This window comes from Lissotriton helveticus, chromosome 5_1 (assembly GCF_964261635.1).
Source record: "Lissotriton helveticus chromosome 5_1, aLisHel1.1, whole genome shotgun sequence".
NCBI lineage: Eukaryota > Metazoa > Chordata > Amphibia > Caudata > Salamandridae > Lissotriton > Lissotriton helveticus.
The window spans coordinates 83,220,277-83,364,455 of record NC_136065.1 but is presented as its reverse complement, the minus strand read 5'-3'; the positions used below and the strand labels follow the sequence as shown (position 1 = coordinate 83,364,455).

Here is a 144,179-nt window from a genome sequence, read left to right as displayed (position 1 = left end):
TATGGAGTGTGTGCATGTGGTGTGTAGTGGAATTATGTGGGTTAGATTGTAATTTTACCAATGGTTGCATGCTGTGCTTTAGATGAATATGTTTAAAAGTAAAGGGTATCATACAGCGATTGCTACAATAGTTAATTGTGGATGCGTTAACAATTGATGCGTGGACTGATGGCTGTTGGTGTGTGTGTTTGGTGGAAGAGTGCACTGGCGCCTGGAGGTGTGTGTGCCTGGTGGAAGGGTGCACTGACGGCTGGTGGGTGTGTGTTTGGTAAAAGCGTGCAGAGATGGCTGATGGTGTGTGTTTGGTGAAAGCGTGCACCGACGGTTGCTGCTGAGTGCGCCTTGTAAAAGCATGCACTGACGGCTGCCTGGTGTTGTACGCCTGATGGTGTTTGTGTTTGGTGAAAAAGTGCATTGATGCCTGGTGGTGTTTGGCCCTGGTGAAAGCATGTACTGACGGCTGGTGTTGTTGTGTGTGTGGTTGTGTTTGTAGTGGTGAGTCTGTGGGGGTGAGTCTGTGGGGGTGAGTGGTGATGAGTGTGGTGTGTATGAGTGGTGATGAGTGTGGTGTGTATGTGTGGTATGTGTGTGTCGTGTATGTGTGTGTGGTGTGTATATGGTGTGTGTGTGGTGTATGTGTGTGTGTGTGTGTGGTATGTGTGTGTGTGGTATGTGTGTGTGGTGTATGTGTGTGTATGGTGTGTGTGTCTTCTTGTGTGTGGTGGTATGTATGTGTGTGGTGGACTTACTTTGAGTGTTTGTTTCCTGCACACTCACACACTGCCCCTACACATTCACACACTGCTGACACTGCACACTCACACTGTTCACCCTGCATAGTCACACAATGTTCATCCTGCAGACTCATCTTGCACACTCACACAATGTGCACCCTGCACACTTACACACTGTTCACACTACTCACACTCTGCAATCAGTGTCACTCTGCTGTCACTCTGCAATCAGTGTCACTCTGCTGTCACTCTGCAATCAGTGTCACTCTGCTGTCACTCTGCAGTCAGTGTCACTCTAGTGTCACTCTGCAATCAGTGTCACTCTAGTGTCACTCTGCAATCAGTGTCACTCTAGTGTCACTCTGCAATCAGTGTCACTCTAGTGTCACTCTGCAATCAGTGTCACTCTAGTGTCACTCTGCAATCAGTGTCACTAGTGTCACTCTGCAATCAGTGTCACTCTAGTGTCACTCTGCAATCAGTGTCACTCTGCAATCAGTGTCACTCTGCTGTCACTCTGCAATCAGTGTCACTCTGCTGTCACTCTGCAATCAGTGTCACTCTGCTGTCACTCTGCAATCAGTGTCACTCTAGTGTCACTCTGCAATCAGTGTCACTCTAGTGTCACTCTGCAATCAGTGTCACTCTAGTGTCACTCTGCAATCAGTGTCACTCTGCAATCAGTGTCACTCTGTTGTCACTCTGCAATCAGTGTCACTCTGCTGTCACTCTGCAATCAGTGTCACTCTGCAATCACTGTCACTCTGCAATCACTGTCACTCTGCACTCACTGTCACTCTGCACTCACTGTCACTCTGCACTCACTGTCACTCTGCACTCAGTGTCACTCACTGTCACTCTGCACTCACTGTCACTCTGCACTCACTGTCACTCTGCACTCACTGTCACTCTGCACTCACTGTCACTCTGCCCTCACTGTCACTCTGCCCTCACTGTCACTCAGCCCTCACTGTCACTCAGCCCTCACTGTCACTCAGCCCTCACTGTCACTCTGCACTCAGTCTGCAGTCACTGTCACTCTGCACTCAGTTTGCAGTCACTGTCACTCTGCTCTCACTGTCAATTGCTGTCACTCTGCACTCACTGTCACTTGCTGTCACTCTGCATTCACTGTCACTTGCTGTCACTCTGCATTCACTGTCACTTGCTGTCACTTTGCATTCATTGTCACTTGCTGTCACTCTGCACTCACTGTCAAAAGCCCTCCTACCCCAAATAAAGATCAAAAACTGATTTTAACAGTGGGTCAAATATGTGCAGCAGTGGCGTTCAGCATTTGTCCATAAGCCGGATTCATGGAAGTTTGTTAGTTTAACTGCTAACCAGGTAAAAGAGTTCGATTCTGATCAATTGCATATAAAATCATTTTACCTTTGTTGCCTTAAAATCTGGCGCGGTTTTGCCTCTTGGGCCTACTTTGGACACCCATGTTTAGAACGTGCTGCACAACTCGCACTCGTCGTGCACGGCTCGAAATTAAAATTAGGAACATAGAATAATTAGCCCAGAAGCCATGCCCACTACTCTAGTTAATCAACTTCTCGGTTTGGCACAAATGGCCATCTTTGCCTCCTTGCAAGGCATAAACTTAAGAATGTAAATGCTGCGTTTATGTAAATTTGTTTTTTTCTTCAACATTACTAATCCTTTCCCAGCCTTCACAAATAAATACGTCTAAAATGCCGTGGAATTATGTTGGTTTTAAGTACATTGTATGAGAGCAGGAGTTGTTCGTGTAGGTATTATAAATACAGAGCTGGGTGCCTGCCAGAACGTGTTGAAAAAGAACAGCTGAATTTAACCCTCAAACTGCCTGGATTGCGCCCAGAATAAGACAGTTCTGTATTTCAAAGGCAGCTGAAAGTTATTAATGCTCCTCCCTTCCAATAACACCATGGTGTGGATGGCTTCCAACTTGGGTATGGGGGGGGGTAGGGGCGGGGCACTTGGTATTTTCTCTTTGATGGTACGCAGAAACTGGTGGTTCTGTCTTTCGAGAGTGACCTGAGGCGCCCTTTTCAAAGTGAAGCTGGACTGCGCGTGCAGTAAATGGGGAATGTATACAGAATACCGGCCTGCTTCAAGGCGCTACAATAAAATGCTGCTGCCTGGAGGGAGGGTGGGGAGTCTCGCGGCGGCGGTTGCTCTCATCTGCGGGTGTGACAGCGGGTGGACAGGGGGCGGGTGGTCGGTGGAGGGCAGCGCCCAACTTTTGGCGGGAGAGGCTCAAGCGAGGGCGCTATACTCACCCTCAGGGGGGGAGGTCTAGGGCCCCTCGGCAGCCTTATCCTATAGACATATGTCCTGGGCCCTGGAAGCTCCTATATGAGGATGGCGAGGGGCTTCGAGGCGCTTAAACGTAGTCACTCGCGCATCCCACCATCAACGGGGCTCCTACTTCGTGGCGTCGAGGACGCATGGCGAGCCTCTGGTAGCCTCGGCCACACGTTGTGATCTTGGGCAAACCCCCGTCCGTTTATTTCAATTTGTAAAGGTGCGGAGAGAGCTTTAAAACCCCCCAGGATGCAAACTCGGGCCACAACATGACAAAATGTCGTCGCTTTCACATTGTCACGCAGCCGTGCTTTGTGTTCGCCGGTGCCCTTTGAGGTTTAAACGCACCCAGCCCAAATTAGGCGCTTTGTGTTTGTTTTTGGCTTCATACACGACGAGAAAACTTTAATTGTGCCCGAAGGCTGAGGTGCAGCTGCTCTGTTTGACACCAGTCAGTCAAAACTCTCACCCATTGGAAAAGAGGTAGGTGCTTGTGGGCTCAGTGCGCCTCAGACCACACAGTGGAGCCGCTGTACTCCGTGCCTTCAGCCGCTGCCACCTCTCATTGAGTACGTGACCTTTGCCCTCCTCGAATCTACACGACCCGCAGTCACTACATTCCTGACAGACATTCAGTCAAGGATTTGTAGTGGCACCACTCACCGGTGAGGATTTCTACGCGCTGACACAGTGTAGATGGAAATTGGTGAACGTGCACCACGCGTCATCAGCTACTCACAGTTTCACTAATATCTGCCAGTAGGGAGCGCAGCTGCGCTGTTCACCAGCGGCGTGGTCAGCTCCAGTCACAAGCGACAGAACGAATGAACAAACCATGCCAACTAACCACCAGGTGATTGTACGCCATGGAGCACACGAGGGGGCAGCTGCGCTGGTCGCCACAGCTGTAGCAAAGTTTCACTATTGCACAGTTCACGAGGGCGCAGTCTCACTAGTACCCAGCTCACGAGGGGGCAGCTGCGCTGTTCTGTCGCCATCAACTGCACCAAAGTAACGTCTGTATTTCGATAGCGCCCAGAAGCAGGAGGGTTGTCGTTCGATACTGGTGCTTTTCGTTTGCATGGCAAGTGGTAGGCAGGGTGGGCCGAGCTTCGCCGATACCGAGGAGGGAGGGGGGCGTGGGCCCCCGTGTCTTGCTGTCTCAGCGCCGGATGAGTGAGGCTAATGAAGCCCTTTCCCGGCCTGGCATGCAGCAGCAGCGCGCGGAGCGCTGCTGAATGGTGAACGCGCCCGGCCATCTGGATTCACTTACGGAGGCACCCTGACAGCTCCTAATTATAATTAATGTACTTCTTTGCGCGAGCACGCACGAAAAATGCCCAACATGGCGTCCGAAAACTACATTTACCCTATCACTTCAAGCCTATTAAAACGACACCACAACGAAGACGAATCACTGGCCAGATGACAGAACACGCTAAGGAATGTGTGGAATTTGTCTCGCCAAAGCCCTAGGAGAGACTTTTTTTTTCTCTTCTTTAACATTAGGATCTCGAAACTCCTCCCACTTACGTGGGCGGAGGCCTCGCCCTAAAAAGTGATGCATTGAGTAAAATAAAACAACGTACGTTTTTTTTACTTAAAATGAGAACCTCATGAAGGACCTCTATACTTGTTATTTGTTAATTGGTTTTCATGTACAAAAAAAGCTCTGGTCTTCCAGGCAAGTGGTCTAGCACGATTAAATATGCATAAGTAACAAGTAGTGTAAAACTAGGCAAATGAGATGAACCTACACAATAAATATAAATACTAAAATGCTCTCATTTACTTTTAGAGATATTGGAGTCAAATGTTTTAAGGTCCTGAAGAAGGTGTCAAAAGAAAAAAAGCACCAAAACGCTGCGTCGACTGTTTTTGTAACTTTGACTTGTTTATGGCATTTTCATTGTATGACCACGTTAGGTGGTGTTTTTAATTATATGTGTGTTATTCTTTTAGATTGTAACCCAATTGGGAGGTAAACAATAAATTTCATGATCATTTTTAACATGACAAAAATCGCTTGACTGTTATATTCAGCTGTGTGTTTAATTTAATTAAGTTGTGGTTCAGCAGTTTACTTTGCCTAGTGTGTATTTTAGTCCTTTGTATGATGATATAGGGAATTATCTCCCTGAAGCTAGACCATGTCTACAAATATTAAGTTAGCTATTTCCAATCTGCTACTCTAAGAGTCAGGGACGTTTAACTTTTTCTGCTGTAAACCTGGAGTAAACCAGTAAAACAGCAAGCCTCTGTCCACTCTAGGGGTGGCCAAGCGATACTTGGTGCGGAACTCAGCGGAATGTGGCTGAGTTTTTTGGCAACTCCACTGAATTCTGCAGAGTAAAGCTCTGCCCTTCCCTTTTGCTAGTTCACACAGGACGACTCAGGTAGAGATAGCCATTCAATTCAATTCAATTCAATTCAATAAAGCTTTATTCGATTACTTTCAGGATAATCATAAATGCAAATGATATCACACATTATCACAGTCAGGACAGCTTCAAGAACATCATTTAAAAATACAATGAAAACTTTGAATTAAAACACCGCCCTGTGGCTACCTATTATTAGTAAATAAGATGAAATTTCATATTATAAAAAACTCATAATAAAATAGTTTTCCTACATTTGACAACCAATTTTAAAAATGCAGATAGTGACCTTGTAAAATGTTGGTTATCTAGAAATTGCAATGATAAAAATGCCGGTCGACAATGTCTGAGGCCGAGTAACTTTAGGATTTGTAAGATCCACCTTTTTCTTTGTACATGATACAATTTATAGAATAAAAGAACGTGTAGTGTTGATTGTTAAGAAACATCGTCACATGGACACCGGCACATGTCTCTGGACCAGTCATTGGTAATAGGGAAACTTGTTAATCTGTGGAAGATCCCAAATCTAAATCTGGTCAGTAAGAATATGTTGTATCCGCTGTGAGTATTCTTAAAATACGGCTGGATACTATAGGTGGTTAATATCATTTGATTCGCCAATACCGTTGGCTTCACTTTTTCTGTGGGAAATCTAATTGTGTCCAAAAGCGCCATTCAGTTTCCTTCAAGAACTTTTCTAGAGACAGTAATCATGGTGCTGGGGTCATCATAATATTCAGGATGTCCAAGATCGTTCATAAAGTTTTTCACATATTTTAACAGTGGTATGATAGAGACCCGCGCTAGCTTAAGACTATCAGTGAAAATTTCCAGATTAAAAGTGGATTTTGTTGTGGTCCAAATCCTGTGCCACAGTAAAACAGGTTCTGTTTTTATAAGATCGGATATATGCGGCATCACTAGCTCAGAATGACAAATATAAAAAGATGTACTGCTTGGGGCTGCCAGGAGAAATTTTAAAAAGGCGCTCTCGACTAGCTGTAGGGGCTGTGAATCGGCATAGCCCCAGACGCCTGCACCGTACATAGCAGTAGAGATACATTTTGCCTGGTAAATGTATAATAACTCTAATGGAGGTCGTCTACCAAGCTTTCTAGAGAAACTAGCTAATGCAGAAGTGGCTTTCATAAATATTATTTTCCTAGCTTGGACCGCCTGGTACCATTTCCCCTTCTGATCAAAGAGAATGTCTGAATAAGAAAATATTTTTGTAAATTCAACTTTTTTATTGTCAATGCAAATATCTCTAGATTGTTTACTACCTCCCCGCATTTCATGATAAACGTTTTTGAGGTATTCACTCTGAGACCCACATTTTGCATAAACGTAGAAAAGCTGGTCAGTACCCTTTGAAGCCCCAATTGCGTACGTGACATTAATACAGCGCTGTCCGCGTACAGCAGGGCAGGTATAGGATGTTTGCTAATTTATAGCAAGTCCTGACACTGATTTACCAGGACTTGACCTAATTCATTAATATAAAGTGTAAATAAAAAGGGAGCCAAGACACAGCCTTGTCCTACACCTCTCTGTATTTTAAGCGTGCCGGTGCACTCCCTGCTAATCCTATGGCGCGTCCTTGCCTTTGCATTGCTGTATAATTGCCTCATAAAAAGTATACGTGAGGTTTCCACACCCAGGTCCTCCAAAATCTTCCATAACTTACTGTGTATGACACAAAGGCTGACGTAAGATCTACGAGTGCTAGGTATATCCTACCCTGTTTAGCGAAGGTGTACTTCCCTAGTAAAATGCTTAGGTTTAGACCCTGCTCGACTGTGCTTAGGCCCTGGCGGAAACCATATTGCAATTCTGATATAATACTATTATCTTCGGCCCAGTCCTGTAGCCTATTAAGTAAAACGCGCCCCACCACCTTGACCAGGGAGTCTGGCAATGATATGGGCCGGTAGCATGCAGGGTTCTGACAGTCACCTTGTTTGAAAATTGGGACCAGTATTGAATCAGACTAAGTTGTATTAAAATGAGAAGAGCAGCATGCTGTTATTACTTGTGTTAGAAGCAGGCCTCATAATAGCAGATTAGATTCATAAAGATCTACAGGGACACCGTCAGGCCCAGGGGCTTTCCCACCCATGCTTGCCATAATAGCGCAAGCAACCTCTTCTAATGTAAACGAAGCGTCTAATGGGCAGTTTACAGCTGGCAGTATTTTGTGTTGTGGTTGTTGTTTTTCCATGGATTACTCATGCGTGGTACAGTTATACATGTTAGTGTAATGCTCCACCGCTTGGTCTTCAGCAATGGTTATCTCAATAGTGGGTATGTCTTGAGTAACAAGGAAAGGGATATCCGTTCAAATAGGCAGAGTCGTGCAGAGGATTCTGTTCACAGAGGCTGAGTCTGGCAGAGGTATCTGTTCACCCAGTACAAGTCGGTAGAGGATTCTGTTCACAGAGGCGGGTAGAGGTATTTTTTCTTTATTTTCTTTATTTTAGGAGTTTTGTATAGCGCTTGCTGGACCCGAGGGTATCAGAGCGCTTCACAACAAGTAACTTATGTGCAAATGGGTAGTACAGAGAATACAGGGGAACATAGCGAAACGGACATATAAGTAGTAGCAGGTACCTAGGCATGGAGACAGCGAATACATAATACGTTCCTTTACAGAGACATAGAGCAATTGTCACCATACCGCTGTCGTAATGCACAGGAAGATAAAAGCCTAGTTTCAGCAAGGGTGACTTAGTAATGCACCCTTGTAAACCAGTCTTTGGGTGGAGAGTCTAGAGGGTTTATTGACACAACAATATGAGTCGCTGGGAGGTTTTCTAGATCGGCCTCAGTGACGTTGGTCACCTAGTTAGGGTTGGCGGGGGTGCCTGTTAAAGTACTTCCTCGTCTCCTTTCTGCTCGCTTGAGAACGATCCAGAAAGAGGATTTTGAGCAGGCTTTTGAATTTTGGAAACGAGGGTATCGTTCTGATGTGTGGGGGGATGGAGTTCCAGATTTTGGGAGCGTTTCCAGCAAACGATCTGGTCACTGGTTTTTGTTTGCGAGTTTTTAACAGGATGAGTAGAAGAGTATTGGTGCTTCTGAGGTTCCTAGACTGGCCGGCACTTTTGAGTTTGGTGGCTAGGTATTCTGGTTTGCCTGTGTGGACGGCTTTGTGCATGAGGCAGGCGGTTCTAAAGCTGACTCGTAACTCAATTGGGAGCCATTTGAGTTCTCTGAGTGCAGGGGAGATGTGTTCGAATTTGTTAGTTCCGGTAAACAATCTGGCTGCTGCATTCAATATTGTTGTCAAGGGGGCGAGGTGGGATTTTGCAGTGCCAGTCAGGGCTGCGATCCCGTAGTCGATTCTGGAGAGCACCAGTGCTTGGGTGGCTTGTTGAAGGTCCTTGGGAGGGAGGAAGGGTTTTATTTTGTACAGTAGTCTCAAGTTGAGAAAGGCGCTTGTAGCGGATCTAGAAATTTGATTTTTCATATCCAGTTTTGGGTCAAGGGTGATACCTAGAGATTTTACCGAGTACTCCAGTGAGATGTTGCCATTGAGGGCGTCGATAGCTTTGAGCCATTCTGCAATTTGGGGGTTTTCATGTTTGTTGGAGATGAGGAGTATTTCCGTTTTCTCTTGATTGAGTTTCAGGTGGTTACTTGAGAGACACTGTTGTACCTCTCTGAGCGTGGCGTTGAGTCTCTGGATGTCCTCAGTGGAGGTGGTTTCTAGATACAACTGTGTGTCCTCAGCATATAGGTGGAAAGGGATGTTGGATTTCCTGAGTAGAGAGGTGAGGGGTTCGATGTAAATGTTGAAAAGCTGAGGGGAGAGCACTGACCCTTGTGGAACACCCCTGGTAATGGGGTGGTGGTCGGATTCGAAATTTTTAAATTTTATTCTTTGTGATTGGTTGTGGAGGAAGGAGGAGAACCAGAGGAGGACTGTCTCTTCAATACCAGCCCTTTCTTGAAGAATCTAGAGGAGAAGCTTGTGATTGACTGTATTGAATGCAGCCGATAGGTCCAGGAGGATGAGAAGGCAGCATTGGTCCGAGTCAAGTGACTTGTGTAGGTCATCTATGACATTGAGGATTGCAGTTTCGGTGCTGCAGCCTTTGATGGGGATCTAGAAGGTTAATGTTGTCCAGTTGTTGGGTCACTTGGGGGAGCACACATCTTTCCATGAATTTGGACAGAGAGGTAAGTTCGAGATGGATCTGAAGTGGTTCAAATCCTCCGTATCGAATCCTGGATTTTTCAGCAGAGGTGTGACTTGACCAACTTTGAGGCAATCTGGTACGACCCCTGATCTCAGTGAGCTGTTAATGATCTTGCACCAAACTGGAGCTAGGACGAGCTTCAAGTCTTTGGTTAGTTGAGGGGGTAGGTGATCAAGGGCGTGGGATGAGGGTTTTGCGTTGGAGATTAGTTAAACTATCTCTTCTTCTTGAATGGGAGTGAAGGAAGACCAGTGTTTGGGGGGATTCAAGGGAGCGCTATTGATGGTTCCGGCTGCCTGGATTTCGGTGGAGGGAGTGAGGTTGGAGCCAGGTGAGAGATGGATCTTTGCGATTTTGTCGTTGAAAAAAGTGGCGAAGTTGTCACATCGTTCTTTGGATGCCTGAGTTGAGGCGGTCATTGGTTGAGAGGTTTGTTTCCTGATGATGTTGAAAAGCTCTTTGGGTCTGTTTTTAGCGTTGTCCAGCGCCAAGCTGAAGAAAGAAGTATTTTTGTTCTTAATGTGTTTTTTGTAGTTCCTGCGGGCTGTTTGGAGTTGCTCGCGGTGCAGGGTGGTGGGATTGTTCCTCCAGATTCTTTCTGAGGTATCTCTTCAGTGAATTAGATGCAGGATTCTGTTCACAGAGGTTGAGTCCCAAAATCCTTCTTTGAGGGCCTGACCTCTGGAGATGGATGAATTGAAGACCGGGAGAAAGTGGGGTTCAGGGGTCCAGGTCTTGTTGAAGTGGGTTGGGAGCCGCCTCTCCGGTGTAGAGTGAATACTGCCTGGAGTTCTCATTTGTTTGTCTTTGGACAGTAAATTTCCATGTTTTGTATCTGCTCCTTCTCTTTACTTGTTCCCAGTTCTTTGGTCCTATTACCCTTCTCACAAATGTTGGTTGCATGTTGAATATCGATATGTAATTTACTTGTGTGACATATTTTATTTGTGTCTCCATCAGAATTCACCAGGAGTAATATGATAATATCCTGTGGAATTCTTCGAAGACTTCTTAAGACTTGACTATTTACTCAAGCTTACAACTAATTCCTAGCTCATGACAGATCAATAAGGCTCCAGTATTTCTTAGAATAAGTGCCAATAAACCAATCGGTATGCGTGCGCTATACAAGTAATTTTAACATAACATAACAATTCAGGAAGGTCTCAGAGGTAAAAATCTGTTGAGAAGTGGTGTGGATTAAAGACACTAGCTTGTGCCATGAAGGCCAGAAAGCCAGGTCCTGCTCCTGAGATTTCCAATTTCAAGTGTGCAGGTGTATTAGTTGCCCAGGGTCACAGGGTCCAGTATTAGAAATGTGGTTATTGCACCTGTAGCTGAGTAAACATTTCAACCACAGAATAATGCAATTGAAATGAGGAGCCTTGTAATCTGAGTACCTTGTCTAAAGTTGCCCCTAATACCACGGATACCGGTACTGGACCTGAGCCCGGATGTAGTGATGTCATGAGCACGGTGTTGTGTTGTGAGAGTATTTTAATCTACCCAAGAAATCTATTTAGAAATCTAAGCCATGAAGCAAAAAGGAAAAAAGAGGCATTGGTATACATGCCAACAGCCCCTATTCACGCAAGAGACTGCCAATTTTTGAGGCCTAAATGGCCTTATTTTAGGTTTCTTCCACCTACAATCGCATCATCTTCAATGTACATCAATGGGAAAAATCATTTCCCCCAAGCTTATTGTCAAATCTTCCCTTACCAGGTTCAAACTTTGGCATGTACGCATTTGCTTAGCACTTACAAAATTAGTATGGGATCGAAGCAACGTTACCATAGAGATGAGTGACCATTTAGGAGGAGTTTGAACCGCAGGTGTCCTGTGGAGAGGCTCGTGCAGACTGAGCTAGATTATCTACTGCCCTGTCAGAAATCTAACACTCCAATCTCAGTGTAAATACCAATAAATACCAATATGGATGAAACCCAGGGCCCTCCAATAGCACTGGACTGGGCCTTATGAGATAGTGGAGCGGATGGGGGAGGGGGAGGCCACCTACCTGGTGGATATCAAGACCCCCTAGACACCCCTTGAGTTCCTCCATATTAACAGTCTCAAGCCACCGAATGAGAGGTCTGAGGTCATTATGCTGTTGGTAACGGGTGATGGGGAGGAGGAGGAGAGTGACTGTCTCCCTGGCCTCCTGTCATCAAAACAGAAAGATGGGACAGTGGAGGGTGTCAACCTCTCCCCTACGCTAACCCGGGAGCAGCAGGAATCTTGCCAGTTACTGGGAAGGGTCGCCTCTCTGTTTTCAATCACTCCTGTGCTCACACATCTGTGTACCCATGACATTGATACAAGAAACAGCCCCGTCAAAAACAAAATATACAGGCTGTCCGACAAAGTTAGGCCCAGCATCAAGGAGGAGGTCTCCAAGATGTTGGAGCTAGCCGTGATTGGGCACTCCAGTAGCCCCAGGTCCAGCCTAGTGGTACTGGTACCAAAGGCTGCCCACCGGGCACACCCCAGAATTCAGGTTCTGTGTGGACTACAGGGGGATCAAGTCAGTTATTAAAACTGATGCTCACCCAATCCCCAGAACTCATCTTATCAATACGATGGGGCAGCCAAGTTCCTGAGTACCTTTGACTTTACTTAAGGGAACTGTCAGATTGCTCTAACTAAAGGTGCTAAAAAAGTCAGCCTTTTCCACACCAGAGGGCCACTTTCAGTGTAAGGTGAGAGGATGTAGCCGTACGGCTAGAGCGGTCGATGTTGAAGCTGTAGACCCAGGTACGAGTCTCGGCAATGACGCCCAACATTCTGTGATTCTGGGCAAATCGCTTAATCTCCCCGTAAAAAATTAATGTGTCCTTGTGTAATGAAACTGGTGCTATGTAAAGTGCTCTGATACCCGATATCTTTGGGTCTAGTTTGCGCTATATAAAACTCTAAAAAATGTTTTTTTTCAAAGGTGTTGCCCTTTGGTCTGAGAAATGCAGCTGCCACCTTCCATAAGCTGGTGAACCAGGTCCTTGCTGGTATGGAGGCCTTCAATGCTGCTTACTTGGATGGCATAGCTGTCTTTAGTAGCATCTGGAAGGACAACCTCTTTCACCTGCAGGAAGTGCTTCAGGCCCTGTAAAATGCAGGCCTGACTATCAAAGCCAGTAAGTGGCAGATAGGGCCGGGGTCTGTTGTGTACTTGGGACACCTTGTGGGCGGGGGTAAGATGCATCCCCTCCAGGCCTAAATAGAGACCATTCTGGTCTGGGTGCGCACCCAAAACTCAAACTGAGGTAAGGTCCTTCCTGGGCCTCACAGGATATTGCAGGAGTGTTGTCAAAGGGTATGGCACCATTATTGCCCCCTTGAATTATCTGAGTTCCATGAAGCAGCCAAGGAAGGTGATCTGGACAGAGGCTTGTCAGAAAGCCTTTGAATTCCTCAACAAGGCCATGTGCACAGCCCCTGTGCTCAATGCCCCAGACTTTTCAAAAGAATTTATAGTTCAAACAGGTGCCTGAGAGCATGGCATAGAGGCAGTCTTATCACAGCGCAATGATGAAAGCCTAGACCAAGCTGTTGCTTTCACCTGTAGGTGACTTCCCAGGGATCAGATGTGAAGTACTATTGAAAGAGAAGTCTTTGCTGTGGTCTGGGCACTGAAGGCAATACGACCATATTTGTTTGGGACTCACTTTTGCGTTCAGACAGGCAACCAGCCCCTCAGGTGGCTAATGCAAATGAGGGTTGAACATCCAAAATTGTTGCGGTAGTCCATCTCCCTACAGGAAAAAGACTTTATGGTGAAACACAGACCTGAGTTAGACCACTCCATTGCTGATGCTGTCACCAGGTTCTTCCACCTCAGTGATTAGAACTCCCAGAAGGTTGGGTAGTTCTCTCCAATTTCAGCTGCGGGGGCCATGTGTTAGACCTGTCAGCCTCAGGGGGGTCTTCCCCAAAAACCTTTTGCCTACTTCCTTCCAATTTATACTAGACTAGCAGCCGTCCCGCCGTTGTCCGGGTATGAATTGCTGATGGCCAGTAGTATATTGTTTTGTAGGATTTCGTTTTGATAGCATTTCTTCTCTGTGACAGGCCTGTGAAACGCTCCGATTCACAGTGCACTGCTGATGCACTTAAGAGTGTGCGTTCAGTAATGTGTGAACTCGAGTTTCCCAACTTTATTTTCCCTTGCAATATTATATAGCGCGAACTCGACAACATGGCATGAGCACAATTTACATTACCGAGGAGGAGGGGAGATACCTAACTTACCGCCGCCACAGCCGAGAGTCTGCAGCAGGCACCAGCCGCCACCGCCAAGAGTCACCTTATCCACAAGGACCGCGCCGCCGCTCCGGGGACTACAATACCCAGCAGGCCACGCGGCGGCGCACAGCACGTGACCAAGGAGGCGGGGAGAACGCGCCAGGAGGCGCTACAAATCCCCGACACCCCGGCAGAGCGGGGGAGATACCTAACTTACCGCCGCCACCGCCGAGAGTCTGCAGCAGGCACCAGCCGCCACCGCCAAGAGTCACCTTATCCACAAGGACCGCGCCGCCGCTCCGGGGACTACAATACCCGGCAGGCCACGCGGCGGCGCACAGCACGTGACCAAGGAGGCGGGGAGAACGCGCCAGGAGGCGCTACAAATCCCCGACACCCCGGCAGAGCGGGGGAGATACCTAACTTACCGCCGCCACCGCCGAGAGTCTGCAGCAGGCACCAGCCGCCACCGCCAAGAGTCACCTTATCCACAAGGACCGCGCCTCCGCTCCGGGGACTACAATACCCGGCAGGCCACGCGGCGGCGCACAGCACGTGACCAAGGAGGCGGGGAGAACGCGCCAGGAGGCGCTACAAATCCCCGACACCCCGGCAGAGCGGGGGAGATACCTAACTTACCGCCGCCACCGCCGAGAGTCTGCAGCAGGCACCAGCCGCCACCGCCAAGAGTCACCTTATCCACAAGGACCGCGCCGCCGCTCCGGGGACTACAATACCCGGCAGGCCACGCGGCGGCGCACAGCACGTGACCACAGCACGTGACCAAGGAGGCGGGGAGAACGCGCCAGGAGGCGCTACAAATCCCCGACACCCCGGCAGAGCGGGGGAGATACCTAACTTACCGCCGCCACCGCCGAGAGTCTGCAGCAGGCACCAGCCGCCACCGCCAAGAGTCACATTATCCACAAGGACCGCGCCGCCGCTCCGGGGACTACAATACCCGGCAGGCCACGCGGCGGCGCACAGCACGTGACCAAGGAGGCGGGGAGAACGCGCCGGGAGGCGCTACAAATCCCTGACACCCCGGCAGAGCGGGGGAGATACCTAACTTACCGCCGCCACCACCGAGAGTCTGCAGCAGGCACCAGCCGCCACCGCCAAGAGTCACCTTATCCACAAGGACCGCGCCGCCACTCCGGGGACTACAATACCCGGCAGGCCACGCGGCGGCGCACAGCACGTGACCAAGGAGGCGGGGAGAACGCGCCAGGAGGCGCTACAAATCCCCGACACCCCGGCAGAGCGGGGGAGATACCTAACTTACCGCCGCCACCGCCGAGAGTCTGCAGCAGGCACCAGCCGCCACCACCAAGAGTCACCTTATCCACAAGGACCGCGCCGCCGCTCCGGGGACTACAATACCCGGCAGGCCACGCGGCGGCGCACAGCACGTGACCAAGGAGGCGGGGAGAACGCGCCAGGAGGCGCTACAAATCCCCGACACCCCGGCAGAGCGGGGGAGATACCTAACTTACCGCCGCCACCGCCGAGAGTCTGCAGCAGGCACCAGCCGCCACCGCCAAGAGTCACCTTATCCACAAGGACCGCGCCGCCGCTCCGGGGACTACAATACCCGGCAGGCCACGCGGCGGCGCACAGCACGTGACCAAGGAGGCGGGGAGAAAGCGCCAGGAGGCGCTACAAATCCCCGACACCCCGGCAGAGCGGGGGAGATACCTAACTTACCGCCGCCACCGCCGAGAGTCTGCAGCAGGCACCAGCCGCCACCGCCAAGAGTCACCTTATCCACAAGGACCGCGCCGCCGCTCCGGGGACTACAATACCCGGCAGGCCACGCGGCGGCGCACAGCACGTGACCAAGGAGGCGGGGAGAACGCGCCAGGAGGCGCTACAAATCCCCGACACCCCGGCAGAGCGGGGGAGATACCTAACTTACCGCCGCCACCGCCGAGAGTCTGCAGCAGGCACCAGCCGCCACCGCCAAGAGTCACCTTATCCACAAGGACCGCGCCGCCGCTCCGGGGACTACAATACCCGGCAGGCCACGCAGCGGCGCACAGCACGTGACCAAGGAGGCGGGGAGAACGCGCCAGGAGGCGCTACAAATCCCCGACACCCCGGCAGAGCGGGGGAGATACCTAACTTACCGCCGCCACCGCCGAGAGTCTGCAGCAGGCACCAGCCGCCACCGCCAAGAGTCACCTTATCCACAAGGACCGCGCCGCCGCTCCGGGGACTACAATACCCGGCAGGCCACGCGGCGGCGCACAGCACATGACCAAGGAGGCGGGGAGAACGCGCCAGGAGGCGCTACAAATCCCCGACACCCCAGCAGAGCGGGGGAGATACCTAACTTACCGCCGCCACCGCCGAGAGTCTGCAGCAGGCACCAGTCGCCACCGCCAAGAGTCACCTTATCCACAAGGACCGCGCCGCCGCTCCGGGGACTACAATACCCGGCAGGCCACGCGGCGGCGCACAGCACGTGACCAAGGAGGCGGGGAGAACGCGCCAGGAGGCGCTACAAATCCCCGACACCCCCGCGTCGCGGGACGCCCGGGGCGAAGCCCGGGCAAAGGGCGGGCCCTCTACGGCCCTCATCGGCACGAGGAGGCAGGGGCAGGGCCCAGAACCCTGCACAAATACCTAAAGTAAGTCTGATCCCACCACGTATAATCGTAAGAGTAAAAGATACCTCCATAGACTGCCAAAACTAAGTACCTGCTCCTACAGCATTCAAAAAACTAATTAACATGTCTAAATCGAAAGTGACTGTTCCCGTCAATACCATAGACAATTACATGGTACAAAAAGTTGTCCAAATTAATCATGACAGGCGATCATCTCTGGGGTTGAGCCATTCACCTGATTTGCACTTTGATAATACGCTACCACCCATCCCTACCCTTGATATCAGCAACGAGGTGTTCCAGACCCAGGATGACATCCCATTGACCCAACTCCCATTGACCCAACTCTTGGTGGTCATAGATGAACCAGCCTACGAGAGTATACAAGATCAAGAAATAATCTCCATAGAAGAGGAGGCCCCCGCACCTGTCCCAGCACCGAGAATAGTAAAGGGGGGGGAGAAGAATATGCCCAAACGGGGTGGCCTACGGTCAAGTAAAAAACGCCCCAATGGGTCCCCTGAGAAAAATAGTGTAGAAGATAAAAGTGCTTTGATAGAAGGAAGGCACATATGGATGATGAGCAATTTAAAAAGTTATTAAATGCTATAGACTATAAAATTAAATCAATAACCAAACCACTCTTAAACAAAATTGACCATCTAACTGAAGAGGTGAATAGACTAGGGGACCTCTTGCAAAAATCAATAGAGGAGAACACAAAACACCCGCTATCGAAAGCACCTGCAGTTGATTCCAAATCTACCCAAACTGCCCCCAGACAAGAAGTATTAGTAGATATTCCCACAATCAATTTGGAGAGCTCTGATCATGGGAGGGGGGGGGTTAAGAGACTTGGACCCAGATACCAACATAGGAACAACGCAGGGTCAAGCCATACACATAGCATAGAAGATGCCAAGCTAGACAAAGGGGCTGTAGAATTAGTTGTGAGGCCTCTCCACTAATACTAGTCCTCGCAAACGTCCCTCAACTGGAGCGAGGGCAAGTAGAGAACATTCCCTCCCTAATAAATAAATCTCTTCACTGGTTATCAGGGATTATGGCTTTTTCGCAAGGAGGCAGGGACCAGTTGGCACAAGAAATAACTAAAGCTAGAAGAGTTGAATGGATTGGGGGCGGCACCAAAAAATTTAAGGGGGATTGTGTGGTGCTGCATCTCACCGATCCAGAAGTTCTGCCAAACATACTAGCTAATATATACCCCCCCCAGCGCAGAACAACGGAAATTGTGCCATTAACGTTGGACTTTTTCTATTCAAAGAAAAGCAACACCCTAAACCCAACCATGTTGAAAACCAAATGGAACCCTGTACTAAGGAAAGCCAAAATTAGTGGAAAAATAAATAATTGGGGAATACCGTTGGAAAACAAGTTCTCGTCCCTTTCTGGTCTAAGCGAATGTGATTGACTGAAAGAAAGGTCAAGCACAGAAGTGGTCAAGGCTATTGAATCCTATGAAGGAAAATACTGTATTTTAAATAACATAGAACTAAATTGCAGTGAGAGAACAACATCCATCCACAGGGAAGACACCCTTAGCATAGCTGAGCAAATCCCGCTAAATTCCCATACTAATACAAATGAAGTGGAAATTAATCCTTCACACCTTCTGTCCCCCCCTAACCAGTGTCCTTTGGTACAAAGGGGCATTGCTCAGACAGAAGGTAGCACAAAATTTATCTCCTGGAATATAGCAGGTATCTACCACAAATTGGAGACCCCGGAATGGTGCGAGTTTATCGATAGCTATGATATTATCATGATGCAGGAAACCTGGGCAGTGGCACCAGTCTTTCGCCAGGGGTATTTAAATTATCATATACCTGCGAAAAAGAACATTAAGGGACGGCCCTCAGGGGGTTTAATCATTTGGGTACGACAATCCTTACAATGCACCATCAAAAAGAGACCCATCAACAATAGTGACCTACTCTCGCTAGTGCTCACTAGGGCGGATGGCCAAAATATGGCTCTATATAACATTTATGCCAGGGGAATGCAAGGGGGCGTTGCCTCTGATGTGATAGGTGCATTAGATAATGATTTAGAGATCCTACCCGCAAATTATACTATTTGCGTGGGGGGAGATCTGAATACAACATTTGAACCGTTAGGTTGTGAGGATAATGATTTGACCCAAGAAGAAGATTCTAAATGGGGTATTCCGCAATTGGATCTGCCACTGGTAAAGAAGTGGACAGAAGTAGCTATACAGGTTAAGAGCTTATGCCTGTCCAGAGGTCTGAGGGCAGTAAATGGTCGCACCCCTTCTGACCCCCAGGGTAAACACACCTTTGACAATGGGAGGTCAAGCAGTAGGATAGATTACATTCTCATAGATGTTAGAGACTGTCCCAAAGTGGTAGACATGCAAGTGGTACCGAGATTGGAGAGCGACCACAATCCCTTGTGCTTGCTCATTAATTTGGTACCAGGTGAAAACACAACTAACCAGAAAAAGGGTGTTGCAACATTAGATGTTGTTTCATCCAATAATCTCCGTCATATTAAATGGGCAACATTGATGGATAATTTAGGAGACATGCAGGTCTTAGAGGAAATAGTTAATGTAGAGGTTACCAGATTACAATCTCTTACCAACGAGCTGAATTTTAACCAATTGATTGAAGAGTCACAGCAAAAGCTGTTTGCTAATATCCAGAAGTTATTCTTCAAAAAAACTAAACAGAAGAAAGGTTCTAGAATACCAATAAAAGGAGCATGGTATGATAACTCGTGTAGAGAAGCGCGACAGAAACTCAGTATAGCGCTGAGGACAAAAACTGATGTATTAAAAGCCAGGAATGACTATAGAAAAGCACAAAATAGGGCAAAAAGATTGTGGGATGAGAACACATGGCTAGATTTGAAGAAAGCTTGTGCTGCTAAGCATCAGAAGGAGTTCTGGGCTATATTAAAGTGGGGTAAAGGGGGAAATGCAGATTGCCCAAAAAACCATGTAGCGAAGAAGGACTGGGTGGAATTCTTCAAACCGCAATACGCAGACAATTTATCTCCCCCAACTGAAACTCCCCTACAAAGGGTATTTTATACCCAAGAACTATTTTCATTGAAAGATGCACAAGTGGCAATGGATGGAGTAACCAGAGGTAGGGCGCCAGGCATTGATGGAATACCAGCGGATGTGTTCCTAGCGGACAGGACTAACTGGTGTAAATACTTTGTATGGCTTGCTAACGCTATTGCACAAGGAGCCACGATCCCAGCAACATGGAAGGGCGCGGAGATAATACCGGTCTTTAAAAAAGGGGATAAGGCTTTACCAAGCAATTACAGGCCCATCAGCCTTATCGATGCTGTGCAAAAACTGATGGGCAGGATGTTACAAAACAAAATACAAGCCTGGATTGATGATAAGGACATCCTCTCCCCGTACCAAGCAGGCTTCCGCCCCCTAACTAGCTCTGTCGATCAGGTATTCCACTTTTTGACAATGTTCTGGAAAAATGTAACCCTGACAAACGGTCCATTATATGCTGTCTTCGTGGACCTGAAGTCAGCGTTTGACTTAGTACCCCGACACAAACTTTGGATTGTCTTGAGGGATCTTGGAATATGCCCAGAAATGTTGACCCTGCTTGTGAGATTGCACGAAGACAACTACGCCGGATTAGGTGAGGTGCCCAGGGAGATGTCACAGAATCCTTCCCGGTGGAGCGGGGGGTAAGGCAAGGCTGTGTCCTGGCCCCCACCTTATTCTCACTGTATATTAATGGTATAGTTGATTTCTTGAAACAATCCACGACAGATGCCCCAATATTAGGTGGGGAGCGAGTACCAGTATTGATGTTTGGCGATGATACCCTGCTGGTCTCGCAGACCCCCAGCGGGTTACAAAAGACACTCAACGCTTTTGGTGACTTCTGCCGGATCCGGGGCTTAGAACTAAATACAACAAAGACAAAGTTCATGAACTTGTGCCCGGTTAAGAAATTCAAGGGGAAAATGTATTTTAATGGCTCTGTATTGGAGGAAGTGAATGCTTTTACCTATCTAGGTATTTCATTACAGTCAAACATGAATTGGAAATCCCATATGGATAATGTGGTGCTAAAGTTTAATCAATTGGCAGGTTCAATAGCGCTAAAACATAAATCTTCATTTACAAAACCCACCCAGCCAATTATGGAGATTTACAGCATGAAAGTTCTGGGAGCCTGTTTGTATGGATCAGAGCTATGGGACTTTTCAAACTTGAGTTCACTAGTCGTCGCAGAAAATAAGTTTCTTCGACGAACGATTGGTGTACCCCAGAGCACACCTACGATCCCGCTACAATACGACCTCGGGAGGAAAAAGATAGAGGACATGGCAAGACTGCGTCCCCTCCTATATTGGAGACGTGTAAAAACTACTCCCGAATTGAATCATTACGCAGCTGCCCTTATGGATGTTGCAAGCTCCGATCACTTTCATAAGATACTATGGCTCAATGAAGTAAGAACCTTGCTTCAAAAACTGCACCTAGATTACTTGTGGACAGCAGTAGATCCACAAGTTTTTCCATCCAAGACATGTTTGAAAAAAATTTACTGGGATATGATATTTAACATGGCATTGATCTCTAACCAACCATCGATGTTGACATCCCAGTTCTTGGATTTTAAACCCATACCTAAATATGAACAGTATTGGGACCTGATTTCCAAACCCCTAGATAGAAAGTTATATTTCCAGTTTAGTATTTGGTTCCCTACCCCTTAATGCTTTTACTGTCAAATGGTCCTCTGGTAGTGTGAATACTTGCTCTCATTGCAAAGTACATGTAGAAGACATCCCACATTTTTTGTTCGTTTGCCCACTATATGCTGCCCCAAGAAGTAGATGGCTAAAACCGGCATGCAGGAATTTGGGGACTAGGAATTACTCAGAGGCACTGAGAATACTAAGATCTAACTGTGTCCCGCAGCTTGCTATTGCTGTAGCCAAATATATGGGGTGGGCCTGGCTAATACGCACGCGCACTTTAAAACTGCAACTATAATTGTATATGTATGCAAGGCTTTATGCCGTGACTTGGATTTTATAACGCTTGACTTTTTATGAACTGAAATATTCGCCAGCACTATACATTATGTACGGTTTAATCTGCATTTTATCTTGTTCTTAAATTTTAGAATAGTATTTATTGTTATAGCTTAGGGAAACATACTTTTATGACAGTGTTGTCGAATAAAGTATTTAAACTTGAAAGATTACCGAAGAACACATTCATTTGTGGTAGGCACGGGGAGACAAAGCGATTTGCCTGGAATCACAGGATGTTGAGCTGATGCCGAGATTCGAACGTAGCTCCCCAGCTCTAAAGTTCGCAATTCTAGAACTTGTGGCGGGAGGTGTGTCTAAAAGTGTATGTCGGTGCTGGCCATCAATGAGAGAGACCTGTGCATTTTTCAAATCGGTGGTGAAAAAATATGAGTATGTTGCTGGAAATGTGGGCCGCCGTGCCACCAATGTACTTACCGGTGGAGGGTAAACACCCATTATTCTGCAACTTTCTTTCCGCATACCATCACTCCGCATACTTTCATTACGAAAGTACCATGACTCCGCAATGCCAATATAACGCATGGCATTACATTTTATATGCTTTTACCATGCATACATTTACAACGAAATTCGTTGTAAATGCATGAATGGTAAAAACATATATTTTTTTAATGTTTGGATAAGGTAAGTATGGGTATAGGGGTATATGTTTTGGGGTACTGAGGTATATGTTTTGAGGTGTTTGGGTATTTCAAGGGTTCAGATATAGTTTTGGGTTATGGGGTACAGGGGTAGTTTTAGGGTTTAGGGATAGGTATGGGTTTTGGGGTACAGGGGTATTTTTAGGGTTCAGGGCTAGCTTTGGGTTTTGGGGTTTAGGGGTATTTTTAGGGTTCAGGGGTAGGTTTGGGTTTTGGGGTGCATGGGTATTTTAGGGTTCAGGGGTAGGTTTGGGTTTTGGGGTACAGGGTTATTTTTATGGTTCAGGGCTAGGTTTAGGTTTTGGGGTACAGGGGTATTTTTAGGGTTCAGGGGTAGGTGTGGGTTTTGGGGTACAGGGGTATTTTAAGGGTTCAGGGCTAGGTTTGGGGTACAGGGGTATTTTTAGGGTTCAGGACTAGGTTTGGGTTTTGGGGTACAGGGGTATTTCTAGGGTTCAGTGGTAGGTTTGGGGTTTGAGGTACAGGGGTATTTATAGGGTTCAGGGCTAGGTTTGGGTTTTGGGGTACAGGGGTATTTTTAGGGTTTAGGGATAGGTTTGGGTTTTGGGGTACAGGGGTATTTCTAGGGTTCAGTGGTAGGTTTGGGGTACAGGGGTATTTTTAGGGTTCAGGACTAGGTTTGGGTTTTGGGGTACAGGGGTATTTCTAGGGTTCAGTGGTAGGTTTGGGGTTTGAGGTACAGGGGTATTTATAGGGTTCAGGGCTAGGTTTGGGTTTTGGGGTACAGGGGTATTTTTAGGGTTTAGGGATAGGTTTGGGCTTTGGGGTACAGGGTATATTTATAGGGTTAAGATGGGTTAGTGTTTTAGGGTGTTGTGGTATTTTAAGGAGTACGGGTGGGTTATGATTATGGGGTGCAGGGGTATTTAAAGGGAGCAGGTTGGACACCCGGAGCTGGAATGTACAGAACCTGGGAAGAAAAAACAATGAAATATTGGGCACAACGCTCGCTTTTTTTTCCGTAATCCCGCGCCCCGCACACGCCCACGTACCCAGCACACTCCCACAGCACACGATATGAGACATGGCATGAAGGGCGGAACGTACCACACGCCCCCAGCGTTTGTCACACCCCTCAGCACACGCCCACAGCACGGCGCAGACACGCCCACAAGGGACTACTTTGCTGGCACGGTTCTTTTACCTTTTAAATGTATATGGTGGGCGTTTGCATAGCCTATGTCCTTCTGCTTCAACTGCCCTTTCCAACGCTGTATTGGGTGTTGTGATTGGTGCTGTGGTTCCTGAGATTACCCGCCTCAAAGGTTTGAGCTCTCTCTTTATTATATTAGTATAGATAGATTTCGTTTTTGTTGGCCTTAGGACTGCTAACCAGTACTAAATTGCTTGTGCTCACTCCCCTAAACATGGTTTGATTGGCAGATACCTAATTGGCATATTTAATTTACTTATAGGTTCCTGATAGAGTGGTGTACCATATACCTAGGGCCTGTAAATTAAATGCTACCAGTGGGCCTGCAGCACTTAAGTAGCCCTCCAAAACATGTCCCAGGCCTGCCATTGGAGCTGAATGCAGTATCGTACTGCCATTTCTACTTATCATTTAAACCCCCTTGCTAAGCCTTAAACTCCCCTGTTATTACAATTATAACCCCAAAGGTAGACTCTAGGTAGTCCATAGGACAATGTGCTGTGTAAATAAAAGGTTGGATATGTAGTTTTAAAATGTCCATGTCTTGGTAATGAAAAACTCCCAAATTTGATTTTACACTACTGTGAGGCCTATTCTCCACTCATACAATAACATTGGGAATTCCTTATTACATTTAATAGGCAGATATTCTTAATTGGGAGCAGGTAGATATTTCATGTCTGGTAGCTATGACATTTTAATGCTAAACCTTCTTTAATGACAAAGTCGGATGTTTCATTACAATTTTTTAAATGCCATTTTTAGAAAGTTAAACGGAGAAATGGGCAACCCAATAAACCCTTGGAGGCTTAGATAACACAAATTCAATATCGAGTAACAGTGCCTGCAAGGGATTTTTTTTTATGTAGAAGTCATAGGTAGTCTCAGAAACAAATTAACTTAAGCCCTAATTAGTGGCATATTGCAAATGAATTTCAAAATTAAATATTTTACTTCAAAGCAAATCTATCGCAAAACAGAAAGAAGCACAACAGAAATAAACAATACCAAACAGGTGTATACTTTTAGAGTACACATTTATGTAAAAAAAACAGTGTTATACAAAAGGGTACAAAATACAATTCACATATAAACAAAAGCGACTGAGATGGGCATTCTTGACTGCAACTATTTTCTCATGAGCACTTTTGCCAAAACCCATTTCACATATTAAAAAAAAACAGGTAAATCATCATTGAGCCTTGTAGGCACTGTTACCCGACCTTTAGAAAGCTGGCATTTTCCTACCCTTTTGTGTCTGAAGCCTGACCTGGGTTACATGATTGGATGTAACTGACAGTTAGACTTTGTGAATTCCTCCCAAAAAGTCACACAATAGAGCAATTAGGTGTGCTTGAATGGGTTATCTGCTGGCAGGATGGGGGGCTGAGCACAGCCCAATTTACATCTGAATAGCCTCTGCTCTGCCTTCACATAAAGGCCTTAATGACCCTGTATTGTCGCTACAGCCAGCTTGGAGCCAGAGGAGTCAGGAAATTTCATGCACTAGAAAGAACCTTTTCAGAAACGTTTCCCACCATTCAGAAGATGGGCACCAGGGTATAACAAGCATTTGCAATGCAATAGGTCTTGCATTTACACAAGTTTAAGCTATTGGCATTGTAAATGACAATGCATTTTATTTTTATTTTAAAAACCATAACATACATAAAAGGCATTGTCATTTACAATGCCAATAGCTTAAATTCGCTTAAATGCGAGACCTATTGCATTGTAATGCAAGGCAACATGGACAACGGACGGGCGGAAGAAGGGCAGGCGGGGTGACGAGGAGGGAGAAGGCACAGACGACGGGAGAGGGCCACTTGGTAAACAAGGCACTTCAATGGGAGTGAGGGGGGAGGTAAAGAAGGCACCCTAAGTCGGCAGGGTATGCTCAGACGTGGGTCCTTTGCTCACTTTGCCACTGGATTCAAGCTAGCCTGGCTAATGAAGGGTGTTACTCAGAAACCGGTCCCAGAATGGTTGTTTCCAGTTCAGGGAACACCTGGCTTGGCAGTTCGGGCTGGACTGTTCCCATGAGGCACAGGGTCAAGACTGATTTTCAAATAGCTGGGTCTGAACTGAGGTGGCAAAGTGAGCTAAAGAATGATGATGGATTCAACTCAGATCTGTGACTGGGGGTGAGTGTTTGTATTGTTTCAGCGCTCCGTCGGTCATCTCCTTGTGTTTGCTTTGTTCACTCTAAATTGGCAGGGTATGCCCAGACATGGGCCCCTTGCTCACTTTGCCACTGGATTCAAGCTAGCCTGGCTGATGAAGGGTGTTACCCAGAAACCGGTCCCAGGATGATTGTTTCTGGTTCACGGAAGACCTGGCTTGGCAGTTCGGGCTGGACTGTTCCCTTGAGGCACAGGGTCAAGACTGATTTGCATATAGCTGGGTCTGAACTGAGGTGGCGAAATGAGCTAAGTAATGATGATGGATTAAACCCAGATCTGTGACTGGGTGTGAGTGTCTGCATTGTTTCAGCGCTCCGTCCATCATCTCCTTGTGTTTACAAAAGCACGTTGTGCCTGCAGTAAAAGAAACTGAATAAAGGAAATAGTGCTCACAGTCTAAATAACACATACCATGTAACAACTGAAGTAAAGGGGCCAGTCGCCATGGGAGGTGACAAATGAAAAGGAGGAGGGACTAACAAACCTATTTTCAAATTAGAAGCCAGCATTTAGGATAGATAATGACCCAAGCCAATGGCAAATAAGGGTGGAGAGTGGGCGGGGCTTCTATTCGCTACTCCACCACAACAAGCCTCACAGAGCATCGCTTGCGCGCCGGCTCAGGCTCGACCTAAAAAGCAGTAGTCACATAAACGAAAGGGCCGCTGCACCACTGCAAGGGCATAAATCAAACTTAGAACATGCATTTCTAGTCCTTCTGAAACTGTGGCTCGAAATAAAGGCAGAGCAAGAAAGTGGTATGTCTACAGACCGCAGCCTATCGAAATGTGTCAGATTTGTCCAATCAGAAGTCAGGAATGAGAGAAGTATCCAAGTCACACACAATCAACGAGGCAGAGTTTTCAGATAATAGAGGGTACTCGGTGAGGTAAAACAAGCCAATGTATATGTATTGAACTGAAATAAATATCGGAAAAATATTTTCACATTTCATCTGTTGTGCACTTAACAAAATTGTGTCTCAATAGCTTGGCTTGACGCACGGACCGAGCTCGGATCTTTCTCTGACTTTAGACTACTCAATGTAAACGTCTCACTCTCCAGCCAATGGCATATGAAGCTGTAACTACAACTTAGGGATAAAGCAGTTTGTCCTTCTCGCTCCATGCCACCTCATCGGAGGATCACCAATACCTCACATCACCCTAAGACACACGTCATCAAGATAAGGGTGTATATTACCTGCCCCAAAGTGTCTAGCGATGGGGCACTCTGCATCCACAAGTAACTGACGAAGACGCCTTCACTCATCTCCCCACAAACTTCTCTCTTCTATGGACCAATGAGAGTGAAAAGCAAGAGACTTCCTGGAGCCGTGGTGGGATGGGATCGCAACCATCCACTGGGGTAGTTTATTCCTAACGTCACTTTCAAGGGGCAGTAGTTCTTATTTTCCACTGTCCACACCGGCCTCTTGATATTTGAAAATAGTAAAAAGACTTTACAGATTTTTTAATTTTTGTAGTTTTATATAGCGCTAGCCTGACCCGAGGGTATCGGAGCGCTTTACAGAGGATACATTGCAAAGAATAACAAAGTAGACGGGAGAAAGAGACAAAAGAATGCATGGCGAAGTTGAGGGGTCAGCTTCGTAGTCGAGGGAACATCTGTTTCGAAGTCTCCCTGGCATGATGATGGAGCGGAAATGAAGAGTCTGTTCCCCACTCTGAGAGCTCCTACGACTCCCTGGAGCCCAGAAGCCACAGAATCCTACTGGTTATTTAGGAGAACTACTGCAGAATCCTGCTGTCCACTTGTATTCATTTTCAGAGTGGATTAGTGATCTAGGCTTCTAGATCCGAAATGAAAACCCTGCCAAAAATCCCAGTCATGGAGGTCTCTCGAAAACCCTACTCAGTTCCCTTTAAAGTGTCGCCCACTTCATCAAAGCTGCAGCTCTGAGGCATACATGGCTCTGGCTCTCGAGGTCACCCTCAAGCTACTGATGCTTGGCCTTTCTGCTTGCCTCACAAGGGCAGCCATCTTTGTGCACAGGGGTCACTCGCCCTGTTGTATGTGAGCTGTACATATGAACATGAATCACACGTGTAGGACAAGCGCTTCAACTATTCACTCATGGAAAGCTGCACCGGGTTCCTTCAGTACCACTGATTTCACAACCTCAATGGTCAGTGAACGCTCATTATAAACATCTTGGGGCTTATTTACAATCCCCTTGCGCCACTTTTGCGTCACTTTTCCCATGTTAAAAGTGACGCAAAAGTGGTGCAAGGGGCTTGTAAATCTGCCCCCTTGAAAATAGTGACAAGCTACTACAATGCACCAGTCAGAGCTTCCCAAGATTGGTGCGACAAACAAGGAGGGTACATTTCGAGCCCTACGCACCCGCACAGTAGGTGGATGACGCGCTCATGTATATAAAGTGCATACACACCCCCTGCACACAGCAGTCTGCACTGAACCGGTCCACGCATCCTTCCAATGTCCACTCCTGACCACTGCTGCTGCCCCTAGCATTGCCATAATGCACCGCAGACTAGTCTAGATCCCTACCGGGAGGGCAAAGGTCGAGACGAGCCCCCTTCACATAGGACTGACAGCTCTCTCCTGAGGTTCGAGGTCGCCCCCGGTCTGGGATACCTCTGTATTCAAGTTGGAGAGGGAGGTCTGTAGTGGCAGCTTTTACAGTCCCTTGTCTCCACCCAACGGATCTCATTAGTAGGCACTAGGGGTTCACAGGGACAGAGATGAGCCCAACAGCCAGACTTCATTGGGGCCTCTGCTGTTTAGAAGGGACTGCTGCTTTTGGAAAAGTAAAATAAACTTAGTTTATTCTAGAGCCTCTACCTCTACCGGTGGGCGTTTTACATTGCGCATAGTCATTGATTTGATGTGTTCACAGCCCATTAAGACTGCTCAATAACAGAAGTCTTCCTTCCTAGGAAAGACTTTGAGAGGGAGGAAACCAAGTATCAGGACGAAGGTGAAGAGTCGGGCTCTGGAGGAAGATCTACAACCTGCTGAGCTAACAAGTGATGGAGCAGGGTTTTCACTAAATTTAACCTGCTCGGATTGAACACCTTATTGTGTGAATCATTAATCTAATGGTGCGAAAATGAACAGGGAAAAACTAAAAAGGGGAAAGATAAAAACTGCACAAGCGTGTGCTGGGGGGAGTTAGTATAGGCCGCATATGCACACGATTAATGCAGAAAATAACAGCCAAAGGCTGCAAGTTTCTTTTCATTAACTGTTTGAAAACAATGTGCAGTGCGTAAGAAAATGCAAAAAACATTCATAGGGAATTTAACTGTGGAGCCTTATAAAATATCAATGATAATAATGCTTGTATTGGTTTTTTTTAGAGCGTGTTTTTCTACTTTGTAGAGAAGGCCTCAAGAGTCTTTTTAGATTTCATTTGATTATTAGAACGTAGAGAGGGGAAATGTGTAAACTGTCCTTCACAAGTTCCTGATGAAAGGCCAAGGTTGTGTAGAGGAGACAATGATTATGAATGGAACATCCTTGCCGAGAGGAATATGTGGACACATGTGTAACAATATGGATACATTTGCGGGGTGGAGAAATGTACAAGCTGCGCAAGAGTGGTATCACAATTTCCTCTGCTGAAGGTTGATGGCATGAGCTGTTAGAAACCAAGGAATTGTTGACAAGTTAGACATGTCAAGAGTGGAGTGATTAGACACCTCTTTTTTTGAACCAATGAGAGTTAAGAATTCTATGTGTAATGATACATGAGGGTTGGACTTTTAGTAAATTCAGGGTATAACTATTAGTAGTAAGAGGGTGAGGGCTAGGCTCGTTTTCCTTACTTTGCGAGAGGAGAGAGCTGTGTTGCTGTTTCCTAATTCTATGGGCTGGCTGTTGTGATGATCCTGAGTCTTTTGACTTTGCTTCTCAATTCTTTTTGGGGCGCCCCACCTTCCTCTCATGGCCAGAGGGTAGCTTTTCAGATTCCTAGGCCCCTGAGAGAGGGTTGACGAGCTTTTCGGGCTGCTTCCTGGACAGGTGTCCTTGCCACTTAATTGATTTCCTCACCATCTCTTCACTCCACTCCTCGCGGCCCCCGCTGCGCGGGCGCCGCTCGAGGCCACGTCATCAGGGATCCACCACCAGCGTGAGGAGTTGCTGAAGACGCCCTCCGCCCTTGCGGGACTGCGAGGACCAGCGGGCGTAGCGTCTCTTGACTCGCCGCAGCTGGTCCTGTTCCCGCCCCCTGCTGTTATAATCAGGCAGTGTCTACCGCACACGCGGGACGCGCGCGGGGCCAAGCGCGGGGCTAAGCCCGGGCAAAGGGCGGGCCGTTTGAGGCCGTTCGAGGACGGCAGAGACCAGGACCGGGCCACCCCCCTTGGATTCCCACATTGCCGGCTCCAGTACACGGGATTCAAAATGTGCACCAGAGAAACAAGGAGCAAATCGACATTGGCAGCAGGCGGAGCACCTAAAGGTACACTTGATCAATATTTTGTTAAAGCGGGATCACTCCTGATAGAGGAAATTGCAGGGCTTGAAAGACGAATTTCCCAGGAAATTGATTGGGTACGGAGATCATCGTTAGGCCCACTGGCACTGGCCAAAACACCAGAGGGAGGGCCCCTGGCCAATGACCTTAATAATGGGGCTTCAGGGGCCAACCACTCAAACGCGAATTCTGACCTTGATGACATGAGCTTGCTAACCCTCCCAACGGGCCAAACAGCACATGTTGCAATCCCAACCCCCTGCCTCGAATCCGTTCCAATCACCATCGACACGATTGCCCCTGGCTCCACAAGGGGGGTAAAGGAAGGAGCCATCCAAAAAAGGAAGAGAGGAGAGTCTACTAAGGGAACCAAAGGAGGGAGAAACGCAAAAACCCCAAAAACTAATCGCGCAAGGAATACTCCAAGGGTAGGGGATGGGAGTGTGAGCAACCTATGTGATGTTAGATCAGAGGTTCCACCCAATGACATTGCTCATCCAGACCAATCACCAAATTTCAACATCACACTGCAATCCTCTTCTGAGGATATTACATTGGCAGATATAGGTGCACTCATGAGGTCTCTTCTAAGCCCCCTAGAAGCCCGCCTGATCAAAATCGAAGCCAGGCTGGTTAATATCGAAAAATCGACAGTGCAGTTGGCAGATAGTTTAAAACTCGAAACAAAGAGAGTTAATGGGGGGTCAAAACTAATTTTGAATCATCACCAGGGCAGAATACCCGCAAACACTACAAACGAAAAAGGCACGTTGACTAGCCAAAACATGAAACAAAAACCTAGTGAAACTAAGACTCCTCAGCCTCAGCTCAATGGAAAATCAACTAGCCAGCCTACACATACTCAATCGTCCCCACCCCCTGCACCAGATACAACCAACCATCCCAAAAATAATTCTAACCCCCCAAAAAAAAACCAGAGTGACCAGCAACCCCCAGGCAACAAGAAAAATAACATACATAGAACTGTGAACCTACCACCAGAGGCGTCCCTTTACACAGTAATTCTTGCGGGGGTACCTGAGTTAAAACCCACTATCATTGAGACGATGCCCTCTCTCAAAAACAAGGTTATTGATTGGCTATCCAAACATAGACCTTTGCCGCTTGGTACAACTAGTGACATACTTACGGTGAGAAGGGCCACCTGGGTTGGTAACATGAGGAAAACGATTGGCGGGGACTGTGTTCTGGTCAGCTTTCGAGATCCCTCGACAGTCTCATATATCTGTAGCTGGCCTCACCATGAACAAGGAAATAGCATCCAGCCCCTCTCCCTGTCATTTTTCTATCCCTCAAGCGCATACGCAATTGATGAACAGAGATGGGGGCACCACCAGGAAATAGGGGGGGAATGGGAGATCAAAAACGGAGGCAGGAGGGACCCCTATTATAACAGGAGAAGGGGGCAGGAATTTCCACCCACATACGATGAAGAAGAAGGCTGGGAATTTCCTAATAGGAGGGGGAGTAGATGGAGGGGAGAATTGAGAGAAGTCCCCAGGCCATATCGAAACTACCAGCCAGTCTATTTCCCCACTTTTAATAGGTATAGTAGCCTTGAGGCAGTCGATTGACAATCCAGGATGAATATCATAGAGCATGCTGAACTAGAATCTCTAGAGGGCAATGACAAGGAAAATAATATCCCTGGACACACTACGCTCCTGCGGGAAAATCCACCCCCAATGAAGGATCCCGCATATCCACAAGACCAAGTAGATCCTATAGCAGCCAGGTCCGATAGCAGTATGATTGCTGAGACAGGCGAGGGGGAAGCACCAGACCACTCTATGGTAAATTTGGCAACGAACGAGATGAACCATACCATCCAACAACCTATAATGCCACCCTCATTGACCTTGATCTCATGGACTGCGATGAGTGGGTCTCCTTTATTAATTCAAAAAACATCTGCCTGTTCCAGGAAACTTGGGCCAGAGAGGAGCACACTTGCCAGGGCTTCGCAGTATTCTCAAAACCTGCAAAATGGGGTGGCCGGGGCCGACCATCTGGAGGACTGTCTACTTGGGTAGCTTCCCATTTGGGTTGTAAGGCCAGCTCTCTAATTGTGGACTCGGATGATATACTGGCGGTTTTGTTGGAATGGCCAAACTCTAACAAAATGGTAATAATAAATGTTTATTCGAGACCAGTACCTATAACGAGGGAATCCACCACGATCGAGGAACTCTCCACTTTTATAAGCCAAATACCAAGGGAGTCCCACTATTTGGTTGGTGGGGATTTGAACTCACACTACGAGCCGCTGCCTGGGCTACTAGATGGACCCTCCCTAGAGGAGGACACAAGATGGTTGGTACCGGTTCTGGAGTCACCCCCACCTAGGGCATGGACTCCCCCTTGCCTTACAGATAACCGCCCTCACACTCAATCATGGCCTTAGGGCGTGTAATGGGTGCACCAAATCAGACAAACCAAGTAAATGCACCTTTAACAAGGTACGAAGCAAATCTCGACTGGACTATGTTCTAGTTCAATTGTCATCTTGGGCACGAATCATCGATTTTAAGATAATAGATAGAATGGACAGTGACCACAATGCCCTGGAGTTAGAATATGCCATGCCAGGCAATGTGGACATGGGACGGGAGGTACGAGGGACAAAATCAGGGCTACTTCTTGAGAATAACCGAAGGAGAGTGAAGTGGGGAAATTTGGTCTCAAGTGGTGATAAGTTACCTAGGCTCTATGCTAAAATAATCCCAGTCTTGGAAAAGGCCTTTGCCCTTGGAGAAGAAGCTAGCAATGGAGAAAATAGAAAACAGCTAGGACAAATACATGATGACCTAATTAACACTCTGGAATCGGATCTCTTCTCCAATGGAAATGGCAGAAACAACAGGACATGCAAAAAGACCTGGTATAATGCCACATGTCGAAATTCTAAACGAAATCTCTTGCTCGCTGTCAAGGCGGGCCGAAGCAAGGAGGAAATTCACGCCAGGAGAGGGGCATACAAGAAACTCCTGGTAAACGCCAAGGCTGAATGGGACCAACACTATTGGGAGAAACTCATGGGTGCACTAGCAACCAAAGACTCCCGCAAATTCTGGCGCATAGTTAACCATGGTTCGGAAGATCTTCCCTCGGCAATTGAGCCTAACATTGCCCCGAGCGTGTGGCAAAACCACTTTCAATCCTTATATGCACCTGAGGATGAGACCCCGGGATATATCCCCTTTGCCCTACCGAATGCCCTGAAGGCCGAACCCTTCACTGAAAAAGAAGTCCGGGCTGCCATTGGAGGGTTGGCAACGGGCAAAGCTCCTGGCCTCGACGGGGTACCAGGTGATCTTTATAAGCAGGAGCCAGGGATATGGGCCCCTTATCTCATGCTGGTATTCAATGCGGTTCTGGGTGGTATGGAGGTCCCGGGTACTTGGCTGGGGGCAGAGGTGGTCCCAATATTCAAAAAGGGATCCCCTCTGCTCCCAGCCAACTATCGTCCCATCAGCCTTATCAACGTTTCCCAGAAGCTCTTCGGTAGGCTGATGTTGGACCGGCTTCAGAATTGGCTAGAGGACAGGGATACCCTGAGCCCGTACCAGGCGGGATTCAGGAGGGGGGTCGCCACAGTGGATCAGATATTTAGACTGAACCTTATGTACTGGAGGACCGCACTGATCGTGGGCGGCGCGCTGTACACGGTTTTCGGAGTTGGGCGTCCCAGAGGACATTCTGGTAGTCCTGATGAAATTACATCACAACAATTTCGCACGTGTCAGGTGCGGGAGAAGTAGCCAATTAACCGAAAGATTCCCCGTTCGCAGGGGGGTTAGGCAGGGTTGTGTGCTCGCACCGACCCTGTTCTGCCTCTTCGTGAACGGGGTGATCGAGCACCTGACAAGGATAGCCAACATCGATGCCCCGAAGCTGCGCGGCAGCAGGGTGCCAGCAATAATGTTTGCAGATGACACCCTGCTGTTGTCCAGATCGCCAATGAGCATGCAGCGAGTATTAGATGGCTTTCTGGACTTCTGCGCAGCAAGGGGTCTTGAGGTAAACCCCCAGAAAACCAAATTTATGATTTTAAACCCCCTGCCCTCCAATCGCCCTAATCCCATGCTAGGTTCGACAACCTTGGAAAGGGTGTACACATTCGAGTACCTGGGGATGACACTGAATCAACATCTGACTTGGGGGGCACACCAAACAAAAGCTAACATAAAACTATCCCAGAAGGCGGGTTGCATTCTAAGAATGGCAAGCAAATCATTCTATCGTCCACTAGGCCCTGCATTACAGATTTATAAAGCCTAGGCAAGGGGGGCAGTAACCTATGGGGGTGAGCTCTGGGGCCACATACAATCACAAAACCTCCAAATTACAGAAAATAAATTCCTCAGGCAATTGACAGCTCTACCTCCAGGCACGCCATTACTACCCCTGAGACTGGACCTGGGCGTGAGGCCTATTACCGAGGAGCTTGGCCTCAAACCCCTAACCTTTTGGCGCCGCCTCTGGAGTAGTCAAGATCTTACCACTTATAGAACTGAGCTGCAGGAATTTTTAACATTACCCAATGCAGCCAATTTGCCCTGGCTAACTTTCATCAGGAGGATCTGTGAATCTCTTAGAATGCCAGAACTGTGGCTAGACCCGGAAAATGCCTGCACCAGAATCTCAAGGAAAACGCTGTCCAGCGCATACTATGACTATATGCTTGCACGGGCTCTGGAGGGCACTCGTGAGGGATCCTTATCATCTCAGTTCATTAAAAATAAGGATTCCTACAATCTGGAAGCTGTGTTGAATGATATAACTCCGCCCCTTACAAGAAAGTTATTCCTACAGTGGAGGTACGGGACTCTCCCCTTCAGGTCCTTTACAAAATCATGGTCCGGCGAGTCCGGAAAAAGGACATGCCCGGTATGTGCCCAGTCTGAGGAGAATGAGGTTCACGTAGTATTCATATGCGCTTACAGAAAAAGCTGAAAATACTGGCTTGTTCCTGTTCTTAAAAACTTGGGATTCAGAACATTGCTACCCGCATATAGAGTTTTAAAAACTGACTTATCCCCCTTGATTGTCTTTTCTATGGCTAAATTCTTAACTGGAATGTGGTATGTTCGTACTAGATTGGTAAAGGAAGGTGGAGTCCCCTAACTATATTTTCTCCCCTTGATTAATTGAAATTGTTCTTAAGGTTTGATTTTAACCATCAATGTATATTAGAATAATGATATGTTTATTACTGGGTTTTAATGGATGTGAGATAATTTGTACTTCTTTTATGATCAATCGATCGAAATAAAGATTTGAAACTGGAAACTGGAATCCTAGAACTTTGCGAGATTGGTTAGTATGATATTCTGAATTTGCATAAATCTTATTTGCAAATGACTTTATCCTTTTGTCTCTACGCCTATGCACTCTCTCATTGCGCTGATATTTGAGATGTGTAATATTGAGATGCTTTGCTATTGTTCTCCTGTGTGATGATCTATGATTCAAGCTGTATTGTACTTGCTGAGCAATCACATTATTTTAGATAAAGCATATTGATACATAAACAGAGTTCGTCTTTATTAGTGTTATTTGGTTATATCGAGTTAATATTCTTTCAAATTATACTTCTTTTAGATTTCTGATATTACTTTGCCAATCCCTGTCTACTAAATAAAGATTCATCACAAAAGGAGGAGAATAAATAAAATGATAAGCAAATTGGTAAGATTGGTTCAAACTCAGACAGCGTGAAAGAAACTGTTGGGTCCAGGTGATGAAAAATGTGCAAGTTTCCACAAGGCTGGATCACAAGTGAGCAGTGGAAAGCCACAACCTGGACAAGACAAGCCACGGATAAGAAGCGGGCAAATGAGCGACAGTGAAGCCAATCCATAGCAAACAGTAAGGAAGGTTGCAAGCCATTGGCTTCCAGGTAAACCACAATGCCTTTTGCAACCAGATCGCTGTGCTGTCCGGCAATCTCGATCTAAAATAAAAAAACTTAGATGAAATGTCTGAATTAATCTCAGCCTAGTAATTACTGTAGGCATCATTCTAGGGCATTGTTTTCTTAAAAAAAAAAAAAAAAAACAATACAAAAAACTCAAACACTACACCACTCCAGATGTGGAAATGGAAATCAGCCCTGGTCTGCTGATCAGCCATGCCACCTCCCTGCCGACCAGTAAAATAAACAACCCCAGACCAGCGGCACAATGAGATAAGATACAATGGCTGGCAACACTAGTAACACGCAGAAAACACAAGTAATGGCTGGAGCGTCTGCACTAGTCTTAGCCCCTGGTAACTACTCTGGGCTGCATTGAGGCAGGAGCACTACTCTAGGCTACTTTGACATCACTTTAAGTACAGGTGGGCAGCCGATAAATGGGCAGGGAGAGCAGAGCCAGAACCGAGCCAAGGGCCTGCCTCGGATCTTAGAGCCAATGTACGAGCCGAGCCCTGAAACTGTTTGCGATGTAAATCATGTAACACATCATGTAAAATATAATAAAGTCACTTCAAAATTCTAAGATATGTATTGCTATAGCAGTGAAGCTTTGGCATTAATAAGTCACATTATAGCAGTGCACAGAGTAGTACTTACAACAAGGGCACAAGCCAACCTAGCCTTCAGATACAGGGGCGCACGTAGACTTTGACTTCGGAGCAGAGTGCTCTGAGACCCGCCAAGAGACTGCTCAACTCGACAGCACACCGAGACTCCAGTACAGACATACACCTGGGGCCCGGGTCACTACACGTGTAACAGGCGGCAGAACCTCAGGCCAGAGCCGATCCTTCCATGGAGGCAGTCACCTACCTCTGCAGAGACCACCAGCTGTCCTCCCTCGGACCCTAGGCCATGCTTTGCCCGAACAGTGGCAACTCTCCTGCCCCGTCCCTCACCCTGCCCGCCGTCTGCTCACCTCTCCTGCACACAATAACCAGGAAAAACATGACCCTCTGCGGTGGGTTTGAGCGAAGGAAGAGGCCAGGCTGTGACGGGGGCAGAGGGAACCCCCAGCCGGGGCCGGACGGGCGCCATCACAGCCCAGTTCACAGAGGTAGAGAGAGGCGAGGCCATGGAGGACAGACAGGATAACTGGATAGGAGGAGGGAGGGACAACGGAAAGGGGCAGTCACACAGAGGGCACCAAGAACCAAACGATAAGAGGGATAGAGGAGGGCCAAGGGAGTGGAGGGTGGAGCAAGGAACCTTCAAGTGTGCGTGCGGTAAAAGTGGCTCAATGAAGAAATAGTTCACATACTGTGTAACAACCAAGTAAAGGGGCCAGTAACCATGGGAGTATACAAATGACGACATGGCTCTACTAAGGAGGGACTAACAAGCCTATTAAGGAATCAAACGCCAGCATTTACGAAGGACAAAGAAACAAGCCAATGAAAAATTTGGGCGGTGCTTCTCCTCGGCACAGTACCAACAACAGATCCCCAGAGCAGCGCTTGTGCATTAGCTCAGGCTCGACCTAAAAATAGGACCTTCAGACCCACTCTTCAGTTCACTACTGGATCTGCGCGAGGACTCTCCGAGGACTGCCTGCTACTGTGCACTATGCCAGACTGCTGCTGTAGCTGAAAAGACTGCTTGGCTGCCTGGAGCCTGCGTCAAAAACTCACAGGTCAGTCCTGTTGGTCAGCCCTGCATCTTCACTTGCACCCAGGACTATGAGAAGTGACTCCAAGGGCTAGTTTACTAATCTCCTGTTCAGAGCCACAGGGACATAAAAGGCACCCACCATCTTTAACCTGCACCTGGGCCCAGCCTAAGTGAGCCCTAAACCCCCAAGTGGTGTCCCACCAGTCCTGGGCCCTTGGTTATGGTGTGAAAGGTGCCCAGAAAGCCAATCGTCAAAACTGAGGACTTGTACAAAATGTGGCCAAAGAGTGATCTGACAACTAGGAGGAGACCGGGACCAAACTGCTTGCCTATCCACCGAGGTGCATCGCCGGTCGGATATACTTAGCGGCTTCTCCCACTGCCTTCTTCTCCGCAGCAGCAAATTCATGTCAGCGATCTGGCTCCACAGGGGTATCCATGTAACTGCCTTTGGCTGCGGCCATTCGTCACACTAGAAATGTTTCACTTCCATTTCGGCGACCAAGTCCGAATGTAGACATTTTCATTGCAGCCTCAACCTAAGGCTATCTGACGATGACGCTTCCTCCTCAAACACCTCCTGCAGCCTTGCCCTGCTGAAATGTACCTTCTCAGGCATTTTTCTTCAAGAAGTTTTTAAAGTCAAAAGGTAAGCACTGACCAGGCCAATCCAATTGTTTTATCTGAGCAACACTGCATCACAGTCGGCCTTAACTTTCGACTTTGATTCGGTCTCGCGCGGCTGTAAGTCCACAGTTGGCCCTTTGATCTTTTAGGCGCTATTTTGAACCTTAAACATTAAAAATTAATAGCTCTGGTTCCACGGACTGGATTTTGTCATTTTGGTGTCAAATCATTTTTTTAAATATTTTCTATGTTAATAAACTGGTTTAGGACTTTTCTTCGGTTGGGTTTTCACTTTAATATTGTTTGTGTGCAACATAAATATTTTCCACATTGCCTCTAAGTAAAGCCTGACTGCTTTTTGTGCCAAGCTACCCAGAGTTAAGCACAGCTTACTTTAGTGACTTTTTGTGCTTCACCCAGCAAGGGACTGTGGCTATTGCTTGACCAGGGCTCCCACCCCAGTCAACCAACATCCACGTTTCTCAACAAGGAGGTTTTCACTGTTGTTGCCCCATCTTATAAATACCAGGATATGTTGAATGCCCTTGCCTAACATGCTCCAATCAGCCAGAGCCTTTTATATGACCCTCGGCAAAACTATCTGTGGGGCCGTGACCCAGAGACAATGGCTTAAATCACATCTTCCCAGCTTGGCCAAACTTTGTGACCTTGAGTAATTACTTTTCTTCCATCTGCCTCCTTTTGAATGATCATATTCTTAAGAGCACCTTGAAATAATTCAGTACAAGAACTGCACTGTACTAAATCCTTTCTCATATATGGTTTATCAGACAATAAAGTTGCTCCGTATATAGCAGTAATAAAGGCCTTTCATAGGAGACATAAGACAACAGATTTGTTTCCGCGAGTCACTGATAAAATCAGTATTCCGAAAGTGTAATGGGTTTGTGCCAGAGGTAAGTACTTGAAATGGTAAGGCAAGGAAATCCCAAATTCTGGATTGGCGTTGTGGATACAGGAAATGGAGTACTGTGTTTATAGTATTATCTTCTTTATTCAAATGCAAGTTAACACAAGAACAGCCGATATGTGTTTCCCCCAAAAGGCCAGCGGGCCAAGGGCTTTTTCAAGGCAAGCTACGACACTGTAATACAGTACTCCATTTCCTGTATCCACGCCAATCCAGAATTTAGGATTTTCTTACCCTAGGATTTTAAGTACTTGCCTCTGGCACAAACCTATTAGACTTTCAGAATACTTATCTTACACCAGGTGGCCCCTGGGTGAAACCATCTGATGGGTATGTGCTATACAAATGATTGGGTCCGGTCCCATAGTGTGTGAACCCTGGCAGCACCCACAACCTGAATGCCCTAACTAATACAATCAGGGCTGAAGGGGAAAGAAGTTGATATCCACCCAGAATATGGATTGCACATTGTCTTATCAGGAAACCTGAGGCCATATCATCCTGGGGCCAGATTATCGACATCAAACCTGGGCTTCTATTGGAATTCTATAGGGTATATTATCAAGCCCCTAATTGCTGCTTTAACGGCAGTTTCCTGCAACTAAAGCGGCGATAATGTTATCGCCCGTTCTTGATAATATGGCCCTAGTTTCAATCCCAGCTTCCCAGCTTAACCAAACAGTGTGTTGCTGGCAATTACTTTTCTTCACAGTGCCTCCTTTTGATTGAACGGTCTTTAAGCATCTCTCGTTCCCTCTTTAATGTGTTAGATGTCTGTGTTGTGCTTGTCCTGTATGGGTGACAGATTCATGTGATGTTCCTTCTCCTACTGCCTCTTGCCTGTAACGTATTATTTGTGTTTTGCGAAGGTTGTGCTGTGACTGTCTATGTTGTACCTTTCTTGTGAAGTGAAGCTCGGCATTGAACCTTCAACTTAATATAGGAGAAAACATTGCACATTACTAATGCTTGTTTTAGTGTATGATGTGAGTGAAACATTGAACATATATGTGCAGTGTTTACTTTTGGTTTTAGATATAAAGCAGTGATTTTTAAAAAGGACTGCATGACTTTGTAAAGTTTTAAAACATAGTTGACATATAGCCAATTCTGTCATTTTAGCCAACAGCACCCTGAGTGCGGGGTTTGAGTCCATAATGAAACTTCTAAAAGCAAAACTACAAGACCCACAATGCAACATTCTGTTGACTAAAAAGCCAGGGATGGCATCATGTTTCTTAGTGCCACTTGGTAGACTTGTGAAATGCAAAATAAGCCTTAACTCCTTCCTGTCTGCCTTTCTTCCTGCAGGCAATAATGGGTTAACCAGCCCAGAGATTGAGAGGGCACAGACCTCTTTTACATGTAAACAGCACCACCACCTCCGGCTAATGGGCAAACATTACTCCTCCTTGGGAAATAGACAGGAGACCTCGTTTGCCAGAACCAAGCGAGAAGCAGCAGTTAGAAGTGTCTGTGACACAGAGAGAAACAGTAATGGCCTCTCACTGCCCCTTCATGGGCCCTCTTCGGGGGTTCGTGTTTTTAAGGGGGTGTGCACTGAAAACAGCCTTGTGATGTGCCCTGTGTTGAACAGGTGCAGCACGTGCTGTCCCGCGAGAGCCGCTGGTGGTAGTAAGTATATTGTGAGTGGTGAGGAAAGTGACACACCGCACTCTATCCTAACTTGTTCAACCCAAACAACTCTGGCCCCTTCTTTTTAAGAACTCCCCCTCTTTGTGCAGCACGTGGCCCAGTCCACTTCCAGTCTAACTTCGGTCTGCTTTAGTGCCTCGCTGGCTGTCCGAAGCGCTATATTAATGCAATCTGAATACAATGTACTGTTTGGCAGTGACCATTCCTTGCAGAAAAGACTGGCCTAGTGCCGGAACTCTCTCTCGTCCACGCCCAGCACCTCGCCAGCTGCGTTAGTGGGTATTGTGCTGTGGCATTGATACCAAGGAGAAAGAGGGCAAAGCACTGGCTTTCTACCTCTGTGTTTACTTCTCTGCAGCTAATCTTAAAGCTGCAACGCTGTAGAGGCAGGCACTTCTGTTCATTTGTTTCAAGTTGACCTGGAGATGGAGTCCACTCAAGCTTTTTGTGTCCTGTCTTGGCTTTTCCAATGCTTGTTTTGCTAATGTTGTCTTCATACTCTGGAGGCCAAAACAGATTTTTCACGCTTAACTATGGGACATTTTATACCTTTTTCCTGTTCTTCCTCCTTCCCTTTAATGTTTCCATCTTTTAGTCTTTCTTTCTTTTGTTTATTCCCCATTTTGAATGAGTTTCTCCTTGTATAACTGGCGCAGATACACCTCCTTCTCCTCACTCTTTCTCTCATTACTTCTCACCCTGTTTTGGTCTCCGTTCCTCTCCCCCCCCCTTAATTGCTGTTCTGCTCCCATTGTGGGTGTGCAATGCATATAGTTCACGCCTCTGTCCTCTGCCTGGGGTGTCCATGTTTGTTGTTTCTGTTGAGACCTTATTATTTGGCACCGACCCTACAGGCCTTTGATCACCAGCTTTCTTCTTCTATCGCAAGACGCTGCCTCTTTCGATTAAATCCGATCCATCCGGATCCCCTCTGGATCCCCTCTGGATCCCCTCTGGACCCCCTCCGGATCCCCTCTGGATCCCCTCTTGATCCCCTCCAGATCCCCTCCGGATCCCCTCGCCTCCTTCATTTTGTTGTCAAGAGAACAAGTAATCACCGGCAGTGGTTACAATCTTCCCTCAAACATAAAACAGTTCCTGTAAAGGCCTCGGCAAGTGAACCTTTACACGGCCAGGTCATTGACTGGCCTGGCTAGTATTTGTTTGCAGGGCTGGAACACATGTTAGAAATGCAGCAATAAAAGGTATTTGACAGGCTTTGAAACATACACCTAAAATAGCAAATGCAGTGAGAAATTGCCCAAAACGTTTAAAGCTGTCTGTGCAATTCTTAAACAATTATTATAATCAACATTTTTAGGTCTCGCCTAGACGAAAGCAAAAAGCAAAGCTTTTTGCTGTCTAGGGAGACTACTTATGTCGCCACTTTCCAGGGATTCCGGGGAATGTGGACAGCATGTGGAGATTCGACCTCGTGAGCGCGCACGTCGTCACTCACGCATGCGCACAAACAAAGGCATCCACACACTGCATATACACACATGCACCCCCCCTTAAACATACACACGCGCACACAGACAGACAGACGCACGCACAAACACACTCAAACAGACACACACACACGCACGCGTACACCCCACCCCCACTCACCCCTCCTCTCACTCAACTTACCTGTTCTGGCGGTGCACGGCGGCGGCTCCTTCTCCCGGGTGGCGGTAGCGCTTTGCGGGGCTCTCTGACCACATGAGAGCCCCGCCTTCCCCATGCGCCCGGCCGCTCTTCACCCGGTCCCCCATCTCGGGACCGGGACTCAATGCGGAGCCTTCGTGGCTCCTCGGGCAGCTCTCTCTGTCTGTCGGCGCGATGGGGCGGGACTTCCGGTTGGGGCCGCGCTGGCATTGGCCGGCTTCCCAACCGCTTCCGGGTCGTCGCGGGCAGCGCGGCGGCCCGGCACAGCCATGATGCGTATTGTTTTCGAGCCCTACCCTTAACATTTATTTCTTTTTTCCTATGTCGTAGTTGCGGCTCCGCCATATTGTTACTGGCCAGAGGCTTTGAGCCGTGCTGCACAAATGACGTGTTAATACTGCGCTGTCATTTTTCTCACTTTCGGTTCAGTGTGGGCAGAGTGTTTGCCATGTGGTCGGTAGCTGCCCATTCCCGGTCCTTTTTGCCCTAACTGGCTGCCACCTCGCCTGCCGTAGCAGGTCCGCTGAAGCCGCTGGTCACCGGAGTTCCGGTGGTGGCTGAGAAGTTGTATTTCCTGGAAGCGAGGAAGTTCTGCCTGACCCGCGATTCGCTTCTCGGGCGGGCCCCGGCTAGTGGGCCTAAGGCTATCGTAGGCATCAACGGTGAGAGGATTATACTGTTAGAGAGTGTGCTACAAATGGGACCCGAAGCAATCGAGAGACAGTAGAGGAGAGGAAATGATAAAAAATAAAACAAGCATTAAAAATGCCATAGGTCTGACCTTTTATTAACTTAAAGCCATTTGCGAAATAGACCGATTATCCTTTTAGGGCCCAACATTTGTGAGAGGGTGACGCGTAAGCCGGTTTTCTTCGTGACTGAAGCATGGGAGCTATCTTTGATTTAATATGTTTGGCTCTATGACGTCCATGAGGGTCATTGAGGGGAAGGTCACGGTTGTGTTACTTGAGCCTTTAGCTCCTGGTCTCAGCGGGGACTCCATGTAGTATATCTATGTTCTACAAATCACCACAGTCTGGTGCAGTGCTCTGTTATGACTATTCGAGTAGCTCTGTAATCCATCTCAGGCAGTTTTTGTGGGGTTTTATTCATTCTCCTCCTTGTGTTTTTTAAAGTTTGCCCGATACATAACTGCCAGGTGCACGCGTGTCTTGTCCGTGAGACAAAAAGTGAAGAATAAGAATGATTGACTTACTCGTAACCACTGGAAATTGTTCGGGGAGCATTCAATTCCATCTGCTTTTTTGCTCACTGTGCCACCCAGGGATAGTCTTCTTGCCTGAGCGGCGGGATTGTGTCCCTCTTCTTACGCATGTGTTCGTGATGCATTTAATAACGGATGTGAAATATGTGAGAAGCTTATTTAGAAGGCTGTCTATAATGCATGGCCTGTGGAAGGCGGCGATCCTCAAGGTTTTACAAACAGGCATGCTCTTTTTCATATGAAACAAGCACTTGCAATGCAATAGGTCCCGCATTACTGAATGTTTGAGCTATTGGTGTTGCATTATTAGTAGCAATGCCAATAGCTCAAACTTTAATAATGCGAGACCTATTGCATTGCAAATGCTTGTTTAAAAAGGATTTTACAGAAAATCGTATTTAGGTGACAGCTTATGGCACTTACAGAATCCCAAAACAAAGCAAAGTTGACTTTATTTTAGCTGAGAAAGTGTCGAACCTTTAAATAAAGCACAGGCAGCAGAGGAGTCAGTTCTCTGCCATGTGACTGTAACATGAACCCGGAAGTCCCAGCGCAGCCAGAGAGGGGCAGACGCACAGACAAACCCACTGCACACAGAGAGGGACAGACGCACAGACACACCCTCTGCACACAGAGAGGGGCAGACGCACAGACACACCCACTGCACACGGAGAGGGGCAGGCGCACAGACACACCCACTGCACGCAGAGAGGGACAGACGCACAGACACACCCACTGCACACAGAGAGGGACAGACGCACAGACACACCCACTGCACACAGAGAGGGACAGACGCACAGACACACCCACTGCACACAGAGAGGGGCAGACGCACAGACACACCCACTGCACACAGAGAGGGACAGACGCACAGACACACCCACTGCACACAGAGAGGGGCAGGCGCACAGACACACCCACTGCACACAGAGAGAGACAGACGCACAGACACACCCACTGCACACAGAGAGAAACTGAAACTTACCTTCACTTCCTGCATTTCTGCATCATGGCGGCAGCAGCTCAGCTCGGGAACCTCCAGGAAGAGGCCACTTGTTCCATCTGTTTGGAATATTTTAAGGATCCGGTGATGATCGATTGTGGACACAACTTCTGCCGCTCCTGCATCACTCAGAGCTGGGAGGGAAGGGATGGAAACTTCCCCTGTCCTCAGTGCAGGGAAATATCTTCAGGGAAAAGCCTCCGACCCAACAGGCAGCTGGGGAACGTGGCGGAAATGTTAAAACAGCTTCATCTGCCCCCCGTGAAGCCCCCGGAGGAGAATCTGTGTGAGAAACATGAAGAGAAGCTGAGGCTGTTCTGTGCAGAGGATCAGAGGATGATATGTTTGGTGTGCCAGGACTCAAACGACCATAAAACTCACCCAGCAAGTCCTATAGAGGAGGCTGCACAGGAGCACAAGGTATGTGTGTGGTTTGTTTGCAACTACAAGTGAAGATCACAGGGTTTGTCTGTGGAAAGTCAGGGATCACAAAGCCCTCTGTGAACCCCCTCAAGGAGGCAGCCTGAGAGCACGAGCTATGTGTGCACGTAAATGTGGCGGCAGTGGTATATTTAAGATGGCCAGCACCTCAGCTATGTTTGCAAGGGAGTCAATTCGAATCTCTTCTCTTTGTCTGTGTGCTCAATGTCTTTATACTGTGCCACCCAACAGTAATCACTTATATATAGCGAGAACACCCCTATATATTAATCAATTTTAACATTTAGACAGAGCACAACAACAGATGTTTTAAAGACTGGTTGAGCCCAACCAGTTAAAGTTTTTAATACAAAAATTCTTCCAGTGAAATCTGTTCAGCCAACAATGTTCTTGACAGATGTTTCTTAGTCCCAATATTGACGCAGCCACAGCCGACACGTGTTTCGTCGCGTCCAAACGGCGGGACAAAATTTCAGTTCCGGCCCATGTTTCAAGTTCAGTCCTGGGCTCCAGTGTTAGTGGTAGTTCGGTCCACGCTGGTTCCCTTTCTGCTAGTAGCAGTCCCGCCGTTTGGACATCGATATAACGTTGAGCAAAACCTGTGTAGATTCCCTTCGACTTATTAAGGAGCATAACCGAAGATATACGCTGTGACATTGTATTTGTTATACTCTCCCCTGAGGCGGAAAGCCGGGGGTTCTTCTCTATCACTGATTTGGAAAAAGCGCGCAGACACAGTCTGCTAATTTTAACAACTGTAAATATTTTAGCCTGTTATTTTTTAAATCACTGTGTCATAACTGCTGCCTCGCGTGCAAGACTTACTTTGCACCGAGGCGTGCTTTACCTACCCCTTATCCCGGCGGGGCCGATTGCGGGCTCACGACGCGGGTGCCATCTTGGAGGGAGGAAGGGTTGGCGGTCCAGTGGCAGGACGCCTCCCGCCCTCCAGGGTACTTAAGGAGCTCAAAAAAAGGGCTCGCTGTATTTGTTATACTCTCCCCTGAGGCGGAAAGCCGGGGGTTCTTCTCTATCACTGATTTGGAAAAAGCGCGCAGACACAGTCTGCTAATTTTAACAACTGTAAATATTTTAGCCTGTTATTTTTTAAATCACTGTGTCATAACTGCTGCCTCGCGTGCAAGACTTACTTTGCACCGAGGCGTGCTTTACCTACCCCTTATCCCGGCGGGGCCGATTGCGGGCTCACGACGCGGGCGCCATCTTGGAGGGAGGAAGGGTTGGCGGTCCAGTGGCAGGACGCCTCCCGCCCTCCAGGGTACTTAAGGAGCTCAAAAAAAGGGCTCGCTGTATTTGTTATACTCTCCCCTGAGGCGGAAAGCCGGGGGTTCTTCTCTATCACTGATTTGGAAAAAGCGCGCAGACACAGTCTGCTAATTTTAACAACTGTAAATATTTTAGCCTGTTATTTTTTAAATCACTGTGTCATAACTGCTGCCTCGCGTGCAAGACTTACTTTGCACCGAGGCGTGCTTTACCTACCCCTTATCCCGGCGGGGCCGATTGCGGGCTCACGACGCGGGCGCCATCTTGGAGGGAGGAAGGGTTGGCGGTCCAGTGGCAGGACGCCTCCCACCCTCCTCCTCGGGATATAAAATGAAGGGACTATTCCGTCCGCGCAGCGGGCGGGCGCAGCGGGCGCGCCGGCGGCGCGCCAAAGGCGCGCCCGTCTGCGCCCGTCCGCGCCAGTCACGGGCCTAGGGCCATTCCCCCTGGCCAAAATGACTACACAAGCCCTATCTCTTACCCACGATCGGCTTTGATAGATCTATGTCCGCAAATTGTGCAACATTGTACAAGGTACAGCCTTGATTCCCTGTCAACGGAGACCGATCTGTACTGCACACACTGTCAAGCGTCAACTCCTCTACTAAATACAAAAGTAGGTGGCGAAAACGGGAACAAAACAAATCAAAGATTTAAATTAGCCTTGATTAATGTCCGCTCTCTACCCAAACACAGGCAAGAGGTAGCTGATTTACTTACTGATAGAAACATAGATATTATGTTCCTGACAGAGACCTGGCTGGATAAAGCCTCGGATCCAGACCTAGTGATAGCCGTCCCATCTGGATACAAATGTTACAGACAAGATAGAATTGGCAAACGAGGTGGTGGGGTTGCAATAATTGCCCGTGACTATATTAAAATCCGCACCACCGCCCCACCTCTGAAGGCATGTGAGGCACTTCAATTTGATATTTACCTTTCCCCGTCATATAACTTCAAAGGTACTTTACTGTACAGAAGACCAGAAACGAGGGCAGACTTCTTGACAGAAATACTTACCATTTTAGAAACCTCTGGCACAGATAATTCGACAACCCTGTTAGGTGACTTTAATTTCCACTTGGAATGTGCCGAAGACAAGGACACCATGTCACTGCAATCTGAAATGGAGGTCTTTGGTCTATCTCAGCTGGTGGAAGGACCTACTCATAATGCAGGCCATACCTTAGATGGTATTTTTACTAATTTGGAAAATATATCAGTGTCTGATATTTTACCTATGACGTGGTCTGATCATCATTTGGTTTTAGCAACCATTCAAATTAACAAAGTCACAACGCCCGTTACAAATTCTCCGCAAGAACTGTTTAAGGTCTGGAAGGACATCAACATCCCCGCCTTTAAGGAAGCGTTATTGAATTCCACCCCCAAATGGGCGGATGACCCAGATACCGCGGTTGAACAATATCATGTTTGGGTAGGCCAGGCGGCCAACAAATTGGTACCGGAGAAAAAAATGTCCAGAAATAGAAGCACTCCTTCAGCCCCTTGGTATACTGAAGAGCTTAAAAAATTGAAACAGCACTGCCGAAATAAAGAAAGAAAATGGAGGAAAAAATATGATTGTCAGGATAAGATAGCCTACAAAGAACTCTTAACTCAATATAAACATCTAATAATAGAGACCAAAAAGAAGTATTACACAGAGCAAATCGAAAGCGCAAAAAACTCGAACAAAAAGTTGTTCGAAATAACTAAACATCTAGCGGGATGCGCCCCAGATCTTAATCCTCCTTGCTCGCAAGAGTTCTGTGATTCATTAGCAACATTTTTCTTCACCAAAGTAAATGACATATTTTCAGTATTTAACCAAGGTGAAGATCAATGGATCAGGAAAATAAAAACCTCTCTTCCAAGCAATACCCTTTCTTGCTTCACAGAGGTAACAGAGGCCAATATCCAAGACATTGTGAAATCAATTAAATCTGGATCAGCCTTGGATCCCTGCCCCTTAAACACTTTAAGGTCATTAATAGACACCATAATCCCAGTCATCACCCAAATAACCAACCTCATGTTCCGCACAGGAATCTTTCCTAACCAGTTGAAAAAAACTCTTCTTAAACCACTCCTGAAGAAACCTGGCTTGGACAAAACAGAACTAAAAAACTATAGGCCTATAGCTAACCTGCCCTTGATTGCTAAGGTCGTGGAAAAAGCCATGAATATTCAACTTGCGGGATTCATCGAGCAATACCATCTGCTTGATGAAACACAATTTGGGTTCCGTAGGTATCATGGGACGGAAACAGCCCTTATAAAGGCAGCTGACGACATCCGCTTAATTAGAGACCAAGGTGGAACTGCCTTGCTGGTGCTATTAGACTTATCGGCTGCCTTCGACACGGTTGACCACAAGATTCTAGTCAACCGTGTCGAAAGGATGGGAGTGCAAGGCCTAGCAAAAGACTTAATATCGTCTTTTCTAGCAGAAAGATCCCAGGCAGTCATACTGGGCCAGTATGAATCGGCTGAACTGTCACTGCCGTGTGGGGTACCACAAGGTTCATCCCTTAGTCCGACACTTTTTAACATCTATGTGTCGGACCTCGCTAATACCATCAAAGCGCATGGGATGAACCTTACCTCATATGCAGATGACACTCAGCTGATATTGGCTGTCAGAAATGACGGGGAAACAGTGGCGGAAAATTTCAAGACAGGTATGCTGGCCATCGGTAAATGGATGTCGGATAACTGCTTGAAATTAAATTCCGATAAAACTGAGGTGGTCACGTTCGGCCACCTCAGCCCAAGCTGGTCCCCCACTTGGTGGCCATCATCTTTCGGAGCTGTACCTGAACCAGTCACGAAAGTGAGAAATTTGGGTGTCATCTTTGATGATAACCTAAACTTCATGGCTCATGCCAACCAGACAGCCTCCAATGCCTTCTACAAGTTACGATTGGTGAGGAAGATTCTTCCGTTTCTCCCTACCAATGTGGGAAAGACATTGGTTAGCGCAATGGTCCTTTCAGCGCTGGATTATTGTAATGGCTTGTTTGCAAACGCCCAAGTTAAGACAATCAAAAAATTGCAAACAATCCAAAATGCAGCAGCAAGACTTCTCCTCAACATCCCTAAATTCAAACCTATATCGGAATCATTGAGGAGTCTTCACTGGCTACCTGTTAGGAACCGAATTAAGTTTAAGACACTATGTATCGTCTATAAGGCACTACATCATCAAGCGCCTCAGTTCCTCTGTGATCATCTTGTTCTGTACATTCCCACTCGAATGTTACGGTCGGCAGGACAAAATGACCTGATAGTGCCTCGAACCAGACGGGTCAACTGGGGAGACAGACGTTTTTTAGCTGCCGCCCCAAGATTATGGAACACACTCCCACAAAATATAAGAACGAGTTCAAATCTACTGTCCTTCAGGAAGAAACTCAAAACGTGGCTATTTAACCTCTGAATAACAGTTTAGATCTTACAGGAGGTATAACAGTACAGCGCCGAGACGCCTGCGGGCAATTGTTCGCGCTTAATAAATGCCAAAAAATAAATAAATAAATTGTATTAAAATCTGAGTTCCTCGTACCTGGAACCAGTAACTACTTCATTTTTTCGAACTTCATCAAAGATTTAAGAGTAATCCTTCACGGACGTGAAAACACCAGATCGGTTCGTCTGGACTATTATATCCAGCTACATCGTGTTGGACGAAACATTCTGGACACATGATTTTGACATTAAAATTACAGATTTCTTTTGAAGCCTTTAGAAAGTTGCGGAGCGCGACGAAACACGTGTCGGCTGTGGCTGCGTCAATATTGGAACTATGTGTGCACGTGTTCAAAGGTGACAAGTCATTCTGTGTAGAGGAGGAGGAGCCTGCAGAAGAGCTCAAGGTATGTGGGTGGGAGTTCAGAGTTCACTAATGAAGACACAATGAGTCCCACAAGGGAATGAAAGGTATTCAAGTCGGATTTTAGGGATTACCGGTTGTTCAAGCCTCATAGAAGGGGCTGGAAAAGAGGACAAAGTGTGTCTGTGGGCATTCAGGGTTCACAAACTCACACAGTGAGCACCACTGAGAAACCTGCAGAGGAGCACATGGTGGGTGGGTGGGTGTTCTGGAACCGCAAGCGAAGTGCACAAGGTATGTCTGTGAAAATGGAGACATTTCAAATTCACTTGATGAGCCACATCATAGGGCAGTGGAAGGGTACACGCTATGTTCGTGAGGGTTTAGGCATCACAAGTCACCCTTTTTATATGGTGACAAGATCGCTCCATGTCACTGGGAGACCGCTTTTCCATTCCCGGACTTTGCCTTCACATATCACAGGTGACCACAACTCCCAGAATGCACTGATATGTTAAATCAAAAGCAGAGAATTGGAATAGTTGTGTCCACGTGGCATGGAGTCAGTCATCTGGTCACCCTACCTGTGTCAGGAGGCTGCAGAAGAGAACAGGGTGTGTCTGTGGATGTTCAGGGAATCAAAAGGCAAACCACGGAGAGTCCATAGACGCGGCTGATAATGAGTTCCAGGTATGTGTGAGGCCTTTATAAGGAGTGTATGTGTGCAGGTTCCACAGAGGAAGAATCCACAGAGGGGCGTTTCGGGACCACACGTGAATTCCTTTGTGAAATCTTTAGGAGGATACAAACTATGCTTTTGGGCGTTATGGGATCAAACGTCACCCTGTGCATCCCATAGAGAAGCGTGCCCAAGAGCACATGGTGTTTATGTGGGTGTCCAGGGTTTTCAAGAAAAGATACTCTGTGAGTCTCACAGAGGAATACAAGGTACATATGTCCACTTTCAGGGATCACAGGTTGCGCACTATGGGCCTCATGGAAGAGGCTGCAGAAGAGCACAAGATATGTCTGTGGGTATTCAGGGATCACAATGTAAACTGTGGACCCACAAGATATGTGTGCGGGAGACCACTATGCAACCTGTGGATCCAACCCAAAAATAACAAGGTAAGTTTCTGGATGTTTAGGGATTAGAAGGACTTTTAAATCTCCTGAGGCGGAAGCCGGGAGAAACTTTGATTGTTTTAAACTTTGTGTGTAATATCGTGTGCTTTTAAACCTACCTGCCACTCTCCCCGTGCACTCCCATGCAGCGGACTCTAGCGCTGACGTGGGCTACTATCTTCAATTGCCGCCATTTCCTCGGAAGACTGAGGCCACGCCCACTACCCTCATGCCACGCCCCCCGCATCAAAGTACTTAAGGCGCGCTGACTGCGAGCGCGACCAGAGGACTTTTAAATCTCCTGAGGCGGAAGCCGGGAGAAACGCTGATTGTTTTAAACTTTGTGTGTAATATCGTGTGCTTTTAAACCTACCTGCCACTCTCCCCGTGCACTCCCGCGCATCGGACTCTAGCGCTGACGTGGGCTACTATCTTCAATTGCCGCCATTTCCTCGGAAGACTGAGGCCACGCCCACTACCCTCAGGCCACACCCCCCATACACTATAAAAATGTGTATCTCCCAGATGCGCAGCAAGCCTGTCTGCGCCCGTCCACGACCGACCGGGGCCAGGGGCACGCCATTATGCACAATCCCTCACTTACTCTCCCGCACAACTCCTCGCCCTTAACAACCATTGGCCACTAAATCCCGTGACACTCTCCTATGCCCAACATCTTAGCATTGCCTCATCTAAGCCCGCCACACCGGTCCCTCCTCCCCCTCCCATTACCGCCCTCCTCCTGAACACGAGGTCAGCTGTTAAGCATCAGATTGAAATATTTGATCTCCTGGACTCCAAATCTCCGGATTTATTGTTTTTAACTGAAACCTGGTACAGACCCGATTCCATTCCAAGCATCCTGGCAGCCCTCCCCCCCCTTTACTCTATGCTCCACGTAGACCGACCGGAGGAGAGAGTGGGCGGCGGGGTAGCCCTGATTGCCCGTAAGGGACTCCATTTCCAGACACTCATGTCGCCCATGATACCCGCAGCGTATAGGACCCAGGCGAAGGCAGCAGCCACCTACGGCAGTGAGCTGTGGGGACATAAAGCTGGGAAGGTCATGGCAGGGGTGGAAAATTGTTTTCTCAGACGCTTACTTGCCCTCCCGCAAGGCACACCACTCCTCCCCCTAAGACTCGACCTGGGCCTTCCGTCAATTGCAGAGGACCTACGGTCGAAACCTGTGAAGTTCTGGCACCGGATATGGACCACCGAGGAACTGTATCACTATAGGCAGGACCTTATACACGTCATGAGGCTGGATGTTAACGGCAAGATCCCTTGGCTGGCATTTATTAGGTCGGAACTGTCTAGCCTGAATTTGCCGGATTTATGGGATGATCCAGCTCAGGGCTGCCGAAAGATTTCGCGTAAAACCCTCGCACAGCTCTATAAGAACAAAAGCCTTGCTGATATGGACAATGCTTATGATAGTGGCACCTTGACGGGACGTTTCATAGTATCCAAAAATTCCTATGTGTTCGAACCTTTTATGGATTTTATTTATCCTCTTTTGGCGAGGAAACTGTTCCTGCAATGGAGGTTTGGCACGCTCCCTACTAAAGTTTTTACCTATAAATGGTCGCTAGGGGGTGACAAGCTCTGCCCATGCTGTAAAGCTAATGATGAAGACGATTTGCACATAATGTTCTGTTGCCATGCCTATCGGAGCCCGAGGAGGCGCTGGTTAGCTCCTCTATGTCGGAACCTGGGCTTCAGGAAGTATTTACAGGCCTACAGGGTTATGAAAACCAACACCCTGGGCCACATTGTGTTTGCGGTTTCCAAATTCTTAATGGCAGCATGGTTAATAAGGAAGAAAATGTCTGGTTAATTCATATTACCTTGTATTTTCTAACACTGCAGGTCCAGTAGGATTTTATTGTATATATTGTGTTTTATTTATATGTATTTTTATTGCATCTTTTATGGCCCATGTGGCCGAAATAAAGAATTTTTGGAATTGGAATTGGATACCCGCAGCCGATTGCCTTGTAGTTCGCTCCACCTCTTTTAACATCCCAATTACTTGTGTATTAATTTATCGGCCGCCTCAATCATCCTCAGGCTTCCTCTCTGCCCATTCAGGACTCACTCGCCACCCTTGTAGTTAATAGCGCCTCTGTTCTCGTGCTGGGAGACTTCAATTTCTGGCCCACCGACCCCGCCGAGGACATGAAATCCAAGGACTTCACGCAATTGTTACTTGGCCTCAATTTTACCCAGCATGTTCAAGGTCCCACCCATATCCGGGGCCATATTCTTGACCAGATCTGGACTTTAAACATCCCGATTTCCACTCCAACCATCTCCCCCTGTTCATGGTCCGATCACTCCATCCTCGCCTTTTCCTTCGATCGGAATACAAAAATTACAGTCTCTTGCCCTAAGAACACCCGGGCAAGAAATTGGAACCGAGTCGATATTCCATCCCTATGCAACTCGTTCGCTGCCACCTCCCCGGATCTATCGGGGCTGACCCCACACTCCCAGGCTGCTACCCTAGATCGCTGGCTTACCAAAGCCTGCGACCCAGTGGCTCCCCTGAAGCGGATCACCATCAACCGCACTCATAATGCCAACAAGTGGTTCAGCCCTGCTCTCAAAGCTAAGAAACTGGAACTACGGCAAGCTGAGCGAGCGTGGCGAAGAGCCTATTGCCCAACCCGGAAACAACACTATATCTCCACCCTTAGCGAATATAAACAAGCCATCCTGGTAACTAAGACAGATTACTTTTCGTAGCGCATTCTGGCCGCAGAAAGTCAGCCGCGCGAGATCTTTGCCACCGTCCATGAACTGGCATCCTCGGACAGAACTCAGCCTAAGATCCCCCCCTCTCAGGCTTTATGCGACTCACTCAATGAATTTTTCACTGACAAAATAGCTTGTATCAAAGCTAACATTCCCCCTCCTTCGCTCACCTTTTCCTACCCCCAGCCTCCCGTTAATAATGCGTCCCTCACTTCCATCCCTGCACTCACTAGGGAATCCTTGCCCCCTTTACTTAGTCGCGTCAAGTCGGGCTCCCCAGCTGACATCTGCCCGGCACGCATTCTTCGTCAGATCTTTCTTGAATGTCTACCCCCTGCTCTCACCCTTCTCAATGATTGTTTTACACACAGCTCTGTCCCTGTCACTTTTAAGACTGCCATAATTCTCCCCATTCTAAAAAAACCGGGGGTTGATTCCTCCTCCCCGGCAAACTATTGCCCGATCTCCCTTCTTCCCTACCTGGGTAAGGTAGCTGAGTCTCATGCCACTCAGGCACTCAACGCCTTTATTGAGGACAGCAACTACCTTGCGCCCTGCCAGGCGAGCTTTCGCCCCCGCCACTCCACCGAGAAGGTGGTCATTTCGGTCATGGACCAAATTAGAGAGGGGCTCGATACTAATACCCCCCAGGCCCTTGTCCTCCTAGACTTGTCCGTCGCTTTTGACACGGTGGACCATTCCATCCTTTTGTCCCGTGTGAAGGCGGCGGGCATAGGAGGGCAAGCATTGACCTGGATAGGCTCCTTCGTAGCAGACCGCACCCAGGCTGTCCATCTGCCCGAATTTACTGCCCCGCCGCGCAGGGTGCAATGCGGTGTTCCCCAGGGCTCCTCTCTTTCCCCCCTTTTATTCAACCTTTATATCTTCCCTCTTATTTTCGCTCTACAGCAAATGGAGGTCACAGTCTATAATTATGCTGATGACCTCCAACTAATCTTTAATTTCTCCTCCCCCTCATCCGGTGTCACTGCCTTCCAGTCGGTCATGCTGTTTATCCGGGATTGGATGAATGCCAACCATCTGAAAGTCAACGCGGATAAAACTGAGCTGATTTTGACTGGAGGCAGTGGCAACCCCTGGTCCCCCTCATTCTGCCCCCCCCCTTGGCCTACCTCCCACCCCATCCTACTCCGTCAAGACCCTTGGCATCACACTCAATCACCACTTGACTCTGCACTCCCACATTAGTTCTGTAGTATCTTCCTGCTTCTTTACCCTTCGCACCATTAGGAAAGTATCTCGGTTTTTCTCCCCTTCTGCACTTAAATTAATTGTTATGGCCATGGTCTTATCGAAAATCGACTACGGGAACATTATTTATAATGGCGCCCCCGCCTATGCACTCCAACGCCTCCAGCTAGTGCAGAACGAGGCTGCCCGCCTGGTACACGGCCTTTCCAAATTTCATCACTCGTCACCCCTCCTCATCTCCCTCCATTGGCTTGCCATCAAGCAACGGGCCATTTTCAAACTTGGCTGCCTCACTTTTCAAGCCCGGATGGGCACGGCCCCCGCATTTATCAATTCTGCCATCATTAACTATTGCCCTTCTAGACATCTTCGCTCCTCTACCAAATCCCTACTTGTCATTCCCCGTTTCAAGAAATCCAGATCGGGTGGCCAGAAATTCATGGTCCTCGCGCCCACTTTCTGGAACACCCTCCCGCTCCATATTAGACTCTCTTCCTCCTACATGGAGTTTCGTAGGGCCCTCAAGACTTTCTTGTTCCAGCAGGCGTTCGGCCTATAACCCTCCCCTCTCTTCATGCCCAGGATTTTTTCTTCCTCTAGCGCCATGAAACTGCACTGTGAACGTGCTCTTTATAAATTTTTAAAAATTCAAATTCAAATTCAAGTGAATACACTCTGTGAGACCTATATAAGTATCTGCAAAAGAGCACAACGTGTGTCTGTCAGAGCGCTGAGATCACAAGCCACATGGTCCTGTTACACCACAGAAGAGGTGCATTAATGAAGGGTGCAGCACACGGGCTCATCAGACACAAAAGGAGACTTGTAGCAATGCAGGATGTAGCCCACGGGATAAGACGGTCCTCTGATGCAGAAAAAAAAGCGGTGCAGTAATGCAGGGTGTAGCACACAGGCTCACATGGTCATCAAACACAGCAGAGGAGGTGCAGCAATGCAGGGTGTAGCACACAGGCTCACATGCTCTTCAACACAGCAGACGCAGTGCAGCAATGCAGGGTGTAGCACACAGGCTCACATGCTCTTCAACACAGCAGACGCAGTGCAGCAATGCAGGGTGTAGCACACAGGCTCACATGCTCTTCAACACAGCAGACGCAGTGCAGTAATGCAGGGTTTTGCACACGGGCTCAGATGCTCATTGAAGACAGTAGAAGGTGTTGCAGAAGAGCTGGATTGGTGCATTGTGGAGCACACAGGGTCACGAGGGGTTTGATGCTGATGACTCTCCAGCAATGCAGGGTTTATCAGCTACAGAGGGAAGTGCAGGGTCCAGGCATGGCAGGCTTGCATCTTTATTAGGCCCAAAGTGCATTTCTCCTATAGCATTTGTTGCATGAAGTACACAGGCTTTGGGGATCCCTCAAAGGATGAATGAACGTCAGGCTGGCTTAAGATCACAGGCTCAGAGTCTTCGGCCTCCTCACCTCGCTAGCGCCCAGAAACCGTTGGGTGTTAGAGAGCTTAATAAATCCTTTCAACTTCAACTTCAGCTTCACCTCAAGTTGCTGAACACTGAACCCTCTACTTGCATTCAGTCCACCTCCTGGGACCTTCAGTAGAGGTCCTTCCTCGGTCGTGGGGGTCCAGCGCCTCCTGTATAAGGGAGACGGCCATCATTCCCATCTCTGGTCTTAAGCGTTCTCTTCAGTAGCGGTCCTTCCTCGGTCCTGGGGGTCTAGCGCCTCCTGTAGAAGGGAGACGGCCATCATTCCCCTCTCTGGTCTTCAGTGTCTCTTCAGTAGCGGTCCTTCCTCGGTCCTGGGGGTCCAGTGCCTCCTGTAGAAGGGAGACGGCCATCATTCCCGTCTCTGGTCTTCAGTGTCTCTTCAGTAGCGGTCCTTCCTCGGTCCTGGGGGTCCAGCGCCTCCTGTAGAAGGGAGGCGGCCATCATTCCCGTCTCTGGTCTTCAGCATTCTCTTCAGTAGAGGTCCTTCCTCTGTCCAGGGGGTCTAGCGCCTCCTGTAGAAGGGAGACGGCCATCATTCCTGCCTCTGGCCTTCAGCGTTCTCTTCAGTGCTGTGCAGAGCTCCATAAAGTTAAAAGGGGACAGTTTATATCCTGTCCTAGTATAGTTTGCTCCAATCCAACTGTCCGGCCAGAGTCATAGTTAGCCCCAGACTTTTGGAGGGAACCAGTGAACTTGAGAGTGAACCACAAACCATCGCTCCTTCCATCAGGATAGATATGAAATCCAGACTGTTCACTTGACCTTAAAATATTCTAATGGAGGGCGGGGGGTGTGAGGAGCAGTGAAGGGGGACTGTAGGCACTGACTACAACTTAGACTGATTCACTCTACAATAGAAAGCGTTTCACTCACGCCGAGGCCCCCATCGCTGCACTTGGGAACCTCACCTCACATGTTCCTAAGCACTGCATCCTATAGACCTGGGCCTGAGGGTACCTGAGCCTGACAGCATTGTGATGCCCTGATAATTGTAATACAGCGCTACACACATTGTGCCAAAACATGCATCCTGCACATACAGTCAGATGGAGCCCAGATATGACATACTACACCGAGTCAGAAGGTAGTGTCAGTAGGCGCTCTCCTCTCTGGGTTTATAAGTGATGCAAATGATCTTAAAGGTCATCTGGGCTGGAAGAGGGAGCCAGTGTGGGTCCTTTAATGCGCAGGTGATATGATTTCTTCAAGCCCTTGATGAGCTGCGCCGGTTCATGTATGCTCCCTTTCAGGGGTGCTAGGGTGGTGTTGGGGAGACCAGGGCCTTGTCTTTGCCCCGAGGGAGATGGCTTGTACGTTTGTTCTGAAGAGAACTGGAACCAGGCGTTCTTGGTCCTCTTAGCAATGTGTTGCTTGAAGGAGAGGTCTGTGTCGCGGGTCGGGGTAAACAGTCTTGACTCTGGTTTTTAGGTCTCGGCTAGCCGCGCGAAGCGCGTCTCCGCCGAGAACCTTTTGTCGGCGTGTGTGCTTCCCAGGAGACAATCCTGGCCGCGCGCATCGCCTTGGAGGCGATTTCAAACTGACACGCGCACGCGAACGAGCACTGTGGCCAGGCACTGTCTCCTGGGAAGCACACACGCATGCGCATACACACACACACACACAAGCGGACACGCACATACATACAGAGAGACTCACCCCCCCGCACACATACACACACACACGCGCGCACACACACGAGTGCACCCCCCCTCTCCCCTGCCGTCGCACACATGCATACACACACAAGCACACAAACACACACACACACACACAACGAGGGAACCGAGTCCCCCCCCCCCCCAGCCCTTTTCAACTTACCAGGTCAATTCTGAGGGACTCTGCTCTCCTTCTGGCGTCGCAAGATGCTTTCACTCCGCCTTCTCTTCCGGTCCGGACGCAGCCCCGCCCCCGTCACAGGCGACTTTGCCTGACTTCCGGTGAGGCTGCTACAAAATAATGCTGGGCTCGTGAGTAACAGTGACTTCCTTGTTTTGTTTTGTTGTTAAGTTACCGTACTTTGTATTTTATTGAAACGCATATCTGCCGTTGCTATGACTGTGTGTCTCTGTCGGATTGCTGAAGTGTGAGTTTTCGCTGATACATGCCGTTTTCTTCTTCTGCAGTATCGTTTAGCAGGATTGAGCGTCTGTTTCCCTTCGATTTCTTCGTGTGTTCCCTTGTCTCCCAGTGTCCTAGTTTCTCTGTGTATGCACATTCCTGTACTGCTCCCTTACTTCTCTCCATGTCCACTTTGCATCCCTGTAACCTTGTACCTCTTGTTCCTCATTGTGTGTACGTTGATCTCAGCATCTGGCACTTTTGAGGGGCCACATTCCCGTCCATTGTGTTTTTTTGTCCCGCTGTCAGGCAGAGATCAGACACATGCAAATCAGATACGTTCCTTCTCCAATAGGAAACTTACAGCAGAAACTGTCATGCCCGGTCCCTTCTGCAAATTGGGACACAATAAACTTCAGTCTGGTGGTGGCCTATTTTTGATTTCCACAGTGAGGTTCAACTTGAGACCAAGGCACTTTGTCAGTGGTAGTCGCCATAATGACAGCAGGGCTAAATATTATGCATGTGATTGCCATTACTATGACAGAGATGACCACTAAAGTGACAAGAATGCATACAGTAAGTGCAGAATGCCTGCAATGTACAGGGCCACCTTTATGCCAGAGCTGGAAAGAAACTATTATGCCAGGTCTAACCACCATTATGCCAAGAACGATCATTAGTATTTTAGGGACGTGCACCACAATTCATAAAATGGCCATCACTCTGCCATGGAGGTATGGTATCAGAATATCATCTGACAAAGTAGAATTCCCTAAGTAGTGTTTACAAAAAATAACTTCTTTGAAGTTCGTAATATAAAATCTACACTCGGTGAAGTAATATTTTTTAAAATTATATTTATGCCAGACAATATTTGTTGTTATTGTTGTTCTAAAACACAACTGACATGGATGATCACAATATGCCAGTGTTATTATTCCAGGGGTGGTCACCATGCTGGCAAAATGTGTCAGAAAATATCACGGTAACCAATAGACAGATACACACCCACAGACCTAGGCCGACATGCATGCTGACACATACTTACATTCTCCTAGACACACAGCAAATATGGCCGCTAAATGTGGATTTGCCTTTCTATCCCTACACGGCTGTACTGCCATATCGCCTGCTCCAGACTGAGGATGGGATCCAGAGAAAGACAGAGGTGGGGACGTAGTAGATCACAGGACATACACTAGATGAATGTCTGTCTGGATTCCTATTGGATATATCCAGGGCCCCTGGAATTATGTGGCAGGGAAGCACCAAATTATGCAGCAGGGTTTACTACATTTTGCAGCAAGTAAAGGCAAATTATGCAGCATAATGGGGCACATTTTCTTATACTAGTACTTCATTTTTTTGTAGTTTTCACACCTGGAAATACTGAGATTTCCTCTCATTAGTACACGTTTAACAACCAAATCATGAAAAAAGGAACAGAAAGAGGACTGGTTAACCTTTGCAAGGGGCTTTCCACTGTGCACAAACCCATGTCGCAGCGTTTTTAGTAACTTTTGAACTGTTTGAGCTAGAAACAATTTTTGTGTTAAAATCTGCAGATTATACAGTAGATGATGTATTATGTGGCAAATGCGGAAATTCATAATTATGCGGAAAAATGACGTGGCCGCGGAACGCATAATTCCAGTGGCCCTGGATATATCCCATTCTGAAATCCACAGTGTTTTTGTGTGCGTGTTGCTTTGCTGCCTGTCTACTGCCACTCTTGATTGTGGGCCTGCGGCAGGGGAGTCTGTTAGTCTCCTCTTCTTCCCTCGTTTGTCTGCCCCTGTGACGTCATCTCATTTGCCCAGGTCGAGCAACCGCCTCTGACTCTTTATGAATCTTTAAAACATCAGCAATATATTCACTTATCAGGCACTAATTTATCTAAATTCTGATGGTGCATAATTATTAATATATACTGTATACTTTTTAGAAAAGAACAACATTATAAAAAAGTATATCATTTACAATACTAATAGCTCTAAACATTGAGACCTATTGCATTGTAAATGCTTGTTTTTTTTAACTGTTGGCATACAGGAAGTATTCAGTTTGTGGGGTTTAACTTTAGTAAATTAGTTGACAAGATTGCAGGATGTTGTTGATGAAAATATTTTGGTAGAGTTGAGTATCATCTGCATATTGATGGATCTTGATGCTGCTGTCTGTAAGGATGGATCTGAGAGATCCCTTGGAGAGGTTAAAGATGATTAGAGGAAGGAAGGAGCCCTGAAGTACTCTGCAGGAGACGGGGAATGCTTGTGATTGTATACAACCTATTTGCATGAACTGGTGTCAGCTGGTGAGGTTGGATGTGATCCATTTCAAGACAGTGTCTTTGAATTCCATCGTGTTTTCTGTGCGTTGATCAGGGCCAGCTGGTCGCCTGTGTCGAAGGCTGCAGAGAGAACCAGGGGGTCAGGGGTCATTCTTGTAGTTAAGGAGGAGGGTGTTGTCGACTAGTTGGAGTGTGGCTGTGTCAGGCTCCATACACAGTTATTGTGTTTATAAAATGTGGTAGCTTAGATATTTTCACTTGGTTCTGTGTTGTTTTGGAATTTTTGATAATGTCTCTAGGACAAACTTTCTTCTTTAGTGTCAAGTCTATCTGTTTCCATGCTTTGGGCATAAAGTGTGCTCAATGTCCAGTCGCAGTAAGTGCCAGTGAGGAAGCTTGTTTCCATGGACCAGGGATTCTGATCCTTCTAGGCAAGAACCGGTACAAACAAGCATTGGCATAGCCAATAGGTCTCGTCTCTGGGACCTTAAAGATGTTTTGCCAGAGGTGTTAGGAAGTTTGGAAAGAGATGCAATTTAACATGAAGGGATCCCACATCTCATTGATACATTCAGTACCTGCAGTTTAATCAAACGAGAAGAGGGAATGTGGGAACCTCTTATAATATCTCAATCACTGGAGAAGGCACGCTTTACTGCAACTTGTGCTTGCTTTCACCTTATACAAATGTAACACATGATCCGAGGCAGTTGAATGATAGAAGCGAGAAGTGAGGGAGAGAGAAAGAGATGTAGAGGAGAAGGGAAGGAGAGAGTGAGAGAGGTAGGGACACAGAGGGAGGGAGAGACGGAGGGAGTAGGAAAGAAGGGAGAGAGGAAGGGATGGAGGGAGGGAGAGGGGAAGGGCCGGAGGGAGGGAGAGAGAGTGAGTGAAAAAAAGAAAGAATGAGAAATAGCAATGAAGAGAGGGGTGAGAACGAGAAAGTAGACAAGAGTTAAAGAGAGAATAGAGAAAGCAGAAGAGAAGAAAAATGAGAGGAAGAGAGACACACATGTAGCGCAGGAGCAAGACTATGTGAAAGAGAGAACGAGTGACCGAAAGAGAGGGAGTATGAGAGAGCGAGCGGGAAACAGGGTGAATAAGAGAGATGAACAGCTAGAGAGGGGGAGAGAGAGATGGGCAGAGACTGTGTGGGAGAGGCAGGTAGATGTCACCGCAGCAGAGCTGTCCCTTTCCCCTTGGGTCAGTAAATACTCACACAGGTCAGTGTGAGGGGCGCAGCCTTTCAAGCGCTATGTTACACAGTCTAACTAAATACTAACTAAACTGTTTAAGCAAAACAAATCGGACATTAAAAGGAAGCGTAAATAAGAGAAACGAATGCTAATCCGAAATGCAGTTTTAGCAGGACCCCCTTGAAGCACTGACATTTTACTGTAGCGCGGACTGTGGCGCTGGTGTTTCAACCTACTATGTACAATTTGGCATGGTCATGATCTGCACTATAGAGCAGTTTGTAGCTGTGGCGTAATGAAACTTGAGGGTGGCCCCCCCCCTGCAAAATACTTTGAGAGGCCCCCCTCTGGACGCACTCAAGCTCTCAGGCCTGGGTGCCGTGCTGAGAGGGCTTCTAGCGCTTGGAGCCCCCATCCCCCGCGCTGTGGGGGCTTTGTAGCCACCATTCAGAAGTTAACATGATAGGCTGAAAACATCCCAAATACGCATTTGTATCGAACCGGCAATTCAAAGCAGTAAAGATTTCACAACTAAGTAGCAGCAGCCACAGATTAGCAATATTTTCTCTAACATCATGTTAACAAATCCATGGACATACACATACATACATACATTCCTAAATCCAGTGTAGCATTTGCCGTTTATACTGAAGGTAGAAGCAAAGAGGGACCCGTTTATTAAAAGTTTGTAAATGTAAAAAAACACTAAACATTTTATCAATAGGAACAGTACAGCTTTCCAGTATTTTTTTGATTCACACAAAAAAACAACAACCCAAGAGTACGCAAGCGCATCTATGATCGCAGTTTTCCATTCATACTCCTCGGAATGAGAAACTTTGGCAACGTGCACAAATTGTTCCCCATGGAGAAATCCCATCCACTACACCCAATGACATAGGGGAGGTGTTCAATCCCAACAAAGCATATCACTTTCGTGAACCAGTAGTTATGTGCTTTGCAGGATGTAAAACTGTGCACACAATAGATTAGACTACTAGCATGATTTCAAGTTTGTGGGTGTTTTTGCACGTCCTTTGGTTACTCCTAGCCATAACTTTAAACACAGTCCACAGTACGAGTAGACTCTGCAGTCCAATGTAATCTACAAAAGTAACAGTCTGCAAATCTTGAATCCGTGGATCGAGTAATTTGTGTACACAGGAAAGCAGAGATGCAGAAGGGCGAAAAAGCAAACGAAAGGCAAGAGAAAAAATTGAAAAGAGGCTCAGAGGGGATAGAAAAACGTAGAAAAAGAGCAGATGAGAGGCAAGAGTAACAAGCAGGAAGTGGGATAAGGGATGGGGTGGCAAATGGTGAGCACTTTCGCGGCCTCTTTGATGAACTTCAAAGCGGCAGCGAAAGTGCTCACAGAGGTTGCAGGCTGACAAATGGTGCGCGCGCCAGGCGCACATGCACTGTACCTCATCCGCCTGCAGCCTTTGGGAGCACTTTTGAAAGCCCCTTACTTAACTCTCGCAGAGCAACGCATGCGCGTTGGCTCAGAGAGACCTAAAAAGGGACATCATTGTCTGTGATACTTGGGGCTGGTGCTCACAAAGCAGAAATACTTATTTTTAAAATTATGATCCAGTCATCTGTAATATGGACAGGGGCTATAGTTTACAGACCCCCAGGCCAAAAAAAGCTAATTTTGTAAACCTTCTACTGGAACTCATTGCGCCTTATGTTCTAGGCGCAAATAATTTCATTCTCATAGGAGATTTTAATTATCATGCGGATTTATCACAGGACTTCGATACCGACCAATTGGTAACTTCACTACAGACATTAGGACTGGAGCAATTGGTAGTAGGTCAGGACAGACATACCTTGGATTTACTGTTCACCAACTCCACTAAACTCACAGTTGAGCAACCCCTACTTCTACTTTGGTCGGATTATCATCTGCTAAAATGTGGCTCTCATTTGGATGCTCCAATAACTAGCCAGGATAATAACTGTGCCTTAATTAGCCCTGGCGAAAAGTCACCCCTACATCCTTTTCTACCCACTTTAATGCGTAAGCCTTACTACATACAGATAATGTAGATCAAGCAACAATGGCCTTTGAAGAGGCCATAACTTTTGCTTTGAACACAGTAGCACCCATGTCAAGGGTCAAGACTAAAGGCAAAGTATCTCCATGGTTTACATTTGCATTAAAAACCGAGAGATTGTCCAGTAGAACTGCCGAACGGCACTGGAGGAAAACCAAAACTACTATAGATCGAACCAAATATAAATAAATCCACCGTACCTATTTAAATAATATTAAACAGGCTAAAAAGTCTTATTTAACAGAGAGGATTAATAATGCTGCTAATTCCAGCAAAGAGCTATATAAAATTCTGAAGGAGTTTACCACTCCTCAGGCCAACCAGCGCACCCTTCCCCCCCACACAAGAATGGGTCGATAGAGTATCCTCCTTTTTTGACGAAAAGGTTAAAGCTATTTATTGATCTTTCCCCCAGGACAATGCCAACAATATTGATGTGCACTCAGCTGCGAAGAGCCAACCATTGTTGCCTCTGCTGGTTGAATTTAAAACTGTGACCTGCGAACAGGTGTCAGAAGCTATTGCTAAGATCAAATCAGGCTCCCCAGCTGATCCTCTTTCCCCTCGATTTTTCATGCAATTAGCACCCCGGTCGATAACAAAATTGACAGAGATTTTTAATATGTCATTAGACCAAGCGATGGTGCAGAGAAGATGGAAAACAGCTCACATCAGACCTATCCTGAAGAAGCCCACCCTAGATTCCAGGGAACCAGGCAATTACCGTCCCATCTCGCTGCTGCCTTATTTCGGGAAGGCGCTTGAATCCTTGGTAAACAAACAACTTACTATCCGTTTGGAAAGTCCTGGACTTCTCGGCATATCGCAATCAGGATTCCGGTCGGCGCAAAGCACCGAAACCGCAGTAGTAGAGATGGTTGATAACAACAGCTGGCTTTGGATAAAAGAGAATCAGCTATGCTGGTTCTCTTGGACCTGTCAGCCGCCTTCGACACCATCTCCCATGACATTTTAGAACCACGGCTCTGGGAGATGGGGGTTCCCTTGGACCTGTCAGCCGCCTTCGACACCATCTACCATGACATTTTAGAACAACGGCTCTGGGAGATGGGGGTCTGAGGGAAAGCTCTGGACTGGTTTAAAAACTATCTAAAGGACCGTTCTACGACTGTGCATTTAGGTTCCCTGGCCTCATGCAGCAGACCAGTAAGCATTGGAGTTCCCCAGGGGTCAATCCTGAGCCCTATGCTTTTTAATCTTTATGTAACACCGCTGGCCAGGATAATCAGGTTTTATGGATTCGAGATAGTGTCATATGCTGATGACACTCAGCTGTTGATCATATTTGGTCCTGACCCTAAAGATACAATGATCCGGTTTAAAAACTGTCTGACCCACATTAACAGCTGGATGGGCAACAACAAATTACAGCTAAACAGCAGTAAAACCGAGATTATTCTGTTCGGCAGGGCCGAAGAGTATTGGTCTAGCAGCTGGTGGCCTCTGGCATTGGGCCCATGCCCGTCCCCAAAACAAGCAGTCTGCAACCTTGGAATAACGACTGACAACAAGCTATCCATGAAAAATCATGTCAATCTTGTGCTGGGTACTTTGTATGGAATCCTGCGGAAGCTACGTAAGATCTTTAAATGGCTACCTATTGAAGCCAGGAAGCCACTGGTCCAGGGCTTAATTGTAAGCCGCATGGATTACGGGAATGCCTTATTAGCCTCCCTAAATGAAGACCTCTTTTCTAAACTGCAAATCTTGCAGAATACTGCAGCCACATTGATCCTAAATCTACCTCCAAGAGCTCCCTCAGTCCCTAGTCTGAAGTTTCTCCACTGGCTTCCAGAGGTCATTTTAAAATCTTGTGCCTAACTCATAGAAGTATCTATGGCACTGGGCCTGGTTATTTAGCGAACAAAACTCAAAAGATATCAGCCAAAAAGAACACTAAGGTCCAGTTCAAAATCTCTTCTTACCCCACCACGAGTCCACACCGTACGCAATGGGGGTCGATCTTTTTCTTTTCTCGCCCCTCATCTCTGGAACAAGCTGCTGTTTCATATTCTGTCTATTGCGGATAACCAGCGTTTCCGCAAATAATTGAAAACGTGGTTGCTTGATCAGAAATAACGGAATTGGATATGACCTTCAGTCACTGGAATCTCCGCATGCGCCACCAGACCTACCGGTGATATGTGCGCTATATAAGATTCTCTGACTTGACAATCCCGATATGTGTGGCTGGTGCTAGCAATACTAATGCATGACTGGTAAGTACAGTCTGGACATGTGTGGCAGGTACTGTAGTGACTCTTTTTTTGTAATTAAGACCACACTCTACATATCTTTATTTGTTGCACTCTCATCCCTACAGGTGAAACTTCAAGAGTGGCTGCTTGTCCTGAAGAAAGAGGAGGTATATTTTCTGGAGTCTAAACTCAAGGAAGAGGAGCAATATAAAACCATGAGGGTGAGTGGCTGCTGTGAGTGCTGTGTCTCTGTATATGTCTGTGCCAATGTCTTTGTGTGGCCTCTTAAAGTTCAAGACACACAGAGGCTGATGAGTCACCCTACAGACTGGGTTATGGTCCCCCACCAAATAAATATACCGACCGGAGTCATTGCACCTGGATATTGGGGCCGAAATCGGACAAGGGCTCGTCCTAAAAAAACATTAAATCAAGTATTACTCTTCTAACCTTAAGGTAGTACTTGCATACTCACATGGTGCGTGTTAGAGTATGTGTGCAGTGGTGTGGCAATATCTGTCTGTGAGTACGTGAGCATGTTCACGCTTAGGTGTACGTGTCTAAATATGTGTTCATGTATGGATGGTCCTGGAGTTATCTTTGGGAGTACATGCATGTTTGCGCGTCCCTATATCTGTCTGTTTATTCTGCATGTGTGTGTGTCTGCATGTTCATTTCTAGATTTTGAGCCCGAGAGTATACAAATACATGTCCTAATCTTTATGCATGCGTGTTTGAGGTTGTGTATGCTTTAATCTGGATTTATTGGCTGTGAGTTTGTACCTACATACGTGAATGCCTGCCTATGGGCTTGTATATCACAAGATCTAGTGGCATTTGTGAGTGTGCAAATACATGTGTGAATAAGTCTGGAGTTATACATCCTTGAGATTGTATATGCATCTGTGTGTTAGTATACATGTATGAATGTGTGTCTACGAGTCAGTACATACATGGACTGAAGATATCCATCTGTGAGTTTGTACAAGGTTTGTGTGTGAGTCTGCAAATCAATGTGTGCATCTGTATGAGTGTGTACCTCTGTGGATGTGTGTACGTATGGATCTGGAGTTATCTATCCTCCCATCAGACTGAGCAAGCCTGGTGTAAGCACCTTCCTAAACCAAGGTTTTAGCAATGTAATCATTCTACAGTATTGTATATACATCATCAAACCACAGATCATCCAACAGAGCTCATCTAAGTGATAAAGCGAGCATTGAAGCTCCAACATTGTGTAGATGAGTTTTATCCCACAAATAGTTCATCCTAACCAAATGCCCCCTAATCAATCTTAACACGTTTCAGGACATGTACAGTCCCTTCTTCAGAACAAATACATTTCTAATTCAAGAGATTACTTGGGCACAGCTGAGCATCAGCCACTGACCTTGGGCATTCTCTGTTCTGCTCAAGCCTCGTTGCAAGGTTTCCCTGCAACAGTCTCATTAATCATCAATAAATAGTCCACTTTTTTAATTTTATTATTATTTATTGATTTTTTCAGAGGTTTGTACATAGATCCTTGGCAATAGTGAGTGTACATATTATCTTTCATACAGGTATACATAGAACATTGATGGGGTACAAGGATATAATAACAGCATTACACACACTATAGAATTGTGGTCCGTTGTCAATGTCCCAGCGGGAACTCAAGATCATATCAATTGTGCAAATATATCACCATAAGCATTGTTAGCATTAACAAAAATAACTGTCCGTAATTTACCATTCATCTTTGACGATTATCCATCTTGTGCGCAGGTCTGATCATGATCGGGTGTGTATGAGTACCTAGCGACATGAGGTTTAGGTTAAGTCTGCAGTGTATACGCCACAGTGTGCGACCTCATGAGTTGGGCCTGGAGATTCCTATTACCACACGTGCTGCACATCCACCGTACCTACATGTACTGGACATGCACACTGAAGGTTAGTGGAAGGGTCTGGGGGCTCACACCAAAGCAGTACAGTAGACTGTACTCTCATCGGACACAGGAAAGAGGTCTGGTCATTCCAAATGTCCTACAAAACTTGATATGCTGCCACCGCCACTTTAGGTGCTATCTCAGGACATGGGAAGTAGTGTCATCTCTGTTATGAGGGCACGCTTGGCACGCCTTTTCAGGGCACCAAACAGGTTCTGTTCTGGGCTTCAGGGAGCTATAACATTACAGTTTTGCACAACACAGGAACACATTCCTTATTAATACTGGTGATACAAGGACACAACCCTCTACCAAGGAGAGAGCTAAGAAGTGCAACCCTCTGCCAGTACCAGTGACACAATACAAGAACACAACACTACCAGGACTGGTGTCACATTACAGGAGCACAACCCTCTACCTGTATACTAGTGACACATACAGTAGCACAACCCCCTACCAGCAGTGGAGACCTACCCGACTCCACAAAATGTCTGACTCCAGTCATTTTTTGTGACACAAGAGAAACACACCTCTCTACACTGCTGAAACCCTCCTATTCCTACTGGGAAGAGGTGTGCCTCACCTGATAACACACAGGCTCCTGATCTAAGCCACAGTGTGACAAACCTCACCTGATAACACACAGGCTCCCGCTCTAAGCCACGGTGTGACATACCTCACCTGATAACAGACAGGCTCCAGCAGTGAGCCACAGTGTGACGTACCTCACCTGATAACACACAGGCTCCCGCTCTAAGCCACGGTGTGACAATAACTCACCTGATAACACACAGCCTCATATCTGAGGATAGGACAAGATGTCTAACCAATCTCATCACTTATCTTTTACAGAAATGCCTGAATTACCTTCAGAAACATTGATTTGTCTGGTAATTTTGCATTTTGTAACAAAATGCACATACATTATTAATGATTATGAACGTAAAATTCCCACATCTGTGATTCCCCTTCACTCTGAATGTGGGCCATTGTAGGACGCCACCTCAGCGCCTCCTCTGGGCAAACACATCCATTGTGCTGGCAGGACAGGGGCAGCCCGCACTCCCCAAATCTTATGTCTTTCATCCAAATGGGCTGAAACTTCATGGCACCACTTCTTTTACATCATCCTTTGACTTCAGCCCGTCTCTGGGTCTTTGACTGTCTCCGCCTGCAGTGGGTTCTCTTCCTTGCACTCGCTCAATGGATCGAGCGTCTCTGCCTGCAGTGGGTCCTCTTCCTTGCACTCGCTCCATGGATCAAGCGTCTCTGCTTGCAATGGGTTCTCTTCCTTGCACTCGCTCCATGGATCGAGCGTCCCTGCCTGCAGTGGGTTCTCTTCCTTGCACTCTCCATGGATCGAGCGTCTCTGCCTGCAGTGGGTTCTCTTCCTTGCACTCGCTCCATGGATCGAGTGTCCCTGCTTGCAGTGGGTTCTCTTCCTTGCACTCGCTCCGTGGAACGAGCTTCTCTGCAGCTTTACGAATTCTGACCTCTCTACAGTTCATAAAGTGCCTCAGGGAAGGGGGAGGGCAGGAATGTTAGAAGGACAGACGATGGTAGAAGGGAAGGTGGTAAGAGGCTGCAGTTCAGAAATTAGGAAAAGCACATTAGTGGTCTGATTTTTGAAGGATCTATCGACCCCTCCACCCTCCGCCTGGCCTCCGACTCTAAGGACGGCTTGTAGAAAGCTTTTTAATATCTAAACAGCTTTTCTTTGCTTCTGACAGATCAAGCTAAGAACTGAGAAGAATAAAATTGAATCTGAATTTGAAAAGCTGCAGCAGCTTCTGAAAGAAAATGAGCAAACACTGCACAGAAGACTGGAGGAGATGGAGAAGAAAATGACCCTGATAGAAAATGCAAATATCACCAAACTGTCCAATCAAATCACCTCTCTCAAGGCCCTGATAACGGAGATAGAAAAGAAGTCTGAGGCGCCAGCGTGGGAACTCCTGAAGGTGAGATACTGTTTGGGAAATAAAACAGAAGAAGAAAGTGACATATTCATATTTTGTGTGCATTATTAAATGTATGAGCGGAACACGTATGATCTCCTGGCTGGGTCAATGCACAGTGACCCCACGCACTCTGAGAGCCGCACACAATATACAGACATGGATCATTTACATTGTCCCCCTTGATGCTTTGAGCCCAACTCAATATACAAACTGTGAAATGTACAGTGACCGTTTACAGTGTGATATACAAGTTAATAACCCATCTATTTACAAATTATTTATGTATTGTATCTATTTGGGTGAATGCATTACACCAAGCAATTGAACTGACAGTAAATAATATATGAAGACCAAGGAGCAAAATGTGTTAAAAGTTAGATAGAAATTGAAAGATTAATGAGAGACAACACCTGAGAGAATTGGAAAGAAATCAAATTTCTCCTTTTCTAAGAAATTGGAAAACATGTCTCTTCTAATGCGGTTACTTTTCTCCTGATGTAGGTGGTCACCGATTGTTAGGGTGAACAGCTATATAACTAGGAATCTGGAATAGGTATTGGCAGCTCACTGTTTTTTTGTCACCCCAGATAAAGATAGAGATTGCCACAGAAAACTCTTTCATTTGAAGACTAGTGACAATTTAATATGACTGATAACCCTTGGATATATTAAAGAGTGTGCGAAATGAATGTCCGCAAATTGCTGCCCGGCAGCAAATGAAATGTGATTTATGACTGTATTATCTTGACACCCTGAACGGCAACCAAATTCCTCACCAATATGGTTTAGGGTGGGATTAGAGGTATAAACCTCCTTATTGTGGTCATGCGCTGTCACTTTAACAGTGATTTTTTTTTTTTTTTTTTTTTGAAGACGTTTATTAAAGCTCAAGGGTGCATTACATATAGCAAAGCCTACAACCCAGCGGGCCGGCTGCAAAGGAACCGTAAATCGTGAGGGTGCAATGCTGCATATGAGGGCGTGTCATTGCGCCCCAGTTGTCCCCGGTACATTTCACTTTAACAGTGATGATCTGCTCAGATAGGTTGATTCGTTTACAGCCAAGAAGCTTCCAGAGAAGTAGCTCCATGTAAAGGGCACTAGATGATGGTGACAGAGAACATACAGGACATCCCTCCCAGGGTGACAGAGAGCATCCCTCCCAGGGTGACAGAGAGCATCCCTCCCAGGGTGACAGAGAGCCTCCCTCGCAAGGTGACAGAGAGCATCCCTCCCAGGGTGACAGAGAGCATCCCTCCCAGGGTGACAGAGAGCCTCCCTCGCAAGGTGACAGAGAGCATCCCTCCCAGGGTGACAGAGAGCCTCCCTCGCAGGGTGACAGAGAGCATCCTTCCCAGGGTGACAGAGAGCATCCTTCCCAGGGTGACAGAGAGCATCCCTCCCAGGGTGACAGAGAGCATCTCTTTCAGGGTGACAGAGAGCATCCCTCCCAGGGTGACAGAGAGCATCCCTCCATCTCAGCCCCTTCAATCCACCAGCTCACCCCATGTTGGGATGAATGAATCCAGTGACTGTCCGGAGCTTCAAACAAGCAGATGCTTTAAATGTCCAGAACAGCACAAGAGGTGGTCACAGTTCTTTGTCCTTTCTGGGCAGCTGAGATCTCATTTCTTAGATGGCTTCCACTTATACAGACTCTTCTAGTACTCCTTCTGCCGGTACCTCCTCCTGCAGGGTACTCTTCTAGTACCCCTTCCTTGTACCTCCTCCTGCAGGGCACTCTTCTAGTACCCGTTCTCCTTGTACCTCCTCCTGCGGGGCCCTCTTCTAGTACCCCTTTCTTGTACCTCCTCCTGCGAAGTACTCTTCTAGTACCCCTTCCTTGTACCTCCTCCTGCAGGGCACTCTTCTAGTACCCCTTCCTTGTACCTCCTCCTGCAGGGCACTCTTCTAGTACCCCTTCTTCTTGTACCTCCCCCTGCAGGGCACTCTTCTAGTACCCCTTCCTTGTTCCTCATCCTGCAGGGCACTCTTCTAGTACCCCTTCCTTGTACCTCCTCCTGCTGGGCACTCTTCTAGTACCCCTTCCTTGTACCTCCTCCTGCAGGGGATTCTTCTAGTACCCCTTCCTTGTACCTCCTCCTGCAGGGCACTCTTCTAGTACCCCTTCCTTGTACCTCCTCCTGCAGGGCACTCTTCTAGTACCCCTTCCTTGTACCTCATCCTGTGGGGCACTCTTCTAGTACCCCTACCTTGTACCTCTTCCTGCAGGGCACTCTTCTAGTACCCCTTCCTTGTACCTCTTCCTGCAGGGCACTCTTCTAGTACCCCTTCCTTGTACCTCCTCCTGCAGGGCACTCTTCTAGTACCCCTTCCTTGTACCTCCTCCTGCAGGGCACTCTTCTAGTACCCCTTCCTTGTACCTCTTCCTGCTTGGCACTCTTCTAGTACCCCTTCCTTGTACCTCCTCCTGCAGGGCACTCTTCTAGTACCCCTTCTTCTTGTACCTCCTCCTGCAGGGCACTCTTCTAGTACCCCTTCCTTGTACCTCTTCCTGCAGGGCACTCTTCTAGTACCCGTTCTCCTTGTACCTCCTCCTGAGGGGCCCTCTTCTAGTACCCCTTTCTTGTACCTCCTCCTGCGAAGTACTCTTCTAGTACCGCTTCCTTGTACCTCCTCCTGCAGGGCACTCTTCTATCCCTTCTGCTCATACCTCCTCCTGCAGGGCACTCTTCTAGTACCCCTTCCTTGTATCTCCTCCTGCAGGGCACTCTTCTAGTACCCCTTCTTCTTGTACCTCCTCCTGCGGGGCACTCTTCTAGTACCCCTTCCTTGTATCTCCTCCTGCAGGGCACTCTTCTAGTACCCCTTCTTCTTGTACCTCCTCCTGCGGGGCACTCTTCTAGTACCCCTTCCTTGTACCTCCTCCTGCAGGGCACTCTTCTAGTACCCCTTCCTTGTATCTCCTCCTGCAGGGCACTCTTCTAGTACCCCTTCTTCTTGTACCTCCTCCTGCGGGGCACTCTTCTAGTACCCCTTCCTTGTACCTCCTCCTGCAGGGCACTCTTCTAGTACCCCTTCCTTGTACCTCCTCCTGCGGGGCACTCTTCTAGTACCCCTTCCTTGTACCTCCTCCTGCAGGGTACTCTTCTAGTACCCCTTCCTTGTACCTCCTCCTGTGAGGCACTCTTCTAGTACCCCTTCCTTGTACCTCCTCCTGTGGGGCACTCTTCTAGTATCCCTTCCTTGTACCTCCTCCTGCAGGGACCTCTTCTAGTACCCCTTCCTTGTACCTCCTCCTGCAGGGGATTCTTCTAGTACCCCTTCTTCTTGTCCCTCCTCCTGCAGGGCACTCTTCTAGTACCCCTTCCTTGTTCCTCATCCTGCAGGGCACTCTTCTAGTACCCCTCCCTTGTACCTCTTCCTGGGGGGCACTCTTCTAGTACCCCTTCCTTGTACCTCCTCCTGCAGGGCACTCTTCTAGTACCCCTCCCTTGTACCTCTTCCTGCTGGGCACTCTTCTAGTACCCCTTCCTTGTATCTCCTCCTGCAGGGCACTCTTCTAGTACCCCTTCTTCTTGTACCTCCCCCTGCAGGGCACTCTTCTAGTACCCCTTCCTTGTACCTCCTCCTGCAGGGCACTCTTCTAGTACCCCTCCCTTGTACCTCTTCCTGCTGGGCACTCTTCTAGTACCCCTTCCTTGTATCTCCTCCTGCAGGGCACTCTTCTAGTACCCCTTCCTTGTACCTCCTCCTGTGGGGCACTCTTCTAGTACCCCTTCCTTGTACCTCCTCCTGTGGGGCACTCTTCTAGTATCCCTTCCTTGTACCTCCTCCTGCAGGGACCTCTTCTAGTACCCCTTCCTTGTACCTCCTCCTGCAGGGGATTCTTCTAGTACCCCTTCTTCTTGTCCCTCCTCCTGCAGGGCACTCTTCTAGTACCCCTTCCTTGTTCCTCATCCTGCAGGGCACTCTTCTAGTACCCCTCCCTTGTACCTCTTCCTGGGGGGCACTCTTCTAGTACCCCTTCCTTGTACCTCCTCCTGCAGGGCACTCTTCTAGTACCCCTCCCTTGTACCTCTTCCTGCTGGGCACTCTTCTAGTACCCCTTCCTTGTATCTCCTCCTGCAGGGCACTCTTCTAGTACCCCTTCCTTGTACCTCCTCCTGCAGGGCACTCTTCTAGTACCCCTCCCTTGTACCTCTTCCTGCTGGGCACTCTTCTAGTACCCCTTCCTTGTACCTCCTCCTGCAGGGCACTCTTCTAGTACCCCTTCCTTGTACGTCCTCCTGCGGGGCACTCTTCTAGTACCCCTTCCTTGTACCTCCTCCTGCGGGCACTCTTCTAGTACCCCTTCCTTGTACCTCACCCTGTGGGGCACTCTTCTAGTACCCCTTCCTTGTACCTCCTCCTGTGGGGCACTCTTCTAGTACTCCTTCTGCTTGTACCTCCTCCTGCAGGGCACCCTTCTAGCCCCCCCTTCTTCTTGTACCTCCTCCTGCAGGGCACTCTTCTAGTACCCCTTCCTTGTACCTCCTCCTGCAGGGCACTCTTCTAGTACCCCTTCCTTGTACCTCCTCCTGTGGGGCACTCTTCTAGTACCCCTTCCTTGTACCTCCTCCTGTGGGGCACTCTTCTAGTACCCCTTCCTTGTACCTTCTCCTGTGTGGCACTCTTCTAGTACCCCTTCCTTGTTCCTCATCCTGCAGGGCACTCTTCTAGTACCCCTTCCTTGTACCTCCTCCTGCTGGGCACTCTTCTAGTACCCCTTCCTTGTACCTCCTCCTGCAGGGGATTCTTCTAGTACCCCTTCCTTGTACCTCCTCCTGCAGGGCACTCTTCTAGTACCCCTTCCTTGTACCTCCTCCTGCAGGGGATTCTTCTAGTACCCCTTCCTTGTTCCTCATCCTACTGGGCACTCTTCTAGTACCCCTCCCTTGTACCTCTTCCTGCTGGGCACTCTTCTAGTACCCCTCCCTTGTACCTCTTCCTGCTGGGCACTCTTCTAGTACCCCTTCCTTGTACCTCATCCTGTGGGGCACTCTTCTAGTACCCCTTCCTTGTACCTCCTCCTGTGGGGCACTCTTCTAGTACTCCTTCTGCTTGTACCTCCTCCTGCAGGGCACCCTTCTAGCCCCCCCTTCTTCTTGTACCTCCTCCTGCAGGGCACTCTTCTAGTACCCCTTCCTTGTACCTCCTCCTGTGGGGCACTCTTCTAGTACCCCTTCCTTGTACCTCCTCCTGTGAGGCACTCTTCTAGTACCCCTTCCTTGTACCTTCTCCTGTGTGGCACTCTTCTAGTACCCCTTCCTTGTTCCTCATCCTGCAGGGCACTCTTCTAGTACCCCTTCCTTGTACCTCCTCCTGCTGGGCACTCTTCTAGTACCCCTTCCTTGTACCTCCTCCTGCAGGGGATTCTTCTAGTACCCCTTCCTTGTACCTCCTCCTGCAGGGCACTCTTCTAGTACCCCTTCCTTGTACCTCCTCCTGCAGGGGATTCTTCTAGTACCCCTTCCTTGTTCCTCATCCTGCTGGGCACTCTTCTAGTACCCCTTCCTTGTACCTCCTCCTGAGGGGATTCTTCTAGTACCCCTTCCTTGTACCTCCTCCTGTGGGGCACTCTTCTAGCCCCCCCTTCTTTATACCTCCTCCTGCGGGGCACTCTTTTAGGACCCCTTCCTTGTACCTCCACCTGCAGGGCACTCTTCTAGTACCCCTTCCTTGTACCTCCACCTGCAGGGCACTCTTCTAGTATCCCTTCCTTGTACCTCCACCTGCAGGGCACTCTTCTAGTACCCCTTCTTTGTACCTCCTCCTGCGGGGCACTCTTCTAGTACCCCTTCCTTGTACCTCCTCCTGCAGGGGATTCTTCTAGTACCCCTTCCTTGAACCTCCTCCTGTGGGGCACTCTTCTAGTACCCCTTCCTTGTACCTCCACCTGCAGGGCACTCTTCTAGTATTCCTTCCTTGTACCTCCACCTGCAGGGCACTCTTCTAGTACCCCTTCTTTGTACCTCCTCCTGCGGGGCACTCTTCTAGTACCCCTTCCTTGTACCTCCTCCTGCTGGGAACTCTTCTAGTACCCCTTCCTTGTACCTCCTCCTGCTGGGCACTCTTCTAGTACCCCTTCCTTGTACCTCCTCCTGCTGGGCGCTCTTCTAGTAACCCTTCCTTGTACCTCCTCCTGCAGGGTGCTCTTCTAGTACCCCTTCCTTGTACCTCCTCCTGCAGGGCACTCTTCTAGTACCCCTTCTTCTTGTACCTCCTCCTGCGGGGTACTCTTCTAGTACCCCTTCCTTGTACCTCCTCCTGCGGGGCGCTCTTCTAGTACCCCTTCCTTGTACCTCCTCCTGCAGGGGATTCTTCTAGTACCCCTTCCTTGTACCTCCTCCTGCAGGGGATTCTTCTAGTACCCCTTCCTTGTACCTCCTCCTGCAGGGGATTCTTCTAGTACCCCTTCCTTGTACCTCCTCCTGCAGGGCTCTCTTCTAGTACCCCTTCCTTGTACCTCCTCCTGCGGGGCGCTCTTCTAGTACCCCTTCCTTGTACCTCCTCCTGCAGGGGATTCTTCTAGTACCCCTTCCTTGTACCTCCTCCTGCAGGGGATTCTTCTAGTACCCCTTCCTTGTACCTCCTCCTGCAGGGGATTCTTCTAGTACCCCTTCCTTGTACCTCCTCCTGCAGGGCACTCTTCTAGTACCCCTTCCTTGTACCTCCTCCTGCAGGGGATTCTTCTAGTACCCCTTCCTTGTACCTCCTCCTGCGGGGCACTCTTCTAGTACCCCTTCCTTGTACCTCATCCTGTGGGGCACTCTTCTAGTACCCCTTCCTTGTACCTCCTCCTGTGGGGCACTCTTCTAGTACTCCTTCTGCTTGTACCTCCTCCTGCAGGGCACCCTTCTAGCCCCCCCTTCTTCTTGTACCTCCTCCTGCAGGGCACTCTTCTAGTACCCCTTCCTTGTAGCTCCTCCTGTGGGGCACTCTTCTAGTACCCCTTCCTTGTACCTCCTCCTGTGGGGCACTCTTCTAGTACCCCTTCCTTGTACCTTCTCCTGTGTGGCACTCTTCTAGTACCCCTTCCTTGTTCCTCATCCTGCAGGGCACTCTTCTAGTACCCCTTCCTTGTACCTCCTCCTGCTGGGCACTCTTCTAGTACCCCTTCCTTGTACCTCCTCCTGCAGGGGATTCTTCTAGTACCCCTTCCTTGTACCTCCTCCTGCAGGGCACTCTTCTAGTACCCCTTCCTTGTACCTCCTCCTGCAGGGGATTCTTCTAGTACCCCTTCCTTGTTCCTCATCCTGCTGGGCACTCTTCTAGTACCCCTTCCTTGTACCTCCTCCTGCAGGGGATTCTTCTAGTACCCCTTCCTTGTTTCTCCTCCTGTGGGGCACTCTTCTAGTACCCCTTCCTTGTACCTCCTCCTGCTGGGCACTCTTCTAGTACCCCTTCCTTGTACCTCCTCCTGCTGGGCACCCTTCTAGCCCCCCCTTCTTCTTGTACCTCCTCCTGCAGGGCACTCTTCTAGTACCCCTTCCTTGTACCTCCTCCTGTGGGGCACTCTTCTAGTACCCCTTCCTTGTACCTCCTCCTGCAGGGCACTCTTCTAGTACCCCTTCCTTGTTCCTCATCCTGCAGGGCACTCTTCTAGTACCCCTCCCTTGTACCTCCTCCTGCAGGGCACTCTTCTAGTACCCCTTCCTTGTACCTCCTCCTGCGGGGCGCTCTTCTAGTACCCCTTCCTTGTACCTCCTCCTGCAGGGGATTCTTCTAGTACCCCTTCCTTGTACCTCCTCCTGCAGGGGATTCTTCTAGTACCCCTTCCTTGTACCTCCTCCTGCAGGGGATTCTTCTAGTACCCCTTCCTTGTACCTCCTCCTGCAGGGCACTCTTCTAGTACCCCTTCCTTGTACCTCCTCCTGCAGGGGATTCTTCTAGTACCCCTTCCTTGTTCCTCATCCTGCTGGGCACTCTTCTAGTACCCCTTCCTTGTACCTCCTCCTGCAGGGGATTCTTCTAGTACCCCTTCCTTGTACCTCCTCCTGTGGGGCACTCTTCTAGTACCCCTTCCTTGTACCTCCACCTGCAGGGCACTCTTCTAGTATCCCTTCCTTGTACCTCCACCTGCAGGGCACTCTTCTAGTACCCCTTCTTTGTACCTCCTCCTGCGGGGCACTCTTCTAGTACCCCTTCCTTGTACCTCCTCCTGCAGGGGATTTCTTCTTGTACCCCTTCCTTGTACCTCCTCCTGTGGGGCACTCTTCTAGTACCCCTTCCTTGTACCTCCACCTGCAGGGCACTCTTCTAGTATCCCTTCCTTGTACCTCCACCTGCAGGGCACTCTTCTAGTACCCCTTCTTTCTACCTCCTCCTGCGGGGCACTCTTCTAGTACCCCTTCCTTGTACCTCCTCCTGCTGAGCACTCTTCTAGTACCCCTTCCTTGTACCTCCTCCTGCTGGGCACTCTTCTAGTACCCCTTCCTTGTACCTCCTCCTGCTGGGCGCTCTTCTAGTACCCCTTCCTTGTACCTCCTCCTGCAGGGTGCTCTTCTAGTACCCCTTCCTTGTACCTCCTCCTGCAGGGCACTCTTCTAGTACCCCTTCTTCTTGTACCTCCTCCTGCGGGGTACTCTTCTAGTACCCCTTCTTCTTGTACCTCCTCCTGCTGGGCACTCTTCTAGTACCCCTTCCTTGTACCTCCTCCTGCTGGGCACTCTTCTAGTACCCCTTCCTTGTACCTCCTCCTGCGGGGCGCTCTTCTAGTACCCCTTCCTTGTACCTCCTCCTGCAGGGGATTCTTCAAGTACCCCTTCCTTGTACCTCCTCCTGCAGGGGATTCTTCTAGTACCCCTTCCTTGTACCTCCTCCTGCAGGGGATACTTCTAGTACCCCTTCCTTGTACCTCCTCCTGCAGGGCACTCTTCTAGTACCCCTTCCTTCTACCTCCTCCTGCAGGCACTCTTCTAGTACCCCTTCCTTGTACCTCCTCCTGCAGGGCACTCTACATCCGAACTAACATCCGACGCCAGGACACTTCCCAACCTGCCTCCCTCCGCTGAGTCATGCAATGCGCTAAACTCTTTTTTCATTGAAAAGATCACCACAATTAAAAATTCCATATCCCATTCCCCCCCGTTAACTACAGCAACACCTCCCCCTATCAATCCATTTATTCTGGATCGATTTCCTATACTCGATTCTGATTCCCTGGCCAAGCTGTCCTAGCGAGTAAAATCTGGCTCCCCGAAGGACTGCTGTCCCCCGTTCGTGCTTCGTGACATCTGTCACTCCCTTCCCCATTGTATCCTCCCCCTACTTAACTCTTCCCTCAGTACTGGCATAGTCCCCAGGTCATTCAAGGAGGCCGTATTGGTGCCCCTGCTAAAGAAACCTGGCGCGGACCCAGCGGTATTTGTAAACTATCGGCCCATCTCCCTTTTGCCTTTTCTGTCTAAGGTTTTGGAGGCACATGTTACTACTTGCCTATCACACTTCATCGAGGAGTCCAACTTCCTGGCTTTCAACCAGGCCGGCTTCCGACCAGCCCATTCCACCGAGGCTGTGATCCTCGCCGTACTGGACAACCTTAGAAGTAAGGCGGATAGAGGACTACCCCAAGCATTAGTCCTTCTTGACTTATCGGCGGCATTCAACACGGTGGACCATAACTTCTTACTCCACCGTGTCGAGTCCGCCGGAGTACGTGGGCCTGCTTTGTCCTGGGTTAAGTCCTTCTTAGAGGGGAGATCTCAGGCAGTCAGGCTGGGCCCGTTCAGCGCCACCAGTGCTGCGTCATCTTGCGGGGTCCCCCAGGGCTCCTCCCTGTCCCCCCTCCTCTTCAATTTATATCTTCTACGCCTCCTTCACTCTCTAAGCAGGTGGGACGCTACCGTGTTCAATTACGCGGACGACCTGCAGATTATCTTTCCCCTCACCTCCCCTGACGCTGTGTCCAACTTCCAATCGGCTATGACACACATTCAGCACTGGATGTGCCAAAACCAACTGTTGGACTTTGGCCCTTAGGGCAGGTTCACCCCTAGACTTTTTGCGTGAAATGGTGACCTGGTGATGGTGATTTTTTGGATTCTGCGCACTTTCACTGTGTCCCAGTGGAAAGTGCGTGCGCACTCTGAGTGCATGTGCTGAGCTAGGCCTGCCCGCCCATAGGAATGCATGGGGAATGTATGTGTCCCTGGTAGTTCCTGATGCGTGGGGTGTACAGGCTTGAGTCTGGTATGTGTGAACTTGTGAGAGTGAATGCTGCGAGATGGTGTATGCAGCATGTATGTGTCTAGTATCGAAGCGCCATTTCTAGACATGGCTGTACGTGTGCTGTGAGGGTGCTGGCGTGTGATTGGCTGGAGCTGGCTGGCATGCCAGGCTCCAGGAAGTCTGGATGGGTCTGCCCGGTGGTGAGTGGGAGATTAGCATGAGTGATGTGTGGGAGGAGTGTACCTGTGTCCTGGATGGGCTGGGTTTTCCCCACACAATGCTGGCTCCGCCCCCCTGTGGTGTGTCTAATGACCCAAGCCCTGCCAGTGAATAGAGAGGGTGGTTGAGGTAAACAGAGTACTCAAGAACCAGCTGCGACTGGTTCCGCCCCCACTCTGCACCCTTGAACAAAGGAATGCACTGTATAAAAATGGGGCTGTGTCCCCACAGAAGTTGTTCTCTTCCAGGATCCTGAGGGGGCTGTTGTTGCTGCTGCTGGGCCAGAGGACCGCCACTTGGAGTGTCTCCCTGCCTGGAGACCCAGTGTGCTGGCTCTGGGCCCAGCCTTGCCCCCTGCCTGCCCTGAGGAACTTTTGCTGGGCTTGTTGCTGTCTTATAGCCCCTGGGAGCGCTGTGCTGTGCTCACAGCGCCTGGAGGCACTTTGGACCCTCCCTGAAGCCCCTGGAAGCGCTGGGATTGTTGCTAGCGCTAGGAGCGCTGTGGATTCCCTTCTAGCGCCTGGGAGCGCTTTGTTTATCTTCTAGCGCTGAAAGCGCTTCTCTTTGACCCCTAGCGCTGGGAAGCGCTTTATTTTGCTTATTGCACTGTAGAGCGCTTTGGGCTGCCAAGCCGGTGCCCACCCGGCATTGCCCGGCTCAAGTGCTACCTTAATTTGCCCCGTGGTTGCCTGCCGAGTCCTGGGAGCAGCGCGCCCCGGAGCCTGGAGGCTCGACCGCAGGGCCGCGCTGCAATTGGCTACACGGCCGGAAGCCAGGCAACCCGTGGGCGGGACTGCGGGACAGGAGGAAGCAGTCCGCTGGCCAATCCCTGCGCGGCCTGCCTAAAGAGCTCCGGCGCGAGGAGAAGGAGCCGCCGGTCCTGCAGCGAGGCTCCCCCCGGAGTGAGGAAGCCCCGCCGCCCCCTGAGACGTGGAGCAGGACCGGGGGAAAGAGCCCTGCCTCCGCCTCCAAGCCGCCCAGAAGATCTGGTGAGTGAGGGTGCTTGCAAAGGGGAGAGGGGGACGTCGGGACACATTGCCGGTGTCCGCCCCCCCCCTCTCAGGAGCACGACGTCCGGGGCAGTTCCCAAGAGCCTGAGAGGCTCCAAAAACGGCCGCATTTTGTGTTTGAGCCTGGAAGGCTCTGGGGCATATTTATTCCTCGAGTCCCCCTGAGAGGGACTCCACCGCCCTGTTTGTGTAGAGCCCAACGAGGCTCAAGGGGGGCACCAGTTGTTTCCGGTGGTAGAGTGGCCCCAGCAGTCAGCGGGCCGCTCCCACCTTGCCCCTCCTTATTGGTTTCAGAGCCCACGAGGGGCTCAGGAGCCCCAGTTGTTGAGAGCCCAGCGAGGCTCCAAGAGGGGACAATCAGTTGTCCAGAGCCTGTGAGGCTCCCCCATCTACATTGGCCCCATCATTGTGCTATCCAGTTGCCCAGCACTTTGTGGGCAACTGCTACGTTTAGGCCCCTGACACTGGGACACAGGGCGTCCTAGCCCCAGAGAGGCCAGTTGGCCTAGGGACAGTCACAGGTGGTGACTTACGTGAGTTTGGCGCAATTGATATTGTTTTTACACCTCTGAATGAATGTTATGCATTGCATCATGTGTTCTGTTTTTACACCCCTACAGGTATTGTGATACATAGGTGGTTGTTTTCTCCCTAGTGCAGGTGGTGCTAGTGAGACCCTGGTTACCAGTGATTACTGGTTGTGTACTATTTTGTGCTATATTCTATGTACTAAGTGCTATTCCTGAAAGTGCTACTTCTGATTCCTGACAGTGGTCCAGGTGGCCCTGTCTTGTACATATCCCCTGTAAATTCTGCCCGTGCTTCTGGCACATTGTAAAGTGTGTGTTTTATCTAATGTGTTTTGGTGTAATACAAAGGCTATTTTTATATAACCTTGTGTGGAGTTTCCTTTGTGGTGGGCCTTTGGTTGTTGTTGCTGGGGTGCGTGCGCAAATACTTAGCCTACATCGCCTCCAAGTTTAGCCTTGCTGCTCGCGCCACGTTACCTAGAGGGTGAGTAGGGGTTATCTTGGCGTGTAACTCCCTTGCCCTGACTTGGGAGTGGTGGTCTCTGACTGACTTTGGCGAAAGCCCTGGCCAGCCAGGGATCCCATTTCCAACACCAACTAAAGCTCAATCCGGGCAAGACTGAGCTCCTCCTTCCCGGGAGTAGTGCCACCTATTGGGGCCCTCAGTTCTGGCCCAGTGAGCTTGGTACTCCTCCCTCTCCCGCTGACCGTGTGAAGAGCCTTGGGGTCATTATTGACTCCGGCCTCACTCTTAAGGCCCAGGTGAGTGCAGTAACATCTTCCTGTATGTTCCAGCTATACAGGATTCGGAAGGTCGCCCACTTCCTAACCCCTGAAGCACTGCTACAAGTCATCATAGCCTTGGTGATGTCCCGCCTAGACTTTTCAAACTCGATCTATCACGGCCTCCCCAACTCCTTGTTATCTAGGTTACAACTCATCCAGAACCAGGCTGCCAGACTCGCGCTCAATCTCTCCAGATGGCAGTCGGCCCGACCTTTACTGTATCAACTTCACTGGCTCCCAGTCAGTGAAAGAATAGCTTTCAAGGTCCAATGCCTGGTCTTTAAAGCACTTACTGGTCCATCTCCTGCTTTCCTCACGTCCCTGATCACTCCTTATTGTCCCTCCCGTGCCCTCAGGTCCACTAATCTTCACCTCCTAGTTGTCCCCCGCGTCAAACTCACCAGATCCGGTGGCGGCACTTTTTCTTATTTGGCCCCTAAGCTATGGAACTCTCTTCCTCTCCCCCTCAAGACCTCTGGTTCCCTTCTTGCCTTTAGGAAATCTTTAAAAACCCTGCTCTTTTCCCATTGTCATTAAATTCCTCTGTTATAGTTTTAGGATCCTTGGAGCGCCAGGAAACTCACGGTGACAGTGCGCTTAATAAATATCATATAACATAACATATAACATAACTCTTCTAGTACCCCTTCCTTGTACCTCCTCCTGCAGGGGATTCTTCTAGTACCCCTTCCTTGTACCTCCTCCAGCAGGGCACTCTTCTAGTACCCCTTCCTTGTACCTCCTCCTGCAGGGCACTCTTCTAGTACCCCTTCTTCTTGTACCTCCTCCTGCAGGGCACTCTTCTAGTACCCCTTCCTTGTACCTCCTCCTGCAGGGCACTCTTCTAGTACCCCTTCTTCTTGTACCTCCTCCTGTGGGGCACTCTTCTAGTACCCCTTCCTTGTACCTCCTCCTGCAGGGGATTCTTCTAGTACCCCTTCTTCTTGTACCTCCTCCTCCACGGCACTCTTCTAGTACCCCTTCCTTGTACCTCCTCCTGTGGGGCACTCTTCTAGTACCCCTTCCTTGTACCTCCTCCTGCAGGGGATTCTTCTAGTACCCCTTCCTTGTACCTCTTCCTGTGGGGCACTCTTCTAGTACCCCTTCTTCTTGTACCTCCTCCTCCTGCGGGGCACTCTTCTAGTACCCCTCCCTTGTACCTCCTCTTGCAGGGCACTCTTCTGGTACCCCTTCCTTGTACCTCCTCCTGTGGGGCACTCTTCTAGTACCCCTTCTTCTTGTGCCTCCTCCTGCGGGGCACTCTTCTAGTACCCCTTCCTTGTACCTCCTCCTGCAGGACACTCTTCTAGTACCCCTTCCTTGTACCTCCTCCTGTGGGGCACTCTTCTAGTACCCCTTCCTTGTACCTCCTCCTGCAGGGCACTCTTCTAGTACCCCTTCCTTGTACCTCCTCCTGCAGGGAACTCTTCTAGTACCCCTTCCTTGTACCTCCTCCTGCAGGGCACTCTTCTAGGACCCCTTCCTTGTACCTCCTCCTGCAGGGCTCTCTTCTATCCCTTCCTTGTACCTCCTCCTGCAGGGCACTCTTCTAGTACCCCTTCCTTGTACATCCTCCTGCAGGCACTCTTCTAGTACCCCTTCCTTGTACCTCCTCCTGCAGAGCACTCTTCTAGTACCCCTTCTTCTTGTACCTCCTCCTGCAGGGCACTCTTCTAGTACCCCTTCCTTGTACATCCTCCTGCTGGGCACTCTTCTAGTACCCCTTCCTTGTACCTCATCCTGCAGGCACTCTTCTAGTACCCCTTCCTTGTACCTCCTCCTGCAGGGCACTCTTCTAGTACCCCTTCTTCTTGTACCTCCTCCTGCAGGGCACTCTTCTAGTACCCCTTCCTTGTACATCCTCCTGCAGGGCACTCTTCTAGTACCCCTTCCTTGTTCCTCATCCTGCAGGGCACTCTTCTAGTACCCCTTCCTTGTACATCCTCCTGCAGGGCACTCTTCTAGTACCCCTTCCTTGTACCTCCTCCTGCAGGCACTCTTCTAGTATCCCTTCCTTGTACCTCCTCCTGCGGGGCGCTCTTCTAGTACCCCTTCCTTGTACCTCCTCCTGCAGGGCGCTCTTCTAGTACCCCTTCCTTGTACCTCCTCCTGCAGGGCACTCTTCTAGTGCCCCTTCTTCTTGTCCCTCCTCCTGCAGGGCACTCTTCTAGTACCCCTTCCTTGTACCTCCTCCTGCGGGGCACTCTTCTAGTACCCCTTCCTTGTACCTCCTCCTGCGGGGCACTCTTCTAGTACCCCTTCCTTGTACCTCTTCCTGCAGGGCACTCTTCTAGTACCCCTTCCTTGTACCTCCTCCTGCAGGGCACTCTTCTAGTACCCCTCCCTTGTACCTCTTCCTGCAGGGCACTCTTCTAGTACCCCTCCCTTGTACCTCTTCCTGCAGGGCACTCTTCTAGTACCCCTTCCTTGTACCTCCTCCTGCAGGGCACTCTTCTAGTACCCCTTCCTTGTACCTCCTCCTGCAGGGCACTCTTCTAGTACCCCTTCCTTGTACCTCCTCCTGCAGGGCACTCTTCTAGTACCCCTTCCTTGTATCTCCTCTTGCAGGGCACTCTTCTAGTACCCCTTCCTTGTACCTCTTCCGGGCACTCTTCTAGTACCCCTCCCTTGTACCTCTTCCTGCAGGGCACTCTTCTAGTACCCCTTCCTTGTACCTCCTCCTGCAGGGGATTCATCATCATCAATAAAACTTTATTTCGGTTTTTGTTCAAAACCACAAAAGTGCAGGTTCAATAATACAATAAATTCATAATTCTTTAAAATACATATAACAGGATACAGAGGTGCAAGAGTATAATTTCATCATTTCATTAAAACCAGAAAAATACATAATTTATCCATATTGTGCCAACAAATTCATAAAGAAATTTAATTGAGTAAAGACCATTACAAATCCATGCATTTTCTGTATTTAAGAGTTGATTTTAGGAATTCAAGGACATGGAGAATACTGTCATTGTGCAAAAGTTGTAAATACATCAGGGCTGGTCTGATCTGGGTAAAATTAAGATTCCTTAAAAGTGTCACCAGATAGCGTTTCGGGGGTATTCATAAAAGCTACATAAAAATATAAAAATGCAGCATATCCTGCAGAGAATTTCCATCGCAGCCGCAGGGAGCTGCAACTGTACTAAAAATAGCAGTTCTTGGCCTAATAAGCAAATGATGAAAAAGGTTCAGCCTGAATCTAGTCAATAAAACATTTTCGTGAGAGGTCAGAGAGCCCATTAAATAAGGCTCAATAGATGCAGATGTGTTCATCATAACATATTTTCTGACTCTCAGATTCTGGATTTCTATGGCTTCCCTCTGGGTCTTCCTATCCATGAGGTAGGCCAATTTCGTTGCCTCCAGGTCCCCCTTAACAATGCTACTAGGATTTTCAAACAGTTCGGCACGCCCCAATTTGAAAAAACTAGACTTCAAGTATTTCACCCATGGGATAGCCAATGCCTTATCCTGAGACAAACAATCTTTCACGATCAAGTGTGTCAGTGGATTATCAGGATTCAGCCAAAGTTTTATCCAACGGGTCAGGGGACGTAGGGAGAAAATATCGCTTATATATTGTGTCCCTAATTCTTCATGGACTGCTAGATTGGACGTGCCCGAGGGGACACACAGGAGACGCTGCATGAAGGAGTTTTCCGCAATCTGGAGCTGTTCTCCTGCGACATACCCCCATATTTCACTGCCATACACAGCCGTGGCAACTGATTTGGCATTATATAATTGCAGCATGGCGCCGGTTGGTTTTTTCCCCAATTTGGATGCAAAATTAAAAATAGATGCATTCACCTTGACCAGTTCTCCTTTCTTTTTAAGAAGATGCGGGCCCCAATTTAATTTACTATCAAAAAGGACCCCGAGATAGGAGAACGTCTTTGATGTGGGGATAACTGCTTCATCTACTTAAAATAAAAAGTTCTTCTGGGTTGTTGACCTACTTGCATGACAAATGATTTGGAATTATTAATCATTAAATCCCTATCTGTCATGAAAGACTTAAAAGCATTTAAAAGAGCTTGGAGGCCCCTTTCAGTTCTCGATATGAGTACTGCATCATCTGCATATAATGGATGTATGACATTACAACGCATGCTTTTACCACGCATGCTTTTACATCGCAAGTTTTACAACGCATACCATTACAACGCATAGTGCTTTGGGGCGCTGGATAGTGAATAGTTTAATTTACTATTCCAACTCCAGTCCCCGTGGATAGTAGGGAAGGTGTTGGATAGTACATTAAACCTATTCCATATCGTAGAGCGTCCCCCAGCGCAATGCGTTGTAATGGTTTGCGTTGTAAAAGTTGCGTCGTAAAGGCACTGCGTGGTAAAAGTTGCGTTGTAAAGGATGTTTCCCGCATATAATAGGACTGGAATACCCCGACGACCGACTCTAGGACAGTCAGCCGACACCTCCTGTAAAACTCTATCCAGGTCATTAATATAAAAGTTAAAAAGAAAAGGAGCCAAAATGCATCCTTGTCGGACTCCTTTTCTGATATTAAAATTGTTTGTCACGCTCAGATCTTGAGAAAATCTAACATTAGCTCTAGTATTGCTGTGAAGGTCAACTAGGAAGTCAACAATACCACTGTCCATCCCCTTCGCCCTCATGGACTGCCACAGCTTCCGCCTGTTCACACAGTCAAAAGCTGAGGACAGGTCCATGAAGGCGAGGTGGATGGTGCCCCTGTGAGCCACTGTGTATTTACTTAAAATTAAAAAAAGGTTAAGGCATTGGTTTGTTGTTGAACAACCACTGCAGAATCCATACTGGGAGATGGACATGATGTTATTTTCCTCCACCCAGGATGAAAGTCTCTGCAGTAGTATCCTTCCTATTATTTTCACCATGGAATCAATAAGTGAAATGGGTCTATAGCAATGTGGGCTACCTTTGTCCCCTTTTTAAAAACCGGTACAATTGTGGAGACCCCCCAAGATTCGGGGCATCCACATTGCATTGCAGGGTTAAAAATAGACTCCAAGATGGGTGCCCAAAAAGAGGGCTCAGACTTAAATAAATCCGGGGGGATCCCTTCTGGTGCGGGTGCTTTCCCGGCTGTTAGTCCCAGGATACCCTCAAGGATTTCATTCCTGTCAATTCTAATTATCTTCCCATTATCGACAGGTGCTGGGCCGGCAGTTTCTTCCAGAGGGCAGTCATACAATTGCTCGAAGTGTGCTTCCCAATCCTCATTGGGTATATGGCATTCAAGACCGTCACCGGTGTCCTGGACAAGAACAGGCTTTTTCATTACACCCCAAAATTTAGAACTATTCTTTAGAGTTTTGGGGTCCAATAACTCATTCCAAGCCTCTACCCTTAGGGATTCCTTACGTTTAGCTAATATTGATTTATATTCCTTCCGACACAATTGTACATTAGCCTGTTCCCTGGGTTTGGCTGCTAAAGCCACCCTTAGATTGCTGGCTGCTTTGGAGCAATCATGATTAAACCACTTCGGGCCCACATTAGCTTGATTTTTGGCTGGTGCAGATAACAACTTCTTGACCTTGTCTGAGAGTGACTGAAATGCCCCAAGCACCTTCATGTGCTGTAAGCCTCCTTGGGTGCAAGTAGTAATTTCGTCTGCACACATTACTTTAATATCTTAGACCATTTCAGTCTGCGCCTGCCATCGGTTGTGGTTAGTCTTCCCTGACTAGGGTTCGGCCCTTCCCTAGCTATCCATGGTCCTAGCAGTCACAAAGTAAGAGGATTATGATCGCTAAATTCACTCTCCTCAATTTAAAAAGAATCTACGAAAGTCTGCATAGATAGTGAAATTAACACATAATCAATAAATGTTCCTTTCCCATAACCCTTAAAAGTAGGTGTCTCAAATCGTTTGGAAGGGTCCACCAATGCCCTGGTGGGTGTCACATCCAGATCATTCAACATATCATTAAAAAACTCCCCCTCAATCAAGTCTTGAAAATGTAAACCATGAGATCGTGAAAAGTTTAGATCTAGGATACATTTAGTTTGGGTGTCACCACATGAATGTACATTAAAATCACCCATGACCATGAGATTATGCAGGCTATGATTCATTGACAAGCTAATAAAAACATTCAAAGCAGATAGATGACTAGAATCTGAGCATGAATTAACTGAGTTATAAAAATTTACCAGACCAACTAAACAGTTTTCGCCTTGTAAAGTTAAACCAAGAATGCCAGGGTTGGCAGATGGTACTCTACGCACTTTACAAGTTAGCGCTACAGAGATAAATATAACCAGCCCCCCCATGGGTCTTCCCCTGATGGTTGCAGTTGCTGGAACATAATATGTCTTATACCCTTCTAAAAAATAGTTACGTTCAACCGACCAAGTTTCCTGTAGACAAATTATCAGGAACTGCCTAATATAAGTGATCCAATTATAATCCTGCATCTTGGTAGCTAAACCTGCAATATTCCAGGAAATGACATTGTTAGAACTTCTCTTACCCAGGCTAACTTCTTTAACTCCCAGGTCATTAGGTCTCCCCCCTCCCTGATCTTCAGGGGCCTTAAGTCAGTCACAGGCCTCTACACCCGATAGAGGTTCAATTCTATTTTGGATTGGGAGTCCGAACCCATTCATACCTTGGTTACTGAAATTATTATATTGTAACCTAGGAGGCGGATAATTAGTGAGGAATCTTGCCCTTGAATTATCTCTCATACGCCAATTGCCTCCCTGGTTGAGTCGTGCCAGGCCCCTCCCATAGGCGGGCCTGTAAAAGAAACCCAATGGGAGTAATTCAATTGCCGTTCCAGTAATTCGCTGGTGGCATTGACCATTAGTCCGTAATTGGCCAGCAGTAGAGGGGTTATCAAAGTTAACAATAATGCAGTCACCACTCCCTATTTTGTTTGTACTGCCAGCCAGCTAACCCTCCGTACCATTAATATGTTACTGGCAACACTCATCCTTCCTAGAGTATTTTGATTAAGCCAATATGTTGTTTTGTTCAATAACTGTTCATAGCTCTCTGTCTCCCCAAGAGGGAAAACAGGAGCATGCCCCAGTACGACCACATATGGGGTCACTTCCGGAGGTAAATTAATGACTACGGGACGAGGGGCCGCACTGATACCCTCGCCCAGTCTTGGTTGAGAGTCAGATTTAGGCATTTCCCTCCTTGTACTTGGCTGTAATGAAGTGGTTTGAGTGGCACCATCAAGGACTGGGGGACTTAATGTATTTATTGCTGGAACAATCAGGTTGGGGCTAATACTAGGTGGCTTAGTCTTCCCACTAGTAGAAGGTGGATTTACTTTATTGGTAGTAGCTGTAACCGATGTTTGCTTGCCATTCATCATGGAAGATTCCAGGAGCGAGAGCCTGGATTCTACCCCAGTAAGTTTCAGCATGATCGGTTCCAGCAACGTTTGCATCATGCTTTATAGTTTCCCCCAGAAGTCTCCCCCGACCAAACTACAACTCAGTGTTGCTCCATCTCACTGAACGTTGTGGGTTATACCACTATCAGCCTTTTCCCCGGTGTCGTGTATGTCTGCAACAGTCACAGTCTTACTAACCATAACTACACAATTCTGTTTGGGAACCCTAGACTTTTTTGGGTTAGTGTTTTTTTTTCGGGCGAATCAGGACTGGCTTTACTTTTTGACCTCTCGCCCTTAACACCTTGAACGCTATGGGGATTTTTCCCCTGTGCTGGAAAATCTGCAGATGCACTTTACATGACGAGCTGGGCTCGTCATGAGCGTAGCAGGAGGCTACTGCATGACGAGCCCAGCTCGTCATGAGCGTCGAAGGGGTTAATCTAGATGTTACCGGGCTAGGAGCCAGTTCTGGTGATCCAGGGATTAGGCTATCATTTAATGAGGAAATATCCCCCTCTGACTGCGTCACCACTAGTACATCCACCTGCAGGGTACTCTTCTAGTACTCCTTCTGCTTGTACCTCCTCCTGCGGGGCACTCTTCTTGTACCTCCTTCTCTGCACTCCTCTAGTACCCCTTCCTCTCATACCTCCTCCTGCAGGGGGTTCTTTTAGTACCCCTTCCTCGTACCTCCTCCTGCAGGGCACTCTTCTAGTACCCCCCGTGTACCTCCTCTTGCAGGGCACGCTTCTAGCCCCCCCATACCTCATCCTGCAGGGCACTGTTCTCCCCCTTCGGCTCTTAACTACTCCTTCATGGCACTCTTTCAGTAATGCTTCTGCTCGTTCCTTACTCTTCTGAAGAACACTCTTCTAGTCTCCCTGCTGTTCATACTTCCTCCTGCAACGCCTGTTACCTGTAACACTATTAGTATAATAAAACATGGCGCACCAGGATCAACAACGAGGACTTCTGGCAGATTATTCACTGTTAATTTAATAAAAAAAGTGGCAGAAAATGAAGGTGGAGCTCCACTCTCATAAGGGCGAGCTGCCTCGGTCTTCTTGGCACTGATTTTACTACCTCTGAAGCCAGGGGTCGCACAAGCAGTGACAGGGCTGATTTGCATATGGCCATGTCTGAACTGGGGTGGGATGGAGTGCAAACAAACAATGGATTTAGGCCCAGATCCTTGTACTGGGGTGAATGTATGACATTGTTCTGCATTCTGTCCATCAAATGTTGTTTTTGCATCTGTCACCCCGAGTGGGATGGGTATGCTCAGACGTGAGTCCCGTGCTCACTAAGCCACTGGAGTCAGGCTATCCTGGCTGAAGACGGCTGGAATGCCAGAAACCGGTCCTAGGATGCTTGATTCCGGTCCAGGAAAGACATGGCTTGGCAGTTCGGGATGAACTGTTCCCATGAGGCACAGGGTCAAGGCTGATTTGCATACGGCCATGTCTGAACTGGGGTGGTGTGGAGTGCTAACAAAACGATGGATTTAGGCCCAGATCTCTGTACTGGGGTGAATGTATGGCATTGTTCTGCATTCTGTCCATCAACTGTTGTTTTTGCAGGGGTCACAAGGGGCAATCCAGGAGTCGCCGCTGCGTCCCCTGTCAATCCCTAAATGATGTCCATGCATGAGACCCTGTTGAGAACATGATACAATGTGTCAAGTGACTCCATTCAGAATATCAGAATGTGCTTTGTTTTGTGACTCCATTCAGAATGACTCTGTGCTGTGTCATTACCATTCAGAATATCAGTTTCTGCTATGTGATTTGACTTTATTCAGAATGTCACATTTTGTGCTTGGTCATGCGATGCCACAGAATGTGCTGTTAAGTGGCCCCAGACACTGTTTTCTGATTGTATATAGATCGAAGTTTGTCACTCCTAAAAATACTGCCATAACTTTAACATCTTCTCTGGAAACTGATTTCACTTTGATTGTTTCTCTGTTTTGCAGGATGTCAGGAGCACCCTGAGCAGGTAAGGCTGGTTTATTATCCTCCTCTCAGTGTGTAAGGCGCAGGTCTCACTGCTGCAGTGTGTAAATGTCACTACTGAGCTCACACAAAGTGCTAAGAAACTTTCAGATCCTCATAAAATCACTTTGTTTCCTCAAAAAAAAAACTTAAGTCCTCAGAAAATACCTTTGATTCCCCTGAAAACTTAAGTCCCTTGAAAACTCCCTTGTATCATCAAGAAATGCTCTTAAATGTTCCTAAATCCCTGTGAGTCATCAGAAAACTCCTTTGAGTCTTGAAATAATTGCTACAGAAATGAGCTGCTGTCCTCACAAAACATATTTTTATCTATAAAACCTACCTGAAGTCCTCAGAAGAATTCCCTGAACACACAGAAAACTAATACACATTCTGGAATCTTCCCCTCCGGTTTCTTCAATTAGGAGTTGTAGAAAAACTAATTCTAAGTTTCCTAACTACGATGCCAGTCTTCAAAACATCCCTTCAGTGCTTCCAAACAGCATTGAAATGTAATTGAAGTCATGTTCAAACCTCTGCCCAGGTCACTGACCACTCATTCCAGGTACCAAATCCTTCTTCAAGTACTCCGAGACTTCCTTGTGTATCTTCCAAAGCCTCATTTAAATCATCCTTTTCTTTTACGGTCTTTATGTATCATTTTTGGTAGCAATACAGATTCAAACAATAAACATCAGCGGCTCAGCGTCGTGTCGTATTTCATTGAAAACATGGGGTGTGGTTCGGGGGCATCAGATCATTGTCATTTTTCATTTCTGAAATAAAATAAGAGACAATTGTTTACAACTATAGCACCGTGGTCACACCATTGGCGAGGATGTCACTCCACACGTCTCCGTTCCTGTGGGATGAGGGGAGGGAGGCTGACCCTAGCCCTCTCAGCCACCTTCCCTCACATGCAGAGACTGCCCCCACATCTAAATTTCCTGTGGAGTGTCTCCATTCCATTTCTGTGCCCTGCAAGAGTCCTTCCAGTTCTGACACATTGGGCTTTTGAACAGATGAATCCAGAATAAACAAGAACAACCAAAACAATGACCTGCCCGTAGTAACTTATCTCTCCATCTTCGGGCATGTTTGCGAATGTTTCCTTGCTGCTGTGTTACTCAACGTTTACTTTGCGTAGTGTCCATGCCTATTCACATTCTTAAGTGGTCTGCGGACACCCATGGAATATCATGGTACGCCCGTTCGCTACATCTATTCGCCCACGTCTCGACCAGGCGAATCCTCAGGGTCACCACCCTCTATCTGTTGCTGCTCATTTAGGAGGTTGTCCCAACATGCTGCTATGGGTTCTCGACACAGTCCTAACGTTTCTTCATGCTTGATGGAGATGCTTTGTGCCTTGGCCCATGCTAATAATGAGTGACGCCATGCCCGTACATGTGGTGGGTCCATCACTTTCCACCGTCTAGCTAGGAGCCTTTTAGCTACTATTATCCCATGTCTAGGAACCTAGACACTACTTTGGTGGGAGGCGTCCTCCTGAATTGATGCAGGAGGTATATGGACCATTCAAAAGGTAGTGCTCGACCTGTGCATGTGTGTAATATCCTGGTTATCGTATTCCAGTACACCCCTATTCAGGGGCAGCTCCATAACGTGTACTAGTTCAGCTCCTGGGGGTGTTGTGTTTGTTTCTTGGGGTTGGTAGGATTTCTCAGAGTGACTTCATTAGCGCTTGCTGTGATCCATTTAGTGAAGTTGTCCACTGCTTGTTCCGTGTCCTTGTGGAGGTGGGTAGGTGAAAGTTGAGGGTGTTGATCCAGCGTTGTTCTGATGCTTTGGACCAGCTGCAACATGTTTCGCTGGCAGTGGAGGCGAGGGTTTTGAGCGGCTCTGAGAAGATGAAGTGGACGCAGGGGTGGTCTGTCCAGGTGAGCTCTTCAGTGTGGGTGTAAAGATAGGGTCAAGCGTGTCTCCTGCGATGTGAGTGGGACCGGTGACTAATTGCTCGAGTTTGAGGTTGGCCATACTTCCTGGGATATCAGCCGTGTTGGTGTTCTCAATGTTTTCAAGGTGAAAGTTGAGGTCTCCTAGGAAGATAGTTTCACCTCAATAGGGATAGGAACGATGTAGTCGGAGATGGGGTTGCAGAAGGGAGGGCAGAGTCCCGGGGGTCTGTAGGCGAGGGTTTCTCCGATCGTGGGTTTGCTGTTTGTTTGGAGTTGGAAGTTGAGGTGCTCCATGAAGGGGGTGGTGTTGTCTATGGTGGTTGCACATTTGAGAGTATCTTTGTGAATTATGGCTGTGCCGCTGCTGTTTCTATTGGTCCGGTCTCGGTGCGTGATCTTGCATCCGTTTGGTATGGCTGTGGCAATACTGGGTGCTGATGCGGTGTTCAGCCAGGCCTCTGTGGTGAAGATGGTGTCTGGGGTGGTGATGGTTTTCCAGGTTTCTGTGGCGTCTTTTCCAAGAGATTGTGCGTTGTTCAGCAGGCAGTTGATCTCTCTGAATGGGTTGGCCACGGACCTGCTGTTAAGTGTGAGTGGCTTGTTGTGGCTGATGAACGTGCTGTCAGTTGTTTCTCTTCTGGTACAGATAAATCGGCAGTTCCGGCAGGAGAGAAGGCCATTTGTGGTCCTGGATGAGGCCTGGGCGCAGCAGTTGTTCTGGCATCCGGAGTCCAGGGCTCTAAGTGCGTCTGATGTGAAGCACAGGCAGTCCGTGGTGGGTGGAGACCTAGTGCAGAGCGAGGTCCATGCACGGCATACCCACTGTGAGCGTCAGCTGCGTGGGTGCCCTGTGGTCGCCATGCCAGAGGACTGGATTACTGGTGGAGGGTGCCAATGGTGCCCATAGGGGAAGACAGCAGGCACGACGGGGAGCAACACAGGAGGCGAGGTGTAGGGAGTCACAGGGCTGCAGGCAGCAGAAGGGAGGTCCCAGCAGAGCCGGGGGCAAGGGATCGGTCGGGCAGGCAGGGAGAAAGGGAAAGGGAAGAAGCCTGACTGCAAGGTCAAGTGCAGCCGGCCCAGGCTACCAGGGTCAAGAGGGGTGCAGCTGGACAGTAACTACTGGGAGTCTGGTGCAGGTTGGGCTGAGGGGAGAGTGCCGGGCACGGTGTCAGGGGGGACAATGCCACAGAGCACTGTAACTGAAACTGTGTGCGTAAGAGGGATGGCCCAGCCGCCTCCTGTTTCTGACGGGCATGGACGGGCTCACCCATTGTCTAGGCTTTGCTCGGGCACTGATCGCACAGCTCCCGCGAGGCGGTAGACGCAGAAGGAATTAATCTGCTGCAGAGGTGCGAAAACTGGCCAGGCCCGCCTCCCGCTGGCTGCTGGGAACTTTAGTTCCCTGAGGCTGATGGCGGCGCTGGCTCTGGCTCCTGAGTGGAGCTGGGAGAGTCGTGAGGCAGGAGTCCGGGGCCTGGAGAAGCGGGTGAGGGAGCGGCAGATACTGCGGTGTCCCATCCTTGGTCTGTTGAAACACTATCTACCCTCTATGACCATTGCTTGACATCAGTCTTTGTAAGTGCCTGGGTTAGATCCGTAAAGGCTGTCAAGTTATTTGCGAACCTACCACAGTATGTCATCATGCCTAGGAAACGTCTTACTCCTGTCATGAAAGTTGGTGTGAGTGCAGATTTCTTGTCTTTGACTTCGTTGGGATTCGGAGTCACCATTTCTGCTGAAAATTATTTCTGTTTGAAGAAACTGATATGTTGCTTTAGAAAGTCAAACTTGCAGGGTTTAGCCTGAGGCCGTTGAAGGCACTGTAGGGCTTTTTGGACTCAATAATGACTGTCACATTGTGTGCCTACACCAAGATGTCATCACAGATGTTAATTATTCCAGTCAATCCATATAGAACTTCTGGGATGGTGTTCTCATAAACATCAGCGACACTGGAGATTCTGAAGTTTAATCATTTGTATAGTCTCAGACCCAGGTGTGTGGAGAAGGTTGTGATAAATCAAAAAGTGGGGTCGAGCATCAGCAGGCGATACCCTGACTTAAGATCTGTTTTGGAGAACAAGCTAGCTCCTTTGATCTCATTTATTAGTCCATCCTTCGTAGGCGTGATATGTCGTTGTCTTTGGCATGCCTGATTTAGGAGGTGCATGGCCACACACAGCCACACGTCTCCTGGCTGTTTGGGCTTCTGGGTGACAACAGTTGAGAAAACCCAAGGAGTGGCCCATAATCTTGCCCGATGATGTCAGCCTCTTCCAGCCTTCATAGCTCCTCTTCCACTTTTGCCTGAAGATGAGTTGCTTAAACAAAAAACATATTCAGGCCTAAATGCTTCAACATAGCTCTCTAAAATTAACCCATGTAAGAATTATCTAGCTCTCCAGCCAAGAGCCGGGAATTCTTGAACTGGAAAGCATATTAATAGGTTTAAAAATCCAGCGGAGCCAGTCCCCCTTGCTTCAGTCACCTCCAGATCTTGTTTCATGAGATCCCGGCTCCCCTGGATACCCATATAAAGCTTCCGACCCTCCCTTGCGATTTCTACAAATGCTTTTGGGGGAAAGGAAGTGGTTTAGTGTTAAACAAGATGATCACCTTGGGAATAACCAGCATCTTAATGATGTTCACCCTCCCATCGATACCGAGGGGCAGATTTCCCCACCTTTGAAGGAAAGCATCTATATCACGGTGTTGTTTGAACATGAAAGATCTTTTGGAAACAAGAGACAAGAGGCGTTCGGCAAAATATGAATGGTGAGGAATATAAGTTGCTGCCTCTAGAGTCATAAATTAGTTTGAATGGATAGTACAGGTGGGCCTCGACCTTACATGGACACAATGAGGTCAGTGGGTGACGTGTCCAGATGTCTGGCATGAGGAGCACCTGATTGCTGTGTTCTGATTGGCTATATGTTCCTAACTAATGTGGCATCTGAATTTATGGTGTTTTAGGAGCACTCGTACCGCCTCCAGCCATGCGTGTTTTATTGGGGCCAATCTCCCTTGACCATTGTAGTGTCGCTGCTCCTATCTGTGGGATTGATCTACAGTTTCCTGTCCATGCATTTGTCTGCCGGCTACGTGCCATCCCACCTGTCAATCAATAACCTCAGGCCTATGTCTCAGTTCTTGCCTGACTACGTATTTGCGAGTCGGGTTGATGTGGAGTTCACAACGGGCAAATTCGTTAAAAAGGACGCAGTTTTGTTGGCATAAATGAATGTATTGTTTCTCACATCATCATTGATTTTTTCCATGGACAAGCAAAATTAGGTAACAGGTGATAGGGCGCACAGCAAAGAGTTTGGCTAAAAGTAGATTTCACAGGTACCACAGGGTTGCTTCTAGGCAGAATAGGAAGGTTACCTAACTTCCCAACTAGTTCCCTGAATTCCAGGGAGCTTAAATTGATTCAGAATTCTTGCCGAGCAATCATTAAGTATACATCATATTTGCGACTTCATTAATTGTAATCAAAAAGGTCCATATATTGTCCAATAACCATTTAGACACCAGAGTCCTAATGCACGTTGATCCGTGTTTATTTCCAGCATCAAAGTTCAAAATTAATCTCTGTATCCATTCAAAACATTCTTTGTAGCCAGATTCAATACTTTCTATGTTGCCAGCCAACACGTGTTTCGTTGTCAAAACAACTTCATCAGGGCTGCAAGCCAAAAGTAAAAAAGAAGAAACATTTGTATATCCATAAACAGCTATCATTATTAAGAAAAGTTTAATATTAATTAATCTGTCACCACCTAAGTGAGAGTGAAAGCACATAGTTCCCAACATCTTAGTGACACTAGTTAATAGGTTTCAACAATTTCTATGTGACTCCCGGTGTCATTAAATACTTCACAACAAAACATTCAGGTATTTCGCCATACATAATAAACTTAAATATGTTTTACCTAAATTAAGTGATTTATCCTTCGTTATTTTCGGGCTTTTATTTTGTCCTCATAAAAGAGTTATTTTTCATCATTGAGTAACAGTTTCTGGAATGATATAAGGATACTCTTAGCTCTGACTCCACAAGTTACAACCAGTCAAACTAAATAAAGAATTTAAAGTTTGTCTAGTAAATAGTTCAAGTTGTTACTATATTGCACTAGTCTAAAGGTACTCTACCAGTGCAAGTTTGTTAAGCTCTTAACACTAATAAAATCAACTGAGCATATACACTTGAGACCATACTTAAACTCATGAGTCATTATTTCTAGAATAGTACAGATACTACTGTATTACCTCTCCAGTATTCACGCCGGTCTGTCAGTACTTTTCTACGTCTTAATGTTTTGCAGATTCTATTAAAATAAATAAACAGGATCTATCGGTCTGTGTCCTGAATATTATGTATCTATTACAATCTTTATTTACATTTCGCTTACCATTCCCAGCTCTAAATTCTGTGTATCTTTCATTCAGACCTTAGCTCGTATATCACTATTATCAGCGTCTCAAGTAGTTTCACAGTTGCGAAATCTATTTAGAAAAGAAAAAAGGTCTATAGATCCGTATCCTACGTTAGTTTTTAACATTTGCTACTTCAAATAGGTTAGCGCTCACCTTTCTCAACAGTTAGTTCAGTATATCTTCGGTTACATCCTACCGTGTTCGGTTTCACCGGCGTCTGTCATCAGCGCCATCTTCCTTAAGTATTCTACGATCTGGTTAATTCAATATAGTAGTTTTAAGGCCGCCATTTTATTTAGGTTTTCCGCGTTTTATACAAAAACAGTATGAGTCACTATTAGGAGAACTGCTGTAACGATTATTTTGCCCAGTCTACGTTAACAAAATGATACCTTGCATATAGTATAGCAGTTGTCTCTCATTTTGAGAAATTATCGACTTTCTTAATTTATCGCGTGTAATGATAACATTAAAAATATTATAAAGATATAGCAAAATATACCCATTAGTTACATAGGTATAGCGGCAAGTACGGCATATTCTATTGCCGTCTGCACTGGTTGATTTTACCTGGATGTCCGAAAGCTATAGGCAAAAACGAGTGTTCTGGCTCCGCCATGTTGGAAAGGTGAATCTACCAATATTACCTTATAGTCTATTCGCCATGCTGTATATTTATGTAACATATTTAAGCAACTAAAGGATACATAGGAATAAATTATCAGGATTCCTGTAAATATCAAAATTAGAGAAGATTTAGGAAGTGTAAAGTTTTTTTGGAAGTAATTGTCAGTGACAGAGTATCAAGCGCCTCACATCATTCCACTATAAGTTCTAATTCACAACATCTGAAGGGGTCATGATATTAGCATTCGAAGCACCCTAGCATCATATAAAGATATATAGATGTTATACAAATAGTACATAGCAAATTCTTGGCTTGAAGAGCCAGTTCACATCTAGAGATACATAGTATACATTATGATTCATATTCTTAATGTTCACCCAAGTAATATTGAAGCTCTGAATCCATATTTAGTCCATCTTCAACTGCTCGGAGGACCATGATCCATCTTGCCTCTTTACGTCTGAGTTTTAGTAGCCTGTTTCCTCCTCGTCTGTCTGACACCACTTGTTCAATGTGATATAATCAAAAGGAGACTAGCTCATATTTATTTTAGTTTACAAAAAACAAGAAAGGAGAAGACTCTGGTTTGTTTTCGTCATGGAGTGGGAACACCTGGTGAGTGTGTTCATAAAGCCCTCACCCACCAACCTAGTTGGTGGCATGCTTCATCATCGGGCCCACCCAGTAGCACCTAGCGTGCCCCGGGTGTGCTTCAACGCCTGACTACAGCGGAGCTGGTATTTTGCTGAGTGTGCAGTGAAGATAGTTAAGATAGTGATGTTAAAACGGCTAGGCGGGGGTCCCAGTACCCGAGGGTAAAATTAGACTTTAATACCTGGGCCTCCGTCAGCAGTTAAAAATAAGGCAGGAAGATGTAAGGGGCGAGTTACGACCTCTCACATCCAATGGGTCAACATGTTTCAGCCAGTGCCTTATGACTAAGCTGGCATTCTTCAGGACCTAAATAAAAAGGGGTGAGTGTAAGCAAACTAGTGGGAGTGTGGTTTAGACTATGTGTCTACACGCCCTAAAGTGTATCTATGTGTGAGAGGGGGATTCCCTTCTCAAGACCACCTGTACATGTAACATTTATGGACAAAAGACAAAACATACAAGGGAAGAATAGAGTCATTCGGATGTACAGAGTTGTACACAACTGATTGCCGTCACTATAGCGGGTTCATGTGGGCTATAGGTGACTAAAGTGTAATGGTATTGGTGGTACCATCACGGTGAGAATCGCACTTGTAACTCGAGGGTGAAGTGATTAAAAGACGGAGAAAAACATTGTGCATGAGTGTAGAGCGGCGCATGAGGGCACTCTTACGCTAGTTTTTGCTCAGTCTGACCTCAAGGTTGAGAGGTGGCAAGGGCTTGACCCTGGGGGGACAAACGTTTACCACAATGATTAGGGAGACCTGTGTGGGAGAAAAGAGCGCTTACCAGGAGTCGTGGTGGTTGTTTCTCATACTCACAGCTTTTCTGGGCCGAGCCTGCTCTGGACCTGTAGTGCCTCCTTCGCATACCGGTGAGGAGTGGCCGTTTCCCGGGTCTTAAATAGTCCGGCTAATTGAATAATCAAATGCACCTGCAGTTTGGGAGGCAATGGTAAACAGACTCGGGTGTCCGAGTCATGGTGCCTGATGAGAGTATAGGCGCATTAGGAGCGCGTGCGCATTACCGTTCAGTCGCGTTGGAGAGCCTGCATTGCTGTAGGCGTTTCCCAGGCGGGGAGCAGCCCTCGGAGATAGCGCGCGGTGTGCGCGCATGCGCTGTGAGGCCAGGTATGGTCTGCGCATGTGCGGGGTTGTAGTGTCTTCAGCCGCGCATGTGCGGGGCGTTGTTATGGGACAAGGAGTCCTTACAGTCCCAAATTAGACAAGGGGCACACAGGGTATCGATGATAGTACTGTAAAGCTGATTGATTAGGAAGTATGGGACAATCTATACTATTCTAATACTAATAGTATAGATTGTCCCATACTTCCTAATCAGGCACCATGACTCGGACACCCGAGTCTGTTTACCATTGCCTCCCAAACTGCAGGTGCATTTGATTATTCAATTAGCCGGACTATTTAAGACCCGGGAAATGGCCACTCCTCACCGGTATGCGAAGGAGGCACTACAGGTCCAGAGCAGGCTCGGCCCAGAAAAGCTGTGAGTATGAGAAACAACCACCACGACTCCTGGTAAGCGCTCTTTTCTCCCACACAGGTCTCCCTAATCATTGTGGTAAACGTTTGTCCCCCCAGGGTCAAGCCCTTGCCACCTCTCAACCTTGAGGTCAGACTGAGCAAAAACTAGCGTAAGAGTGCCCTCATGCGCCGCTCTACACTCATGCACAATGTTTTTCTCCGTCTTTTAATCACTTCACCCTCGAGTTACAAGTGCGATTCTCACCGTGATGGTACCACCAATACCATTACACTTTAGTCGCCTATAGCCCACATGAACCCGCTATAGTGACGGCAATCAGTTGTGTACAACTCTGTACATCCGAATGACTCTATTCTTCCCTTGTATGTTTTGTCTTTTGTCCATAAATGTTACATGTACAGGTGGTCTTGAGAAGGGAATCCCCCTCTCACACATAGATACACTTTAGGGCGTGTAGACACATAGTCTAAACCACACTCCCACTAGTTTGCTTACACTCACCCCTTTTTAGGTCTCGTAGCGATACAGTGCGTAAGCACTGTACTCGCCGAGATCTAATGTTACTGACTCTGCTTCCCAGGAGACAGTGCCGGCCGCGCGCTTCTCTCAAAAGGCGATCGGCGCAGGCCACGCGCGCGGCTGTCTCCTGGGAAGCGCAAACATATACAGGCACACCTCCCCCTGCACGCATGCGCACACACATACACAAGCGCACATACACGCACGGAGATACATCCCCCCCACCCCTCCGCCGTCGCGCACACAGACACACACACACACGCACGCACGCACACATACAGGCATCCCCCCCTTCCCCGCTCACCGGCACTCCGGACTTGTGCAGCCTCCGACCGCGGGGCACCGCGTCACCACTGCTTCTCCAGGCACTCCGTGGGCGCGGGCTTCACAAAACGGAAGTCCCGCCCCCACCAGAGGTTTCGTTTTTAGGAGTGCGCACGCCGTAGCGTCCTCCTCCGTGGATCCAATATGTCAGGTAGGTTTTTGAAAAATTGTGTGCATGCCCTTTCTCATCGTTTCTCGCAAGTTAAGTTTTTGATGTGCACAATCAGGAGCTGGTGAGTTTCCCCAGGTGCAGCAAGTTGTTGTTTGCATTGTGAGTCATTCGTCCGTTGCTTGTTTTTAAACCAGGCAAGATTTGCAATTATGTGACAGTGATAGCCGAATCAGCGAGGCTTCTAAAACGAGGTTTTCAGTGTAAACAATGAATGGAGACAGAACAAAAACAACCTAAGACGTGACGCATAGCTTAACTTTCTGGTTTCCTGTGCACGGTAGTTTTTTTTTTTTCAATTTAGCAAATCGATGTCTCTGGCCACTCTCTTCCATCACAGAGGAGATTACACCAGATGCTGGATAAGCCGCTTGCGAACTCTTCTGTCCATTATTTCACCCAACAGGCGCCATTAGGAGGTGGAGAGTGCAGAAAGGGCAAAAGGGGAAGAAAAATACACTGTACAACGAGCTCGCACGTTTAATCTTACACGCCTCTTTGCAGCTGGGAAATGTATGCGCCTGCACGGTGGGTCTGACTTTTAGAAAGTAGCACGGCCTCTCGCTTTTCTATTACGCTGCCTTAACATCACACTCATTAAGCTTCATGAAGCAGGAGGTTTTTTGAGCATAGAGGACCACCGTAGTCGCCGTGTGAAAATATTTATCAGGCTTACCTTCCAAAAGGAGCCTCGCTTTGAGTGAGGGTTCGCAACTGAACTCGAGTTCCCGGGACCCGAGAAAAGCGAGAACCCTGAATTTCAACAGGACGTTGCATTGCCGGACCCCATTTTAAGATTGAACGCCATATGGGGGGCAATTCACAAAGAGAAAACCGCGAGCGTACAAATACGTGTCCCTAGAGGTATCTCTAGAACCACACGTACTAACGAACTTTTGCAATTCACAGAACATATTTTGTAATATTTCGTGCAGGCAGTTGTACACCTATCAGCTCGTATTTACATACCTAATCAGGAGTTCATTGGCCTGCACCTGGAGACCCAGTAGAATATTACTGCTCATAAAACTACATTTGAAGATCCTGCTCAAATCTACTTCACTGGGCATAGATGGAAAATTCCACACTCGAAACATGTTGCACAACATTCTAACTTAGAGGAATGAGAAAATAACCAACCCTGACCACCATCAAATACACCAGAAAGCAATAATAATCCAAAACCCATAAATACAAGCAACTTTCACAGTCCTGCTCTTTTCTCCTTTCACATGCAAGTTTAGAGCCAGAAGACCACTGGATATGCAGACCACCCCCTCACGATAAAGAGAAACTTCACTAAGGAGGCTGTAAGCCTTCTAGATAACACCTTGGAGGCCTCAGTAGACTGCCTCTACACCCTCACCGGAGTGGAGAAGCAAGTGACCTGTGTGACAGGAGGTCACCAGTAAGGAGAACATTAGGTGGTGGAGATGCACACCATAAGGGAGATCAAAAAGAAGGGTCAGGAGAAGAGGAGGTTATGAATGACTTCTTTTAAAGGATACCGGTGACCGCTGTTCCTGGAGGCCGGCCCAGAACACTCTCTGCACGGAGCAGCGTATCCTCGACACAAGGCACTCTCACCAACTGCATGGCCTGCCAGTTCCACGGACCAGAATCATCAAGCCAGATAATTTTCACTCATGACTCCAAGAACATCACATATCACTTCTTGCAAATGTCAGTTCCCACAAACACACATAAGCCAGTCAGACACACAGAGCCAAGCACCACACATACACCACCACAGGTACTTTTCCACAAAAATGCTATCCACCCAGCAGTAATGCCTTAGCTGCACCAATCCTAGGTATCAACAAATATCCAATTACCTCTTTCCAGACCCATTGTGAGCATCGCACAAAATAACTCAACCAGCATATGGACTTGGTGACGGCAAGGGCACAAATACAACCCTCTCACACTCCCCAGTAAGGGTACAGGCAATGTAAGTCACACACACACAAAACACACACACAATGTAGCACGAAGCTGCTTCCTGGACAGCTCACAATACAACATCACCTGTACATATATGTCTGCTGTCACCACTAGGTCTTCCAGTTATCCAGGTCTTTATGATCATCAAAGGCTACATCACAATTGAAATCTTTCCACAAAAACTGACACCCATTGAATAAGATATGGTTCACTAATATCACCATTATCAGAACATGTAAAGCCACACCCACCTCAAGTGGTAGCATCTGGACAGGTCAAGCTGACAGATGGATGACTGAGCCTAGTATGTGCTGCCCTTCGTGCCAGAAAATGTTTAACTGCACGTCTGTTATAACACACAGGCACCTACATTTTCTCTCCAGCTTTACAAACACATTCGAATGTGCAATTTATTTCTCTCACGGCTGTGTCAGAGTTCTTCTCACAAGCATGATTCCTCACATATCTCACACACATGTACTAACCACCACAGGTGGCACCTACTCCTAGATACACAGCATACATGTTAAGCTGAACCCAGTGTTATACAGGCATAAAGGTAACCTTATGTTAGGCTGAGAAATGTTACTATTGTTGACAATACTTTAAAAGTCAGCTTCTTCCTGCCCTGAAACTACATTCAAACCTCATCTTCTGATACAGGCATGCTGACATGGGAGGCAAGGTTTGAAATCTCCGGAACACAATAAAACACAGGAACAAGGGTGGGGAATTGGCCAAAATTACAAATAGTGTAGGTTCGGTGTGGGGTGGGGAGGAGGCGCCTGGTGAAGAAAGGGAAGCAGACCAACAAGAGAGGAGGCAGGTTATGCCCCTGTGCTAGGACACCTGAATAACAGCCAACCCCTTATTCACCGGCTCCATCTGCCCTATGGCCAGCAGGATATCCTGCTGCCCAGCCAACACCTACCGCCAAACATCCACAGCTGCCTCTCCGAATCTCGCGGTATGCACCACTACCCGTAAAGAGTAGCTTAGGGTTTAGCCTGCCTGAAGGGATAAGAGATATGAAGGGTCACAGGCCAATCTGCTGTGCCCATTAGAGACAGCTATTTGATGCTAAAGAAATGATAAACTGTGCTGAAGACTTAAAACAGTGGGGACATTTGAGGTAACTGTAGCCGAGCTTAATACTGTCACAATTCAAAGGGTGGGGTGGGTAATAGTGGGAATCTTGACCCTAGCAGGAAAGAGAACGAGTACTGTGTAGGGAAGGGGTTGTAGTGCCGCACTTATAGAACACAGCATTCTGCATCCCCTAATGTCACATCCATAGAACAGTACAGTATTTAGTTTGGCGGTAAAATGAAAAGTACTTTCCTTTTCATAAAGGTAAGCCACTAGGCTGGACATTACCTTATTGTGTGTATTGGTTGAACGCGGAGTTCTTGGTCCCCACACTAGGTTCCGGAGAAGCTTGTGACTTCTTGATCTTGATACCCTGAGTCGTGTGTGGAAAGGGTTGCACTTGGCCAAGTTTGCAGAGCCAGAGTAAGACAGGCCAGGCCAGGGGGAAACTAAATCAGCCAGTACAGATAGGGCCCACTAGATCCTGCCTGCCCTGGGATCCCCAAATAGTGTAGGCAGTAGAAAGGTGTTGGGGCTGGGGGCCTGGTGGCTTTCAGGGTATGAACTGTGCCTCTAATCTCATCAGCGGTTATATCAGACAAGGTTGCTTCCTATGGTACGGTGTGAAAATAACAGTTTTAGAGGTGTGTGGAAGGTAAGACAATGCCCAGTTTCTCTGAATAAACAGACCAGTAAAATAAGCTGTAAACAGCTTCACTTTTCTACATTCCTGCGCATGAAATTTCCACTCCTAATCTCGCATGGCCCTGACATGTTATCACTCAGAAATCTTGCAACCTGCGTGCGAGTAGGTGCTTGCATTGCTGTTCTTATACTAAAATTGTTATTAATATACTATTTATTCAATCCCTCACCAGTGATTTTAAATGACCCCAAATTTCCCGAAACAATCTGTAGACCTTGTTGTGAGGTGGCAGCCTTCCACTGGCGCTGATCAGCCATTTGGGCAGCTTTTCTTACTGGCACTTGCCACATTTGCAGTTATCAATATTGACTAACCGATTTGTTTCTTTCAAAACCCCTCATATATATTGCGCAATACAAGATCCAGAACACAGTAGGTTAGAAGCTCACTGGTGGGCCAGAAAGATAGTGTGTGTGTCCAAGTCCACCAGATTACAAGTGGCCCGATGTTCCTGGACCAGGTTTCCCTAGTTGTGTAAATATGAATCTTAAGTCTACTGGCCAGAAAATCCAACCCAAAAATCCCATGCGGATCAAGCTTCAAGTGCAGCCTAACCTCAGGCCTCACCTGATAGCCTTACAGCACAGGAAGTATGGACACCCTCCACTGTCTTATCTGCTCAATGACAACCTTCTCACCCTCCGGGCCCATTCACTGTCCCTCCTCCGCTTACGTTTCCCATCTGCACATGCCAAGTGACATGCCTGAGGTGCATCATCAGAGCTTTGTGAATAATAACTGCGTCAGCCCTGTGGTGAGGTGCAGCATTAGAGCTGTGTGAATAATAACAGCTGTGAGCAACAGCATACTCTTGCACACACTCAAACTGCTCACCAATTCAAAGTTTGCTAAAAATGTTATGCAACGCATTGTCATACACAATGCCAATAACTCAAACTTTAATGCTGCGAGACCTATTGCATTGCAAATGCTTGTTATTTAGGTCCTGAAGAAAGCCAGCTTAGTCATAAGGCACTGGCTGAAACATGTTGACCCATTGGATGTGAGAGGTCGTAACTGGCCCCTTACATCTTCCTGCCTTATTTTTAACCGCTGACGGAGGCCCAGGTATTAAAGTCTAATTTTACCCTCGGGTACTGGGAGCCCCGCCTAGCCGTTTTAACATCACTATCTTAACTATCTTCACTGCACACTCAGCAAAATACCAGCTCCGCTGTAGTCAGGCGTTGAAGCACACCCGGGGCACGCTAGGTGCTACTGGGTGGGCCCGATGATGAAGCATGCCACCAACTAGGTTGGTGGGTGAGGGCTTTATGAACACACTCACCAGGTGTTCCCACTCCATGACGAAAACATACCAGAGTCTTCTCCTTTCTTGTTTTTTGTAAACTAAAATAAATATGAGCTAGTCTCCTTTTGATTATATCACATATTACCCCGGGGATAAGGACTAGCTTTCTGGTCCTCTCTCTCCCTCTTGATCACGCACCACTTGTTCAATACCATGACACAAGAATTTATGTTTATCAGAATCATTCCCATTTTGAATATAATGTGAAGCAATAGGATACCTTGTATCCCCATTTTTGAGTGCACGATAGTGTTCAATCATACGGTCTTTGAGTCTCCTTACTGTACTTCCTACATAGATTTTACCACAAAGACAGGCAATAACATAAATTACAAATGATGTTTCACAGTTAATGAAAGAATCAATAGAGAATGTACCAGTATTATTATATTCAAATGTCTGTACTTTCCTCATTGCCCACCGACATGAGCTACAATTACCACAATGAAAAAAGCCATTCCGGCGAGTTCGAAGCCAGTCACTCTGGCTTATTTGTGTAATAGGTTTTGGATAACTTGGGCTCACAATATTAGCTAGAGACATTCCTTTTCTGTACGTAATGCTCGGTCGCTCCGTTAGAAAGGGCTTCAGATCTTTATCGGAACTGAGCATATGCCAATATTTGTTCATAATATTGAAAAGTTTATGGCTCCCTCTACCAAAGTTGGTAATCATTCTTATTTTCTGATTATTTTGAGATACTTCAGGTTTACTCTTAGATCTCAATGTATCATCTCTCTGTAATTTCTGGACTCTTCTAGCCGCCTTGTTAATTAGAGTATCCGAGTATCCTCTGTTTTTAAATCTTTTAACCATTGATTTTTTCCATATTAACAATGGCATACCTTAGTTAGGTTTACGTCTGGTATTTCCTCCAAACTCTGAGTTACCTTGATTCCTAGATACCTAATCTGGGTTCCAGTTTGAAGCCCTACCTTCTCTTTAGCCTATGTCATAATCTCGGTCTTCCCCTTATAGATTAAATACCCTGAAAGACTCCCAAAATCTCCTGCATGCATCTCAAGCTGTGGAACAGAGAGCTCTGGGTTCGATGTATACAGAACTATGTCTTCAGCATACAGTGCTATTTTGGTTGGTAACCCTGCAGCTTCAAAGGGAAGAATGGTCTTATCCCACTGATCATCTGGGAAAAGGGCTCAATATATATATACAGGACAGAATTGGCGACAAAGTACACCCCTGCCTAGTTCCTGTGGATACCTGAAAAGAAGCTGTAAATTGGCTGCCGGCACCTTATATAACATTTTGTACAACTCCAGTAACTTTACTGCTGAAACCAAAATTCTGCAATACCTCCCAAAGATAGACCCAAATAACCCTATCAAATGCTTTAGCAGCATCAAGTCTTACGATTGTAAACAGGAGATTAAATTCCTCGGCCGTATCATTTGCAGCGATAATTCAATCGATTATTCATACAGCTGTCTGTTAGGCACAGACCCCTTTTGATCGAAATGGTTTGAAGGATATCTGACAACCTCTTAGCCAAGATTCCTATGATCATTTTGTAATCACAGTTCGACAACCATATAGGTGTTTAGGAATCCGCTAACCTCGCATCTTTAGGATCATAACTACACTTGCCTCATACCAGGTGGGTGCAATTTAACAGCCCTCCAGAGAGATCTCATTAAAATAAAATACTCAGAAGGGGACCAACGAGGTAATCAATTTTATACAGAATTCAGATGGGATCCCGTCTGGGCCTGCTGCTTTCCCATTACTGAGCCTCCAGACCTGTTCCCTTATCTCTCCCTCTGTGATCCTTCCCCTAAGACCTAAAATCTGCTGTTCTTTAGGACGTGGGAGTTTTTGTTTTGGAACCAACCTTTCATTACTAAGGGGTCTGGGTTCAAATCTTCCTTATATATCCCACTAAGGCTAACCCAACATCTTGATTGTAGAGGATAGTAACAAGGTTTACACTGGCAGGCGTTGGGTGTGGCAGTGTTGTGTTGTGGGTGCTGGCAGGAATGCACGTGCACTCCAGTTAAAGAAGTATTTATTAAGTATATACGCAAGACTCCACCAGGAGCAGATGTAACCTGTGAGTCACCCCTCTCACTGAGCTAACCGCCGCTCCTAGAAGACTCGCGTGTGGCACTCCATAGCATCACACGAAGCACGCTTCTCTCACTGAGCTATCTGCCTTAGAACACCCGCATCCTGTCATAATGTATTAGAGGTACTTTTAAACTTCATTCAAGCTTTGACTGTTTTGTATGAACAGTAACTCACACTAAGCACTAGTCCGCAGGCGCTGCTCTTAATACTGAATATTATTTCAAATACAAGTCTTATGTGATGTTCATCCTCTGTCATTGCTCTTTAATAAAAAGATGTGTGTGTTATTACAGGTGTAATAATGTGAAGATTCAGAGCCCAGAGATGATGAAGATTTATAAAGGTAAATATCAATGTGATGATTAGCGCTGTATGTTACTGTTCATGAAAAGCATGTGGTATGATATGGAATGTTCTATTCCTACGGATTGGGATAGGAAGGGATGGGATAGTGTGTATGTGATGGTATTGAATGGTTTTGAATGTTCTGATTGGATGGGAGGGTGTGGTGTGCTATGGGTTGGGATCGTGGTATAGTATGGTGTGATCGGATGGGATGGTTTGGAATGGGATGTGATGAGATGGGATGGTACTAATTGGTAATTTGAATTCAATGGGATGGCATGGATTGGTGTGCTGTGCCATGGAATGGTATGGCATGAAATGTTCAGGTGGTATGGTATGGGGTAGGAAGGGATTAGATGCAATTGCATAGTATGGTATCGAATTTTATGGAATGGTATGTTATGGCGGTATTGTATGGAACGTTATGATGGAATGGGCTGGCGTGATGTTCTATGGTGCGGGATCATAGTATATAATGGGATGGATTTGCACCTCAGAATTTGGTATTTACTGTATAACACATTCTGTGCTCCAGAGTTCTAGCTCCAACAGTCACCAAACACATGCTTCTACACTGACCCAGCACATACACCTACACTGACCCAGCGCATGCCCCTACCCTGACCCAGCGCATGCACCTACACTGACCCAGCGGATGCACTTACACTGACCTAGCACATGCACCTACACTGAGCCAGCGCATGCACCTACACTGACCCCAGCACATGCACCTACACTGACCCAGCGCATGCACCTACACTGACCTAGGGCATGCACCTACACAGACCTAAACACATGCACCTACACTGACCCAGCGCATGCATCTACACTGCCCTAGAGCATGCACTTAAACTGACCTAGCACATGCACCTACACTGACCCAGCTCATGCACCTACACTGGCCCAGCGCATGCACCTACACTGACCCAGCGCATGCCCCTACACTGACCCAGCGCATGCACCTACACTGACCTAGCGCATGCACCTACACTGACCCAGCTCATGCACCTACACTGGCCCAGCTCATGCACCTACACTGACCCAGCTCATGCACCTACACTGACCCAGCGCATGCACCTACACTGACCCAGCGCATGCACCTACACTGACCCAGCGCATGCCCCTACACTGACCCAGCGCATGCACCTACACTGACCCAGCGCATGCACCTACACTGACCTAGCGCATGCACCTACACTGACCCAGCTCATGCACCTACACTGACCCAGCTCATGCACCTACACTGACCCAGCGCATGCATCTACACTGACCTAGCGCATGCACCTACACTGACCCAGCTCATGCACCTACACTGACCCAGCGCATGCATCTACACTGACCTAGCGCATGCACCTACACTGACCCAGCGCATGCACCTACACTGACCTAGCGCATGAACCTACACTGACCCAGCTCATGCACCTACACTGACCCAGCGCATGCACCTACACTGACCCAGCTCATGCACCTACACTGACCCAGCTCATGCACCTACACTGACCCAGCTCATGCACCTACACTGACCCAGCGCATGCACCTACACTGACCCAGCTCATGCACCTACACTGACCCAGCGCATGCATCTACACTGACCTAGCGCATGCACCTACACTGACCCAGCTCATGCACCTACACTGACCCAGCGCATGCATCTACACTGACCCAGTGCATGCACCTACACTGACCCAGCGCATGCACCTACACTGACCTAGCGCATGCACCTACACTGACCCAGCGCATGCACCTACACTGACCCAGCTCATGCACCTACACTGACCCAGCTCATGCACCTACACTGACCCAGCGCATGCACCTACACTGACCTAGCGCATGCACCTACACTGACCCAGCGCATGCACCTACACTGACCCAGCTCATGCACCTACACTGACCCAGCACATACACCTACACTGACCCAGCGCATGCCCCTACCCTGACCCAGCGCATGCACCTACACTGACCCAGCGGATGCACTTACACTGACCTAGCACATGCACCTACACTGAGCCAGCGCATGCACCTACACTGACCCCAGCACATGCACCTACACTGACCCAGCGCATGCACCTACACTGACCTAGGGCATGCACCTACACAGACCTAAACACATGCACCTACACTGACCCAGCGCATGCATCTACACTGCCCTAGAGCATGCACTTAAACTGACCTAGCACATGCACCTACACTGACCCAGCTCATGCACCTACACTGGCCCAGCGCATGCACCTACACTGACCCAGCGCATGCCCCTACACTGACCCAGCGCATGCACCTACACTGACCTAGCGCATGCACATACACTGACCCAGCTCATGCACCTACACTGGCCCAGCTCATGCACCTACACTGACCCAGCTCATGCACCTACACTGACCCAGCGCATGCACCTACACTGACCCAGCGCATGCCCCTACACTGACCTAACACATGCACCTACACTGACCCAGCGCATGCACCTACACTGACCCAGCGCATGCACCTACACTGACCTAGCGCATGCACCTACACTGACCCAGCTCATGCACCTACACTGACCCAGCTCATGCACCTACACTGACCCAGCGCATGCATCTACACTGACCTAGCGCATGCACCTACACTGACCCAGCTCATGCACCTACACTGACCCAGCGCATGCATCTACACTGACCTAGCGCATGCACCTACACTGACCCAGCGCATGCACCTACACTGACCTAGCGCATGCACCTACACTGACCCAGCTCATGCACCTACACTGACCCAGCGCATGCACCTACACTGACCCAGCTCATGCACCTACACTGACCCAGCGCATGCATCTACACTGACCTAGCGCATGCACCTACACTGACCCAGCTCATGCACCTACACTGACCCAGCGCATGCATCTACACTTACCCAGTGCATGCACCTACACTGACCCAGCGCATGCACCTACACTGACCTAGCGCATGCACCTACACTGACCCAGCGCATGCACCTACACTGACCCAGCTCATGCACCTACACTGACCCAGCTCATGCACCTACACTGACCCAGCGCATGCATCTACACTGACCCAGTGCATGCACCTACACTGACCCAGCGCATGCACCTACACTGACCTAGGGCATGCACCTACACAGACCTAAACACATGCACCTACACTGACCCAGCGCATGCACCTACACGGACCCAGCGCATGCATCTACACTGACCCAGTGCATGCACCTACACTGACCCAGCGCATGCATCTACACTGCCCTAGAGCATGCACTTAAACTGACCTAGCACATGCACCTACACTGGCCCAGCTCATGCACCTACACTGACCTAGTGTATGCACCTACACTGACCCAGCTCATGCACCTACACTGACCCAGCTCATGCACCTACACTGGCCCAGCTCATGCACCTACACTGACCCAGCGCATGCACCTACACTGACCCAGCGCATGCATCTACACTGACCCAGTGCATGCACCTACACTGACCCAGCGCATGCACCTACACTGACCTAGCGCATGCACCTACACTGACCCAGCTCATGCACCTACACTGACCCAGCGCATGCATCTACACTGACCCAGTGCATGCACCTACACTGACCTAACACATGCACCTACACTGACCTAGGGCATGCACCTACACAGACCCAGCTCATGCACCTACACTGACCCAGCGCATGCATCTACACTGACCCAGCGCATGCATCTACACTGCCCTAGAGCATGCACTTAAACTGACCTAGCACATGCACCTACACTGACCCAGCTCATGCACCTACACTGGCCCAGCGCATGCACCTACACTTACCCAGCTCATGCACCTACACTGACCTAGTGTATGCACCTACACTGACCCAGCTCATGCACCTACACTGACCCAGCTCATGCACCTACACAGACCCAGCTCATGCACCTACACTGACCCAGCGCATGCATCTACACTGACCCAGCGCATGCATCTACATTGCCCTAGAGCATGCACTTAAACTGACCTAGCACATGCACCTACACTGACCCAGCTCATGCACCTACACTGGCCCAGCTCATGCACCTACACTGACCTAGTGTATGCACCTACACTGACCCAGCTCATGCACCTACACTGACCCAGCTCATGCACCTACACTGACCCAGCTCATGCACCTACACTGACCCAGCTCATGCACCTACACTGAACCGCAGGGGCTAAGATCACGATATGCGTGTCAATATTATCCCCTGACTTGTGAGCCCAGATCCTGCTAGGCTGCCCCCATCGGAGTGGGCAATATAATGCCACTCACGAAGCCTGATTTTGTTTCCGCCCCTAGTGTAACATCCCCTATGATAGATCCCGCCCGCTTGAGGGTACTCGCGTGGAATGTACAAGGTGTTGGGACCAAGGGGGGATGACGCTCTTTGGTGTAGGACATTCCAAGGCCACCAAATAATTGCACTACAAGAGACATGGGATACAGCTGAAGGCTTTCACTTGGATGGTTTTACCTCCTACGTTAAGCATGAAGTCCCCTCCACGTCAGGGCGCGCAAGGGGAGGTCTTCTCCTATTGGTTTCTCTCGACTTGGGCTACAGAGTGAGCCACTTTGTGTCATTCTCCCCTTATTGTGGCAGTAGATCTGATTTTTAAGGATCACCACCAGCTATTAGTAATAAACTTCTATAATTCTTTTACTAGACTTTTTGCAAATGAACATTTAGTTGCCTTCGAAGGTATCCTTTGATACATATAAAAAAAACTGAAACATTCTTATTCTGAGATCTTAATTCTGGGCAATTTTAATACACATTTATGCAAGTTGGACTGTATTTTAAATAAGGCCCCTGGGGACTGTCTATTTTTTACCCATTTTGAACATACAGAGTCGGGCATACTCTTAGAGGGGCTTCTTGCTGCAAATAAATTGTATTGTTTAGAGCAAACGGGGGTTTATACTCCTATTCCCATTTTTAGCCATCGAGGATGCTCCAGTATTATTGATTTTATAATGATTTCTGCATCTTTAGCTCCTACAGTCTGTAGTATGAATGATCTGGAGCCCTTATAGTGATCATAATCCCCTTACACTTGACTTGTTATACTCATCTGCCTTTTATAAGGTTGAGAGTAGAGGTGGCTCTAAGCATGATATTCGCACTAAGGACCAGTCACGTAGACTGAAATGGATGAAAGTGGTGCCTGAACAGTTTTTAGATAAGTTGTACGTGGAGTGCACAGCCAAGGTTTTAGTATGTATGGACAGCACTGGGTCGGATGGAGCGGTATTAGACGCCTTTGAAATACCGACCAATCAGATAGCCACTAACTTAACTATCCCATGCAGGGTAACGGATCCAAAACCACCCATAATAACTTAGCACTGGCCCTTAAACAAAAACCCATAAATGTGAGTAAGATCAGGGCATGCAGGGCAGACTATAAGAAGGCCACTCAGGAGAGGAAGAAAGCTATCAGGGAAAGGGCTTTTGAGGATCTTGGTCAAGCAAGCACATACTCGGATAGTAAGATGTTCTGGGCGGTGATGAACAGCCCGTTGTATTCGGAGACTGGAAACACTAATGCAGACTGTATAGTGATGGTGAGTTGGAGAGGTTGGGACCTGAGGGGGAGCCTATCCTGCCGTTAGAGCCACTTCATTTTAATGTTGTTGAGTCCTGGCAGCTATTCTTGGCAGAGCTGGGGAAAGGCCCCTGTATAAGGCAGACCCTCTGGAATCGGCTGAAATATTGGTTCGGGTTTGTAATGCTGCTCGTACCTGTGGCTTTCCCCCATCATGGGCAAAGGCTATTATCATTCCAATTTTTTAAAAGGGACCTAGGGACGGCCCTGCCTGTTACAGACCTATCTCACTTTTGGATTCCGCTGCCAAAATTATGGGAAAGGTGATTTTGAAGCGGCTATCACTACGGCTAGAAACTTTTAATGTCATTAGCGGTTTGCAGTATGGGTTCAGGTAAGGGAGAGGCACATTGGATCAATGTATAAACTTGAGCCTGGTGAATGGGAAGTATACCAGAGCAAGAGGGGCACCACTGCACGTGGGATTCATGGATCTAACGTCGGCCTTTGATCGAGTAAATCAATTAAAACTGTGGCGGATTCTGGGGAAATTGGGCATAGAACCGAGTCTGGTATCCTTTTTACACTATGCCTATAATAACAATGACGGCGGTAAGATTTAAATATGATGGTAGTTTAACGGATTGCTGGAAGGTTAAGCGAGGGGTACGACAGGGGTGCATTATGACACCTTTATTGTTCACACTTTACATAAATAAACTAAGAGACCACCTCACAGGCAGTACTCAAGACATCCCAGGAGCTGGGTCCAAATTGGTCCCAGCATAACTGTACGCACATGACGCAGAATTGTTCGCAAGGACAGCCATAGGTCTCCAAAATCGTTTAAATACTTTTATTGATTTTATGGAGTCACTTGATTTAGCGACCAATTTGACCAAATCGCACACAATGAGAATGGGCAGTAAAAAGGCCGCTGCGACAACGTTTTTTTGTAAGGGGTGGAATTGTCGAAAGAGCCCACTTTTCCGTATTTTGGGATGTTATTTGACAATAATGGGTCCTGGGCTGCGCAAAGGCAATTAAAAAAAGAACACTTTGGTCAGAGCAGTTGGGCCATTTGGTAGTTTGGCAAAAGACTGGAGTCGAAACCGATACCTGCCCTACTCAAGGTTTATAAAGAGAAATGTATCCCTAGGGCGACATATGGGTGTGACGTTTGGGGTCATAAGGATGTGAGGGACATCCAGGGGGTCCAAAACAAATGTCTGCGCGGCCTCCTAGCTCTCCCCTCTAGTACCCCTGCCTTTATTTACATGAGGAGCTTGGCTTGGGGTACATCTCGGATTATATTGCTGTTGCACCCCTGATGTGTTGGTTGAGGATTTGGTCAAGTATTTCTCCCGCTCTGAATCAGATGGTCACCATGGGTTGCATTGCCCTTGCTGGGGCCCTACTAATTCCGTGGCTAAAATACATCAGGGAGCAATTGACGCTGCTGGGCTGTCCAGATATGTACAGTAAACCAAAATCTTTAGGACCGGCAGCGATCAAGGATATTAAAATGAAGTTCTTGGTTAGGCATCAGATGACTAGGGAGGGTTTGAACCTGCCAAGCCCATGGTGAGAAGGTATGTCATCCTCAGTTCACAGCCACAGTCCTAACTGTCACTAGTAAGAAACGTACAACATTGTTTTGGTTTAACTAGATTCCGGCTGAATCACGTGTCCTGGTCTTTAGCCTTCCCAAGGGGTTTTCACGGCCAGGTACCTTAAAGCCGTGCCCTTGTGATATTTTTTCGGAACAGGAAACTTTACATTTTATCTTTTTCTGTGAATTTTATACCCTACTTCGTAAGAAATTGATAGTGCCGCTATTGAGAGAGGCAAACTTTGTTCAAGTAAAGCCTGCTCTGTTATTTTTACAAATGCGGCCCTGCCCTGTGGTGTGCTTTGGGGTTGCAAGTTTTCTGCTAGGGGCAATGAGATCTAGGACGAAGATGTCCCTGCAGTAGTTGCATAACAACCGTTTTAAATAAGTTTATGACATTATATACTCTTTTTTAGCATTTTTTAAATACTTAATCATGATCAGTTTCGCTTCAGTCGAGTCGTGCTAGACTGAGCAGCCAGAGGGCAGCAGAGAGCCGAGAGCCGTACGCCAGATGCCAGAGAGCCAGGAGCGGAAAGCGTCAGCAAGCGCCATAGGCACCACGCTTCACCGCAGCACACCACGCCGGGCCAAGCGCTGAAAACCCCCCCCACTGGAGGAGGAGGAGGAGGTAAGGAGACCGGGGTGTGCCGCGTACGGTGGTGGATAAACCCGTGAGCCCCACTGTGGGCCCCTGTGAGCCCCCTGTGGGCCCCTGCGAGTCGGGAGCCGTGAAAGCTGTGAAGGGCCGCGTGCAAAGCGCAGAGGACTGCCATGGGCCGCGGCACGGCTTGGCTGAGGCGGGGACCCAGAGGCGACCCGGTGAAAGACTCTATCTGCTCTCAGGGCTGAGGCTGCGGGACATGGCAAGACTGCGGTTCTGGTTTGGAAAAAATACAGAGAAACGGGATCTTTTTTTTTTAAGAATGGCAGCAATGGATTGATTGATTGTAGAGACCACGAACACTTTGGAGCAGAAGAGGGCAGCAGAGAGATGTACGCCAGACCAGGTGACTCGGCTCTTTGGCTCTGGCTCTAGCTGTGGGTTGCAGGACGTGGGCTGTAGTCCGTAGGCGGCGGATCTCAAGCCAGGGTGTGTGCTCAGTCGTGTTCTAGCCTGTCCAAGTCCTGGTCAGGATCGGCCGCGAGCCCGGAGGCCCTGAGTGGCGGGGCCACTGGAGGTCTTTCTTTGCACTGTTGCTGGCAACTCTGACGTGCTATTCCTGGGCTGTCGCAGGCCTATCATCTGGTGGCTTGTGGTGCCTGCAGCTCTGGTCTCTTCACTCTTGAGCCACTGTCCCCAGAGGGCCCCAGGAGGGCACCAGGGAGTAGTAATACTCACGGGATTGCAATGGAGAACTCCAAGCCGCTTAGGAAATTACCCAAGAGAAAGGGCACAGTCTTACGAGTTGTCTCCCCTGAGGCCAACCAGCAGCAGTTGCCGCCACACCAGGTCAAATCCCCTCAAACTGGTGGCTCATTGTCGCAACTTCGAATTAGTGACTTTTTCGACACTGCTCCTCAAAAAAGCTCTCAAACAGGCTCTCCCTCCACCGCAACATCCCAGCATGGTATGGAAACAAACGCGGACACCCTGGGCCATGACAAACACTCTGACTCCAGTCCTGTTCACCCCAAAAGTTTACTTTCGGATAATTCTCATTCATCATCGTCTAAAGCTCTGGAATCATTTGAGCACCACCAGTTACGTCCGCTTCCCCAGGATGCTGCAATAACGACACAGGTCACCACCACTGTTTCATCAAGTGTATCTCCTACTGGCCTGGGGAGCCTAACAGACTTAGTCTTGGACTCAGACTCTACTACTCTCACCACAAACACCACTATAATAAACACGGAGGCCAAGCTACAAGTCCAAGCACAAGTTTACGGCAGAGTGCCATCTACCCCTCCAAAATTTGATGATAACCGCAATGCGGTAGATATGACTCCTAAGCCTTCACCACAATACAGCCGAGGTCCGGATCCTCTCCAAATCATTCAGAAGGATTTTCAATCGTTAAAAAAGAGCCTAAAGTTTGAAAGCCCCCTGTCATCTAAGCGATTCTTGGCCTCTTTAGAAGCACGTATCGAGGACTCCCTTGCTCATACACCGGGCCTCGGCTCGCATCCCAACTCCTCTAGTATTACGCAAGATGATCAAGAACTACCAGTGTTTGTCTCCCAGGGATTTATAAATTCTATTTCGGTCTCGGTGACATCACTCCACGTAAAGCAAGACGCAATTGCTACAGCTATGCTTTGGCAATCTCAGAAAATGGAACTGCAGGTTGACCTAATTCAAACTTTGGCTTCAACACTGTCTGACCTGGGCTCCAGATTAAGCTCTCTTGAAAGGTCTGCAGGGCTACAGGATAACACGAACATCTGTCCCTGCTCGCCAATAATAAATAAACTTTCCGCTCTCCCAGAAATCTTGGGAGCACTATTGGACAGCGTGAAAAATAACACCGACGGAAATGGATTAGTGAATCTCCCTCAAGAACTCCAAACTTCAGTCTCTCTCGAGGAGTCCTCAGAGCACTGACACATTGGTTGGCTCCCCATCTGGGAGAAAGCCGACCTCTCCGTCTCTTGAATCAGATCCTAATAGCTTGGCTCGCTCTTCTCTGGGGATCAGCCCAGGCAATCTCCAAGCGGGCCCGAAACGCCTCGACCTGAGCAGCCCCGCACTGATGAAATCAGCGATGCAGCAGCCTACTCTCACTAATACAATCCAGAAAAATACGGCTCCCACCTCTTTGAATCTCCCAATGAAACCTCCTTTGTCAAGGAGAGAGAGAACGAAATTGAAAAAACAATCCAAGAAACAACGCTTAGCAAAAAGGAGAGTGGGTTTCGACGGACCAGTAGCTCCTAGTATCCCAGATATCAAACCTAAAGACCTTCCTTATTTCCCAACTAGCAGCCCGGCCCGACGTTGTCTGGGTATGAATTGCTGCCAGCCAGTAGTATATTGTGTTGTAGGATTTCGTTTTGATAGCATTTCTTATCTGTGACAGGCCTGTGAAACGCTCCGATTCACAGTGCACTGCTGATGCACTTATAGTGCGCGTTCAGTAGTGTGTGAACTCGAGTTTCCCTACTTTATTTTTCCTTACAATATTATATAGCGCAAACTCGACAACATGGCATGAGCACAATTTACATTACAGAAGAACACATTCATTTGTGGTAGGCACGGGGAGACAAAGCGATTTGCCTGGAATCACAGGATGTTGAGCTGATGCCGAGATTCGAACGTAGCTCCCCAGCTCTAAAGTTCGTCATTCTAGAACTTGTGGCGGGAGGTGTGTCTAAAAGTGTATGTCGGTGCTGGCCATCAATGAGAGAGACCTGTTCATTTTTCAAATCGGTGGTGAAAAAATATGAGTATGTTGCTGGAGATGTGGGCCGCCGTGCCACCAATGTACTTACCGGGGAGGGTAAACACCCATTATTCTTTCTTTCCGCATACCATCACTCCGCATACTTTCATTACGAAAGTACCATGACTCCGCAATGCCATTATAACGCATGGCATTACATTTTATATGCTTTTACCACGCATTATGTTATAAAATCTTGTATAGCGCGCGGCTGCCCCAGCTAAGGGGCGTCCCGGCGCTTTAATAGACAGGAGAGTTGGCTGCCGTAGAGATGGACATTCGGCTATAACATAACAGTGCAGTTAACAAAAAAGGTAGGTTTTCATAGCCCTTCTAAACCTCAGAAGGTCCTTGAGGCCACGGATCTGGGGTGGTAAAGCGTTCCACATTTTCGATGCCAAGTAGCGGAAAGAACGTCCTCATTTATAACAGATTTCGTTGTAAATGCATGAATGGTAAAAGCATGTTTTTTAAAATGTTTGGATAAGGTAAGTATGGGTATAGGGGTATATGTTTTGGGGTACTGAGGTATATGTTTTGGGGTGTTTTGGTATTTTAAGGGTTTAGATATAGTTTTGGGTAATGGGGTACAGGGGTAGTTTTAGGGTTTAGTGATCGGTATGGGTTTTGGGGTACAGGGGTATTTTTAGGGTTCAGGGCTAGGTTTGGGTTTTGGGGTATAGGGGTATTTATAGGGATCAGGGGTAGGTTTGGGTTTTGGGGTACAGGGGTATTTTAGCGTTCAGGGGTAGGTTTGGGTTTTGGGGTACATGGTTATATGTATGGTTCAGGGCTAGGTTTGTGTTTTGGGGTACAGGGGTATTTTTAGGGTTCAGGGGTAGGTTTGGGTTTTGGGGTACAGGGGTATTTTAAGGGTTCAGGGCTATGTTTGGGTTTTGGGGTACAAGGGTATTTTAGGGTTCAGGGGTAGGTTTGGGTTTTGGGGTACAGGGGTATTTTTAGGGTTCAGGGCTAGGTTTGGGTTTTGGGGTACAGGGGTATTTTTAGGGTTCAGGGGTAGGTTTGGGTTTTGAGGTACAGGGGTATTTATAGGGTTCAGGGCTAGGTTTGGGTTTTGGGGTACATGGGTATTTTTAGGGTTTAGGGATAGGTTTGGGTTTTGGGGTACAGGGTATATTTATAGGGTTAAGATGGGTTAGTGTTTAAGTGTGTGGGTATTTTAAGGAGTAAGAGTGGGTTATGATTATGGGGTGCAGGGGTATTTAAAAGGAGCAGGGTGGACACCCGGAGCTGGAATGTACAGAACCTGGGAAGAAAAAACAATGAAATATTGGGCACAACGCTCGCTTTTTTTCCCCGTAATCCCGCGCCCCGCCCACGCCCCCAGCACACGCTCCCAGCACACGATATGAGACATGGCGTGAAGGGCGGAACGTACCACACTCCCCCAGCGTTTGTCACGCTCCCAGCACATGCCCACAGCACAACGCAGACACGCCCACAAGGGACTACTTTGCTGGCACGGTTCCTTTACCTTTTAAATGTATCTGGTGGGCGTCTGCATAGCCTATGTCCTTCTGCTGCAACTGCCCTTTCCAACGCTGTATTGGATGTTATGATTGGTGCTGTGTTTCCTGAGATTACCTCCCTTAAAGGTTTGGGCTCTCTCTTTATTATATTAGTATAGATTTTCAATCTGGCTTCAAAACCCAAGATGAAAACCATCGGGACAAGCACGACTCAGGTGTGCAACAAGGATACCATAGAAAATACAGGACCACCGATACATGATCCACCCGTGGGAATACCTCCAGCTTTGGGAGCGACCGAACTTCACACTACAAGGGCAATGTTCGGTTCCCTACCATATAAAATCAACAGAACACCTTCCTATGACCTAGGCCTTGGGAGCGTGAACAACACTGCACAGCCAGCGGCAGCTATGCAAGAAGCTCGGAGCAGCCAAATTAATGGCCAGGATCTGGTAAAAGCTTTTACAGGAGATCCTCAAACTGCATTAGAGGGAGTAGTGAAGGGCTGCTCCATGTGCCACCTACCTGAGGCTCCAACCAATGTCTGCGGGGACTCTTCTATACAAATGCAGAGGCCCCACCAGCCCCAATTTATCTATGCCCCGGGAGCACAAAATCTTCACGAGGGGAATAATCATTCATCAGGAGCACAACCTCAACAACTGGAGGTGCTTGTATCTTCAAGCAAACTAGTCAGGAGTCTGAACCATCAAAGCCCGGAAAATGATGCTGAACTTGTCATTTTTCCTCATTATGCCCATAAGGGCGCACACGACATCCTTAACAGAAATAATCTTCTTCCGCTATTCAATAACATTCCAGCATTGTCTGGGGTCAATTCTTCGGACCTTACTTTAGTCAAGTTCTCCTCAATACCAGGCAAAGGGGGCTCAGAGGCAACCGTGACAACGTGGTCCCGGGAGTCCATAAGGGATGCAATCCTAGGCAAAGCAGGCACATTTGAAAACTGGGGGATTGAATTATGGGTGCCAACACAACAAAAATATCCTCACGTCCTCCTTCCATCGTTCCCTGCAAGGAAATATATTAGCGTCCTAAAGGGGTCCCGGGGTGCAACCCATGCCTGGCTCCCAGAAGCGACGAAAGCGGACAACTTTATAAACATCTCATGCAACAGCAATCATCGCATGGTGAGCTGCAAAACGAGTCACCATGCCCGCGCTTCCGATGAATATCACGGGCCCCCTCACCCAGAGCCTGCAAGTACATCTGCCCGGCAGTGTTCCTCCTAACGGGGAAGTCAACTGGTCGAATCATAATCTGACTATCACGTCCTGGAATGTGGCTGGGCTAAAGTCAACTTTTGCCTCCAAATCAGCCGTGGAATACCTGAATAAAAGCGATGTCATCTGCTTACAGGAGACTTGGTCCCTAGCTCCAACACCTTTTTTTGGCTATTATGAACTCTTTCAACCAGCTACTCAGGCCAAATCACACGGAAGACCCTCAGGGGGCCTCTCTATTTACATTAAGCACAGATGCAAGATAACGGTGACCCCTATTCTTCGGAACTCAATGACAGAGCAGACAGTATTAATTAACGGCCTATCATCTTCATGCAGGGCCTTACCCATGCTTCTAATCAACTGCTATCATAACTCAATGAAAACACAAAAACAACTGCTACAGAGCGATCGATTAAGCATTTGGCAGATCTGTTACTGGAATTTGCAGCAGCAGAAGTTCTGCTAAAAGGGGATTTTAACATCAAAGGTCTGGCTACCAATGTGGGTCCGGCCATCAGAAGTAAAGAACAAGAAGCCATGATTACATTCTTAACCAATCACAATCTATGATCCGCAAAACAAATTAGACTAGAACAGAATCCCGGGACTTATTTTCCTCCAACCTTCAAAAACATCTCTACAATTGACTATATTTTCCTCTCACCGTTTTTAGGAAACAAACTAACTAAGATGGAAATCCCTTACCGTCACGAGAGTGACCACAACCCCTTAACGGTAACAATTGAATTGTTAGTGCCAGCCGCCACGGAAATAACAGCTGTGGGGCACACAACGCAAGCTGAATTCCACACTTTAGTCAGAATAATCAAATGGGATTCATCAGGTTCTACCAAGGCACAGCTCTTCCACGGACTTACATCATCGGTGGGACAGCGCTATCAGAAAATTGCATAAATCTCTTAACGGGATCCGAGGCCCAACAAAAGTCTTACGAGCTACGCCCGAAGCGGATCTATGACCCAGAGCTAACCACCAAAAGAAAAGCCCTTAGGAGGGCTGTGTGTCTGCACAAATTGAATGGCACGGCGCGCTCGGCCTATAATATGGCATTACTGCGCAAGTCCTTCAGAAAATCAGTATGGGCTGCGAATAGATTAAAAGAACAAAAAGAGTGGATAAAAATATTCGCACTGTTACAGGGCAAGAACCTATCCCAGTTCTGGAATTATATGAACAAGCTTCGCTCGTCGAATAACAACAGAGGGAACGCAGTTTGCGAAGAAGTCTGGGCCCAGCATGTAACTCAATTATATGGCAGTGACACGTCGGACTCCGTGGTGACCGATTTAAGAGACAATGTCGATCCAACGCTGACTGAACTCCATGAGCTGACCTCTGCAGCCGAAGTCTCCAAATTTCTGAAGGTAATGAAAAACGACGGGCCCCTGGGCCTAATGGCCTTCCTGCAGGGGTTTTTAAATGTGCGTTGGCGGAGTGGGTCGAACTTCTTGCCTCATTATTCAACAACGTGTTTATGACTCGCCAGCTACCAGACTCTTGGCTCGGCACGATTTTATGCCCCATCTTCAAGAAAGGAAACCCCATGCTCCCAGCAAACTACCGACTTATTGCCCTACTAGATCTTGAGGCGAAGGCATATGCCCGGTGTCTTCTTAAGCTCTTAGAAGATTGGGTAGCTGAAAACAATATTCTACCTTACTTTCAAACAGGGTTTCGCTCCTCAGCCTCCACCATACACAACATCACAACTTTGGCTTTCCTGAGTCAGCAGGCGGCACAAAAAAATCATCTTCCACTATACTGCTGCTTCATTGACTACAGCGCAGCCTTCAATAAAGTGTCTCGCGACATTCTATGGAGGAAACTGGACAAATTGGGGATTCCACAGAACCTGCTAGGAGCCCTTATCTCCCTGCACAAGAACACCTGGGTGCGAATTAAAACTGTCCCCAAGACAGTCTCCAGAAAAATTGCCATCGGAGACGGTTTGAAGCAGGGCTGTGTTCTCGCCCCGCTTGTGTTCAATCTCTATACGGCCGATCTGGGAACATATCTGAAGAAAAGCAATTTACTCCCGCCAAAGCTGGGTCCTGCAAAACTGGATCTGCATATTTTACAATATGCTGACGATATTGTCATAATGGACCAGACAAAAACGGGGCTCCAACGAGCATTAAGTAAGCTTCATACATATAATACGGCCAACGTGCTAAAAATCAACCAAGAAAAGACCAAGGTGATGATATTCGGCCGCTGTAACAACAAGAGAAGTTTAAGGTGGCACATTGGGCCCGCAACGATCAACTCAACAGCATAATATAATTACTTGGGAGTATGGTTCTGCGAGACTTCAAGATCAACAGCTCATTTAGCTGCAATGAAAAAAAGAGCAGGTGCAATAACATACTCCCTGACTCGTCTGAATCAGTCTCTGAGCAGCCCCTCTGCAGAACCTATCTTGAAAGTGATCAAAGCCACACTACTCCCCGCCTTAAACTATGGGCATCAGGCCTTTCCCGGTGCATGCTGTGTCAGTCTTGACCACGCCCAGGTTTCCATTTACAAAAAAATCTTCCATCTCCCGAAATTCATTCAGAGGACAAGACTACGTCTGGATCTGGGACTACAAAGGCAGTCCATCTACTGCGAGGCAGATACTTTGAAATATTTTATAAGGTCATTAAAAGAAGCAGATACCACCCTAAAATTCTGCCTAAAAGAGATGTTTACCAGCCCTGGAAACCCATGGAATCGTCAGATTACAAAGGCCATTAAATCATTAGAGATTGACAGCTCCCTGCTAATCTCAGACACAATTCCATACTCAGTGTGGAAAAAAGTAATCAACAAGCAGGCGAAACTAATTTCCCATCGGATGGACCTACAGGCTTTAAACACACCAACTGTCTTGCTTCCCTTGAATGTCTCATACCAGCCTGGGGTACCGCAATTTTATCTACTGGAAAACCTGAACGCAGTGGCACGGAAGAACATATTGTTTATGCGCCTTCTAGGCCTGTGTTCTACGGCCTCCTACAGATGGGCTCCTTCAAAGGAGGGGTGGGCCTGCAGACTGTGCTCATACCATAAAGAATCATGGCCGCACCTTCTGTGTTGTTGCCCCGCTATGGATGGCGCTAGAAAGCATTTATTAAAACCTTTATTTTTAAAATGGGGCACTAGGGCATGCTGGGAGGCGACGGCTCTGTGTTTTACCTCCACAGACATTCAAGCGCTTGCTAGGGTTGGAACGTTTGTGAGACTCTTGGTTAATTTCTTTTCACCCTCCGTGGCTCCTACGCTTGCTGCCCCCCCCCCCCCAAAAAAAAACTTATTACTGACTTTTTTCGTCTCCTGGTCTAGCACCTCTTGTTCTAATCTTTTCATTTTTGGATTTCAATAGCAGCTTAACACTGGTAGTTTTAAGATTTTTAAGATTGTTTTTAAATGTATAAATTTTTTTTTAAAATGACAGTGTATTTCTTCAGTTTTGTTTCTTGATGCGATAATTGTGTTAATAAGGGATATTTCACAGCAACAGTTTTAATTAACTGTGCTAAACAAATAAAGTAAACTTAATCATGGGGATATTTCTTAAGCAGTTATTGCTATGGTATTTTATTTCTTTTGTTTTAAAATGCACTGATATTTGAATGATTGTTTTACAATGTGTTTTACTTCAATTTGAACAAGTAATTAATTGATGTATATGTAATAAGTGTATGATGGGGATCCTTGTATCGGACATGTATACCATTTCCTTCTTTTTAATGTATTGATAGTCTTTCCAAGGTCCTTGTTTTAATTGTGTGGTTTTGTGGCTTTTGGTAGCCGAATAAAGTATTTTTGACGTGGGGTAGCCCATAATAAATTATGGGTAATATGGGTAACTGGTTGTAAAAGATCTATACTAGTTTTGTGAGGTGGACACATCCGAGGGACAACACAGATTTCAGTTCTCATGTGGTACCTTCTACTTAACCACATTTCGCCTCCATGACGCTGCTGTTTCAAAATCACTTCACTCGGCTCCACTGTAACCTTTCCTAATTGTGATTTATTTTGGCAAGGAACTTTATTATTTGGAGCACAATTGTCGGAATTGGTTGGCGTGGTAATGTCCACTGCTCTTGGAGTTGTCTTTAACTGCAGCTCAATGTCGTCCAAAACAGATTCTACAATTCCAGGGAGCGATGCCAGTTTATCTAAAACTGGACTGCAGACACAAGCAGGAACATATTGTGTGTCAACTTGTGCCCTCTGGACCAGTGCATTCAATGCCCCAATATTCTAATTGATTGCAGTAATGTAGAGAGCCATTGTATTCAATAAGTCCACCTAGATGTCTGACTTACTAGACTGGTATGTTAAGGCTTCGATGACAGTTTGAAAGGAACTAAGCAAAATATCCCACGTATTGTTGTCGTTTCCTCCCTGACAAGGGGAGTGGCGGTCCAATACTTCAGCTTGTAGGTAGATGTCTGGAGACAGTGATAAGGGGGGGCAGCCAGAGGTATTCCTTCTCCCTCCACCTGTGAGTGGAAAGGTCTCATCCAATTGAGTCTTCCCCCCGAACTCAAATGGAATTAGGCACACCTATTAGAGAAATGCCATTGGTAATTTACTGTTTTGTTCCCTGGACAGGATCCTTGCCGTCCAAGCCTGAAAGTTGAGGCTTAAAGCTGTTATCGTGCAAATTAAATGGTTGGTGCACCTCAACTATCACTTATCTAACCTTGCCCTTTGTCAGGACAGTGTTTGGCTCTATTACATGTTTTGCCGCCAGTGGCCATTGGAATTAAGATCCAGTCCCTCAGGAACTTTATCCAGCTCAGACTGCAAAATCCCCAAGTCATTATGACTTCAATGAGCTCAACACCTGAGTTTGCCTTCTCTCCACGGCTTGGAAGCTCCTTTTCATCCAGACCTCCCACTGGAAGGCAGGTTTTTTAGTTTACATTTCTGCTGAGGTAACAGCCTTTAGAGCTATCTTCTGAGTTGTGGGTGTGATTTCGGAAAACCCAGGTTAAAACGCATGTTGCGGGCTTGTAATCGACTTGCCTCTTTGTGATATGTAAGTAAAGCAGTCACTGGATTCTTTAAAGAAACAAATTTCCCCCATACTATTTGGCTGGTAGTTGGAACCTCTGGTATAATTGGAGGAAATCCCCTTCTTGTTCAATCAAGCAATCAATCAACCAAATAAACTTTATTCGGTTTCACAAAAGTAAACCATAGAATGTGCCCTCCTTCTTGTTCTGTTGTAGCCTCTGCTTGCGTGGGTTTCATTTTTTTTATATCAACCGATTGGAACACTTTTGTCTAATCCGAGCAGTTATTGGCTCCCCTCCTGTTCTTCCTGAGAGCGTAGTGGGACTACCAACCACTCTATATAGAGTATCTAAATTGGCAGAGTAAATATAATAGCCGTCGTGTGGTGTGTACCTTCGCAAGTTTTCCACTTTCTGAGCTGTCAGGGGCTTAAAGATTACACTGCACACCCCACGTAATCAAAAGATTGTTACTTGAACGCGCAAAGTCACACACAAGTCTTTGCCCCAGCAAGGCTATTGGTAGGAATGTTTTTTGTTCACTGGGCCACTGGCGTGTTGAACGGACAACTACAGGTGCGGACCTCTGAAGGAGCATTTGGCACTGGCCTTGTGCCAGCTGCTTCCGCGCCTCTTGGAGATTACCGCAGCACTGGCCATACCTGCAACCAGTGGTGTAACGAAAGTTGAGGGTGCCCCCCTACAAGGTACATGGAGGGGCCCCATTCCACATTTAATCTGGAGCTCTCAGGCCTGAGTATTGGTCAAGCAGCTGGTGGCCCCAGACACTCGGCCCTTGTCCATCTCCAAAACAAACCGTCTGCAATTTGAGAATTACCATCGACAATAAGCTTTCCATGAAAGCCCATATCAACCGAGTATTGGGCACCTGCTACGGCATCTTACAGAAACTACTAAAAATCTTCAAATGGTTACCAATGGAAACCCGGAAGCCACTGGTGCAGGGCCTAATTCTATGTCGCATGGACTACGGAAATGACTTACTGGCCTCTATAAATGAAGACCTTTTCTCCAAATAACAGATTCTGCAGAACACATCAGCAACAAGATTAATTTTGGACCTGCCTCCTGGATCGCCATCCTGTCCCAACTTAAAACTCCTTCATTGGCTTCCAGTTAGGAAGAGAGGGCAGTATAAAATCCTGTGCTTAACACACAAAAGCATCTATGGCACTGGCCCTGGTTATCTTGAAAAAAACCTGAAAAAATACCAGCCCGCCAGAGCCCTGAGATCTAGCTCCAAACTTCTCTTAACTCCTCTGTGGGTTTGCACTGTGCGAAACGGAGGCTGCTCCTTTTCATATCTTGCCCCCCACCTTTGAAATAAGCTTCCATCCCACCTCACATCTATCCTAGACAACCCGCGCTTTCGTAGAGAATTAAAAACATGGCTGTTCTCTAAATGAAACGAGATAGAACCCAGGTAGTGGAATCGTCTGCGAGCGCCTTGAGACCTAACTGTGATTTGTGCTCTATACAAGATTCTTTGACTTTGACTTGGAGTACTGTGCTGAGGGGCCCCTACAGCCCAGGTTCCCCCTGCACCACAGGGGCTGCGTGGGCCTTTGTTATGCCACTGCCTGCAGCCACCTGCCTCCTGGGTTGTTGAGTATAATCCCCAGCTCTAGATGCTTCCAGTGTCACTACCTTCTCATTGCCCCTGTGTCCTCACCGGCTCACCAGCCGCACTCCTTGACTTAGACTGAATATCCCAGCCGAAGAGGGGCAGATGCTGAACAGAGCGTACAAGCTCTGAGCTCTAGCGATGCAACCAGGCTGGAGCAAGGGCCGGAGCCTCGCAGGAGCGGAGCCTCTCTGTTCCGCTCCTAGGATTGCGGTGTGTCCTCGCATCACTCGCGTCACTTCCGTTTCCCTCGTGATTGAATCACTAGTAACACTCCGGGTAGCTCTGTCACTCATTACCATCTAATACAGTCCACTGACTAGTATTCTTCTAGTCGCTCTCCTACTCTGCACCATACCTTTGGAGCAGCTCTTTTACTCTGTGACATACAACGCAGTGTACTGAGTAGTAAAGTATACCTTGGAGTAGCTCTGTCACTCTTCGCCATCTGATGCAGAGTACTGACTAGTACTGTATACCTTCTAGTAGCTCTCTTACTCTGTATCATCCAATGCAGTGTACAGACTAGTACCGTTTACTTTGGAGTGGCTCTGTTGCTCTGTACTATCCAAATTAATGTACTGACTGCAACAGTTTCATTTCTAATAGCTTGGTACTCTGTAACATTTTTATGCAGTGTACTGACTAATACAGTTTACCTTCCAGTAGCTCTCCTACTCTGTACCATATATTATATAGTACTGACTAGTACAGTGCGCCTTGGAGTAGCTCTGTCACATCTAATGCAGTGTGCTAACTGGTACTGTATACCTTGGAGTAGCTCTTTTGCTCTGCACCAACTAATCTGGTGTGCTGACTACTACAGTTTACCTTCCAGGAGCTCTATCACTCAGTACCATCTAATGCAGTGCACAGATAAGTACTGTATGCCTTCTAGTAGCTCTCCTACTCTGCACATTCCAACACAGTGTACTGACTACTACTGTATACCTTTGGAGTAGCTCTATTAATGTGTGTCATATAACGCAGTGTACTAAGTAATCCTGTATACCTTGGAGTAGCACCGTTACTCTGTGCCATCTAATGCACTGTACTGACTAGCAGTGGCGGCTGGGGCCATTTGAAATTGGTGGGTGTAAAAGTTGTGGATGGAAGGTTGCGAACGAGCTGCTACAGAAGCTCAGTTAAAAACATATAAAGGGATTTCTAAGTGCACTGCCACTGCCAGACATTTTATCTTCAGATTAGAAATCAATCTCATTGGCATCACAGCGCTTTACATGAACACCAGTTAGAAGTACTCATGGTCACGTTAATTTATTTAGGCATGGGACGATTAAGTGATTAGCCCAGAATCACAGGAGGTTGAGCTGACGCCGGGGCTCCGTGTTCAGTTCTACATAACTGTAACTCCAGCACACTGAGCACAGATAATGTTCCCCGAAAAAACATAACAGGCAGAACTTACTATGTCACTTGGTGGGTCACTTACTTGGGGCCAGGACTGGATGACGTGGAGAGCTCGAAGTTACTCTCAATCACGCAGCGCTTAACCCTCGTTTTTTCCACTCCTTCCCTGGGCACTATGAGGCGAGAACCGTAGCAACTGAAGGAAAGGCAGCAAGGGATAGAAAATGACCAATCACTGAACGACTTTATAATAAAACCATACTGTGATTGGCCATGTTCTTCTGTAAAGCCAAACCTGCTGCCTCCAAGACCAGGACTACTCCGCGCCTCTCTTGAAGCAATCCAGTCACTGCTCCTCTGCTGTATATCAGCAAACAGCCTAAGAGCAGATCCAGGATTGGCTGGAGCAGCCAAAGTCAGTGCTCCTTTGCAGACCGGAGGAGGCTGCGGCTGTGATTCCCGGCACACTAACGTAGTGCTGGTGGAGAGAACTCACGTGCACATGTCGGGTTGCAACCCGACATGCGCACTTAAACTTCAGGCCCAGCCAGTCTGAGTCTCTCTCGTGCTGTTTATAAGATGCCCCACCCCCTCACATGATTGGAAGACTAGGCATCCGCCTGCAAAGGGCACTACACTCAGATGTGGCCGAAATAAAAACAGTGTGACACGGCCAGGAATATAAACATTTATAATTGTTGTTAGCATAACATTTTTAATCCGGCAACACATACAGGGGGGGCAATACCCTTATGCCCCCATGGAGAAACTGCCACTGTTGACTAGTACTGTATACACCTTCTAGTAGCTTTCTTCCTCTGTACCATCTAATGCAGTATACTGACTAGTACTGTATGCCTTGGAGTAGCTTTGTCACTTTGTACCATTCAATGCAATGCACTAGCTAGTACAGTATACATTGGAGCAGATATGTTGCTCTGTACCCTCTAATGTACTGTACTGACTAGTGCAGTTTACCTTCTAGTAGCTCTGTCACTCTACACCATTTAATGCATTGGACTGACTAGTACAGTATACCTTCTAGTAGCTCTCCTACTCTGTACCATATATGATATACTACCATCCAATGCAGTGCAATGTGTAGTACTGAAGACTGTGGAATGTGCATTTCATTCTTGGCAATCTAAAGCAGTGTACTGACTAGTGCGGTATCTTTTTGAGTAACTCTGTGCTATCTAATGAAATGTACTAACTGGTACAGTACGCCTTCTAGTAGCTCTGTTCCTCTGTGCCATCGACTGCAGTCTACTGACTACTACAGTATACCTTGAAGTAGCTCTATTACTCTGTACCATCTAAAACAGTGTTCTAATTAGGACTGTATACCTTCTAGTATCTCTCTCACTCGGTACAATGTAATGCAGTGTGCTGACTAGTACTGTATACCTTCCAATAGCTCATTCACTCATTACCATCCTGGGCAGTTTACTGACTTGTACAGTACACCTTGGAGTAGCGGTCTCTCTGTCCAATCTAATGCAGTGTACTGCCTTGTACAGTACACTTTTAGTACTTCTGTTATTAAGTACTATCTAATGCAGGGTACTGACAAGTACTCTATACCTTCTAGTGGCTCTCTCACATAATGCAGTGTACCTTCTAGTAACTCTGTCACTCAGTACCATCTAATGCAGTGTTCTGACTAGTACTGTATAGCTTTGAGTAGCTCTTTAACTCTGTGCATATAACGCAGTGTACTGAGTAGTACTCTATATCTCTGTCACTCTGTGCTATCTAATGCACTTTACTGACTAGTACTGTATTCCTTCTAGTAGCTCCCTTCCTCTGTACCATGTAATATAGAGTACTAACTAGTACAGTACTCTTCTTGTATATGTTACTGTGTGTTAGTGTGGTGTAGTATGTGCTGCGTGGTGCAGCGTAGTGTGTAGTAGAATGCTGTGTCTATGTAGTGCAGCGTGATGTTCGGTGTAGTGTGTGCTCTAGGTGAATGTGTGCTTTAGTGTGAGCAGTCTAGTGCTGCGCTCTTTAGTGTAGTGATCAGTCTAGTGCTGCGCTCTTTAGTGTAGTGAGCAGTCTAGTGCTGTGCTCTCTAGCGCTGCGTGCTCCTTCCATGTGTGGTGTAAATTAATCACATGTAAAACAGAAGCAGTAATTACAGCCTTTATTTGTGTCATTAAATCTCTATTTGTGAATCTCTTCTCTGCAGTGATGGTGACTCTGGATCCTGACACGGCTCAGCCTCGGCTCCTCCTGTCTGAGGGGGGGAGACGAGTGAGATGGACGGACACAGCACAGACCCTGACGGACACCCCCAAGAGATTCACCTCCTTCTGGCCCTGTGTGCTGGGGAGCGAGGGGTTCACCTCCGGCAGACATTACTGGGAGGTGCAGCTGCTGCGGGAGGGGGCGCTGTGGCATGTGGGAGTCGCAGCAGAGTCTGTGGACAGGAAGGGAGAGATCACATGGTCACCTGAGGCGGGAGTCTGGGCTGTGGAGCGGTGGAAGGGTCAGTACTCGGCTCTCACCTCTCCTGAGACCCCTCTGTCCCCTTGTGACAAGCCCCTGAAGCTGGGGGTGTATCTGGACTACGAGGGGGGGCTGCTGTCCCTGTACAATGCTGACTCCATGGAGCTTCTCTACTCCTTCCCGCAGGCCCCCTTCACGGAGAGGCTCTTCCCGTACTTCTGGCTCAGTGGAGGAGCGGAGCTGAGGCTGGTGTGAGAGCTGCAGGGAGCTTCAGCCCCTCATCCTTCCCTCGCACCCCGCTACAGGGGAGGAGAAGAGCTGAGGCTGGTGTGAGAGCTGCGGAGAGCTTCAGCCCCTCATCCTTCCTTCGCACCCCCCTACAGGGGAGGAGCGGAGCTGAGGCTGGAGTGAGAGCTGCAGGGAGCTTCAGCCCCTCATCCTTCCCTCCCACCCCCTACAGGAGAGGAGCGGAGTTGAGGCTGGAGTGAGAGCTGCAGGGAGCTTCAGCCCCTCATCCTTCCCTCCCAGCCCCCTACAGGGGAGGAGCGGAGTTGAGGCTGGAGTGAGAGCTGCAGGGAGCTTCCGACCCTCATCCTTCACTCCCACCCCCCTACGGGGGAGGAGCGGAGCTCTGGCTCGTGTGAGAGCTGCAGGGAGCTTCAGACCCTCATCCTTCCCTCCCACCACCCTACAGGGGAGGCACAGAGCTGAGGCTGGTATGAGAGCTGCAGGGAGCTTCAGACCCTCATCCTTCCCTCCCAGCCCCCCTACAGGGGAGGAGTGGAGCGGAGGCTGGTGTGAGAGTTGCAGGGAGCTTCAGCCCCTCATCCTTCCCTCCCTCCCCCGCACAGTGGTAATTTGACCAGGAGCACAAGCAGAGACTCTTTTAAATAATAAAACTCTCCCTTTGGAGATAAGCCCCTTGTGGGAGGCCGTAACTCCAGTGACTGGAAAATAAGGTTTCTTACATGTAGATTTAATGGTGTATAGATGTCAGGCAACCCCATGTGCAGACCCCCCTCAACTGTCATCCACAGTTTAAACACCAACATTCCAAAGAATCTTCTTCACAACGACCCTCCCACATGTTGCCATGACAACCAGAAGACTCACAACTATGTATCTCTTTTCTTTGTACAATTTTAAAACAAGGGCAGGAAACGTTCGCTGTGTGAATCATGCACCAGACATCATGTAACATATAATAAAGACTCTGTTAAATAAAAAAATGCGTATTTCTTTCACACGTGGCTCTTAGACATTAATATGCACATTATAGCGCTGCGCTGAGAAGTACTTATTGAAAGTGATTGTTTTTTTTACATGACCTTAGAAACCATTCCTGCCCCCGCCCAGCAACAGCGCTATTATTAGTGACCTCAGACGCAAGACAGTTGTCACGTGAACCCTGTATGTAACCCAAATTCAGGGCGGCTTTAGGACAGTGGACCGGTGCAGCTGCACCTGGCCTGACCTGGGAGTGGCGATGTGTGCAGAAATAACTTTAGGTTTTAAAAGCACCTGCTACTTCCTTGTGTGTCCAGCAGGTTTCAGGCAACAATAAAAATGTCAAGATAACACAGGTGATTATTGTTTCTGCTGGAGAGAGATCGAAGTTTTGTCTTGTCACAGTTTCAACTCCTCATTCAGTAGCGAAGAGGGTTAATATGCCGGCTGCAAAGAACGTGTACATGCAGATCACAGAAGAGTAATCCAAGTTGGTTTGTGTAACATATCCTATAGACTGATTTACACATATAAGATTAATTGCTTCTGTTAATGTGTGTTTGGTGTACATTGCTCTGACACCCTAGAGTTGGCATGAGTAGTGCTATAAAACAAAAGACATGCATGTGAGGGAGGAGCTGTGAAGAGATGAGTGCCACTGTTGGAAGGTGGGGGTGAGGGAATATTTGGAAATGGCGGTCATGGCGGAGGGGCGCGAAAAAATATTGTCACACCTGGCGCCTCTATCTCTAAAGCCGGCCCTGCCCAGATTCTTTTAGATCCGTTAATTCAAACGCAATCGTTTTTTGTAGCGCTGGTATTCTAAACTCGCGGTTTTGAATGTGCTTTTATATGTGATTGGGAAGAAAATGGACCATCGGTGAAGTCAAATATTTGTTTAGGATCACAAAATTTGGTTACGCGGCAAAGCCGCAATTAATCCAGGTGTTCTAGTTTACTTTCGGACAAATTACCTACTAAATAGGTATATATGTGTCTCTCCTTTTTACCTCAAATTTTAACGTTTTTGTGATCCATCACCTGTGAATCAAGCTGATATTTCTTTGCCAGGTTTCTAAAACTTCTTTCTGTGGACAGTGTTTTTGTAACGTGAGCATGACGAGGCCAGTGAAGATATATCACAATACAGAACTATTTTTATTTTTTTAGTTGAAAAAGCTTTATGGAAATAGATATAGAAAATACATTACAGAAATATAATAAAGGCTAACCCCAATGAGAACAATTGATGCAAATACCTAATACTTCATAAATTACAAATAAAACTATATAAACGGAAAACAGAATCAGAGAGTACCATTATAAAAATAGCATTTTTGTTTTTTTTGTTTAGCAACAATCACATGTTAAATACCGGTAGCACTGTCCAATAACAATATAATAACAAAATGAAATAAACAGTATAATAATCCTATAATAAATACGTAATAGTAAGGTATTAACAAAGCAATCATGGCAGTTGAAAAACAAAATTAATATCCTTGTTATGTAATACAGAGGAAGAAATGTAGTTAGTGGGAGGAGACTAGAAGGCCTCTTTACGAATACGTTGCCTGGAGGTGGTTACCTAGCCTGTGATGATGACATAGGAAATTCCACCAGGCAGAAAAGGAGACTTTGGAGGCATCTTTACGGTTCGATGTTATAACTTGAAATGCAATGGCAATAGATAAATCTATAAATGAGCCTATTTTGCGAGCACCTAACCAACGCATAGAGGAACTACCCAAAAATATAGAGGGAATATCAAAAGGGAAAGTGGTTGAACATATAGTGGCAATAGTCTTACATACTTTGGTCCAAAAAATGAAAATATTAGGGCAAAGAAAAAAGGAATGAAGATATGTACCGGGAGTATTTTTGCAAGACCAGCAGTTAGGGGAGAGGGAAGGGCTACATTTAAAAATAGCCAGTGAAGTTAAAAATAATCTCGGATACAAATAGTAAAGATTTTGGGTAGTGCTGGCATTTCATGAAATGTGGTGAATCCGAACCCAAATAGAGTCCCAGGTGTGTATAGAGAAAGTGGGCTGCAGATCTGATTCCCATAAAAGTTCAATCTTGCTTTTGGGACGAATAGATAGAGGGAAAAATAGGTATTTGTAAATATGAGAAGCTCAAACAGAGGAAGAAGAAGGTAATGGTTGAATAGAGGAATCGGGAAGAGAAGAAGAAGTGTCTGAGAGAAGAGAGAGTTGCATATTTACAATCCGTCTTAAAGAATCAAACTTAGAAAAAGAAGAACCGGATAAGTTGTATCTAGACTGGAATTCCTTGAAAGAAAGAAATTGCTTATTGTGTATTAGGTGTTTAACCTGGAAAACACCTTTTAAAATCCAGTCTTTCCAGAAAAGAGTGTGGTTGGAAAGCTTGATGAATTTATTATGCCAAGTAGAGGAATCCAAAAATAGCTGCAGAGGAGAACGTGATTTGGTAAGAATTGGATAGAGAGTAGATATAAGATATGAAATAGTAGGAGATTTAAAAGAATGGGGAGGATGAGCAAGGTACTCTAGCGAAGAGAAGGGAAATGGATGAATAATCGATTCTTCTAATTTATGCCATACTGATAAAGGAGGTTCATCCGATGAGGAATGATAGGGTAAGGCTTGTCGAAGTAGAAATGAGGAGTGATATTGGCGAAAGTTGGGAAAGTTAACCCCACCTCTGTACTTAGGAGCAGAAAGAAAAATACGAGCCTTTTGATTGTTCCAGAGGAATTTACTCAATACACTATCAAGGGTCTTAAATTTTTTTAAAGGTATGATTATCGGTAACATAAAAAGGTAAAAATTAACTACCGTAAGCATCATCATCTTGGAGGTATCCAGCCTACGCCACCAGGACAGATATAAAGGGGACCCTTTCTCTGCCATGGCAGAGATTTTTTTTTATTTTTATTTTATTTTTTAAATCTTTTTATTGAAACAAAAAAAACAGAGAAAGTGGTCTACATACTCGGACAGGAAGATTACGTGGCATACAAGGGGTCACACAGGAAATATAACATTACATCAGTTGCATGGCATTACATTACGTTTGAAGTCTCTCTCGGGTTATGCCTCCAACTGTGAGCCTGGGGTGGTTCACAGATATTTCCTCTGTGTTCATTCCATTTGTCCCATATCTCCCCCCATTTTTTGGGGCATCCCCGGGAAGTGTACACGGTCTTTTCTTGAACCATGCACCAGTCCATGTCTCGCTTCCACTCAGTAATTTTTGGAGGCGTCACTGCTCCCCAGCACCTAGTGATGTTACGCTTTGCCACCATCTGCCCAAGCGTCACCCAGATCTTCCCTCTCTCCGAAAGGTCTGTTGGCTCCCATATGTTCAGTATGCACCGTTTAACCTCTGGACGCAGTTCCATTCCCCAAACATCTTTCATACATCGGACCACTTTCACCCAGTACGACTGTAGTATTGGGCATTCCCATATCATGTGGAAGAAGGAGCCAGCCATTCCACAGCCCCTTCGGCACCTATCATCCTCGCACCTACCCATCTTCTTCAGCCTGGTGCTAGAAATGTATGCCCTATGGAGAATTTTAAGTTGGATGAGTCTCAGTCTGGACGAGATAGCTACTTCCATGGCAGAGATTTTAGATAAAACCTCATCCAGGTTCAAATGAACAGTTGTAGCAATTGAAGCAGAATATTTTATCCCTGAACACGTAATGCAGTTAGTATTCCATTTAAAGTACATCCCTTCAAACATACTACTAAGACAATATTTATTAAGCGCAAGGATCTCGGACTTGAAAAAATTCAACTTATATCCAGAAATGGCAGCTTATGAAGACAGAAGATCAACAAAAGCAAGCAAGGATGTAGAAGGATTAGAAATAAATAACAAAATATCATCGCATAAGCAGTGAACTTCATTTGAATAGCTTTATGAGTAAAACCAAAAAGGAAGGAGAATTCCGAAGAAAATGAAGAAAAGGCTCAAGGGAAGAATAAAAATTAAAGGAGACAAGGGGCAACCTTGACGAGTACCTCGTTGGAGAGTAAAATATTGAGATTGAAGGCCATTAATAACAAGCATTTACAATGCAATGATCTCATCTTTGTTAAAGTTAAAGCTATTGGTATTGTAAACGTTATTGTTTTCATTTATTGTTTTTTTTTTAACCAATAAATATATGATATTGTCATTTACAATGGCAATAGGTAAGCATTAGAGAGTAGTAGAGAGTGTTAGCAGTTATTAATAGTTAGTAGAGAGTGACTCGATTAATAGAGAGTGTACTTGTATAGAGTAGAGTAGGAGTGAGTTGTAGGCAATAGTAGTTAGTGAGTAGTGTAGATTAGTGGAGACTAGTATAGAGTAAGTAGTAGATAGTGTGTAGAGAGCGTGTAGGATTTAGTGAGTAATAGACAGAGTAGTAGTGAGTAAGGAAAAGTACTAGATAGAAATAGATGTAGTGTAGTGAGTTATAGATAGTATATGGAGTAGTATATCTATTTAGTAGAGTGAGTAGCAAATGACTTTTAAAATAGAGTAGATATTAGAGAGCAGTAGTTAGTACTTTTTAGTATTAGAGTGTAGTAGAGAGTGGTAGAGAGTGAGTGTTATAATGAGTAGTAATGAGAGAGTAGTATTTTGTAGATATAGTTATTAGAGTAGTTTGAGTAGGGTTTTATAAACTGAGTATTAGAGAGTTAGTAGTAGAGAGTGAGTTGAAGAGTGAGTAATAGTGAGTAGTAGATAGTTTTATATAGTGTGTAGTAGAGTAGTAGTGAGTACTATAGAGTAATAGGTATTAATATTGTAGAAAGTTAGTAGTATAATTATTTTGAGTTGTAGAGACAGTTGTAGTTGACAGAGCCACACACACAAACACAGAGCCACACACATACAGCCTACGCTAGCCGAGACCTAAAAAAATAAAAAACACCGAGCCTGGCAGATCGTTTGTTGGTTGCACTGTATTCACTAGAGCACAGACTTCTGGAGACATCCAAAGGGACTGGGCTTCTTGTGAACATAAACAGCTCGACGGTAGGTAGATATGACCTGTTCATCAGGAAGGCGTCTGTCTCTTGTGTGTCTACTCCTCGAGGCATGGCTGTCTCCGTCTTGGGGCACCATCTGTAATCCGGCCTTCACCCCTTATCCCTCCACACATCTAAATTATAACAGCCCAGTGTTTGCACTTCTTTCTTTGGGGATAAACAGGCTTAGTTTAAATCACAAATCTCCTGCTCTGCTTCCTACCTCGCTAAATGCCTTTCATTGTGTTTTCCCGCCTCCTCCGCTGTTACTGGACATGAGCAGACAAACTGACTCCGGTGCAGAGAAACAAAACTGATTGCACACCAAAAAAGCAACAGAAACACACAGCAGGTACAGGGTGAAGACAGTGTATGGAGGGAGATCGAGAGATGTGCCAGGCACTTTCTGCTCACAGAGAGGTGTATGTAGAGAGACAGAGGGCGAAAGAGGTGCCAGGAATGGTGTGCATGCGCGGAGACCTAGGGGAGGAAATGCGGATACCAGCGAACAGTGTGTCCAACAAGAGGGGCATGGGGAAGGGGAGCCTGGACAGTTACCACATACTGAGTGGGTGCACGCTAAAGGTCAAAGGTAGGAGAACCGAGAGGTGCCCGGCTGTGTTTGCGTGCATGGCATGACCTCCGACAACATAATTTATGATAAAAAGAGGATATGCGGGATCCGTTACAACATCCTTCATTGCCACCCCTCCCCCCCCCCCGCCCCTAATCATTTAGGCCTAGATGTAGGTAAATGTGATTTACTGATTCATAAATACTGAATTTTACCGATTCGGTATTCATGAATCGGTAAATCAAATGTAGGTAGAAATTCAGTAAAAAATACCGAATCGGTATGATTCGGTATTTACCGATTCTGTAATTACAGAATCGGTATTTGCCATTGATTCCTATGGGCTTTGAAACCCATAGGAATCAATGGCAAATACCGATTCGGTAATTACAGAATCGGTAAAAATACCGAATTTGCAAGGGGAACAGGGTGTCACTTTGACATCCTGTTGCACCCCTGTTTCTTGTTTGTGTGCCATGTGACACACATACATGCCCTCAGGGCATGTCTGTGTGCCACATGGCACAGGTGTACATGCACAGATGTGCATGTACACTGGAATTCGTTATTTACCATGTAATAGTATTACATGGTAAATAACGAATCGGTATTGGCCTGTGGCACTGTTTTCAGTGCCACCTACATCTGTATTTACCGATTCGGTAAATTTACCGATTCAGTATTTTACAGAATCGGATATTTACCGAATCAGTAAATATACCGATTCTTTAAATTAAATGCCACCTACATGTCAATTCCCAAATTACGGTCGGTAACGGTCGAAATCGGCCGTTACCGACCGGAAATTGGCGACCTACATCGGGCCCTGAGTTAGTAAGGAAAATGCTCAGGGATAAGGTTAGGGATGAGAAATTGATGATCATAATAATGTACCATTCACTATTACTAAGTGCATTAGACACTCTAGTGGGCATGAATTGTCATAATAAAGGGAAGCATGCTCTGCCAGAAAGATTTTGGATTGTGCACATTTTGTTAGGAAATGTTAACATTTGCTGCCAGTACATGACAGTACTGAAAGGACTAAACTGCTGCGGATGTGATAGCTCAAGGAGACGCGTTTAGAATACTTTCCAGTAAATGTTGCACTTGAGAAACTACACATATATGCCCTTCCACACCATAGAGAGATGCATACACATATATCTGTCAGGTTGCATCATCTACATTGTATGCACTCACGTATTTATGTTCTAGTATTTATGCATTATTAGCTGACACGTACTTCAGATTCTGATTTCTACATGCTACTGTGTGTTGAAAAGGAAACCTGAAACATATGCTTTCGTGTTTCTCTCAACACCACTCTATTGCTTGCACAGTGCACACTGTTACAAATATTCTCTATTCCTTATGAATAAAAATAACAAATGGCATTCCACATATTTCCTGACCGAAAACAAAACTGTTAAATGTGTGCAGAAAACGTGCATGAAATATGCGAGCAATTGCACATCTCTTTGCATGACTTAAAGATGCAAACATTTTCCAATCTTTTTACATACTTTTATATGTGAGCTCATCACTTCCTCAATCACGGCTTTGGCAATACCAAGTCAAATGCCTAATGTGAATGGCAGGTGGAATCGTCACCAAGTGAGGTCAGTGCAGCTGTCTGGGAAGTGCTCATTCCTCTCAATTGTACAGCTTCAGTCTATTGAGCCAACAACTGGGGCTGAACTGGGAGGCGTGTGGTGCTTGCTGGGCTGGGGCCTTCACCAGTCTCTGAGCTGACAACAATTCTCTACTTTACTCTCCATAGTATCAAAAGTACACCTGAGTGTTATAAACTTTGCTCCAAAAGTTCTTGACTTTAGGGCATTCGTAGATGATGTGGGTCAGGTCTCCTTTCTCTTTGTGGCAGTTCCAACATATGTCGGATTCTGTGGCGCCTACTGCCGCTAGTCGGGCCAAAGGCACCGAGCTGAAGGTCGCAGGCAGCGAATTCGATATATTTCCATTCGTACTTCTGTCTAAACAACCTGTCTTGCTGCTGGGGAAGATTCTCCCAGCCTTGACACCCAGGTTAGCATTGTTATTGTAACATACACTGCCACTGTGCCAAGCAGCATGCTGCTTTCGGGCGTGCAGGGCCTCAATACAACCCCTGATGCTCAATCGGAACACAAGCGGTGCTGCTCTGTACACAGACATATTAAATCAGGCCCGGTCGTTTAGCACTAATCAGTTAGAACAGCCGTTGTTTGGGGCTATTTCTGCATGGGTGCCCATGCCAAAGACAGGGGCGCTCCTGTAAGAAAGACTTAGAGGCAACGCCGCTGAGATTTCTTCATCTTTCTTTGACATGCACGGGCGGGGGCTTTTAGAATTAGGGACAGTGCACATATTTAGGAGACTTGGCTACTAGCAAACACATCTGGGGGAGTGTGGCACCGGACTCATATTTAAGGACTCTAGCATATATATGTACAGGGTTCTAGCACCTTACCCATATCCCAGTAGACCATTTCTTACTGTGAATGGGATCGCCTTCACATAGTTAAAGAGGTCGGTAACTGAACTTTGGGAAAGGAGCGAGCGAATCATACAGACATCCTGGCAAGCATGAGCAGTGGTCCACGGCCCGCGGAAGTGGAAACTGCTATTCATGTACAAGGAAGTGGTGAACCATGGTACCACAGAGGATCCTGACAAAATCCTGAGCGAGCTGGGAGGTATGAGGGGAATTATGCGTGAGGCTGGAATGGGACAATGCAATTTACAGAGTAACAACCGCTGCGAATAGGTGATAATCGTTAAAGGCAAGCGTCAGTTCTGCAGAGGGCTGTAGATGCCTTCTGCTGGAGTATAGGGAGTTGAAGAGGGGTAGGGAAGACTGCGAAGTGGCCACGAACTTTGCTTGAGCCTTGTCTAGGCTCTGTTCTGTGACGGTCATGATCTGGTGAAGGATGTCTCCGATGTCCTGTTTCCGCCCATCGCCCTGGTCGGTCCCTTCGTGCCCGCCGTGAGGAGGAGGCAGGGACATCCCCCCTTGCACTGAGTGGCCAGCCAGGTTCACCCCAGCCAGAGTCTGCAACATCCTGGACTGCTCGCCCATGCTCTTCCGGCTGCTGATGCTGTGCACCGCAGCCCGATCAATCTCAAGGGGCCTGGGGAGGGGGGTAGTGGCGTGCGTGCACAGGGATCCGGGGAGCGTATCTTGCAGCGTCTCCGGGAGAAAAAGAGGCGATAAGGAGCAGCGATGGCAGACCAGAATTGAAGCCAGAAAGTGTGGCTGTGGATGTTCGGGAGTCTCGTTTTAG

At 47.4% G+C, this 144,179-nt stretch overlaps 1 protein-coding gene across 1 annotated transcript; it reads left to right on the top strand.

The window, feature by feature from the left end:
- Positions 1 to 44,678: 44,678 nt before the first annotated feature.
- On the top strand, positions 44,679 to 134,361 carry LOC144754171 (E3 ubiquitin-protein ligase TRIM39-like). Its single transcript, XM_078641751.1, has 6 exons — positions 44,679 to 45,153; positions 66,816 to 66,911; positions 70,352 to 70,582; positions 92,646 to 92,668; positions 110,256 to 110,305; positions 133,819 to 134,361. The coding sequence occupies exons 1-6, from the start codon at positions 44,740 to 44,742 to the stop codon at positions 134,331 to 134,333; spliced, it is 1,329 nt and encodes a 442-aa protein (XP_078497877.1). The 5' UTR covers positions 44,679 to 44,739; the 3' UTR covers positions 134,334 to 134,361.
- The last annotated feature ends 9,818 nt before the right edge of the window (positions 134,362 to 144,179 follow it).

Bases quoted from the DNA above. Each gene is read 5' to 3' on its own strand.
- LOC144754171 (XM_078641751.1), top strand. From the start codon at position 44,740: ATGGCGGCAGCAGCTCAGCTCGGGAACCTCCAGGAAGAGGCCACTTGT. The intron at 45,154-66,815 runs GTATGTGTGTGG...TCATCCCTACAG, and splicing joins AGGCTGCACAGGAGCACAAG to GTGAAACTTCAAGAGTGGCT. The intron at 92,669-110,255 runs GTAAGGCTGGTT...GTGTTATTACAG, and splicing joins GTCAGGAGCACCCTGAGCAG to GTGTAATAATGTGAAGATTC.